Raw genomic sequence first — 144179 nt, 5'->3', positions numbered from 1 at the left:
AAGTGACGTGAAATATGTAGAAAATATAACAGTAAAATATTTACAAGAAAGGATGAAAAACAATATTATAAATGTCTTTTTACCCGATCGTTAACAAAGTCAGATTAACAAGCATTAACAACAACGGCAGCCAGTATAACGTCTACCACGTGATACAGACACTGGTCTTTGATTGGACACTGGTCAATATCACTTGTCACGTGATCCCAAGAAAACGCACTTTGATCACTAGAAGAATCATGAGTCCCTCGCTCTGTGTCATTAACTCGGATATCACTGAGTCATAAATTTCGATTTTCCTCTTCAGTTTTTACACGTGTTCACATCAATATCCTCCAGTTCAAAACAAATCATTTGTCTGCGGACTGTACGTAGTCGACACCCCTTCTTTTTCTTCTCACAGCCTTTCAGTCCTCTCTTGAGCTTTCGTTGGAAGTCTTTTACTGACTCTGTGGAAATAAAGGACAAGAATTTGTCAGAATCCATATAAAATTCTTACAAATTACCACCATGAAAACAAAGCCAACACTGTAATTTTTTAACATTTTTCTTTTGATAATTATCTTTGTTGCATAATTCTTGTCTTGATCGATTGATTGATTGATTTATATATTATTTGACGCCCCTCTCGAGAATTTTTCACTCATATGGAGACGCCACCATTTCCCGGTGGAGAGCTGCAAATTTTGTCTTATAATGGGCACTCTGGGCCATTGAGCAGGGACGGATCTTTTTCGTGCCAGCACTCACTGCGACACGGGTCCTTGGTTATTGTGGTCCCATCCGAAGGACAGGTCTCCACATTCCACAGTGAGATTCGAACCCGCGACGTAAGGTCGCGACTCTAGCGCCACACGGGCGACTGTCTTGATCGAAAATTACACCAGAAATCATCAAACAAATGTTAAGATTTTTATTCTAGCTTTTAATCGCCATACTCAGTATCTATTGGAACCGCTGTTTAAAGTTGTAGCCTTTACGCTGTATTCTGTTAAATCATCTTTACTCAAACAAATCTCATCTCGTGAAGATTTAAATATTTAAATAAAAATTTAGTTATATTAACCTTTAAGATATCATCCTGTCTTGTAGATTGAAATTATAAAAATCAATTTGATAAAATAATCCAGTCTCAAAAATTTAACATCGATTTTACTTTGTACTATTGAATCAATTGCACCAAAAGCAAATGATGTTGGATAATCAAAACAAGAGGCGATTAAAAACCACTCCCTTCCCTCAAAGCTTGAATATTGATAAGGTACGTATCAACAAAACACGCTAATTATCAGAATCAATGCTATTACATTGATAAGAAGCTTAACACCTGTCTTCATATGTAGATTAGATGAAATACTTGTCACTTACTAGCACTTGCAGCCCCAAGTATGGCATTTGAGTTCTGTATCTGTCGTCTAAAAGAATAGGAAGAACATTTCTCCGGATCTTTTCTTTCTTTTATTTTATCTGAAAATAAAATAAATAAGTAATATTAAAATTCAATTTACATGTAAACTGTATTGTTTGGCAGTTGAGTTATCATATATTCAATGGATTACATAAATCAAAGATCACCACAACATTTTCAAGTTACTAGTATTACTGCTACGTATTCATTACCGCCACAAAATATTGGACATTACACAGCTACTGTTGTTCCTGCTACATTTATCATATGTCTAACCAGGAATTTATTTCTTTATCCAGCATCTTACAAGCACAAGGGATTAAGTTAAAAATATTTTTTTTCGTAATTAGTAGTCATAAATGTTTTATCCCACATTTTTTTCATCAAATTTTGTCCTTTAACTTCCTCTATGATAATTTAATTGTACCTTAAACAACAGAAAAAATTAATTGTATTTGGAAGAACCTGATTGTACACTGTGCTTTTGACAGGATGTTTCAGTAATAACATGTACATGTGTGTATATTGTAAAATTATGTTCTGTGATATATTCCATCATCATAATCACTGTATAAGCTGGAAACAGAGGAAACAAGGACCTCTAAAATATCAGAGAGGGGATCAGGTGCCACTGAGGAGTAAGCATCTCATGTAAACCGATCAATCCCGCCGTGCTCTCTCTCTCTCTCTCTCTCTCTCTCTCTCTCTCTCTCATGTTTGGGCAAACGAAAACTCAATAAATCCATTGTCATATAATGGCTTAACAATTAGTATTAAAAATGTCCACCGGAATTCGACTTAATGACAAATTTTTATTTGCTAAAGGCCACTGCATGTATCGAAAATACAATTTGCAAAATGTTATTTAGCATTACTACAACAGAATTTTATCTAAATATTTGAAAAGGTTCTTATTTCTTTGATAAACAGTTAAGTATCTTCCGTGATAGACGGAAACCCAGCACTTTGGTAAAATTCCAGACGTTAATCAAGACTATTAATATCTTTGTATCATCAACTACCTTCTCAAAAGGCTTTGCGTCGTTTTAAAACTTGCTTGTACTTAGACCTTTCTGTATTGAAACAAAAGGGAAACAAAATCCAACTTAACCATGGATATGTTCAAGTTGTCACATTTATCATAGTAGTCATGTTTATCATAAAATGCTGGTGCTAGTTTGTCATTAAAAAGTAGCATATATTTCTTGAAATGTCTAACCACACAACCTAACAGAAAGCGAAATTCTTTCTTTCGCTCGGGGTCCGCTATCCAGCATCTTACAAACACAAGAAGCATTCAGTTAAAAGAGCTTTTTCTTTACAGAGCTGTCAATCAGGATTAGCGATTAACCAATCAGCGCATCAACCAATCAAAATAGTATTAATCCGACGACATTCGAACGTGTTGATTTAATTTATAAATGCAAACATACAAAAAACGTTGAATTGCTGTGTAAATCTTTTATGATTATAAAAATATTATTTAATATTAATTTAATTGTCATCCTCCGGGGTGCATATTTATATATTTATTTTCTTTTTTTTATTAAGGCAATTTATTATTATGTTTTAATTTTCCAAAATTATACATTGTACATGAATATACACTATTAAAGAACCTATGAAATACGTCTGGTTTATCAAACTCTTTGCGATTTCCAGACTTGAACGAATTAATTATGCTAATTATACATTTACAAATCGTACATTGTTTCATTCTAAAATGTAATATATTGACAAAGAATAATCAAAATATAATATAGTATTTTAACATATGAATTATGATCCATTATAAATATTGAAATGTTTTTGGACTAATTATTGCGGGAAAAAAATTATTGATAAAGGTGTAAGCAATACGTAGTTATGTGGGTTGTTCGAGAGTTGGTAACGCAAACTAACTGTAGAGTTACACTAAATTGAAGGAATAATCTTTTTATGTATCATCAGGAATTGCGTTAAATTCACGTTCATTCTGAGGAAGTCATTCAGTTTGTTAATACCATTAAGGCGGAATGCTTCATCTCATGTAAACCGATTTCCATATACACGTATTTTTTTCATGCCCAAGAAGATCAAGAAGATTAACTCTCTCTCTCTCTCTCTCTCTCTCTCGATGTAAATTTTGGTAATTTTATGTAACACGTCAATTGAGAAATCATAAATAAAATAATTAAATAATTATTTTATAAAGACAGTGTGTGTGTGACAATTATATTAATATATTCTTATCCGGAATTATTTGTCTTTTTCTTGACAAATTTTTATTTGCTAAAAAAAATCTTATATACAGTGTAATTTTCTTTAGAAAATACAATTTACAAAATGTTATTTAGCATTACTAAAATAGAATTTCGCGCCCATCTTATTTTCTGGAAAGGTTCTTATTTGTGTTGATAAACAGTTAAGTATCTTCCGTATAGAAGATGTACAACCCCTATTTTGTACATTCTTGTTGGCACGAGGGAGTCATTTTATGGAGATTTATTACACACTTAGTAATAAATACAGGTTTTTTGCATATGCGATATGGATATCTTTGTATCATCAACTACCTTCAGGGCAAAAGGCTTTGCGGGGCTGATATTTAAAACTTGCTGCAGGGCTGTACTTAGACCTTTCACACCCTTAGTAAATTAAACCACAAAACAGTACTTGTGATCATACACAATTTTTGGTGCGTTCAATTCTCTTAATTTTAACTTTTTGAAAATAAGGTTATATGTTAATTTACAAATACATGTAATACTATTATTTTCAAATGAGTAGTCATTGAAATTATCAAAAAATGCTTATGAGACATTAGACTATGTACATGAAAAAGTAGTCCATGCAATTATTTACTTACTTTCTTTTCTTGAAATGTAGCTGTAATGTATTTCTCTCTATCAAGAAGACGTACAACCTCTATTCTGTACATGTTGGCACGAGGGAGTCATTTTATGGAGATTTATCTCTATGTTTCATAACCTATAATCTTTGACTTTATAGCTATAATGCGAAATTTGAGAGTAAAGTAGATGAAAAAGAACGACAAACCTTTGTGAACAATATATCTCCAGATTTCCACCATTTGGGATTTTACATGATCAAATGCAATAACTATAGTGTCATTGTCTTTTCCATTTTCTTTCCCACTAATTTTAAGGCGGTAAATAATAAAATCAGTCCTTGCAGGTAAACACATTTTATTGAAATGGCATGGAAGAGCGCCGTCTAGGGGCGAAGCAAGTGGTAGTATTGACGGGCACTGTTTATCAAACATGGTGGCATTATTATTGACTTTTGTGCATCTCTTTGACTTCTTTCTTTGCCTTCGTCTATTTCTATTTCTCCTTTTATTTCTACGACCACCTGTAATGAAAATTTAGTTAAATATTAATTTCATAACAAGAACACTGTCGAAATTTTTTATGTACCCGATAATTCTTAATTTTGCCATTCCCTGCAATTCTATTTAACGTAGGCAAATTATGGAATTGGTTATTAAAATCAAGTTTTAGAAGAAATTATCTGAATTCTACATTTTTGGTGTTAAAAATTGTTGATACCTTTTCGTTTACTTCGTCCTTTTTTGTTTTTCCTTCTGTTCTTTCGTTTATTTTTTCTGCCTTTCTTTCTTCGTTCCCTATCTTTTTTACATACTCCTTTGACTTTTTTGATTGGTCGGTCACATGTTTTACAGCAATGTCCCGGCACACGATACTGCTTCTTACAAGATAATGTCGGACATTGCTCTCTTTCACATGTAATTGCTCCGTTCTGTAAAATACACAAAACGTCTGTTATATCCTTTTAATTGAATATCAATAATCAGACTAATTCTTTGAATGTAGTCTTAATTATAAATCCATGACCTGTGTTTAAGGTCACAATTTGCAGATCTCCACCGGCAAGTGGTGGCGTCTCCAAATGAGTCAAAAAAAAATGTCGAGAATGACGTTAAACACCACCACCGACAACAAAACCTTAAAGCCGGATTGAATTGTGTCATTATAAAAGAATTGTTTTCAAGATTCATGTAACAACAGATTTTGAGTTTAAACAATGGACAGTGGACACTTTTTAAAAGTCCCTTATCAATGAAACCGGTGGACCTATTATAGGTTTCATTCTCTTGTGACTGTCTGTCTGTCTCTCTCTTTGGTATGTGAGTCTACCATTTAGTTATAGATCAGTTATAGATCAAGATCGCGTTTTGTTCTGCTTCATGATTTGTATGGAACTGTGGTCTCTTCAGTTTTGAAGGGGAACCAGATTACATGTGCCAGTAGGGATTGGAAAAATCTTTCAAATTGACAATGACCATTTTTTCATCTTAAACTTTGAAATTTTTTAGTACATGCATATAAATATATCTCATTTATTAGTTTCGTCAAGAGATATTCCGTCTGTTAGACATACCAGACACGTGCACGTTATGCACGGGTCCTTTTCTCCAGCGACTTCCGGTTTCCAGTTGGTTGAATTCTTCCTTTCAATTCCATTTCCATCTGTACAGTCTATCGAAGAGAGATTAATATATAAAAAAAATTCTTATGATGTTTAGCTGAAATTATATAATTTCCATCATATGTTTAATGGTGGATAAAAATTGGAGGATCTTGAATTAAAGTCTTTCGAAAGATAAATTAAAAATGTATATATGTGTCTATTTAGTATAACGATTTCTTTAAATTGAAGGAACTTAATATAGGTATTTTCAATTAACCTTGTATCATTCAAATCAATAATCAAATTATAAATACAGTTTTGCTTGCTATACATGTATATACATAACTAATAGTTTAAATACATTATTATACATGTTCAAATTCCGAGTTTAGCCTCTCTGTGTGGAAACTACTATTATATCTAAAATTTTCAATAAAAAATGTAAGGACTGTCATTGAAAAGTTTTTGGTATCGATATATCAAATGCCATGTATAGGTTGATCGATATACCGATATGAAACGTCATGTATCCTTTTATCGCTATATGTATAGCAAATATTACATATCGATTTATCGATATCAAAAGATTTATAACACAAACTCTGAAGTATGTTTTAATCGAAGTTCTAATTGAAACAATATAGCTCAGTTAGAAAATATTGTAATTTATGCAAACAAGAAGGAGTGCAAATGAATATCTTAGTGTTTAGAACTGAATAAATTTGTAATCCACTTTAAGATAAGACACACTACATGTATGCGTCTTAAAGTGTATACAATAAAGTTTAACATCGAAAGTAACAAAGGACACCTGCTTTCTTCGAATCTCTAACTGAATCTCGCAATATAAGTTATGCTATATAATTTTTAACCTACGTAATATATCGGTTCTCGTGAATATCACAATAGAAAAAGTTCTCGATTGAACTGATCAAGTGACAGTTCTGCTAAAAATACTGCAAATCAAAATGAAAACGAAAATTACAGTACTGACTGATAATGTATGCTAGTATACTAAAGCTTTTTTTCCCAGTAAAAAAAAGTACTTGTTAAACTTAAGCATGTTAAGTACCATATAAGAAACAACAGGAAATCGCGACTTTGGGTCTTTGCAAACTACAAGTCTGTATTTTTTGGGTAGTTTTACCATTAATATTCATAATTGTCTCCAATCATCCTTCAAACTGTACATAATGTGATTCTGAAGCGTTCTGTCCAAAGTAATGCTTCCTATGGGAGACTTATTGTGATGGAGGAGCCTAACCATTATTTGCATCAAACAAGATTCTAGACCAGAGTTAAGAAATCGAACGCTGACTCAGAAAAGTCGTGCCATTTATAAATTAAACTTACCCTCATGATTTTCCGACAATACTAAGAATGTTAACACTCCTAGTATCAAGAGAGCTAATTTGACCAAGTATTTGGCGGCCATTGTTCTTTCCAGTAATAAAGAGAGAAGCCAGATGCTAATAGTCACGTGACTACTCTTAAATTTGCTAAGAGGTTTACGAGCGATTATATCTATAAGTAAAGTAATCGTGTTTAAAAATAGAAAATTCTCATACAGTAACTCCTTAATGATAAATACTATTACGTTTCTTTATATTTTGAACATAACAGAAAACACAAAACATGGACTCTTTCCTTTTGCCTTAATAAAATAATCTTTAAAGAATATGAGAAAGGTACTATTTCTATGAGGTAGCGCTTTGCACTATCTTAGTATCTTACGGTACGTTTACAAATAATAAAAGTTTTCATTGTTATTTTACAAGTGTAAACTTTCTATAACATCTTCATAAGAAAAATTAAAAAAAAATTAAAAGGGTTAGCAACAGTAAGACGACGTATTATATAATTACGAAAAACCCCAAAGATAATTTAATTAACCGTTAATAACATTCTGTGTAACAAAAAATTAGTATATAGTAAATTATAATTAATGATCATTAATTTAAAAAAAATTAAATATCATTCTCTTTGGGTGCATTTCATTTCCTGAATTTTTGGTAATTATCAACTTTTCATTTCCGACATTTTTTATTTTTCATTTCCGACATTTTTTTTGTTTTCATTTCCGAAATTTTTTTGTTTTCATTTCCGACATTTTTCAAATACATAATTAGTACCTATAGCATCGTCTCAAGCCACGGTCCGGAGTCCGCATATACATGTAGCTCTCTCCAGAATTATAGTAACAAATTTGATAACTTTACTTATGAAAAATTTAATGGAATAAATCATAAATTAATGAAATCCAATTTTGTAAATCTATCAGTGACTTGGGCATAAGTATGGTGCTGTTACTGACAAAACAAAATATGGTGAAAAAGTTTTATGGTCATTAAACTCTTTTACCTAGACTTAGTGCTATTACATGTATCCATATATGTATAATTTTTTTTTAAATTTTTATAAAGATTTTGGCATCAATACTTTTAAAATTCCATTTTCTTTTATTTAGAAAACATTAAATTGCCGCACAGGTAAATTCCGGAAATGAAAAAAAAATTATGTCGGAAATGAAAACAAAAAATGTCGGTAATGAAATAAATATATGTCGGAAATGCTATGCACATTTCCGGAAATGAAATGCAGCGTTCTCTTTCGTTTTAATATTTTCCTTAATTATTTAGTGAATAAAATTTATTTTATTATACAAATAATTTAAACAGTTAGTGTCTAAAAAGAATTTAAAAGTTAAATAACAAAGGTTAGTTTTAAGGTTACTAAAAATGTTCTATTATCTAATCTACAGAGAAAATCAGACCGACATACCTTCCGGTTTCCGCCTTTCTAATTTATCTTTTGATTTGATATCTAGAGACAAAAAGCGCCCTCTATTATTCTACATTGTATTTCATTCCAAATATCTTTTTGCATGTGTTTATTAGTATAGGGATATTAAATACAATAGCCTTCAATAGTTGTGTCATGCTCAGTGTTATAATTTTAAATTTTACGAAAATTATTTCAAGCAGTGTAACCTTATAGTGCGATTGCTGCAGTGGTTTGCACCGACACGCATGCATAAAATATTTACTTTTAGATAAAAAACAATCGATATTTACTTACCCACACAAACTGGACAACACGTATCTGGGGACTGATAGAAATTACTACAATGTGGCTTTATGACACACGTCTTCAAAAAACAGTAAATTTGTCCAGACTGTAAATAAAGCAAAACGAAAAAAAATAATTCAAAATAAAAATAATGAAAGAAAATAATGTTTTCAACATCCGTATACTTTCAAATGATACATGCAGAAATATATTTTTATTCAATTTTATCTATCTAAAGAAGTTAAAGTTCCATATTTTAATCCACTTTAAACCTAATAGTATTCAATGTTTTTTTTCGGAGCCAAACATACAAGTTTCTTTAGTGAATTTTTTTAACTCTCTCTCTCTCTCCTTCCTACAAACCTGGCAAATGCAGTTTACACACTGGTCAGATCTGGTAGGGGTGATATGTGTATTGTTGTTGGAGAAGAACTGGTTGTGATCATAGATCCGCCCCTCAAACTGACACTTCCGGTCCTTATTTCCGGCCTCCCCGTCGTCAATCGGCGCTACTGTAGGAATGATGTTTTTTAGATCTAGGTGAAAATATAGTGCGGGATCTCTATTTCAGGCCAGAAAATCTACACAGCCATCGCCCCACAACATCGACTTTATATTACTGATAATTATTTGGAACATATGCATAAATTGACGCACATAAATTTTATAAATTATCAAAATTATAATGTGCGGAAAGAAAATAAGAAATAAGAAAATAAAAATCTACAAGATAATGAATAAGTTATATTTAAAATATCTAAATGAGATTCTGTAGGAATGAAAGAGAGGTGGTCACCTTCACAGACCGGACAACATGCCCCCACTGGATATCGAGGCGCCTCACAGTTTAATATTGGACACTCCACTTTGTCACAGGTTACGGTGTTCTAGTGAAACAAAATATTATAGCTACAAGAAACAGTTTTACTCATAATTATTGAAGAAAAAGACAATTATTACTAATATTGAAAGAAGCGGTTTTATAAGAAAACACGCCACACATCCGGTAAGTTTCAGTGATTCACTTGGATAATTGCTAACAATAAATAACGTTGATAAGAGCAACGTATTACAATAAATTACATCCATATCAAAAATGAAAAACAAAAAGTTACATTAATATCAAATAAAAATTAAATAAATAAATTAAATAATCCCAGTAGTTATACATGTATACTGAAAATATTTGCAATTTATAATATCAAATACTATTTCACAACGCCTCTTTATTTCCTTGTTTTGTATGTATCGAGATTTTTTTTTTTAAGCTAATTGTCTCATGAGAAAATTTTATTTCATATTAAATAGAAAGGAGAAGAAAAAAATGAAATATAAAAATCATTTCCTTTAATGATATGGTCAATTTGAACGGATAAATTATGATGAAAGCTTTTTTGATCTTTGACAAAAACTTTTTTGAATGAATTTGCAAGTATTTATTTACACTTTGTTCTCCGACTAACTAGTAAATATGAACTATGTCGTTTAATTAATTTTTCAATGGTTTCATAAAAAGAAATATTGCAAGGATATTTAGCAGTGCAGACATGCGACTTTAGACCAACTTTTCATATCGCCAGGTTTAATTATGATATTTTTATATTCGGGATAAAATGTTTGTTTTCTAAATCACGAATTTGTGTCATAATCCTCCATCTCTTTGTGAGAAAGAGGCGCTCAAACAAACGCCGGAATGAGCCAGACTTTCTCACGATTTCACGACGACACGAGGCGGCTTCCCGCCAAATCGAGGATAATGGCGCAGACGCACGGGGTAATCGGCGTTTGAATGAAGTCAGTAGGGTATAAAATTGACTGTTCATCTGAAGGAAACTTACATCGTGAAAGCAGGTACAGTTGACACAACCCGCGCCTATCTTCTGTGAATCCTTTACAGGGTTCCAGTGATCACCCTCTTTGTAAAAATGCTTGTTATCAACTGTGCAATTTGCGGCCTCTGGAAAAAAGAAAAGAAAAGATATTTATCTAATAATTATATAAAATCACCTATTTTATTAATAAAATGAATTGTACTAAAATATTTTTTGTCTCTGAAAATCTGAATACCTTTTAATTTGTTTATTTTCATGTAGGTGTTTTGTATTCTTCTGTGAAAGCTCGTTTATGTTAACATATTTCAAAAAAGCTTTTTGACAATGACAGGCTTTTAAAGTGTTGAATTTCAAATTGATGTTCCTTTTTAAATTCCTTCAATGATTCCAGAGAAGATCAATTACACAAGACTCTTGATGCTTGTCATCCTTAAACAGGGACATTTTTATAATTGATTTTATAAATTTAAAAATAATCACCTTCATTTGAACGGATCGGCGCGTGGGGGCGCCAGCAGCGCCGAGCTCGCGCTGCGTGAGAGCAGACGAGAATTTGAATGATCAATCAATGCAATGGCAGAAAGCATTTACACAAACTTTTGAACTTTGTACACTAGTGTTGCCGACTCTTAGTCGGTGTCTTAACACAACAAAGGCTTGAATAAAAAACCTGCTTCGTAATAACAAGTTATAATGTGCTAAGTTTACGACGTAAACAGCAGGCTTTACTCTAACGCACCCCATCACCTTCCGGTTACAACTTATAAGGTCGCGTGCACTCATAAGGAAACATTTCCCGGGAAAAAGCTCGTTCTCTCTCTTAAAATAAAAAAAAGGAATAAAAATCTAGGTGGGGAATTACAAATAAAGTTTTTGTGTTGGGTGGGACGCCAAGAAAAACGGGTAAAATTCTCTTAGATGTCAAAGATATAAGGCCCTATAATTTCCCGCCCTCCAGAAAACTGGACCTTCCCATATCGTGTTACTGCGGCCGAAGTTTACATTATTTCAGACTGATATTGGATTTGGCGAATTTTTTTGGCAAATTGATCAGAATCTTTTTCTGTGTTTCGACTTACAAGATAATATTTTTTATTTATTTATTAAATCTTGCATTGAATTAAAATAATATTCATGTCAGTTTTACTTGGGTATCGGTTTCACTTGATTATATCTTAGTAAATATTTCTAATCTAAGGTTAAAAGATTGATATTTAATCTATATTAATATATCTGGGCGTGACTTTCCATAAGTTAATTTTTAGAATAGGAATTGTAACATTTTGGAATGGATTTAAAGAACCAATGACCTAGGAAATCCGCCTGTCTATATGCAATAATTCATAGTTGTCCGCTTCGTTAAATTTTGTAAAATACCCTTTAAAAAGTGAAATTAAATTACACTAGCTAAGAGGAGTAAAATTGTGGACATATTTCTAATGTCAGCTAGCGTCTCCTTATTTGAGACAGTAATCTTAAACAAAAAGATTCGTTATCGCGCCAATCAATGACAAAGGCCGGTCTTACTTATTACTTATCGCTCTTAATGATAGTAAAACGTCGCCTCATAGATGCCCATTCCGATAAAATATGATCTTTTCAATTTGTTTAAATAAAACGCTGGTCACTTGGTCGATCCTTTTTATTTTTTATTTTAATGTTTTGCATAGTTTAGATAATGTATTAACATTTTTAGTAATTGTTCTAGACTTATAGTGGCAGATGCCGGAACTGATAAAACGCAAGTTTTTACGTCAAATTGAGACAGGGCTGGGCTTAAGAACGAAGGAGTTAGGGAATTAAACCCAAGTAAATTAAAAGGTTTTGTTTTGTATGTGTAATCTGTCTAAGGAACAATCGTTCGTTGATTAGAGTCGGTCCCCCACTCGAGACAGTAAGGGCCATGGACTAGTGATAGGGATGGCGGACAGAATACGACAATTTCAAAAGGTTTGGCAGACGATTGGAAGCACGCGACTCCAGGGAAACGTCGCCAGGTGTGAATTTCTTCTCGTCTGTTGGTCACGAGGGCGCTCTCTGAGCGAGATGTTGGGCTGAGCCTTGATCGATAACATCGCGAGTATGGGTTTATCGCATTAACATGACATTTCATGGCATGCACTCTGATTATTTTATAAGCAGGTAAACAGACTTATTATGGGGGTGATAATGTTTACCTGCTGAGAGTCTACTACCACTATAGATAATATTGAATACAATTGTAAATCAATTAAAAAATGCCCATCCGTCTAGGTCAAGGGAAAACGGGCGATACTATTCAATTTCATCGTATTGTTAAAATGTGTATTTACCAGAAAAGGCCGTAAAAATTTGCATATAAGAAGTGTCAACGAAATTAAAATGCAATAGAAGAACAAAAATAACAGTGCGAAAGGGGGGGTTAATAAATTAAACTGAGAAAGGTAGATAAAATATCTTATTCTGAGTGGAATTTTAAAAAAAAATTCTTTTAAAATTCTTTTTTTTAATATATGTGAAAAACTGTAGTCTTGGCGTTTATGTAATATGGTTGACTACATATAAAATAGGATGTTATTGCAAATACGTGTGAAAGAATTCTATATCTATATGTATATACACAGTGTGTCCTTTTCAAAGTATTTCTCTAACTGTTTTTGATATTTTCATTTCATCTGTTTCTAGTCACTTCTTATAAAAATTTACTATAGGTAAGTTCGATTTAATATTTTAAAAACTTTTTTGAGAAGTAACTTAAAAATTCATCTAGAAACAGTGAAAGACTTGAATGATTAAGATACTCTTTGTAAAGTTAATTTTATCATGTAGCAAATTTGAGGTTTAATACAAAGTTTATAACTATACACTGGTATAAAATATACATCTGTGTTATTGAAATTGTCATAAAAGGCAATAAATTCGAGATAATTTGATGCCTCGAAGAATATCGACCAATTAAAGTTAAAAATAGCCCTATTGTACGAAAAGAAACTACATTTGGCGAGAAGCTGGCGACTTTGGAAATAGTTATGGATTCCTTGCAATCTATTTATCACTTCTCGGTGTCTAGTAATGACTTAGGAGCTACCTACCAATGTCATATCTTCACAGAACTGGGACAAAAACATGCAACATTTTAGTTTTTGGAGGGGAATAAATAAAAATTTACTGTGTAAATTAAACGCTTAATTTACAACATGTAAAAAATAGTAAAACAGTAGTCTTTTTAAAGTAATATTAATCGTCTTCCTACAGTGTATATGTCCGAAATTAGCCAATGCCACCTTTTTCCTTGAATGAATTACAGTCTTTCAAAATAAAACATAAATTTTTGTGGATTTTTCACACACTAATTACTATAAAGTGGGAATGTTATTATTATGAGTGCGATAAGTAAATTTGTTTTTTGGAGCCAATAAATTAGTTCTAATGATCGATTGACAAGTTAAATCGTCGCCAGACAATGAGGACATCGTGTATAGCGTCCGTAAACACCGTCCTGGAACCTAGGACTATCTCCTGATCGACTAATTGCCGAAAAACACGACTAACGATATAGGTAAAAAATAGGTAAAAAGCTACCTCTCAGCTCCAGTCGAGACAGGAGTGTTATGGTATTCCAAATTACTGTTTTATTGTAAAAGACACTTTTCTTCCCTAAATTAGCCTTTACCCCCCAGTCCCCATATATCAAATAATCTGAATAGTTTTCGAAAGTGGGAAGCGTACGTTTATTATATTGCTGAGATATTACTGCAAAAAGATGACGTCAAACATGGTTTAACATTTTCTCTATAATTCTTTTTGTTGATACGGAAATCTAAAGAGGCAAAAGTTTATTCAAAATATCCAGTGCATCAGCTTCTATTTTGTTTAATAGATTGTTTTACATGCGTTCATCATCAGATGGGTAAAACTCGATAGTACGAGTGTTATTTTTCAAAGGTTTTGTATAATTTGAATTTTTAACGCGACAAAGATACCGAAAAGCCAGAAAATTAAGGAGATAGGTTGACGGATGCCAAATTATCACCAGAACACTTTACGCCTGTTGGATAATAATTCTATACATTGTCTTTTGAAAGGCGATGAAATTTCCTTCCAAAGATGCTTTCACTTGAAATCTATAGAATAAGAAATCAAATTTTCTCCTCGTTGACTATAGAAGAGAATCACACAATCGTATTATTGAGCCATTCAGCCAATAAAGCTCTGTGTTATCTGTCTCCCAGATCGTCATATCCAGTAGAAATCTAAGCTATTCTATTTCAATTGATGATTCCAGCAGAAAACACATCAACAGAGCAATTGACTTTACAGCTTTGACTTGCAGAGAGTAAGAGCTGTGTTTAAGATAGCTATCGTCAGTTTAACTTCAGACGAAGAAAGATTCTTTTCACTTTAAGCAAACGCTTTAAATTCGATATGATCATTACATTGACTGATAATATCTTTTGAAATTTGAAGCTACATTACAGACATAAAAAAGACCTTACCTGTAGAAATTATTCCACAAATGATAATTGTTAAAACCGCTAAGCTTTTCCACATGTTATCTAAACAAAAGAATTACAGGTATAGTTCAAATCTACATGTAAAAAGTCAGGCATGTCCTAGGTATCCAACGGGACTTGTTAACTAAATACTGGGGAACTTGTAACATAGTCCGTCATGTGCAATGTTTTCTGGAGTTAAATCACTATAATACTCTATTGAATATATATATCACAGTCCTGAAACTTTTCTTGTAATATTGAGATAATTGAAATTCAGAGGAGCCAATCACCATTGGTCACGTGACCGCCCGCCTAGGGAGGTCCAAAACCCAATACCCAAACTGTATTTTCAAAGATAAATTAAGGCATTTATTTTCCAATCAAACTTTGCCATACACAGATTTTTTTTTGGCTGGCGTCTTTATATTGCTGTGTCTGTTTTTAAAAATTTGACGCGCACGTGTTTATTAGGACTCCATTTAATAACGTTAAACTATCGTATAAGTCCTAACTTTAACATTATAGAAATAAAGGAGAGATTTGTCTAGTAAATCTGCGAGCTAACTGTGATGATAGAGTGATTTTTTAACGTCCCGTCGATCGCCTGGCGCCCAGGAATGGATCTTTTCTTATTTAATATGTATATAAGGAAATGTCGGTGTTACGGGTTTTATACAATCATCCTAAAATACTGAAATCATTTAACCGCACGAGAAATGTAATACCATCTTTGAAAAAATTACAGATATTTTGTTTTTAAAAAATTTAGCACCATCGGATTGAACATATATTTTACATACGAGTAGGGAACTAAAAGAGAAAAAGTGACAAAATTGGATTTAATGGTGAATAAAGTTTATAATTATTTTCCTCCATTTAGGGTTTAATTCTTTTTTAAAACTTTCTTGCCTTTTAGCAGAATATTTTAAAAATGATACAATCAAGAAGAAGAAAGAAAAGAATTCGAAGATGGGAAATGATTTTTCTGGTAAAAGTATGCAAAAATCACTGGTAAATTTTTATTTCTGTGGATAAGTTAAAGGGTTAACTTAATTTTCTTTCTTAACGAGGAATAGCGAGGGGGGATTTCTCAACTTTTTAGAAATTGATGGATAAAGAAAGCTAACTAGTTCAATTGTAATGTAGTTAATTATTTTTCTTGGTATTATCTCGCTTTTATAAATAATATCCATACTGAAATGAAAGAACACAAATGATGAATATATGCTGTGTCGTTGTATTATTACTGATCAAAACTACAAAAGTGTGGATCTAAGGATGAATTAAAAAAAACTTCTGGGTAGGGTTGAACCAAAATATGTTTAACCTTTACAATACTGAACTGACTTGTGGTCTTTGAATACCAGAAGTACTCAGGTGAGCGATATGTCGCATGGGCCTCTTGTTTTACTCCATACTACCACAAATACAAGTCAAACTCACAGGTCAAGTTGAGAGATCCAAATGTGTTACCCCAAAAAATGACTTGTCTCTATAAATATGCATAAATATGCATGTAAAATTTGAAAACCGAAGCGGAATCCATTCAAAAGTTAAGGCAAGGTTAAATACTAGTATATGGTAGGCCTACAAACTCCAGGGTCAAGGTGGGTAAATAATATTGTTATGCTCCGTAATCGAAGATTCGGGGGTATAACGTTTTTGTCGTATCCGTCCGTCTGTCTGTTTGTGCGCAAAAACTTTAATCCTGCCCATAACCTTTGATTTAGTGGAGTGTGACTTTAATATTTCACATGTGTATTCCTTGTGACAAGGAAATTTGACCTTGACCTTGGAGTTTGACACACGTTTAGACAAAAATTCCAAACTTTTACTTTGGCCATAACTTTTGAACGGTAGATACTAGGACTTTCATATTTCATATTTGTATTCTTTGTGGTTAGACAGTTCATTGGATACCAACAACTTTGATTTTTTACCTTGACCTTGAAGTTTAACTAATTTTTTTTAAAAACTTGTTGATCTTTTGATTATGACCATAGAGTTTTACCCATTTTAAATGACTTGGTCAAAAAATTTGAAAAGTTAGTACCAGGGCTTTCAATTTTTACAAGTATATGCCTTGTGACCAGAACTTTCTTTAGATACCAACTATTTTGACCTTGGCCTTGGAGTTTGACTTGCGTTTGAGAAAATTTAACCTTCTCCATAAGCTGCCATATAGAAACATCAGTGTTTCATAAACACATCTAGTTTTTGTTGTTCCTCGTTTTCGCGAAAGCGAGGGGACATTAAATCTCATTCGTCTGTCAGTCTGTCCTTCTGTCACAGAAACTTTAACCTTGGTCATAAATTTTGAATTACAAGAGAAGAGACTTTCATATTTCCTATGTACATTACCTGTAGCAAGAACTTTCCAAATAGTCTATGGCTTTTGACTCCATGACCGTAACCATTAAGTTTTACCTATTTTTCAAAGATTTAAACATTACTTTAAATTGGTCATAACTTTTAAAAGAGAAAAAATAGGGTTTTCATATTTATACATGTACGTGTACATTGCCTTTGAAAAGGCTTTTCTCAATATTCTATGACTTTTGACCTGTTGACCTTCAAGTTTAACTTACTTTTTAAAAATGCTATTTTTTTCCTTTTAACTTTTGATTGAGAAAAGATAAGGCTTTCATGTTTGACATGAGCATTACCTATGACATGATGATTCCGAGCATGCTATAATTTTTTACCCCTCGACCTTGACTTCACGTTTGACCTAATTTCAATAATAAAAAATTACTTTTGAATAACATAATAGGGCATTCATATTTGACACAATATATCATAAATAATAACATCCCATCCACTACGACACCGAAAACGGGGGACCACATTTCTTCGAATTTGCCTTTTTATGCAGATTCGGGGATATTTAGTTTTTGTCGTGTCCGTCCGTCTGTCTTTCTAGCTGTCTATCTATCTGTCTGTTTGTCCGCAAAATCTTTATCTTTGCCCATACCGTTTGATTCAGTGGAATAATGACTTTCATATTTTACATGTCTATTCCTTGTGACAAGACCTTTCTTTGGGTACCACCAAATTTGACCTCTTTAGACCTTGACCTTGGAATCTGACACACTTTTACACAAAAATTCCAAACTTTAACTTTGGCTTTAACTTTTGAACGGTAGATACATGTACATGTACAAGGACTTTCATACTTGACATATGTATTCTTTGTGACAAGACCTTCCATTGGATACCAACAACGCTGAGGTTCCTTTAATCTGTGAACATTGAGATATTTCTATCTCTGAACGTATTTATAAGGCTTTTAATTGTTTCAGAAATTTCCAGCTTTTGACCTTGACCTTGGAGATTAACGTACTTTAAACAAGATGTGTTTGTGAAACACTATGCGCCCGGCGGCGACAGTTATAAAAGCTATTTTAGCCAATAGGTCACAGTCAAGGTCAAAAGGTCATTGACCTTGGTGTCACTTGAAAGAACTTGATTAGGCCTAGTGGAGTATACCAAATATGAAGTCTCTATCTTTCAAGGTGTAAAAGTTATGACGAAGGTTAAAGTTTGCAGACAAAGACGCTATTTGTAGCATATAGATCACAGTCAAGGTCATAAGGTCAATGACCTTGGCATCGTTTGAAAGAGTTCAATTAGTGGAATAAGCATACTAAATATTAATTCTCTATCTTTCATGGTTCAAAAGTTAAGATGAAGGTTAAAGTTTGCAAACAAACAAACAAGGAAACAAAACAGACAGACAGACAGGACAAAAACAATATACGCCTCGGATCTATCGATCCGGGCGCATAAAAACTTTAACCTAGGCTATACCTTTTGAACGCTTAGGCTTAGGGCTTTCATACTTCACATATTTAATCCTTGTGACAAGTCATTTCATTGGATATCAACAACTTTGCCCCTTCGAGCTTGACCTTGTAGTTTGGTCTACTTTTTAAAAACAAATCTTGACCATAACTTTTGAAGGGTTAGGTCTAGGGCTTTCATACTTCACATATTTGATCCTTGTGACAAGATCTTTCATTTAATACCAACAACTTTGACCCTTTGACCTTAACCTTGGAGTTGAATAAACTTTTTGAAAACTTAAATCTTGGCCATACCTTTTGAAGGGTTAGGGCTAGGGTTTTCATACTTCACATATGTAATCGTTATGACAGTATCTTCCTTCAGAAACCAACACCTTTGACCCTTTGTCCTTGGAGTTTGTCCTACCTTTCAAAAACTTATCCTTGACCATAACTTTTGAACAGGTGGTGCTAGCTAGGGCTTTCATATTTCACAAAATTTTGTATTTCTTTTGAGAAGATCTTACTTTGGGTAGCAACATATTTAACTTGCATTTTATTTTAAGAAAAGTTTTATTCTTCACTGTGTTGCCATACGGGGGCATCAGTGTTTCACAAACATACCTTGTTTTGCCTATTAAAAATCATTTTTGATTTTTAAAAATGACATTGAATTGGGATCACGTGGTTTGGCGAAAAAAAATTGGTTTGTAAGGATATTTGATTTCGTTGTTGAAGAAATGTTAAGTTGTTTTGTACATTTCATTAGGACTTGAATTCGTTAGATGTCTTCCCACAACGAAAATGAACCCCCACCCAAATATCGGAAGGGGGTATATGTTTTATTACAAGAAAAATAAGTTATGTCAGGTATATATAAAGGTAGGGGTATATTTTTTTACAAATACCTGTGTTCAGCTTCCATTCATCAAGTTAAAATTCATTAATTGTTTGAGAAGGAATGCGAAGATTTTAAGAGTAAAGTTCAAAAGGTTAGTCCTATAGTATTTAAGCAAGCACTCGTTGGGACTTTAAGACACAATCAGCTTCAATCAGTCTTGCTGACACGTAAGTGACGACATATTAGACATGTAAGATACTCAGACATTCCCTCTAGGTTGGGCATGGTAACAACACTAAGTTTTAGGTGTCTGAGTCGCTGTGCGTGTCTTGAATATTATTTTACTGATCAATGAAATCATAAAAGTCACAAGCATTATATGAATGAAAAAGATGAGTTTTAGATGTGGAACAATCCTCAACAATATCCAGTTTCCTTCAGACATAAAGATGGAATAAATCCGACAGGAGAATCGTAGTATCGATGTTTTAGTGTTTAATGCCAAGTTGTTAGTCACGCTCACTGGAAGTATGGCTTGGTGCGTTCAGTGTCCCTTCGCTTATTTTACCACTGCAACGATTAAAGCATCAGCGATTATTAATTCTTACTGAAAATGTCGGTCATATTACTCTTTAACTGTTCATTGAGAAAAAAAAGAAATCTACAGCACAGAAGGCTGCGAATTGCGGTTACTTTTCATGTCTTTTATAATATTTTTTCCAGAGCATCTATACATGAAATCAAGCATCGTTAAATAAAATATAGTCGCGTGGGATAGAGGTCGCTCCATTCCAGATAAATCTCTGAGGATTCTCTGGGTTAGTCAGATTCGAAGGTATCCGGAATTTCTTGCTTCCGAATCCGTCACGTGTAACCTTACAGCCAATACGGTGACATACTTGAAATTTTTGTGTACTTCGACCTCGAATACATGGCACTGAATATTAGACTTCGACAAATTCATCAACCCTGTGGAAATAACGTGCTCGATAACGATACTCGAATAAACGTCCATGAATGGAAATTTTAGATGCTATCTGGAGGAGCTAATATAACGCATTTCCGCGCTTTCTAAGACGTTGATGTTCTGTCAATGACTTGTTGGGGGTGTCTATCTATTAATGGAGAAAAGGTGTTAGGAAATTGATGATTAATTCTAATTTAACTTTATATAGCTCTCTTAATTAGTGTGTCAAAGTATCCTGTCATCAAATTAAGAAAAAAAAACATTGCGAGTGGGTGGCTATGGATATTAGCATGGCTGTCTTAAAAGAGCTGGGAAGTACGTAATATGTATATTGGCTCATATGATGTCAGCTTACCCGATTTCATGAATAGTTGGCTCATTTGAATAAATCAGAAATAAAAAGATTCAGAATCACTCTTCATTTAAGATCAGACGCAGCGTAGTTTGAACTTTATTGGGTTCTTCCTGGAGTTGAAGAGTTCCACTAAATGAAGGACCTGACTAGTGTGTGCAATACTTTTAATGTCTATATATGGCTTTGTACTACTCTTCTAATACAAATTTTGAAGAAATAAAATCTGGAATTTATGTTTTGTAATTTCTGTACATTTTTCTTTGAATAATTCAAAAAGTTTCATAATTTGATATCTTTTCAAAACCCCTGGTAACACATGCTGATTTTTTTTGTCTATGAACATGTAATGGTATTATAAGTTTGAATTTAGAATATCTTGAAAAGTTATCAGTAGGTAAGGTACCTTGTGTATGTCCTTAAGCATTGAATTCATATATTTTTTTCATTATAACACACCTGGCCGTGCCGAAAATTGAATACCGCGCGTTAGCGCGGTATGATAATTTGTCGGCACGACCAGGTGTGTTATAGGACCGAATACATCCAAAAATATGAATTCAATGCTTATATTTACATTCTCTGATTTTTCTTCTTCATAATTGCTTATTTCGTTAATCTGAAATGTGAATTTAGCGCCCTTCAAAACTGCCGTGGTTAATGGATGTAAGAGCCGTTTGTGACGTCAAATGACGTTAAATGAAGTTGCAGAGTTAAATAACGCAAACAAGCATTGCGAGGGAAAAAGTGACAAATTAATTCTTAATGCACATTATGTTAATTTTTACGTTAAATTTTCAGGGTTATATTTTTTCATTAAATTGAAATAAAACATTTTACATTTTGGTGTTCCTGAAGTATTGAAAATGCATATAGTTCCTACTGTGTATTTTAATGCGCGGCGACAAGGTTTCGCGTGTGTTATAGAAATTTAAACGTCGTGGATTTCTAATGGATTTCATAAGGAAAATTACACTGAATGTAAATATATATACATGTACAGTCCACACCTCATAAAACACGTCTATTATTAAGTAGGAGGAAAATGTATAGATCTATCTTTTTGTATTAACAGAAAAATAAGTAACGTCAGGTACCTGTGGTACAGTATAGTCAAATCATGACCGTTCGGGCCACAGGAAATCGTTATGTTTTATACATTTAAATAAAAAAATTAAACAGCTGAAATATGTTTTCAAGAAGCAGCAGAACCACTATTTGTCAAAATGATACTAATGCAATGAAGTTCTAGTAGATTTGAAAGATTGCTTTCTCTCCTCGTGTATATGTAATGTACCAAAATTTATCTATTTTAAAACTCTAATAGACTAGTAAATAAAATTAAAACTACAATACAGTTTGCCGTCTTAAACAGTTAGCCGGATTTCATTTACTTTCTTATCTCCCGAACCCCTCGATCTCTCGAACCTTTCTTGCGGTCCCTTGAACTTCAAGAGATCGAGAGTCACCTGTATATTACAAAATCCTATTGTTCGTTTTATCGATTTTTTGACAATTGAAAATGCAACATGCATTGAAAATCGTTACGATACTGTGGTACCACAACAAGGTACCACTTAATTTCAGCAATTTCAATAATATAAACTCGTATTTTATGCATGTATCAATAATTAACCTACTTTTACAAGAAAAAGTTCCTCCGTGATATTTTTGTCTTATTTAATAAATCATTTCAGATATCCTACATGTTCATCGAGCTTCTTTTTAAAAAAAGCATGTTGCATTTTCAATTGTCAAAAAATCGATAAAACGAACAATAGGATTTTGTAATATACAGGTGACTCTCGATCTCTTGAAGTTCAAGGGACCGCAATTTTTCTAAAATTGGATTAAAACTTTTGAGACTTTACACGGGGAACATCAAATTCTGGTTCTGCTTAAAGTGTTGGATAAATCCAGAGACTTTTGAGCCTTATAATTTGAAGTCTCTAGTTTTATCGCATACTATTATCAAAACCGGAAGCTGGTGCATTCATTGAACAGGGGTCCTTGATTCGATTTCCGGTCCGCCATGCCATGTTCTTCTTTCATTACAGTACAAAAATTGTAAATTGAGGACAAGTATTTGTTGAAATACTTGATGTTAATTATGAAACAACTCTAAATGCAAAAAAAGCTGTTAATATGTATGCCTCTTGCAGTCGAGAAGGCAATTGCGTAAAAGGAAATGAATTCTCCTCAGTCGACTGTGTGGTAAAACATTTTTTTTCGAATGGGTTATCAATGAAAAAATTGATTTCTGCGTAAAAAAAAAAACTTTTTTCCACCTTAAAACGGTATTCTGTTTCAATTACAACCTTCAGCGCAAGTAGAGGACCGGGGGGTAATGCGGTTATTTACGCTAGACTCTTAGAAAATACAAATGTAATTTCACTTTGTCATTTTCAATTCATTTTCCTACGATAAAATTAAGGTTTAATATTCTTACTGGTTCGGTTATTTCTCATGTAAAGAGTCTATGATATTCAATGTTTTTTTTTATCATTATTATAAATGAGTGAAAAAATTCTATTAAAATATTTTACCATACGAGTTCAATAAATGGATTCAATGAATACATATGAATAAATTCAAATAGATATAAAATAAAATAATAAAATAATTATAATAAAAATAAAATGAGAGAAAGAAAATATAAAGGACTACGATATACACTGTATGGGTTATTTTCTTTAAGACGAGTTTTACGAATTAAAAGCACTTGCTCTGGCTAGACGGGGTCTCATTAAGGAAAAATTCCGATACAGTAAATGGTTTTTAATTTTACTTGTGTCTTTCTATTTCCAGGAAGTGAACAAGCGTTTATGGAGCCAAGATCAATGGATTGCGACACAATGTTTGTAAACAAGAGACGAAGATTTGCCACGATCAATCAATGGACACGTGTATAAATTCATAATCTGTGAAATAATGGCGAGTGGTCCCTTTAACCTGACGTCAGATGAAACATTAACATTGATGAAAGAACATTCCTAAGTAAAAGTAAACAAGAATGTGCTGTTCCTTGACTTTGGTGTACATACATACTTACTGAGAAATGTAAAATGAAATGTTCTGTTGTTGATTTATTTTTTTTTTTCAAATTATGACAATCATTTTTTAAAATAAAGTACTAGTAGCTTAAGTTTGATTCATGAAAGTTTGTTGTTAAAACGTTCCTTCGGTTTATATTGCACAGAAATTTAAGATGCCCTTCCCATCAGTCTGTCTGTTTATCTTTTTGTTCCCAAACATCTACCTTGCCCATAACTTTTAATTGGTTGAAGCTATGGCTTTCACTTTTTCACAGGATTATTTCTTGTGACAAGACTTTTCTTAGGTATCGACATTTTGACCTATTGGACGAGGCCTTGCAGTTTGACCCACCTTTGCAAAAATTACCACACTTTAACCTTGGTCATAATTTTGAAGCTAGGTGCCAGGGGGTGAAAAAATGTGTACATTTGTACGTGTTTCTTTGGATATTTTAACCTTGGTTAAGATATATTTGACTTTTGACCGTGACCTTGGACTTAGCCAAATTTATAAATAGCTTTTACCATGTCTATATCTTGTAAACAGTTAGAGGTCTCATATTTCACAAATGTATTTCTTTTCATAAGACCGCCTCTTAGAACCAATAGTTTTGACCCCTTGACCTTTGAACTTTTGCAAAACTTTAACCATGGCTATAACTTATTAACAGTTGGTGCTAAGGCTTTCTTGTTTTGGTTGTTTTCCTTGTTACAAACCTTTATTCATGTAAACCTACCAATATTTGAAACTCTGACCTTGAATTTGAGTTGCATTCGAGAAACTTAAACCTTTTCCGTGCTTTGCCATACTGGGAGCATCAGTGTTTCGCAATCACCTTTTGTTACCGTCTTCCTTGTAAGGAGCATGCAGAGTGAAAATATTTCTTTTCTTCTGTTACTGATAGAAAATACATGATGTAAAAATTTTCATTTATTTCATTGGATGAAATGCTGTTCAATGCAAAGCAGAAACTTTCTGGTGATCTAATTGTCGTACAACATAATAAAACTTTTCAATCTGTAAAAAATCGACAAAACGAACTCAAAAATCAATGAAATCGACAGTTCGTCTTTTTGTAGCTATTCATATTTTTTTCCTACATGTATTTTCAAATGTTCTCTCTCTTTTTTTTGCACGCAGACACTGCATATTTATTTGCATTATTCTTGTTTGTTTTGATTATAATTATATCTGTAAAAAGCTCTTAACCTATATTGTTTGTAAAAAAGTTTCTCTTCTTTTAACTTTTACATTGACTAAATCGTAGTTTATATATACAATAATATCGTAAACGTTTTCCAGTGCGGTCTAAAGCCAAAGGCTCAAGTGAACTTTTCTGATCAAATTTGTCCGTTGTCTGTCGTCATCGTCGTTGTCGTTGTTGTCAACGTCGTAAACTACATGTATTCACATTTCCATCTTCTTCTCAAGAACCACTGGGTCAATTTCAATCAAACTTGCCACAAAATATCCTTGGGTGAAGGGAATTCAAATTTGTTTAAATATAGGGCCACGCCCTCTTCAAAGGGGAGATAATTATGAATTAGTGAAAAATCAATAATATCTTTTGAAAATCTTCTTCCCAAGAACCACTGGGTCAGGAAAGACGAAACTCATGTGGACTCATCCTCAGATATTGAATTTTCTAATCTTGACCCCTGGGGGTAGCGTCGGGCCACAGTGGGTGTTCAAAGTTTTATATAAGAATATATAGGAAAAGTCTTTAATAATCTTCTTCTCCCGAACCACTGGGCCACGAAAGATGAAGTTCTTGTGGAATCATCCTCAGGTAGTGTAGATTCAAGTTTGTTCAAATCATGACCCCCAGGGGTAGGGTGGGCCACTGGATGATCAAATTTTTACGTAGGAATATACAGGAAATATCTTTAAAAAAAACTTCTTTTCAAGAACCACTGGGCCATGAAAGATGAAACTCATGTGGAATCATCCTCAGGTGGTATAGATTCAAGTTTATTCAAATCATGACCCCCGGAGAGCAGCAAATCTATGATTAGTGATTTCATTTAATTAAGGAATCACTGTCTAGTTAGGAGGGTATGTCAGGGCATCAACAATAGTGGGAAACATGGGATAATTTGCATAACGGGCGAAGCCAACCGACGTCAAACACAAAGGCAGCCGCACGAGATTTACATGCATATTTGGCCTCCTGAGCGTCAGACACAGAGACAGATGCGCACGAGAATTGCATGCGTATTAGGCCTCCTTAGCTCCCGACCTATCGACCTACCTAATTTACATTCTGGCAGAATTATCAAGAAATAAACTACCCCTAACTTTCAAAGAGTTATCACAGAGAAAAAAATTAGAAAAAATATTATGGAACTAATGGAAGTATCCTCAGGTGGATAGGGTGTGGCCACAATGGATCAAGGTTTTATAAAAGAATGTACAGGAAAAAATCTTCTCCAGAAAAGAAAAATTATGTTAAGTCAAATTGACATGTAAGCATCCACAACTAGTGAAGATTCATTATTTTTTTCAAATCATGACCCGGAGAGGGGGGAGGGTAGGAAAGGATCATAATGGGAGATCTTTTTTTTTAAAAAAGAAATATGTTGGAACAAATCTTTCAAAATCTTTTCAAGAACGGCGAAGTTATACATATAAGCTATATTGATACGGTGGCATTCTCAAGTATACGTAGTATGAAATTCAAGTCCCCCTCCCTTCCCAAAGTAAACTTTTCAATACTGAGCTGATTTGTGTTTTTACCTTGCCCATGCGGCTCAGGTGAGCAATATGGCCAAAGGACCTCTTGTTAAAGAATATTTCAGCATTTGTCCACAAACTTCATGGACAACCCTTGTATGCCAGTTTTATAAATTACTTATTAAGGTTGTTGCTAAAAACGGCAAAGTTATACTTGTTTAATGTGTTTGCTTCTTTATTTGTTTAAATAGCTCAGTGTTTATTCGTATATTTTGCTTTGTCCTTTATATATATACTTTGTTTGGCTAACAAAGGGATATAATCCATTATGTCTGTTTTACACCAGATTATTCAAACACGAACATTCCTGACAAACGACTTTTTTATATACAGGAAGAACAGTTTGTAGTAATTATAAATTAATCTAATTAACATGTGAGAACATTTCTATTGTTTAATTAGTTTGATCACCCCTGTCGACGACAAAGCTATATTTTGTAGACAATTTGTTTTGAGGTCAAAAGGTAGTTATTTTAAAACACTGTTCCACAGTATGCTGTGAAATTTTACATAACAACACCCTGTAGATATATATTAAATTTATACATTCTGCCTGTGTGTAACACTATCATTTCCATTTTCAAGAAGATTTTGGCTAACAAAACTCCCTAGGATATAATCCATTATGTCATGTTTTTTTACACCAGATTATTCAAATCTATTATAACTGTTTAATAAAGGCAAATAAATCAAACACCATGGACAAATGAAAACATGAATATATACTTTTTTATATATACTTCAAGGAAGAACAGTTTGTAGTAATTATAAATTAATTCTAATTAAAAATTTATGAGGTTATAAAATCATCATTACAGTGTGATAAATATTTCATATAAAAAAATCTTCTATACACATAATAAAGAATAAGCAATCAAATCTTTATATGCATATTGACATACATGTATTTTATTTCCTTATACATGTATACATTTAAAACTCTACAAATTCAGACCTGCTTCTCTGGCTTGTTATTTAAAAAGACCTGCTGGTTTTTCGCGCTCCTCCTGTCAGTATTGCCTTTCGTCGGCGTAAATTGTGAGTTATAATATTTTCAGCCATAAATGGACCATAATTATCACCCGGCTATCCCTTTTTACACGCCGAAACAATCCGGAGGTCAGGAGACGTAGGACTTCCGCCACTTTTCGTACAAAAGCTTGGAAAAGATGGCTTATGGCATTTAAAATACAATAACTACACCATCGATGGCTCTTTCGGGCTATATCGCATTGACAATTACATATAAGATATATTACAAGGCAGAGAAATACTAATGCTATATATCTATTTCAAGATATATGGGTGTAATTTGTTTTATCAAGGGTTAACCTAGACTAAGATTTTAATGTATATACATAAATTCCCTACTGCTGACGGCTGTGCACTTAACAACGTAATTTCACGGTACGTAATGGAGACTTCTTCTCGTCCAGCCATTCATATTTCCCTAGTATCGCGAGACTTTGTGACAGCGTTGCATAATAGTACGTTTATACCCGGGTTATCAAAATCATCCTGTCCTTTAAAAAAAATGCATCTTGCTCATCTAACAGACATCATTTAAAGATGATCACATTGGGGCGACATCGCATTGTCTCGTTAAGAGGTCTCGAGACGACATTTAGAACGGCTGTGTAAACACACAAGACGCGCTCACGAGTGGATCTGATCGTCTCAATAGTGCAGGTAAATGAGAAAGCCACCTGGCACGTCCTCTGGAGATAGCAAATAAATTATGATTTATATAATCATTTCCATTTTAGGATAGCAAATATCTAGATTTATATACTTTTATTTGGGGAAAAAACCTTGGTGCGAATTTGACAACTGACACACGACTCTTACCGCCAACACACAAACTCAGAACGACGGACGCCATCATTGGCGAATCGAGCAAACCCAAATATTTCAGTCCCTTTTCGAGTCCTTTAGACTAAGCCAAATAGGATTAAAATAAATTGTGTAAAACTCCTTTACAGCTGCAAGGGAGCATAAAATCTAGTTAAATGTTTTTTTGATTAGACAACCTCCAATAGTCCCGACAGAAAGCTAATTAAATTATCTTTACAGTCCAGAGAAAAAAATATATGAAAAAGATACAGCAGTGCAGCACACGTTGAACGTCAAACCTCCGTACAGAGCGTATCTATTGATGTACAAACGAATCGCTCAATTCGTCACCTTCCTGACAGGCGCCTTACTTAAGTAACTATCCGATGTCTAAATGTTTGTCCTAACACTTGAATCTGAAGATCTGATTACCTGCCTTAACAGCCGGGAGATAACAGGTGTCCGTTAGCATGGCTTCATGCATTAAATACAAGACTCTCTAAGTAAACCAGATATCCCTCTAGAAGTAAGGGAATGCATTGTAGAAGGAGTTATAACAGAGAAAGTAGTTTGGAAGGCTTGAAAAAAGTAATCTTAAACAGATGCTCTCTCTTAAAAAAAGACTGCAATACGTGATATACATAGGTTATTGTAATTTTGCATTGACTATTAACCTCAGACTTAAAAGCATATCATAATACATGTATATATATTTTGAACTATCAAAATGACTAATAATCTACAAATTAAGAGGATTTTAAAATTTGAATCTATTAATTGTAATATTTAATTAAACATCAGTTTAATAAACTTTTATGCTTAGGTTGAGAATCCATTAAATGCTGAAGTATCTGTCTAATGCTTAGGTTAAGTATCTGTCTAATGCTTAGGTTAAATATCTGTTTAATGCTAAGGTTAATTATCTGTTTAATGCTTAGGTTAAGTATCTGTCTATTGCTTTGATTAAGTATCTGTCTTATGCTTAGTTTAAGTATCTGTCTAATGCTTAGGTTAATTATCTGTCTAATGCTTAGGTTAATTATCTGTCTAATGCTAAGGTTAAGTATCTGTCTATAATGCTTAGATTAAGTATCTGTCTAATGCTTAGATTAAGTATTTGTCTAATGCTTAGAATAAGTATCTGTCTAATGCTTAGGTTAAGTATCTGTCTAATGCTTAGTTTAAGTATCTGTCTATTTCTTCAATTAATTATCTGTCTAATGCTTTGGTTAAGTATCTGTCCAGTGCTTAAGCTTTAAAGTATCTGTCTTATGCTTTGGTTAAGTATCTGTCTAATGCTTCAATAAGTATCTGTCTAATGCTTAGTTTAAGTATCTGTCCAGTGCTAAGGTTAAGTATTTGTCTAATGCTTAGGTTAAGTATATATCTAACCTTAGTTTATGTATCTGTCTATTACTGAACTTAGGTATCTGTTAATTGCTAGGTCTAGTATCTGTTAATGCTTAAGGTAATTCCACCCTCCTATGATGTCATAGATTTTTGCAAAAACTGTAATTAGTTAAAATTCATACCTTATAGAAAAATATCTCTTGGAAGAATGCTTTATAATAGATTTTTTATGTTGACATACACTTCTGTTTATTTATGTTTCGCATCTTAAATAATATGGTGACCTATACATTTTTTGCAATAAATGGAAAGTTTAAAGTACACTGTATATGGAATGAAAATAAGTGCAGTTTTTGTACTTTGAACCCATAAAATTGTGAGGGTGGAAATTCCTTAAGATATGTATCTGTTAATGCTTAGGTTAAATATTTGTCAAATGCTTAGGTTAAGTATCGTCTATAGCTTAGGTTAATTTTCTCTTAATGCTTAGTTAATAATCTGTCTAATGCTTAGTTTTAGTGTACATCTAATTTATTGATTAAGTATCTGTCTAATGCTTTGAATCAAGTACAAGTATTTGTCTAAAACTTTAAGCACCCGTTTATTGCTTAGGATAGGTATTCGTCTAATACTTATGGTAAATATTAATCTAATGCTAAGGTTAAGAATAGATGTAATGTTTAGGAAAAGTGTCTGTCTAATGCTTAGTCTGAATATCCATCTTATACTTAGGTTTAGTATCTAACTAAGGTTTAGGATAAGTTTCTGTCAAATACTTAGGTAAAGCATCTGTCTAATACATGTACATGCTAAGGTTAAGTACTTGTCTTGCTAAATCACAGGCACCTGACGTTTCTTATTTATAAGGTAAGGGTATATTTTTTTTTTATTAAAAGAAAAAAAGTAACGTCAGGTGCCTGTGTGCTAAATGCTAAAGTTCGGTATCCGTTTAATGCCCATGTTCTGTTTTCTTCTAATGTTTAGGTTAAGTACTAGTATCCATCTTATGCTTGGGTTAAGTATCCTGCATAATTTTTTGGTAAAGTATCTGTTTACTATTTATATAAAGTATCCGTTTAATGCTAAGGTTAGGTATCTATTATGTATCAGTATTTTGCTAAGGTTCAGTTTCCATGTTATATATTATGTCTATCTTTGCCAAAAAAGTGGGGGAGGCTTAGCATCTGGTCGTCCATCCAAATTAAGATAAAATCTCTTTGCGAAACACTAGAACTGATGCTCCCCACCCCCACCCCTTTGACTTAAGTTTCACGACTGCAAGTCGAACTCTAAACTCTAAGGTCAATATCGTTAAACAAAGAAAGGACATGATTCTCAGTGAATATACCTGTGGAATATGAAAGCCTAAGCACCAACTGTTCAAATGTTATGGTCAAAGTTGAAAGTTTTTAAAAAGTGGGTCAAACTCCGAGGTCAAGGTCAAATTTCAAAATTAATTACACCCAGGGGAAGGACTTGTCACAAGAAATACGCGTATGAAACGTAAAATCCCTAGCACCAAGTGTTCAAAAGGACAAGAAAAAAAAAATCAGAACAATCCTAAAATTGTGATAGTTTGTAGTTGAGAAGCTAAAATGATACTTGTTTTAAAACCAGCACTAATTTGGATTCAGTGCTTACATTTAATCTACTAGAGGGTGCAGAAGTAGGACATTTTCCCTAATTGTCTCAATTCTGGTGGAATTTCATCATATTTGAGATACTTTTCTCTTCACAAAACATAGAGCACACGCTTGCCTATCTGAGATCTTTACACATAAACTACATATTATACTGGTGTATGAAATATGAAAAAATCAAAAATTGACCTATTTTCTGACCTCTTTGTGACCTCTGTGTATTTCAAAACTTAATTAATTAATACTCATTTTATGGCAGGGGTGACAACAGGTTTTATGGATAAACTGTTGCATCATTCTGAAGGAACCCAAAATCAGGGACCAATAAGGGGTCTTACCCTTTCTTGTCCTTTATTGCCAAGATATAAGTTTTTCTATAGAAGTTCAAACTTCAAGGTCAAAGTCAAAAGACCAAAAGTACTGGTACCAAAAGGAAGGTCATGTTGCAAGTACAGTGGAGCCTCAATTATCCGGACGCTTTGGTTGCTAGTGAATTTGTCCGTATATGTGAAGCGTCCGGATACCTGAATCACCAGTTAAACAAAACAATATAACATTTAAAAATTCTGTCCTGATGAAAAATCGTCCTGATACTGAAGCATCCGGATATCTGGGGTCCGGATATCTGAAGGTCCAATGTAATACACTTCTTAAACAAGAAAGCCCTAGTACTAAATGTTCATGAGTTATGGCCAAGGTTAAAGATTTTTACAAGCGGGACTAAGGTCAACATTTTATACCCGAGGAAAGGTCTTATCAAAATGAATACACATGTGAAGTATGAAAGCTCTAGCACCAAATTAATCAAAAGTTATGGCCAATTTTGGAGTGTGGTCAAATTTTGCAAGTTTGAAGCATAGTCTAAGAGTGTCTGATAAACACAACCATAGAAGATCATTGGGTAAAGCTCCAAGACACTTGGAAAAGTGCATGCTCTGAAATCATAGGAAAGAAAACGAGCGAGCACAAAGAGAGGATGTCAGCAAGATCATGGTCAAAAGTGGAAGAAAGGAAAGAGCTAAAGCAAAAAATAAACCAATGTAAGAATACTCAATAAATGAAGAAACTGAAAACAGAATACAGAGAAACAAACAAACAAATCAAAAAGAGTGCTAGGTTCGTCCATGACATTACTGAAAACGCAGAGAGAGAAGGCAGAGAGAACAACATAAAAAAGCTCTATGAAATAACCAGAACACTTTCGGGGAAAAATGTAAACACCAACTGCCCAGTGAGGGACAAACAAGGCAAAATTATTACTAGTGATGTAGGACGAAGAGCTAGATGAGTGGAGCACTTTGAAGAAGTTCTAAATCGACCACCACAACCCAGTCTTGCAAATATACCACCAATGAAAAAAGAACTTAACATCAATGCATGACCACCATCTAGAATAGAAATCACAAAGGTTATAAAGACACTGAAAAATGGAAAAGCAGCTGGTCCAGTTGGTATCCCTCCTGAGGCATTCAAAGCTACTCCAACTAAGTCAGCAGAGATATTACAACCACTTCTGCAAAACAATATGGGAAAAGGAAAAGGTACCAGATACGTGGACAACAGGCTACCTGGTTAAACTAAGTAAGAAAGGAGACCCCGGCAGTGTGGAAATTGGAGAGGCATCATGCTTTTGTTCATTGCCAGTAAGAGATCCTAACAAGAATAATGTTAGAAAGAATGAAACATTGGACAAGAAGCTAAGATCAGAACAAGCAAGGTTTCGCCAGGTCAGATCATGCACAGATCATATTGCCACACTACCCATTATCATTGAGCAGTCCATTGAATGGCAGTCCCCTCTTTACTCAATCTTCGTGGACTTTGAAAAGGCCTTTGACATTGTGGATAGGTCAACCATTTGGACATTAATGAGGCATTATGGAATTCCATCAAAGTTCATAAGTATCATCAAGAATTTGTATGACGATGCCACCTGTCATATCATCAATAATTGGAAGTTCACAGATCCTTTCAATGTGGAAACAGGAGTAAGGCAGGGCTGCAACCTTTCACTTACCATATTTCTGATAGTCATTGACTGGATCATGCAGTAAACAACAAAGGGCAGTAAAAATGGAATCCAGTGGACCTTCACAAAACAGCTTGAGGACCTGGATTTTGCAGATGACATTGACCTGCTCGCGCACAACCTACAAGAAGCTCAAGAAAAACTTTCAAGATTGGCATCAGAAGCCCAAAAGAAATACCAAGATAACCGAGGTGATGAGAATTAACAACAAACGAGAGACTCCAATTCAATTAAATGGGGAAAACATCAAAGAAACTGACAGATTCACCTATCTTGGGAGTACTGTAAACAAGGATGGTGGAGGAGATGATGACGTCAAAAGCAGAATTAATAAGGCAAGACATGCTTTCCACACCCTCAGACAAATCTGGAATTTTAAAGCGCTCTCCATCAACAGCAAAATCAGGATTTTTAACACAAATGTTAAAGCAGTTCTCTTGTATGGTTCCGAGACCTGGAAAGTTACGAAAACAATAAACAGCAAATTACATTCTTTTATCAACAAATGTCTCCGCCATATCCTTAACATCAGATGGCCTGACACCATATCAAACAACAGTCTATGAGAGAGAACCAACTAAAATCCTATAGATATTGACATCAAGAAAAGAAAATGGGGCTGGATAGGACACACCTTACGCAAACCCTCAAACAACACCACGAAACAAGCTCTGGATTGGAATCCACAAGGAAAGAGGAGGGTTGGGAGACCAAGGCAAACCTGGAGGAGATCTATAGAAATGGAAGCAAAAGAAGCTGGATTTACCTAGACCCAACTAAAAAGGATAGCCCAAAACAGTCTGATGCTCCCCAAGGAGTGAACAGGAATAACTCAAGTAAAGTCAAGTTAAGATAGAATGCAATGTTCCAGTTTTGGTTAAATTTGGTCCAGTGGATCTTGAAAAGAAATTGAAAATGTGAAAAAGTTTAACAGTGTTCAAAAAAGCTCAAATTTTCAGTTCAGGTGAGCTAAAAACTACCGACATGAAAACATTTCGAGTATATCCCCGGGGTGGGGTGTTAATGGTTTCCTCCATGCACCTATGAAAAATAATAACTTCAGATACATGTAGTAGCTAGTACACAAACAAGATATTTACAGGGACAAAGGAAAAACTTGTATGCCTTTCATTTTTAAAGAGTTTGTGGATGGTATGTACTCACAAGTCCTTGCCATTGTGAATACACCTGAAAATTATTAATTTTACCATCAAAACAGATGGAAACTATTGGTGAACTCTTTAAGCTTACGGCATATTTTCTCCAATTTGCACTTTTTAATGTCGGTAAAATATTTTTTTTCACAAACTTATCGCTTTAGAGTTCCTTCCGGGTGTGGAATGTTAGTGTTACGTTTTACTATTTTAGATTTACACTATAGATAAGAACGATTCCTTTAATCTGTTAATCTTTTATAATGGTTTAAGTAGTCATTTTGTGACTATTATCCCCTTTGTCATCAGACTAGAGAGATCTTACCGCCATTATAGTGCGGAATACGTCACTGATGACCGTGTGATATTGCGACACCTATACCGACATATATTAACTCATCAAACAACGTATCACCCTTCTGTGATTTTGCAAAAGGAAGCCTTGACATTATTTTACGATGAAAATAACTGATAGAATAATTGTGTGAGATAGGCGTCAGAGAAAAATCAACATTGTTCACATTTTTTATTCAGCACTTTAATTATTCTGGAGAGAGAGAGAGAGAGAGAGAGGGTCGGGAAGATGGAAGATGTATTAAACTTTAATTTTGGGGGAGAACATGATGAAAATTTTCAAATATTAATTTGTCCTATACAATAGCATCCAATGCAGAGAAAAACAGGCCTACTTAAATTTCAAAAATGATAAAATTCGCGGATGCTTTCTGATGCATAAATTACTGCATGTGGTAATCTACAAAAATGCAAATTAAAAAAAAAATTAAAATACCCACTTAGGTATATATATCAAACTTTTTATCGCTTGAAAAATTTATGCTGTTATTTTGATTTTTTATTTTGGTTCAATTGAAAGTAAAAATTGTCATTTAAAGAAAAATACGCCCAATTGAATGAAAAAAGTAAACAAAAACGATATATATATATCTCATGATGTCTCCAACATTTCTCGTCATCATTGTAATGCCGGTAAAGTTTTAGTGTATTATATATATAGTCAGTGTTTGTACATATGTACACAAAATACCACGCGCTCTTTGATGTCCCCTTAATGTTTATTTTGCCGCACTGCCCTTTACGGACGCCGATATAATTGGCGATCTGTAGTCGCTCTGACCATATCCAGCTTGTATTACGACATCTATAAACACGTCTTTAGAACAAGAAAGTCCAAAAATGAAAAGCTTTCGATCGTATCCAGGCGCACTCAGTAGTTTGGCGCAGACTAATAACCGGCTAGGAGGGTGTGGGAACAGCGGCGACCCCAACCGGTTCGACAGACCGGCAGTCTGGCTAGATTGAATTACGTCAGACGAACTTTTATCTATTAAAATGTCAGTTTTGTCTAGTATTTGTTCGATGCAAATAAAAATAAGGCGTCGCCAATTAAAACACAACAAGAGACATAACTCTGTTAAAATATTTTGTAAAAAAAGGGGGTTACTACACAACAAAAACAAGATAAAAAAGTTCTCAGAAGTTATCATATAAAAAATAATGTAAGAAAAGGAAAATAAAAAACATAACATTGCTATTTTTCGTTAATTTGCACTTTGTAAATACATATTCTGAATTGCACATTAATAACCATTACTTACCCCAAAGCGTGTTCGAATGATAAGTTTGATGTTGCCAAAGGGGGATAATCCAATCTGGATGTAGCATATAAACTAATTTGCCCAAGAAGGTTGCGAATTTGAACAACCGATTGCTTATATACTAGTCTAAACATTAAGTTTGCTACTATAGTTTAAAGGTGTCAGTGGGTATGGGCTCTGCTTTTTGCGTCGAAATCGTTTAAAATTGAAATTCCGCGTGGAGACGACTGTCCGCCTTTTTGTTGATGAAGTGGAAGAAATCAGAAAAACAGACAATTAGATGTGTACTGCAAGCTTATTGAGATGTATAAGTTCTGGGGTGCTGGGATCATCGAAAGCCGTGATAGAACAACAAATAATTGAGCCAATTCTGGTGGTTTTATTTGTTTTGATCGTAAACAAAACTACAATTAAACTGTTCATACATCGAAGAGCCTCGACATTTTGTCGAAGAGGAAGAGACAGAGCAATTTCTTTGCCTTCATCGTCTGCACTACTGACGTTCTGTCTATAGCCAAACCTCGCGCACCTGCCAAAAAAAAATCAAAAAAAAAAAAATCACAAAGAAAATGTTTTCTTTGTATTTTAAAGTTTTTATTGAACAGATCTTCCCGTCTGGACGGCATTTCGTTCACAAGCGATTTTTTAAAAATAATAATTTTATCTTTTTTATAGTTAAGTTATGCATCTGACATGTATAACTACAGTTTTGACAGTAAATTACCGGGTGGCGGAAGTTATTGCAAATATTACAAAATGCCATGTTTTAAAAATTTTCTCCATACTGCCACTCGGTAAATTCATTAGTCTTTCTTTCTAACACAACATGACATTATTAAGATTCTTTCTTTCTGATATGTTGTAGCTAGGTTCTAAAAAACACTTCAAACACAAAATCACCGCAAAAATGACTCAGCACGCTAGATCTCATGTACGCATTATAACATGTCGTAGGTAAGAAACATTCTTTTTTGCCCCCGTTAACGAGGTTTCGGGGGTATACAGTTTTGTCGTGTACATCCGTCTGTCTGTCTGTCTGTCTCTCTCTCTCTCTGTCTGTTTGTCCGCAAAAACTTTATCCATAATTTTTGATTTAGTGGAGCTATGACTTTTATATTTCGTGTACGTATTCCTTGTGACAAGACCTTTCTCTGGGTACCACCAAATTTAACTTTTTGACCTTGACCTTGGAGTTTGACTCATTTTTACACAAAAAATCTTAGCTTTTACTTTGGTCATATCTTTTGAACAGTAGATACCAGGACTTTTACATGTCATATATACATGTATATATATTTTGTGGAAAGACATTTCATTGCTTACCAACAACTTTGACCTTTTGACCTTGGAGATTTCCGTACTTATGAGAAAACTTTAACCTTCGCCATAACTTTTGAACGGTAAGAGCTAGGGCTTTCATACTTCACATATGTAATCCTTGTGAAAAGACGCTTCATTGGATACCAACAATTTTGACCCTTTGGCCTTGACCTTGGAGTTTGAACTACTTTTAAAAATACAACCTTGACCATAATTTTTGAAGGGTTATGACTAGGGATTTCATACTTCAAATATTTAATTCCTGTAACAAACCTTTCATTTGATATCAAGAACCTTGACCCTTTGACCCTGACCTTGGAGTTTGACCCAGTTTTACAAAAAAATCCAAACTTTTACTTTGGCTCTAATTTTTTAAATGTAGTTACTAGGAATTTCATATTTCAAATATCAATTTTTTGTGGCAAGACCATTCATTTGAAATCAACAATTTTGACCTTTTGACCTTGGAGTTTAACCCATTTTTTACAAACTTTCACATTGGCCATAACTTTTGAACGGTAAGGGCCAGTGCTTTCATACTTCCCATATGTAATCTTTGAGACAATGCCTATGTTTAGAAACCAACAACCTTGACCCTTTGATCTTGACCCCGAAGTTTGTCCTGCCTTTAAAAACGTTAACCTTGGTCATAACCTTTGAACAGGTGGTGCTAGGGTTTTATATTTCACATTTGTATTTCTTGTGAAAAGGCCTTACTTTAGCTACCAATATATTTGATCTGCATTTGAGAAAGTTTAACCTTTGCTAGGTTATACGGGGGCATCTTAATTTTTTTTGGTTTAACATTGGTTTAACATTTAACAACTACGTGTATGTAGCACATGAAGTTAGTTCAAGTTACACATGACATGCAATTTTTTTTATTGCAACCATCTTCGCTAGCCAAGGGCTTCTGATACGCTACTCTCCTCATAAAGAGGAGAGCAGCGTATCACAAACCCTTGGCTAGGGAAGATGTATAGCAACCACCTTTACTATTCTTTTTAAGCCTCTCTCCTATCCCATAATTTATGTTTCTAACTCTTCAAAAACTTCGACGGGTAAAAAAATCTAATATTTATTTATTTTCTTTAAAATAGTCCTAAGCAAAATATACGCGTGCTATGAAGCCCATGCAGTATCTTGCAAATGAATCATAAAAAATACATACTTATGATTTTTTTGCAACTGCTAAAAGAACACAACGTATGATTTTTTTTATTGCATTCTAAGAATAAAATTTCAAGAAGTGTACATGGTTTGAGATCTTTCAAAAAGATATAGCAATAGCACACTATTGCTACTAACCTAATTCGATCATGAATATATATAAAGCGGCTCAAAAAATATTGGAAGTATTTTACATTAATTTTAACAAATGAAAGTTTTTGAATAACTATACAGTGTATATGGTAAATACTTTTCTACATACACATCTTAGGATTTAATACCATTATAAAAAAATGTTAGTGTCAGAAGTGGGATTCGAACCCACGCCTGGAGAACCAGACTGCGACCTGAACGCAGCGCCTTAGACCGCTCGGCCATCCTGACTACATACCTCTTTCCTGTAAGAGCAAGAACAGATGAGTTGATTTTTTAACGATTCAACGCTTTTATCTTTTCATACTGAAAAAACTTAGTACCGTATATTACTTTTTCAAAAAAGTCGGCTACTGAGTCTGTTTATCACTATATAAAATCTTAACCACCATCTGTAAATCTATTTTGGGAACACAACATTCCGATTGGTTTATTTTCATTTCTGACGTCAATTTGGAATTCCCATAATGTAAGTGACTTCCGGGTAAAGAACGTGATAGCAATAATTAACTTACTTAGGTTATTTTAACAGAGAAAATCAAAATTAAAAATCAGTGATGTCGAATGAAGTGACTGCGGAAACTTATATCCGCAAGCTACCATACTCTGCAATACTCAAGATCGTGAATTTCTTAGAACCTGATCAGCTTTGGAAGAGGTTTTTATGTCATGTCCCCAAACGACTGGATGACGAGAATTTCGAGGAGCGGTACAGTACATCTCAGGCCAAGATGATCGAGAGCAGAGCAGCTAAGCCTGGCACCTATGCCACTAGGTAATACAGAAATGCACACTTCAAAGTAATGTCGATATATTGCCTATATTTGCAAATTGCATGATATGGCAACTGTTCAAGATAGCTGACTAAATGTTTTATAGTCATCATGTCACATAATTTACAGGAAATAAATGAGAGTATGTTTAAAATGGGAAATATTATTTCAGTTACTTCAGTATAACACAGTTACGCTGAGTGCATTGCATTGGTTAGATATATTTCAAGAACTTGAGGACTGCATGTACATATAATCACATGATGCCTACAGTAGTTTACCTTTCTACAATATGTCAATTATTAAATTAATCTGCCTTATGTATTCATTCATTTGAACATCTGAAATTTCATTTAACTTACATGATGCTTATATAATTTCAGAATCATTCTTGAAGACTGGGGAACACAAAATGCTCGAGTGAAACATCTCATCAAAGCCTTGACAAAAGCTCGGCTGTATGCAGCTGCAGACTATCTAGCTGTTGTTCAGCTCAAAGGCAGCCCAGTACCGCGAGAAGATGAACCTATCTTATCACCAGTGGGACCGTGTTCACTTACTCCTAATGAACAGAAAAATCTGGAGAACAGAAGCTTTGAAAAGAGGGAACTATACAATAAAGCTAAGATGCCCGATTCAGCCCCAGTTCTACCAGACAGTACCACAGACGGTGACACACGGACAAGTTATAGTAGTGAGGACTTTACCAGAGAAGGCTCCAGCTCGTTAAACCATCGCACGCCTTCTGAATGTTCAGAGGACAGAGTATTGGTTAACAGAATCGAGTCTTATGATAGTGGAGAGAGAACACCTGATCTGAATGCCCCGCCTTGTTCAGTATCCACAGACAGACACACATCTAAGCCCTTATCAACAGTCTACAGACCCGGATCTCAAGCTATTAACTTTTCTGTGCTCCAGTTTCACACCAACAACTTTGATGAGAGACCTGCTTCACAAGGGGGCAGTGTTATAGGAAGGGGAGGGTTTGGAACTGTGTATAAAGCCAGATTTCAAAATAACTATGTTGTGGCTGTCAAGAGACTTAAGGATCCTGAAGATCCAGTGATGCTTAAGCAGTTTGAAACAGAACTGAAAACATTAGCTGCTTATCATCATGAAAATATTGTCGAGCTTGTTGGGTACTCCATTGACGGCCCTGAGAAATGTTTAGTTTATGAATTCATGCCCAATGGCTCTCTGGAGGATCGACTTCACTGTCTGAATGGGACCCCTCCCTTGTCCTGGCAGTTAAGACTTGATATTGCATACGGCACAGCCAAAGGAATAGTGTATCTGAATGACAATGGGTTAGTTCACAGGGACATAAAAAGTGCAAATGTTTTACTGGATGAAAAATTTGGGCCAAAAGTTGGTGACTTTGCCACAGCACGGCTGGCACCCTCTGGCAGCAGTACCACTGTGGCCTCAACTAAACTAGTGATAGGAACCTCAGCATACATGGCCCCAGAGGCCATCAGGTTTGACATCTCAGCTAAACTGGACTCCTTTGCATTTGGAGTGGTGTTACTAGAGATCTTAACGGGTCTGCCACCCAGTGATAACAGTCGTGAGGACACTGACCTATATAGCCATGTATTGGAGAACGCTGAGGACAGTATCGCCCAACTCCTGGACCACAGCGCAGGACCTTGGTGTCATCAGACGGCAGACGACCTCTATCACATAGCCCTCCGCTGTCTGAAGGACAGGAAAAGGGAGAGAGTGCAGGTCAAGGACGTACTATGTGACCTTCAAAGACTGCTGGCAGGACCCAGTTAATAGCCTGATCATTTGAACATTGTGTTAAAAAATTAATGTACCTTATTTCCATGTTTGTGTCAAATTTATGTATCCCCGTGTCTGACACACTGGCCTGGATTCTATCCCAGGACCCTTCAACCCAGGGACTAGGTCTGGTTGTCTCCCCTCACACCAAGACAGTGAAAAAATATATCTTTGGTGGATTTCATGCGGGCTGTGATATGCCAATTTGATATCTAAATTAATCTGTTGAACAGATTAAACTTTCCTTGAAAGTGTAACTATTTATACTGATTCAAAAGGCCTGTACATCTATATGTATTTATGAAAGAAACACATGTTTATTCGTCTCCCAGTGATGAAAGCTTTAGTATTTGTTTCCAAATGAAGGCAATATGACTTTGTTAAAGTTAAACAGTAGAATTTATTGCATTGTTGTTATTTTTTTCTGAATAAGTAAAATTAGATGTCAGCTAGTCAAGATTTTGCAGAATACAGTTGTACAATGTAAAGTGTGTTGAATATACTAGTAGACGAATATATCATTTGTGCACACCATTACATTTCTTGGAAAGATAAATTTGTGTTTGAAATCTCATCTGTATTTATTTTTTTGTTATTGAATACTGGTCTGCAATTTTTACCTTTGTATAAAAGATAAGAATTCGAAATTCATCTCCTCCAAAATTTAAAGAATCTTAGATCTGTCACTGCACTAAATGAATGCATGCACGCAGAAAAATACCAGAAATATGAATGACACCCAGTTGCTTCATGAACATTTAATGACATCATACTGAAGGTTTGTGATGAAAAGAATTAGATTTCAACTTAAGTTGAAATAAAACTATGTCACTTCTCTAGCTACACGTGTACAATATGGCCCAAATTAAGCACCTTCTATATGAAGAGCATAATTATCCAATAAGTATCTTTTGTAGATTAATGTCCTATACAAACAAGGGACTTTTTATGAATCAGGAAAGATGCAATTCACCGATTACTGATTGTTGTTTCCTGAAAACCAACGAACATTTTGATGACTGGTGAATGATTTTTTTTTTTGGGGGGGGGGGGGGGGGGGTAATGGGAGAGGCAAATAACAGTGGTGTCTTTACATTTACTTCACCTAGGATTGGATTCTGTTTACATATACAAAATACTATATATATCACTGTTAAGGAATAATGGTAAGTGTTATAGCTTTCATAATTCATGGACTTGTCTCTTGTGACAAGACCTCCTCTTGGGTACCAATAATTTTGACCCTTTTCTTTGACCTAGCTTGCAGTTTATCTTACTTTTGAAAACGTTGCTCTTGGTCATGACTTTTGATTAATTAGAGCTAGCTATAGGGCTTTCATATTTCATGAATGATATTTCAATTCACTGACAACCAAAAAAATAATTAACAAGCTATTTCAGATAGTCTGTGTCCCTGCTTAAGGAAAAAAGAGCATGCAAGGGGGGTGAGGGTGGGTTTGACACTTTAAGAAGGGCAGGTGGGGCCATAGGGAGTGATACCAATATATATAGAATTTCATTGCAAATAGCTTCATGAGATATTGCTCAGGTACATATAGTATGTTACCGGCCCCTGTGGGAAGGATTGACAGACAGACCAGAATTAATATCCACCACTTCATGAGAGCAGGGAACAATATACAATTGCCGTAAAATATGACTTTTTTTTTTACTTCCATTGTACATCACTAAAAGATTTCTGAGTTTGCTTATAATACCCACCCCCCTTCAATTCTCCAAACTGACCACGGTTACATGTGTTACAATTTTATACATCTTCTTGGAATCAACTCAAATATCAATTTTTACTCTCATAAACACTGTACATCATTGTACTTCATATAATAAAAAACAAAACTAAGTGTCAAATTTGAAAAGTTTTAATACTGATGATAGCTATTAGAACACATGCATATTTATATATTTCTATGAGCAGTATTTTTTCTAGTCCTTGTAGTTTTTAATAAATTATAATTAATATATGTACAGTATCTACCAGATATAAAAGGAATGTAGAACGCCCGCAGGATTCGGTGAGATCTGAAAGACAGAGAGAAAAAGAGATATAAGGATTCATTTTCTAGAGTTATCATAATTTGCACAAGTACAGTCAAACTTAGTTATCTCCAACTCAAAGGGACTGTTAATGCTATTAACATAATGTTAACTGACAATATATCAATTTTGAGGTAAGATGGTTCAACTGTATGTAAACATATATAAAAAAAAACATTGTTTTTGAAAGTTGTGACTTGTCATGAATATGTAATGTAAATTCCACTTAAAAGAGTTCAGAAATCTGAGGATTGTTTTATGTAGAAAAAAATTAATCTATTCATTCTTTTCAAGAAAAAGACATGATTATTGGCAGTGAAAACTGTAATCAAAACAAAAGAAAGCTAGGGCATCACATCCCTGTCTCACCACAAGTCAACAAATTCTACCTACCTGCTTGCATCTAAAAATGGCACTGAATGAAGTATGGTCCAATCCTCTGTATTAGCTGAATAGTTCGGTTCATATTTTGTGTCTGTCTGGGTGTCAAGATCTATCAGGTAATGACATCTAGTGATATTTGACTGTCAACAAGAAAACAAATTTGGAATTAAATGTTACTGTGATGAAATGGGAGGAATTGTGACAGATCAAACTGGGATTTGAACTGGTGGCCCAGGTGCAGTATAGTTAACTTTCAGACCACTGACGAATGAACCAGCTTGACTGTCTCAAAATTACTATCAGATTACATGTGTCACTGTATGATATTTGGAGAAAAATTAATTAATAAAGCAAACTTCAGAAACTACTTGCATTTCATTTCTTGTTATACAGTAAACCTCAGTTAGTACGAACATGGATATTGCGAATTCACGGATATAGTGAAGTTATCTTGGATCCCAAGCTATATAAATTTAACAGATTTCTTACATGGATATAACAAATTACGGATATAGCGAAATATTTTCATAGGTCCCAGTGACTTTGTAAAGTTTGTTATAACCGAGTTTTACTGTATCTAGTTAAAACAAATATACAACACAATGCTGTCTCCAAAGAAGTCCAAAACTGAAATAAAATTACAACAATGTACACCTATCACAAAGGACAATTTACAATATGAAACAAACCTGATGCAGTTTTACTACTGCTGATTATTTTGTTCTGTTTTTGATGCAGTAGAAAACACTTACATATCTGGACATTTCTTCTTTGTTGAGGTCATTCATGTCTGATGGCAGAATTCTAGTAGCATCCTCCCCACTGCTGTATGGCTTTGGCAGTTGACCTCTGAACTCTGACCTCAGGAACAGAAGATTCCAGCTTCAAAGTTAAATTTACAATGTACCTATATGTACTTAGCAATGGTTATAGCAGAGACATATAAATTATGTCTCTGGTTATAGTTTAAAAACAGATATTTCTCTCTCTCTGATATTCTTAAAATGAAAACAATTAAAGTGAAAGGCTCACTTGTTTCCAGGAAGAAAGAAATTGCTTGGGAATCTGTACCACTCTTTTCCTACACAAACATTGACAGATTTTTCTGGAGGTAGCGTGTGGATTTTGGGATCAGCAGAAATTTTATTCAGCTCCACATAAATATCTAATGGTGCATGGTAACCTGTAATTTAAATCTCGAGTCATTATGATGAACCTTTATAACCATAATACACACTTTTGCTTGACACAAAGAACCCATCCTTTCAGACAACAAGTTTTGCGTCCATTCTTCTTCAATAAAAAATGGAAATAGAATGGTCACAAAACCGATAGATTCAGATTGGCTTGAGATGATGCGATTGTAAACTTATATAAAGATGTAAGAATGGAAAAGTTGGAGTTAAAGTATTGATAAATAGATGATGAGAGTTTGAAAAATGCCCAATAAATGGTTTTCTCATGCAGCAATAGTTTGTACTATATATTTTCTTGATAAGGGAAAAATCAACACAATAAGGGGCAAATAACTCTTCATATACCACAGGGACACAAACAATACAGTTGTATTAAACAGACATACATGTACATACCCTGATACACTGCAATGATTCGTGAGAATGACAGAGCACTAAACAGGACACACAGACAGACAGGAATCCAGTTGGTTTTATCTGTGTAGTGACTGCCCTTCTGTCTGGGTAGTAAATAACAGCACAATTTCTGAAATCACACAACATACAAAGAAAAATTCCAAATATATATATTTTTTCAGTGGTTGAGATCTATTAGGAGCATACTGTTTTCAAGTTCCAACCTGACAGCTTGATTTTTTAAACAAAGGTCATTAATGATCATGATAATACAAGTACCTGTAAATAATCAATGCTGACAGCTCCCTGTAATGCTAGGAGTGGGTAAATGGGAAACAAAAATCTCTCCTCCTGTAACACAATCAGTACAGATTCCCTTGTCAAGTGAAGCAAAACTTACGGTCAACTTGAAACATTTTGGATTCAAATGTATCTGATATTTCACGTTTTTTTATTCATTACCTGAATCACTTACATGCCAACTTTCCCGATTTAGGCGGGATTCTCCCGATTTTACCCTTTCATCCCGCCTTCCCGATCGGGAGAGAAAAATTGACCTAATTTTCCGATTTGTAAAAATTCACCCAAAATTTCCGATTTTATAAGTTTCCCTATACCGCTGAATTTTGTCAATTTGGACAACAATATCAGACTTGTTTATTCAATGCACACAGATAAGTTTCATTGTTTATTTAGGTGTTAACATGGTTAATTAGCCACAGGAAATCACTTCACGCTTGAACGCACGGAGTCGTCCAGGTGCAGGTAGCTTATAGCATGGGGCAATTAATTAGGGGATTATCTTTTCAGTTTTAAGGCGTACGCAAGGTGAAACACATAGATTAAGGGGATAATTGTTTGTCATTTTATTGAAAACATAAATTAAAGACAACTAAATTATAACCAAACCATAAAATCGGAATCCAAGGAGATCGTTATAGTAGAAAACTACAAAGCATAACTGCTGACTTTATCTACCTATAATGAAAAAATATTTTAAAGTTTGCCAGTTAAAATAATATAAAAAAAAATCCTGATGAAACAATAAAGTCTATGTCAGTTAGAATTTCTTTTCCCTCCCTTCTCCCAAAAGTAATTATAATATTTTATGCATATGTGACTAAGAAATACCCACATAGCACCATCAAGCCTGCCAAAGTTCAAGACTGTAAAAAAATAAATTTCTTTGGGATAGGTGGTATCTTTATGTTAGAAAATTGATGATTTAATTCTTCAAAACCGATGATTTATTTCTTTGAATAAAAATAAATGCATTGCAATTTCTCAAAATTTCTTTAAAATTAATATCTGATTAGAATTTCTAATTAATGTAAAATACTGTTTCTGGGAACATTTATGAGATTTTTATATTTTAATTATCAAAAGTTGTACAATTTTCAATTTTTCACCAAATTATGTGTCCTAGCTGGTAAAAAAAAGTTTACATATGTAACTAATCATCCCTTCTTTAGTGAGAGATCGAGGCTCCTATTTGAGCAAAAATATTTCCATTTTGGAAAGAAAAACCTTATTTTTGTGTTATTTTTATCCTATAGTAGTATTAATAAGTGATATTGATTATATTATAAATTTAAAAAAAGGATCATGTCATAATTATTTAATTTCACGACAAAATGTCGCGAATTCAAAGCTATGAAAAATGTCGTCACGCGCAAAATCCCCCATGGGAATTTTCAAAAGTTGGCATGTATGGAATCAGCAAATAACACTTTATGCAGTGTGCACCTTTGATTTATCTTTCATTTAAATGATTCCTTTCCAAATTTTACAATAACAATATTATCAAGATAGGTCCCCCACCCCCAAAAAAATCCGTAGCTGGGTGCATGAGCCTAGAAAAAGATTTTTTTTAAATACAAGAATGGCATTTGACCCTAAAGTTCAAGAAGTTTAAGAAATGAATTAAACTTTTGAAGATTCATTAGGACATGAACTATGACGCTTCACGCGGGCATATTTCATGAAATGCTTGTCAAATTCCTAATGTTGAATACCTTATGGGGCCTGGTGAAGAAAATTAGCATCCACAGGTACATGGGTAATAATAAAAGCCACACTGGTTTTTCTACAAAGACAAGAAAAATTCTTATTTGACTTTTAATTTTACATAGAATATGATGAATATAAATACACTTCATTTGTGAATGACTTTTTTTCAGTAGCAAAGGAATGCATGATTACTTTTCAGAGCTGACATTGAGATAAAATCCACCATCTTTAGACAGTATGAAACTCCATATATGAGTTACGGAAAAAGAAAAACATAACAGGTATTTATTGATACAAAAAACTTCAGTATCGTAATCACCTTTGTCTTCTAGCTTTAACAAAAACTTCACAAAGTACTGAAAAATAATTATTAAATGATATGAAACTTTTTTAAAGAAAAAAAAATTACAAACTACAGATGTCATTTAATTGTGCAGAGAATTATCACAATTTATTCAATCTTTGAATATGAGTTTATAAAAATATGATCCTGATGCTAAAGGATTATCTTTATTTACTTTAATTTATATGTCAATTTTTTATTCTGATTTATACATTTTAAACTTACTTACAACAAGGGGTAAGCTGACCAATGCTAACACAAACATCACATTGAAATTCAGGAACCCATTAAGGAAGTAAAAGGAAAATGGCTCCACACCTATCAAAACAGATAGACATAGTCAATTACAAATGTATAACAGGTCTAGATATATAAATGAGCAAAAAATTTGTCTTCCTAAAAATTTACACTTAATTTCATGAGCATGCATGACCATAAATTTAATATTCCGCAGAAGATGCCTGCATTTACTTAAAATAAATAATTTTTGCATAGAGGCTAGACTCTGCACTGTATTTTAAATAACAGAGAATATATTGTATACTTGCAGGGTTATTTTTTCCCCATGTTAAATTAAATTGATGAAAATTAACAAAACTTAACAAACTGGATAAATTTTCATCTGTAAACTATCCCAGTTTGCTATATGATGGGCTTTGATAGTTCTGTGAGTCAAAATTTGTAAATGATTGTGGCATTAAGTTTATTACCATAGAGATCCGGTCCATGGTCTGTGAACACATTATACAGGACTATGTTGAGTGGAGCTATGACCAGCTTCCCATAGTAATGGAAGTCAATATGCATGCTGGGCACCTGCAAAGAAGAAAAGAAGTACATGTATACAATTTAAAACTGCATTTGGTTTTAATGAATGGACTGAAGAAATGCAAAGAGAAATGTTAGGCTCAAAATATTGAGAGTGATCAAGTCATTTGAGAGTAGAAAATATTAAAAATACGTCATTCATCATCATCATGGGTAACATACGGGTGATTCACATCGATTCTCTCTGTCATCACCCAGTTTGAGGGAGCTTGTGGATTCCAAACCGTGGTTTATAGCAACAATGATGATTTTTCCTCTTTCATATATTTGAGAGTTAATCTTGCATGCAGGATGTCTTAAAATCTAAGGATTTAGCTCCCTTTAATTTATTTCTAGCATATTAGTTACAGTACTACAATATAATTATCACCAGAAACAGGACTAAAGCCACAAGGCACCATTTGATGAAATATCCTAATGCTCTTCTCCTTAGTAGTATATCAGCAGCTAGGGGGGCCCTGAAAGAAAATTGGGTCCTCTAGACTTAGTCTGATTAAAACAATTATTGTAATACTTGATAAGCTGCCAAGTACATCTGTAAGTAAAAAAAAAAATCATAAATTTTTCAAAAAAAGATGTTTAAAAATTTTTAAAATATTTTGACTGTAATTACAGCCAATTCACAGTTTCCAAAGAGAATTACATCTCTTAACAGTTACAATCTACAAAGAAATACATTTTCCATACAAGAGATTGATATTAAAATTTGATCAAAATTGTGTATTCTTTTATGACTTATACTTCAGTTTTTCATTAACATTCTTTCATAGGAAAAAATTGTAGTTATTTATATCAATGACAAAATTTATGTAACATAAATTTATAGTAAGAGATTTTCATGAATTAAAATTCTGTTTCACAATAAATAATTGTACCCTAAGATTCCAGCAAAGGGCCATCCTAGAATGGTACTGGCAGCAGTGGACAAAATGGCTACCTGTCAAAAAAGAGAAAAAAAATCTTATTTAATATATTTCTGCAAGAATTCTCAAACATTTTTACACATAATTTTATGTGATCTAAACCAAACACTAGTGCAATCCGTCCTGTGCTCTGAAATATAGTATGAATAATTATTGTCACTTGACATACTAAGATTATTGATATCAATATTTGATCAAAGTAAAATACAGAGAGACTGAGAGAGCTATAATTACAACAAGAAGAAGATCAAGGCAAATTAGGAAAGTAAAGGAGGGGAGGAGGATTTTCTTACATTATTTGATTTTTCTCCCAATTGGGAGTGGGCCGATCCTGGAGGTACTGCAATACCAGGCCAACCCGTGGCGAGAGCGGAGCAAGCCCCTGACATCTCACCTCATGCCAAAAATCAGTTTAATATCGTAGTTCCCATGTAGGGAACGTATCAGATATTAAGCTGATAAGAACAGATACTACACTTTGATCTTAGCCAAAAGGCCGAGAAGCGATACCAATTGTTGGGTTACAAAAGTTTAAATACTCTGTGAAGATGTTTTCATGCTCATGATTAAATGTTTGCATTAGCTGTAACAAAATTCAAAGTTTCTTTGTGATTTTTAAACATTTTATAATTCTTATTCACAGATATGTTTAATAAGCCTATGTTCTACATTCTTGGTCAAAATAACTTGGTTCCCAGTTCTCAATTAAGCAAAAATTTAATTAATTAAATGTGTTCACCATGTAAAGCCCCCATTTATTGACGATTCGAGTTATATTTCCTTGATACCATACAAAGCTCAGTAGAGGGCGCTGTTTACACAAGTACTTGTAACGCTCCACTTAATCCCGACCAAGTCTGAAGGGCTTTATCTGATAAAGCTGTGCTTGGCCAGGTGTAAACACTTAAATTGTTATGTCTGCAGGTAACAAAATGTGTACCTGATTATGTAGTAGTCAAACCTAAATAAATGAATGCATATATACTTATATGATGGATGTACATATCTACATGAAGAATAAAAAAAATAATTGTGAAATAATCATTTTAAATTCTGAGATCCATGCTACTTTAATAAATATATACATGTATTCTTGTAGTTGTTATACAAGAAACCACTAGAATTTACATTGCTTTCTAGATACAGTGTTTGATAATTATGATAATCACACATACAACACAAATAGGTTTCTATCTCCAAATACCATCAGCATTTAATAAAGTTAACAGAAAATGTCAAACATCAATCTGAACAAAAATCAATATTCTGAAGAAAAAAAAATATGCATGTACCTAGAAGATTCCATAAAATTTTTAAATAATTGTCAGAACACTACAGTAATATAATGACTTTACAACTTCATTGATATATATATGCCGGTAATTCAGTTTCTAAACATTTCTATTCAGGGTCACAGTAATAGAAACCATATGTTGAAATTTGACAACTAATCATTAGGTTAGCATTAACTCAAGGCACTACTGATCCAGAAATATTTACTGAGCATCTGAGTAAAAGTTTAAAATGAATGCATATATACTTATATGATGGATGTACATATCTACATGAAGAATAAAAAAAATAATTGTGAAATTACAAATTATTTTTAAATCGATAAGAAATGTCTTTAGAAACATACATGTGTGAACATATGTGACATTAAAAAGAGATCAACCTGAAATTTTGAATGATTGATAAGTTGAGTTTGTCATGTAACTTATATAGTCAGGAGCAAACATGATATTTTTATCACAATCGGATCTTGATATCATTAGGAGTTACTGACTTCTTAGAGGGTACCAGTGTACCAAGTTTGATGTTTGTCAACACAATTGGATTCTCAAGATATTGAACAGACAATATATATGTACCCGTAAGTCCTGAGAGATGTGACCCTTGACCTTTTATCACAAAATTAATACAGGTCATCTAATCCATATCATGCTTTGGGGGCACCATAATGTCCAATTGGATGCCTTTTAAGCAAAGGGATCTCAAGTTATTGATTGGATAATACTTTTTTGAATATCTTTCCTAAGGAGTTTGATCCTTGACCTTGTAACCTCAAAATTATTTTTTTTTCAGTTTACAAAGTTTAATGTCTGTCAAGCATAGTGTTCTCAAAATATCAAGCTGAAAATATTTCTATTGTTTTGGTAGCCTAGTGGGAAGGAGTTCAGGCTTCATATTGGGAGATTCATTTCAACAAAACATAAACATATTTAAAGTGACTCATTTCATCTTGTAGGAGTATATTGCACTTGCAAATAAAATGATGTATTTAAAACTAATCGCAATCACTGGGTATGAAGTTGTTTTTGTAATCATGAATTAGTGCTACATATGAGGATTGTCCGGTAAAATCATGGACAAAGCGTTTTTCTTGAAAAATAATGGACACACTAAGCTGAAATTTTCAGTGAATATTCAATTATCATATTCAAGTGCATTCATAAATTTGTGCATCATTGTCTGCAAGCCAAAACCTCTAAAATAAGAGGCCCCCTTTATAAGTACACATACAGCACTTTGATCTATATATAAACCAAAAGGCTGAGAAGCAGAAATAGCAGCCAAAGCAAACACAACAAGAATGGTCTATCTTTATGTCATAATTGACAACATAGATTTATTAAGAATTTTATTGAATTAGTAACCTGACTACTTAGTATTTGTGGTTGAGTTTATCGGTTTTATAAAATGATTCATCAACATTTTAAACATAAACTGTTTTGTACCATAAAGATACATGTAATAATAATGTGGAATTTAGAATTGCTCTGGAACAGATTTTTCTTGTAGACATTTAAAAGAATTTTTTGCAGTTATTTGATAAGATTTCAGTGTAGATTTACTGAAGTATATTGGTACAAAACTTATCTTATGATGCTTCAAATCTTAAAAGGATAAATTTTAACTCTCTGATAACTTTCCCTGTCTACTGTCCAAAGATGTTCTAAAACTACAAAATTAATATTGGACTTAGATTTCGATTTCTGCTTAAAGAATGACTTATATAATGAGAGTGTTGTGATTCTGCCATATTTTGGAATGGTATTAACTGTAGAGATGATCACAAGTTTTTATTGAAGGACAATTGTTTATATGATAAGTTTACTCCAAAGATTGGGTAGGGGGTCATTTTGAGGATTTTTTCCCAATTTTAGAAATATAATATGTTTATATCTTACATGTAGATGTCCCAGGAACCAAGCTCCCATAGACAGCATGGTCATGTACATACAGAAACTACTGGGGAGAAAAGCAGTAGAGGAGATGAACATCCCAGCACTGATTAACAGGACTGCAAGAGTTATCCTTCCTGTGTTAGCTCCAAACTGCTTACAAACACCTCTAAAAATGTACAGGAAAAAAAATCAATTAAACAACCTGCTTCTCTTTTCAGTTATTCAATTTATATCAGATTATTTTCAAATGAAACAATTTTTGTTAGACAAAATAATGACACATTTAGAGCTTTTAAATCAAGGTGTGCAAATCATTTTGTCATAGTCAGACTGAATATATTATGACACCAATGTTAGCTACTAATTGATAGAAAAACACATGCAGATGATGCCCACTTCTTTCTAACAATACGATCATCTACAAATTGTGAACACTTACTTATAAAAATAAATCTCACAGCCAGCACACACAAAAGCAAGCACACAGCGTAAAATGTAAAACAGCATTATCTGAAAGAGTGGCGAGAAAGTACATTTACATGATTTTTATATTATAAAGTCAAGAAAATAAAAAATTCAAAAGGATTGTTAAATTAATTTGAGCAATTTTTCAATTCACATTTCATATTTTTCAAACTTCAATAATTCACAACAAATACATCACGCATGATATAACTGTTCCATTATAAAGAATGAAAAGAAAGGAACTTACCTTATTTGTGCTAAATAATGTTTTGTACAAGGAGATTGGCAGGGCATGGATCCAAAGATAAGCATAGGAGCGGATGGCATACTTTGGTGAATATTCCCAGGTTTGGAATCCTTTACCAAACATCAGGAAGTGCATCTTAAAATACATATGAGAATTAAGATAAACACTTATTATCCTGACATTAATTCAGAATGAAATATAATAAAATAATAAAAGCAGAATATTAAAATTTTTGTTAATAGCCATTTATTCTTTTCTTTGAAAATGTATATTGAGAACTTTTTTGAATACGAGACTAATGATGACTACAATAAATAATACATATGTCAGAAAATAAAATGTAAAATTTTTATAGTAAAAAATCAATGTTCATGTACATAATGTATATTTCATTACGAGTACTATCAAATTTTTTTTTTTTTAGTTTTTTAGTTTGTTAATTCAACTTTATGGAGATCATTCTGGTTAACTCCCTAGCTGGGAAATGCTTTCGTTGTCAATATGAATTATACTACTGTAAAAGTACTGACTGGTTCCCAGTAGTTATACGTCTCGTCACAGTCACCGACAATGTTCCACACCGCTGCACACAGCCGGGCAGACAGGAGGATCTTAAAGCCCGTGTAACCTTTAGGTGTCCATGGAAACTCATAGTGTGACCCTTCACTAAGGAAAATAAAATATTCGTTTGAGAACTGAGAGAACGTTTTAAACTTAAACAGTTGTGTGTTATCAATCATGACTATGGTTTCATCAATTTTCATGGATTTTGTGAAACAGACATTTGCGAGGATACATAATTTTGTGGACAATAGCATTGCCTATACAAATGAATAACATATTTCTTAATTCAATGAACATTGAATTTCGTGGATCTACTAAACAACAAAATCCTTGAAAATTGGTGCTCTTCGAATATTGATGAAACCAGGTAACTGAAAAAAGCAACAATTTTTGCTGCACTAGGGATTTTACCAGGGTCCTTGCATAATAAGTTATGTTCTGTATCCACTGCAGAGCTTAACCTATTAGCTGATATCCGAGGTACATATAACCATAACCACTACATTTCTGATGTCTCCCTCCCTAAATTTTCTTTTCCCTTGATTGACAAACAAACAAGACTCTTTTGCCCCTGGCAAAACTTTCAAATTAAGGATAGGTGAAGGGAAAAAGCAACTGTGAAAGGAATCTATAGCTGGACTAGGGACTGACCCCCTGCATTATTAGTCAGTCAAGCGCTCCAATCACAAAATTATCCACTTTCCTTTTCCACACAACCCTAACCATCGCATTTTCAACTTCCAGGTAAATGTTACCAAATGTAATAGAAAAGGGGAAAATATCGATAAGCCATTAATTATCATGGACCAGAAATTGAGCCCAGGACAACTGCATCACTAGCCAGGTGCTCCAATCATAAGCCAACCATGAGGTTGACATTAAATGTCAATTCATTACACCTCTACTGATTTTTCAATATCTAGAAGTAAATCAATATAATTTGCAGATTCCCTGATAATCACCGTAAAAAGACTGATTCCCAGCAAAAAGATGCATCAGTTTGTTGAACTGATACACACCTTTTCGGAACACCCAATGATTCCTTTTAATCATATGAATAGTACCAAGATGTTCCAAATTAACATCATGAATAATCATAATGAAGCTAATGTAATATATCGGTATAATAAAACAGTTAAAGTATATATCATTGAGGGAGTCAGCAAGATTCCAGTTCCCCTAGAGCAAGCCTATTTCCCTCGGCTGCACCTCAGGAAATAGACTTCCTCTAGGGGAACTGGAATCTTGCTGACTCCCTCAATTATATACTAAATAAACTGACAAGAATTTGTGCTGGACCTGATCAATTTTAGCAATAGCATCAAATCTTCAAAAATAGATATTTAGGCCCCTACATCTCCCATATCCCTGTGACCCAGCATCCCAGCCATCATCCTAATTTCATGAGCTCTGATCTCCTTTTTGAATTGCAAAGCATGAATAAAGTGAAAATTCTAGTAGAACTTTAAACAATATACCCACCTTTTGTTGTCTGATGGTAAAGATTTGTCAGTTTTCAAGTCTTTCTTTTTTGAGCCCCGTTGCTTCATGGCGGCTGACATGTTGCAGGCCCGCATAAAATTAAAGTGACCTTCACCCGAATATAAACAGGTGACAACATGGCCTCCGTCGGTCGGCTTACAGCAAGGCTGCTGAGGAATTCTGCAGTTCTACGACAGGGCAGACAATGGCAGCAGACGGCCTTGTGCAGTGTTGTAGCGGGGAGCGCGCAGCACACACTGAGTGTCCGAAAACGTATCGAGGACATGAAAAAAGCCGCGCTCTTAGGTGGGGGTCAGAAGAGGATTGACAAACAGCATGAAAAGGTTGGAGCATTAGGTTTTGAATTAGAGGCATGTGTGTCTCTTTGCAATAATTGCAAAAATAGTCAAAAACCATTTAAAAAAAGCAATTTTAATTCAAATTTTTATTCAGCTTAGCTTTATTAAATATGATTAGACTCTGTGTGTAAATTATTTTGGGGAAAATGCAGAGCATTACAAAATTAAATGTTTTCATAAACATAAATCCCCAGTGTAACAGATGCAAATAAAGGTTAACGTGCAAGTAATCAATATGAACTTTAGGTTTATATTTAAATCTGTATGGATTTACTGTGTATTTGTAACAGAGACAATTTATTGCCTCTGCTGGGGATTGAACCTGGGACCTCTGGCTTGCCAGTCGAGAGCTCTACCAATTGAGCTAAAGGGTTAACTCACTAGCCCAAGCTAGTAGGATGCCGTGTATCATACACTCCTACATTGTCCCCCTCCAGAGAATGAGATGTCCTCATCTCTCTTGGAGTGCCGACACCTGTGGGGCGAAGTTCTAGGGGCAACCACTATAACCTGCCAGAGAACACCAGGGCCCCACGTTGGGCACCAAATGTAACAGAGACAATTTTTGTCTCTGCTGGGGATTGAACCCGGGACCTCTGGCTTGCCAGTCCAGTGCTCTACCAATTGAGCGAAAGGGTTAACCCACTAGCCCAATATTAAGCTACTAGGATGCCGTGTATCTTACACTACTACATATTTTACACTTACAAAAGTAAATAGGAGTTTCCTCTTCAAATTAGGGTAAGCTGACAGCAAGGGAGAGAATTCAGCTTCTTTTGGACAAAGACTCATTTGTGGAATATGACATGTACTTGGAACATGACTGCACAGACTTTGGAATGGAAAAGGAGAAGGTACCATCAGCGTTATTCAAAGCTGTATAAGCATTGACTGAGTTGTAAATTTTGAATATTCAACATGTCAGAACATAGAAGACTGTGATGAAAATCAGGTTAAAATGCATTAAGCATTTTGAATATTTATCTGCATGGCTGTCTTTGTTATTCCATGTTGAATATCCAAAAGTTAGCATTCAGTGCTTACATTTTCATTTCAAAATTTCATGGTAGATTTATAAAATAATGTTTCTTTTAATACTAGCATAATATTATGCCCATTTGAATGAAACATGCTGCACTTGTACAGCTAAATTGGAGGAATATAGTCATTTGCTTATATGATGCACTTGCATGGTTAAATGATGTTCAACATTCATGTCATCAAAATAAAAACTATTAACAATTTAACTTTTAGAGCTCCCAATCCGTCTTGAAAATATATACACTATTGAATGCTAGAGTTTTTGCAATTCTTTGTAAGGGAGCTATATGTGGAATGGGTATAAGGGGGAAAATTCATGATATGAAGAGAAGGGTGGATTTATCATCTCTATTTTCAGTGTCAATTTTATCCTCTAAATTGTTGTCATCAACATCAAATGATTATTTAATCAATAGAAGATAACGGTAACCAAGAACTGCTTAAATTAATTATTGCTATATGCTAATTATTATTACCAGTAATATCAGACAACATACCTTTTCAGTACCCTGGTGATAGTGTAGTCACAGGCAGAGGAACCATCAATGGCAGAGTGTGCTTTGTCTTCTCACAGGTAAGTTATAACCACACTCTGTAGATACTAGTAACTATCTTGTAGGAGGGATACACATGGGTCAGGCATTTGTAAATATAATATAAAAATCAGCATATGACTTACTTACTATGAATATTAAGGAGTGTGGTAGTGTGGGTATATTGGAATTTTAGCTCAGGGGAACATGTAAAGAATCCGTATTAGAGTATTTTGTGGAGTTCCAGTATGTCAGAATTTTCACTAGCTTTTATGTATGATTTACTAATGTTCATCATTAAGTGATCAGTTTTGGTCCCTACATACTCTTAATGTGTGTGAATAGAAGTTTTTATACCAATATCATCTCTTGAGACAAACCATACAACTAGCCTTTGGACAAGTCAGTGTCCAAAACTTGCAGTTGGAAAATCTAGCCTTTCATATAAATGCATATAAGGCCAGATAAAATTAATCTTTAGATTCTCATCCCCGCCCGCCCCTCTAAAAATGTCCCGCCCCAGTGTTTTTTATTTTGATTTTTGGGTGTTAATTAAAGTATTTTCACGTGTTTTCATTCTGCAAGAATTTGGATCAAAGTTTAAGAGTTATCTCCCGTCTGTAGTAAAAGTCGCGTGTCGCTATTTATAATAAAAGAACCATGTGAAGAATGGAGAAAAATCGGCAATAAAAGCAGTTTAAATATGGAAGGAAGAGATAATTTGTCAGTATAGAGAAGACAGAGAAAAAATAGCATAAACACATTAGATAATTTCACTGGCATGAGCAATTTTTTTAGAGAGATGTTAACTAACTAAAATAGACAAGGAAAATGACACAAGTTTTAACGATCTCCAGCTGTGTGTGATTTTACTTTGAAAAAAAAAAACATTGTTGGCAGACTTTAGAGAATGCTAAGAGCTAAAAAAAATGTCAAATCTTAAAATTTTTCAGACCTAGGTTTTACAATAGAATATCTTATTAGAATACTTTATAGATTTTGCAAATATGACCTATTTTAATGTCGAACATGTTAAGTCTCAAGAACGATCAAATTTTTGAGGAAGGTGGAAATTTATATTTTACCCAAAACAGAGGGATTTGTTGGTAAAACTAAAAGGTATTTGGGGAGAGGCCGATGAGAAGTCCTGCAAATACAATATACTGGTATCCCCATCTCATTTTGTTTGGTGTGTGCCGTATATGTGTACTTGATAATTTGTTAAGTAACGATAAATATTTAATTTTTCAAAAGCAAGAATCTTCTTTAGATATTTAAAAGAATATGAAAAGAGTAAAATTTATTCATATTGGCATTAACATTATTAAAAAGAAATGTGTACGAAGAGTCAATCTTTTGTTGATACTTACAATTTAACAATTATAAAAAATAAAAAATAAAATCCGCCCACCCGCCCCGATTTTATAGTAAATTAGGATGAGAATCTAAAGATTAATTTTATCTGGCCTAATCTAGAATTTTTTTTTGAGGGGTGGGGGGTTGAGGGAGGGTGGATAATTTAGCTATATTCATGTCTTAACCACGCTTTATGATCAATATACATATCTTTTTTGTAGGATTTTACTGTATTTGGTGGAAGTTTGTCTGGGGCCCATGCAAAGAAGATTTGCAAGGTAAAGCAGTACTATAAATAGGTTAACAATTTTGGCTTTATCAAATGCGTGTTCTTAGTTTATGTCATTGGACATGTTGCTGTGTATTTGGATATCCATTGTTCAGAATCTCTCCTTCACATTAGATACAAAAGTTAGAACCATAGCAATAAAGGTCACAGTTTAAGGTGGTATACATTGAGACCTTGGAACATTATCCTTAATATCAATTTAAAGCATGAAAATTAGCAACAAAAGTACAGGAAACAATCCTTGCTATAGCTTCAACTTTGTCATTTCAAATCTGATGATGTTTAGAATTTTGATAATTTCATCCTTTGATGCTTTGGCTTTTACAGAGCTGCCAACCCTTACGATTTTGGCGTAAGGAGTACGAAATCAGCGTCTAAAATACGCCTTATGATTTCTCTCTATATTCTTCCGCTTTCAGTTTTTCTCGTTCAAAGTTTATAATACCGGTATTTTCATGGCTGGCAGTCTATAATTTCTGCTTTTATATATAATATATTCATAATTCTCACAATGCTTGCTTGTATCATCATTTCGGTTTTAAAAGGCTGATCACATTCATGTCAGTGTTCTACAGTAAACAATATGGAAACATGCCTCAGATTGCATGTCCATTTACAAAACATCTTCAGAGGCAGGGGACCTAGGTGGTCCCTACACCCTGCCTTACTATTTGTCATTTCAGAATGTTGGTAGCTCTGCTTTTATAAGTGACAATGTGAATATAAGTTTCTTACAATTTGACAACTCTGATAGTTTAATTCACAGTGTAGAGTTCACGGATCTCTTGTTTAAATCTATAAATAGTTTTAACAGCCAATGAAATATATTGAGTTGGAACATAAGTACTGGTGAAAAAAAAAGAGGAAAAATGAGGGTCATTGAAGAAAAAAATTGAAATAAGTGTACTAGAGCCATTAAAATATTTGCAAGTGTAGATAACACAAACACAGTTATTTAACCCATATAAAAATTAATGTTGATTGACAGATTATGGACCAGGCTATGTTAGTGGGAGCTCCTGTGATTGGTCTGAATGATTCAGGCGGGGCCAGAATTCAGGAGGGCGTCCAATCACTTGCTGGATATGCTGATATCTTCCAGGTAGGATGATGATTGATCTTTTTAATAAAACTCACTGTAATATTTTTGACAGCGGACATATGTCTTTATTAAATTCTACACTGAGTAACTTGTATAAAAGTTCAAACTGAGTGTTTGTTACTGGTAAAATTCTTTAACATGACTCATTCTGTTTTCAGAGAAATGTCAATGCATCAGGTGTTATTCCACAGATTTCCCTTATCATGGGTCCATGTGCAGGTACCTTTTTTCAATCTACATGATCAACCTCAAACAAAAATGATGGACATGTATTTTAGCAACTTTTTAGTAAATTTCATTCCCACTTATGGTCTTTATTACATTATATGACTGTATACTTACCATGGTAACTATATGTAATTACAGATTGTATCAATCTTCATTAAAATGAATGAACTCAACTAAAATTAACTTGAAAACATACTTGTTTATACCTATAGATATTTTATGAAAGAAATAAAAAATAATTTTTTTTATAAGCTCATATGCACAGGTAATAGTCAGGTATGAAGACTTATTAAACCTAATTTTGTTTTCAGGTGGAGCTGTGTATTCTCCAGCCTTAACAGATTTTATTTTTATGGTTAAAGTAAGTATTAAATTGTTATACCCAAAGTACCAGTACTATCAAAGTACCATCTTTGTACTATTGTAGTTCTCTCTGCATAACTGTACTTTAATTCCCATATCTTTGTATTGTAGGATACATCATACCTGTTCATCACCGGTCCAGATGTAGTAAAGGTAAATATATTTACTTTCCATAATTATGTATTTTTGAGTGTGTTTAAAGTGTCGGAATTATAATGTTAGAACTTGGACAAAAATTGTTGAATGACTTACAAATGCAATCATAACCAGAAATCAAAATTCACCTCAGTCTCATTTAATAGTGATGGCTGTTCCCTCAATTTAAGAAAATGAGCTCAGTATATATCATTTTCTCAGCACAGCCCGTGAACCATGGAATGATGAACTTCGATGATTTATAATTCAATGCAAATATTGTGGTTTTATCATTATCAGTGAAACATCAATTTTCGTGGATTTCTTTGTTGAGTAAAAATGTTTTTTTAATATTCTGTGCACAGATAAACAAACAACACCTAGATCTAGATATATTATGAGTGGAATACTGTATGTGTATTTAAAAAAAAAATGGGCTTCATATTTTAGCGGCTTTGGCGCAGAGAACGATGCGCTAATTCATGAACACCACTACGAAATAATTTATAAGTAGAATATACGGCAAGAACATGTGTAGTGCTAATTCTTGATTACGCCAACAACTCCATATCCATTGACTGCGTTAAATTTTGAATTCGCCAAAATATGTACACGTACAGTATCAGTAAAAAATGCATTCTAATGTTGACATTGCTGTCTTCCTAAAATATTGCACTTGAGTTTTATTTATCTCATTTCTTTTCACATTTGTATTCTTTGTTGTCAATATTCATAATATTTGAACCTCCAGAATTTTTTTATTAACATTTTCCAGCAAGTAAATGTTCTTAGACAAAAAAAATTTCACACTGTCCCTAACATGGAGGTCAGAATAGGAATTTTTTAAACCAATATTCCAAAACCATAAAGGGATGTTTGGGACCATTGAAAGGTTAATGAAGTATCAAAAATAGGAGTAAAATACATGGTTTAAAATAATGAGATACATATAGTGGGGGGTGAGGGGGGGTTTAACATAAAATACAAAAAAAATGCCCGAAGCAAGTGAAAGAAAGGTGGCCTAAATCGATCGGTTTTTACTATGCTTGGATCTGTAGCTCTCTGCTTTATTTGTGCAAATTTTCTCAAGCAGAGAGCTACAGTTCTGCAGCTAGACCTTGGGATATGACTGGAGATCTAATTTATATGAGAGAAAAATATTCTCCAGAACACAAAAACCATTTAAGTCATAAGAAAAGATTCCAGTTGTGTTGCTTTTGTAGTTAAAAATTAAAAATTAAATCATTAAAAATCCTTAAATCATTAAAATTGAAAAATTAAATTATTAATCTTGGTGGGGTGATTAGGCACACACTTACATGGTCAGAATCTTCTTTGGAAAGAATTCTTAAAAATCTTAAGCAAAGTAGGGCCAATATGCAAGGTAGGTGGGTGTTGTCACCCTGAGGTCACTTTAAATTTAATCAGACTATTGAGAAAAACCCTTTTCATGTTAATAATTTCTTTGACTACCTGTGGCTTTATTGCAGCCCGGAGGACCTGGCTGCTCTATACATATAAGTTTAAGTGTTGGTGTATGGGGATTAGGGTGGAAGTAGTTATTCGGAATTAAAGGTTTTCTAAACATTGAAAAGATTGTTAATCAGAATGTTCTTTCCCTTTATAAATTACGAGGTACAAAATATATTTACTTCCAGAAAGTAAATCTGTAAAAATATATATGTTTTTCATATTTAATATGTAAAGTTTCTTATCATTTACTATCGAAAAAATGACAGGTCCCTTTTTTTAGAACATTGAATTTTACTTCTCGCATAAAAACGTACTCTGCACACAGGCACGTAGTATCAGGGGGGGCCAGGGGGGGCCTGCCCCCCCCACTTTTTCTCCCGACATTACCTTTACTATAGAAAATGTTTACTGAAAGGAAGGTTGGCTCCCCCCCACATTTCAGCACAGTGTAGTGTTATAAAGGAAATTGACCCCCAAAAGTTAATTGAAAAATAGTTGGACTTGAAAAAAGTTGGCCACTACTCCCCCCCCCCCACGAAATAGGATTTTTTTTTTTTTTTTTTTTTTGCTTGTCAACTTTTTCAGGTAAGTAAAAAAAAAATTTCTCAGGTTGGCCCCCCCACTTTCAAAAACGATGCTACGTGCCTGGCACAGTTCCTGTTCTGTATTCTAAAATTGAAAATTAATACATTTTTGAATATAGGTGGTGCATGTGTCTAACTTCAATTTATACTTTTTGCAGCCAACATTTACTTGAGGAATTGATCAAGTTTAAAATGGTATCGTTTTTGATTGATTTTTATCCGACTTTAAGTTTTCAAAATATTCGCGACTATTGTCTCCATCAATCAGATGCATGCCTTTTCACACATATCGAAGAGGTTTGATGATCAAGACTCATTTCCATTGTTTACTTTATATATTTCCTAGGCGAAAATTGATGGTTACATCAATGTTTTCTTGTTGCCCTTTACATTTGAACTTACATTGTGGCCCTGCCCTACCCTGTGGAGTCATGACTTAAACAAATTGAATCTACACTACCTGAGAATGCTTCCATATGAATAGGACTAATCATTGAAAAGAAGATTTTTAAAAAAATTTTTCTACATGTTTCTATGTAAAACTTGAATTCCATGTTATGGCCCCGCCCTACCGCCAGGGGTCATGATTTTAACAAAATTGAATGTCCACTACCTGACGATGCTTCCATAAAAATATGATCATTCATGCCTTTGCTATTCTTGAGAAGATTTTTAAAGAATTTTCCTATATATTTATATGTAAAATTTTGATTGCCCATTGTGGCCCCGCCCTACCCCCGGGGGTCATGATTTGAACAAACTTGAATCTACACTACCAGAGGATGCTTGCCTGTAAGTTTCAGCTTTCCTGGCACAGTGGTTCTTGAGAAGAAGATTTTTAAAGAATTTTCCTATAAATTTCTATGTAAAACTTTGATCGCCCATTGTGGCCCCGCCCTACCCCCGGGGACATGATTTGAACAAACTTGAATCTACAATACCAGAGGATGCTTGCCTGTAAGTTTCAGCTTTCCTGGCACAGTGGTTCTTGAGAAGAAGATTTTTAAAGAATTTTCCTATAAATTTATATGTAAAACTTTGATCGCCCATTGTGGCCCCGCCCTACCCCCGGGGACATGATTTGAACAAACTTGAATCTACACTACCTGAGGATGCTTGCCTGTAAGTTTCAGCTTTCCTGGCACAGTGGTTCTTGAGAAGAAGATTTTTAAAGAATTTTCCTATAAATTTATATGTAAAACTTTGATCGCCCATTGTGGCCCTGCCCTTCCCCCGGGGGTCATGATTTGTACAAAATTGAATCTACACTACCTGAGGACGCTTGCCTATAAGTTTCAGCTTTCCTGGCACAGTGGTTCTTGAGAAGAAGATTTTTAAGGAATTTTCCTATAAATTTCTATGTAAAACTTTGATCGCCCGTTGTGGCCCCGCCCTACCCCCGGGGGTCATGATTTTAACAAATTTGAATCTACACTACCTGAGGATGCTTGCCTATAAATTTCAGCTTTCCTGGCACAGTGGTTCTTGAGAAGAAGATTTTAAAGAATTTTCCTCTAAATTTCTATGTAAAACTTTGATCGCCCATTGTGGCCTTGCCCTACCCCCAGTGGTCATGATTTGAACAAACTTGAATCTACACTACCTGAGGATGCTTGCCTATAAGTTTCAGCTTTCATGGCACAGTGGTTCTTGAGAAGAAGATTTTTAAATCATACCATCAAATTTTCACTATTTCTGAATTATCTCCCCTTGAATAAGGGCATGGCCTTTCATTTGAAAAACTTGAATTCCCTTCACCTAAGGATACTTTGTGCCAAGTTTGGTTGAAATCGGCTTAGTGGTTCTTGAGAAGAAGTCGAAAATGTGAAAAGTTAACGACGACAACAATGCCAACGACGCCGACGACAACGACGACAACAAACAACGGACAAATTTTGATCAGAAAAGCTCACTTGAGCCTTCAGCTCAGGTGAGCTAATAAACATTACTTTGGCAGGGAATTATCAATTAAACAATAAAATGCTTTCTTTGTTTGTTATTACTGGAATTAACGGAAGCAGCTGTTGCAGAAAAAATACATAACCCGCGTAAGCGGGTTATGTAATTCTTTTCTGCAATAGCTGCGACCGCTAATTCCAGTAATAACAAACAAAGAAAGACATTTTATTGTTTATATTATATCTGTCTTTAAGTAATCATTTAAAGTAGGATTAAAAAGATTAATTATTGTATTAATGATTTGAACGTCTTTATACGTTTCATTGATGGAATGGCCACTGATCAAGAAATCTGTACAGGCGATAAGCCTAATGTAGTTCATGCAGTGATTAACGCAATGGGTTTTCTTAAGAAATAAAGGAGAAATTATTCAATGGATGTAAATATTGCCATTTTAACGACCCATAAAAGGTACCTTTCCTTCTTTAAAAAAATGTCAAAATTTTATATTTAGTTACAGAATTATCCTGATCAAGCATACATGTAACATTTAGAATATATTTGTCTATGATAATTCCAGAAATGAATGTCAGATTAGCTCTCAAAAGGCAGATTTTAGCAACATTGATCTCAGGATTCCCAGGGGAACATGCCCCACAGACTTCCAAAGTATATTCACACATCCAGCGCTGATGTCGAAAGTCAAAACTTTCTGTCGGCCCTTACGTGAAATGGGTGGACAGACAAAATACAGTAGAACATGCTTATAATGAAGTACTAGTCTAAGGGAATTGCAATTTTGATTTGTTATAAACGTAATCGGTACGTTAAATCTGTTAATGTTACAATATGTTTTAAAACCACAGGGATTAAAAATCTCTTGGCTGTTAGCATGAATTCATTATAAGCCTGTTTGCCATAATTGTCCCCCGCTTTCGCGAAAGCGAGGGGACATTAAATCTCATTCGTCTGTCCGTCAGTCTGTCAGTCCGTCCGTCTGTCCGTCCGTCACAAAAACTTTAACCTTGCCCATAACATTTGATTTAGTGGAGCTATGACTTTCATATTTCACATGTGTATCCCTTGTGAGAAGACCTTTCTTTGGGTACCACCATATTTGACCTTTTGACTTTGACCTTGGAGTTTGACCCACTTTTACACAAAAAAACCTAAACTTTTTCTTTGGCCATATCTTTTGAATGGTAAAAACTAGGACTTTCATATTTCACATATGCATTTTTTGCGTCAAGGCCTTTCATTGGATACCAACAAATTTGACCTTTTAACCTTGACCTTAGAGATTTCCGTACTTATGAAAAAACTTGAACCTTGATCATAACTTTTGAACAAAAAAGGCTAGGGCTTTCGAACTTCACATATGTAATTCTTGTGAGAAGACCTTTCATTGGATACCAATAACTTTGACCCTTTGACCTTGACCTTGGAGATTGAACTTATTTTCAAAAACTTTGACTATGACCACATCTTTTGAACGGTAGCCAGGACTTAATATTTTTTCATATATGTATTTTTTTGTCGCAAGACCTTTCATTGGATACCAACAACTTTGACCTTTTGACCTTGGAGATTTCCGTACTTTTGAAAAAACTTATACCTTGACCATATTTTTTGAATGGTAGAAATTAGGACTTACATATTTCACATATGTATTTTTTGTGGCAAGGCTTTTCATTGGATACCAACCATTCTGACATTTTGACCTTGACCTTGGAGATTTCTGTACTTATGAAAAAAAGTTTAACCCTGACCATGACATTTGAACGGTAAGGACTAGGGCTTTCGTACTTCAAATATGTAATCCTTATGAGAAGACCTTTCATTGGATACCAAGAACTTTGACCCTTTGACCTCGACCTTGGAGATTAACTTACTTTTCCAAAACTTTTACCTTGGCCATAACTATTGAACGGTTTATGTTAGGGTTTTCATCCTTCACATATGTATTACTTGTGACCTTTTTTAAGAAATCAACATATCCTTTCACCTTGGAGTTTGACCTGTCTTTCAAAAATTTATCCTTGGCCATAACTTTCTTTTGAACAGGGGGGGGGGTTGTATTTCACAATCGTATTTCTTGTCTGAAAACCCTGCTTTGGGTATATCAAATATATTTCATTTGCATTTCAGAAATGTTAAATCTTTGTTATGTTGCCATACGAGGTCATCTGTTTTTCACAAACACATCTTGTTCCTTATATTGAGAAGTGATGGGACTTTCATAGTTGACATGTGCATTACCTGTGACAAGATATTTCCAAGCATGCTTTGATTCTTACCCCTTGACCTTGACCTTCACAATTGACCTTATTTTTAAAAAAATTAACTTCAGTGATAATTTCTAAATAAATGAAATATGATAGTGTTTTCATATTAGACACAATATGTCAAAAAAATGAAATTTCACTTACAAAGACACCGAAAGCGGGGGACCACAATTCTTTGAATTTGCTTGTTATGTTTTACTATAGCTACTGTAGATAAATCCCTGTTTTGGGAGCAAAGTCATTCTCTGTTTACACTTGTAACATGACAATTTGAATATCTGTTTATTATCATTATTGTTTTGTACAAAAAGTGGGCTTCATCTTTGGCACATTAGCATGGTTATAAGCATAATACATTGTATTATGGTATATTATGTATGTCACAGTACTACTTGATATTTTGTAACTTACTTATAAATAACATTTACCGGTAATAAGGACCTTCACATTTTACACTGTGTGACGTAACTCGAACATTCGTACATGTATATACAATTGAGCATTTTAACAAATTTTAACAAATGCATATTTCTTGAGCTGTTGGACGATTAGTCTTTTGGCATGAACAGTGGGAGGGATTTCTTGATGATGTTTTTATAATTTGTAACTAGTTTCTCTGCGTATTTCAGTATTGTGTCATCCCTTACTTCAGGTAAACACCTGGCCTCAGAATCAAAGTGTTTGGCACATGATCTATAGTGGTGGATCTTAGCAATGGCAGGGTCCACATCAGTTACAAACATTGAATGTTTTAGGTGTCTGCTAACATGATGAATACCCATCTCCTCCACTTTTAGGGGCTGAACAATCAGTTTAGTTCTCGTGGAACTGAAAGATCTTGTTCTCACAAGGAGCTGTAGATAAGTTAGATATTGCTCTGTATCAAGAATTTGATTGGGAGCAAAGAAGGCACTTTTGAATGCCATCCCAGTATTTACAGAGTCACTGTAGTTTCCAGCCAATTCCAGCTCTTCTATCATCTCTAGCAGGGTGTAGTTGATGGTTGGAATGATGAATTCGTCAAGGTCCACAAACCCTAGGTAGTGGAATTGAGACATGTTCCTATAGAGACAGTCCTGAATGGCCAGTAACTGACCGTGGTACCAGATCTCTGTGTTCTGTATGTGGTCAGGAAGTCTCCAGTTCAGCAGAGTTACCTCCCCTTTAGACTTGTAGAAATTCAGGAGGTGGCCAATGGAAGGTGAAATGTCATGAAGATAAAAAGTGAAGTGAGATGCTCCTAAAATTTTCCAAAGCTCAATGAATTGGATGACAGCTGATATTGACAGTTCCCCAAATAATGGAGGCACACACAGGCCTAGCTTGTGTCTATGTATAGGTTTGCTAAGGGTCGGAGGACCTACCTTTAATCTTAACCATTGGCCCTCCATTACATGATAGAGACATGTAAAAGAGATCAGTGTTACGCTGTTTGTATTTAGCCAGAACTGAGATTGGAATGTCACACTCGTACACCCATCCTCCGTAATGCCTACCATGGTTTTCACTCATTTCTCTGTACGTCGCAGTGACGTTTCTGTACAGTTTCCCACTTCCTCTGAAATGACATTGTATTTCAGCCTCTCCCTGACGTTTTCGCAACACTATCATTCTGATTTTATTGCTGTCAGGTTTTCTGTTTTCTAAATATGTTGAGTACACATACACAAAAGAACCTAACTTTTTGAAGGCCGATTTTTTCTTTATTGGAAGATCGCTATGGATTTTGCCATGATCTTGGGGTATTTTTAACTGAGGAGCCTCTTTTTGAATGTGGAAAATCCACTTTTGTCCCAGAATTCCATCCATGCCAGGATCATTTGGTGGAACAATAACCTCCTCCTCTGGGTCCTGGGTGTAAGGAATCCCGACCTGTATGAGTAGCATGACGCCTGTATACAGCAGAAGAATCATGGGTACGGTGAATCGTAGGGTCGTCGCACGGAGCCTCATAATGCATGACAAGATGACAATGAATAGAACGAGATGTGTAGGGTCTGTCTTAAACTGTTATATATTGTGAGTTTAGGGAAGTGAACACTGTTACAGTAGCTGACATCATGTTAAACACATTACACAAAGTCTTTATCTCTTTTTATCCACTTCATTCTTCTGCTCACAGTGTAAGATTTTTTGGAAGTCATTTATATAGGTCTCAGTATTAGGTTACTCTGGTGGCAGAAAACTTACTTCCATAGCAATAGTGCTGCACAGAATATTGTATAGAGTCATAGTGTTTATTCCTTTACGTCAAATTTTTATGTTCAGGTGAATCGTAATAGTTGTCAAAGCTAGTACATCAAACATCTGCTGTCCATTCACTGTGTAACTCACTAAAAATTAAAGAAAATATGTGAAAAATCTACAAAGAGGAATTCTAATGGTTGAATGTATTGCGTTAGATTCAACCATGTTAACCATTATTATGTAACTTGAGAAAAATTTCTAGTGCAGCTGCATTAATTACTTGTAACTATACAACTTAAGAATAATGAATTCATTTCATGACCAAAAGGTTTATAAATATGACCCAGAGAAGTGATATATTTATATGTACATACTTGATATGGGAAGTTATTCTGGGTAACAGTACGAAGTTACTTGATAACAGTGAATGACACTATAGACACTCTAGTTTTAGTATAGAGATTTCTTAACCAGGCTTCAATCATACACCTGAAAGCTACAATTAGATATGATTTATCATCTGCTTTAACAAGATTTAACAGTCTTACCAGACTAAGGATTTAGTAAACCAGCAGTATAAATCCACCATTGAGCAGTGCCTCAGATCGCTGTCTGTTGAAACTTCCCAGCTTCTGATCACTTTTTAATCTCCTCTTGATGGGAGCAGTGAGGGGCTCAGTAGGGGGAAATTCCAGCCAATTTTTGAACTAGCGAGGGACACCATGGGAGCATGCTTATCAGAGTTTGCACTAGTACTCTCTGCTTTTCATACAATTTTTTTTTATCATAACGATTTATCTTCAATGACCTTAAGGTCTGTTTTGAAGGCTCTTATGACTTTGATATTAGATCCCTTGTTTTAGGTTAACTTGACTCTCATTGACATGCTGTGTAAGTGCAGCTGGAGTATAATTGCTTGAAAGTCTAGACGTGGTGATACAGTCATAACTTTTATCCCTGAAAAGGGAGAGATATGTAAACAGATAAGTATATCACTGGATTATAGACACAGCTGTGGTGATAAGCTGGATTCTGAAGGAGATCATGTTTACACTTCAATAATCCTTAGGGATGTCTAAACAAATAAAACAGCTAGAGAAGGAGAGCCAAATTAATGAATATCATTATATGGAATAAATTGTTAATTTTTAGTGATGAGGTGAATTTGAATAATTTTTTAATAATAATCAATTTTTTATAGATCATAAGAAATATCATCTTTATTAAAATGATCCAAAATGTTACACATGTATATTATGAAATTAATTATATGTCACCAGAAATTATAATATTTACATCAACATATATATCTACTGATAGTGCATTACTGAAAATTTAAGAAATATTTTCCAAGCATAAAGAACTTTTTCTTTATGCTTCACGTGTGATTGTTGTGTGTAAATGTAAAGTTTGTAATTCTTTTAAAACCTTTAGCGTTTTTCTTTTAAAACCTTTAGCGTTTTTCTTCTTCAATTCAGAAGGGAAAGGAGAGGGGGTTACGTTACTATCATTAAAACTGTATTTTAGTTTGAACCTTACAAAATGACAACATCTCTCATTGTTTTTATTTTTCCTTCAAATTTTACTTTTCTGTGACAATAGTATTTACCAAATAACCTATTTGACAATCACATGGGACCTGAGTGTCAGAGTCTTCATCTTTCAATACATGCAATGTCAACTGATTTAGATCTTAAGTTTTAACACATTCTGTCTGATTTTTCTTGACTTCCACACTTACATGTACTTCCCCTCATTTTATTCATTGGGTTTTGTAGTTTTAGCATCAAGAATGATTTCTATTAATTTTGATATTGTAGTCGGTTACCGGGGAAACGGTCACTCAGGAGGAGCTGGGTGGAGCCAAAACTCACACAGGAACCTCAGGTAGGTTGTACAATTCTTACCTGTTATTGGCTGTTGAATCATGATTATAAAAAAAACCTCAAAATCTAATCCCCACATATCAATTTTTCTCTCTCAAACCTAAAAAAATTGTCCTCATGAAAATATGTGATTTTACAGTATATTAGGAAAATATAAGTATTTAGGAATAAATCTTCGAAAATCAGGAAAATTAAAACCATTTAACCATAAAAATGTATAAAATTGGTAAGTGTAGCTCTCTAAGCAATTGAGATTGAATAGATATTAGCTATATATTGAGTTTTTGTCTTTGATAGGTGTGGCCCATGGAGCATTTGAGAATGATGTGGAGACCCTGCTACAGGTCCGGGACTTCTTTAATTTCCTCCCCCTCAGTAATCAAGACCCCTCCCCCATCAGGGACTGCAGTGACCCTTGGTAAGGAGGAGCTGGATTTTCTATAAAATAGAATTGTGTAATTCTTTATCCTAAATTAATATGCAGGGGGGAGGAATGAGAAGCCAAGCTTACTTAAAGACCCAATTTTTTTACCGTACGGTTACCTGAGGAGGGGGAGTGGTCCAAGTAACAGTGGTGTTATTTACCTGGAGACCCCCAATACCCAAGATGTCAAAAATCTACATACACGTAGCATTACACAGGAAGTCTGTGTCTGGTATCAGGGTCAACATTCCGTGTTTCGTGTCTAAATTTGAGTGAAACTACTTGAAATAATTGAAATATTTCTATATAAAATTTTTTTTATAAATAATTTCAGCGATATCTTATGAAGAAAAAAATTGTAAAGAAATATCGTTTTTATATTTTAAAAGATGACAAATTAAAGAAAAGAACACAGAGTAAACCTACAAAGTAAATATATCTTTTTTTAATTACCGGTAAACTTGTGTAAATATCAAAATAAAAAAAAAAAAAAATTCATTCATAGGTAGGCCTATCTGTCGTGTGACAATGTACCGTACCGCGATAGGAATATTGCCTACGTTCTGATCAACAATAGTGTCGAAAATATTCACTATTTCCGGGTGTTCGTACGGTGTGATTAAAAATTTTTATTGTTTGCGAGATATTTTTTTTAAAATACTTTTAAGAATTGATCTTTGGCTGTATATATTCATTTTTAATTTCGAATATTGGGTATTGACAGATGTTAGGAAATTCGAACTAAAAGTTACAATCTCGAAACTCGACAGCTGTTTCTGACATTTCAGAACTTTACAATGGAACATGGTATAGATTGTATTCATATATAAGTAGATAAAACATCAGATAAAGGAATTTTTTATCCGTGCCGTTTGTGCTAAATATCTTTTCCTATTTTCCATAATCCAATTTTAATCGGCAAATAGCGTTTCCGTGCACAGACTGGTCTAAATTCTACAGAGCAGATATCTTGGAGGACATATCGCCTAAAATACAATATAGCCGTTGAGATTAAAAGCAAATATTTTATGAAGTCATGTTTTATTTATCTACTCTCAATTGTTTTTAAAATAAAATTTTACCAAGATTCTTTTTTTAACCCCCGTGTATACAAGGCGGCTACATGAAAGTGTTTGACGCGTGACCAGGCAATCGTTTTCAAAGGACACAAACTCAGACTATCATCAGGTAGCACGGGTAGCTGACCTGTCAATCAAATCAGAAGCTATTGTTTTTTTAATGATTGACAGGCGGTAAATTATTGATCTTGAATCAGGTAGATTTTGGGGGCGTTAGCATAAAATTGGGTGTTTAAATAACATTTCAAGCATTTTTACATCACCTCGAAGGAAAAGCAATGTTTGATTTATTTCCATGTCTAAAAACAGATCAGAAAATGTATCTTTAAAATTCAAGAAGCTGAAAAGAGTTCCTTTAGTTCTTTCTCTCTCTCTTTTGGAAAAATAAAATGTGCTTATGATAAGGATGAAAATGTTTTTCTGATTTTTCCTCGTGTTTGTTTATTTAGTTCATCACACATGTAAATAAATGTATACTGTGTTGCATTCTCTAATTCTCTATGCACATTTGTTTTCTATGCAGTCATATTGCATTAATTCTCATGTAAAATGATTTTATTCTCTGATGCAGGGATAGAGAGGTTGCAGGATTAGACACAGTTGTTCCCCTTGAAACAACAGCAGCATATGACATTAAAGATGTGATAAAAGGGGTAAGGAGAAATTTTGTAATTCAACTTTTTAAAATTTTACTACTGTCACAAATGGAATGAATTTATATTATAAAAAAAAAAACTGAAAGAGGCAAAATTAGAACAAGAAACATGATTTAAAAATATTATTATCTTTGCGAAAAATTGCTTGACCTCAATTTTTAAATTTTATAAGGATGACTGTTTCCTTGAAAAAATTAATTATAAAAAATCAACCATACTCTGCTAATATAGTAATATTATTAGTTTACAATTTATTAATTTAATGAGATAAAATTAATTTTTGACCTACCTTCATCTCTCATGACTTCTGATTGGTCTATTTCTCCAGGTAGCTGATGATTCCGAATTCTTTGAGATCATGCCTATGTATGCTAAGAACATTGTTGTGGGATTTACTAGAATGAATGGCAGGACAGTTGGTATGGTGGGGAATCAGCCAAAAGTCGCTGCAGGTAAAGTCTGTCTATAACATCAAGGGTCATCAAATTCATAAGCCAGTTCTTATAACAAGGCCATTTTGGTAGCATATTTATTGAAGTGCAAAGATAACTAAAATTTATTGAAAATTGACATTAATTTATTTGTTTTCTGGACTATCTGTAAAATCTTTATATTTGTTGTCAGGTTGTTTAGATATTAATGCCTCAGTGAAGGGTGCACGATTTGTCAGATTCTGTGATGCCTTCAATATCCCTCTGGTGACATTTGTGGATGTACCAGGATTTTTACCAGGTTTGTCAGAAATACATCACAATAGCTTTTCTTTAAGCCCATCGTCTTGCCTTAAGCTTGGTAATGGTCTGGGTAAAAAACAGTCCAGTTCTGCAATATATACTTGATAATTTTAATTTAAAAATCAGATGCTACTTCTCATGAAATCTGGAAAAGAATGATTTTATTTGCTTGATACTCATGTTGTTTTATTTCCTTTTTAATCAGGCACTGCACAGGAGTATGGGGGAATTATAAGAAATGGTGCCAAGCTTTTATTTGCCTACGCTGAGGCCACTGTTCCTAAGATCACAGTTATTACTCGAAAGGTCAGGCTTCATAAACCAGCACTGATGTATAGCAATTCAGTATATAAATATTCTTTAATTTTGATTTGATATTTTTCTATAGGAAGTACAATTCAGCTGATCATTTTTATAAAAAATGTAGTTTAAAAAAGAATTAGACAAAATAAGCACAGTATACATGTACTCAGATTTGATGGCTAATGTGATAAGGGAGAATACTCTTACTCACAGAACTTGCAAATATTTCTATTGTTATTAATTTTCTCTGTATTGAACAATTTACATTCAAAGAAATAGTCTCCATTTTTTCTGAAGATATCTCCTTAATTATAACATTTTTTCCAGTCCTGACATTTTTGGATAAAGATCAATATATATACATGATACATTAAAAACCAAAAAAATACAAAAACAAGATTTGTTTGTGAAACACTATGCACCCTGCGGCAACAAAGTTCTAAAAAGCAATTTTTAGCAAATAGGTCACAGTCAAAGTCACACGATCATTGTCCTTGGTGTCATTTGAAAGCACTCAATTAGTGGAGTACGCATATCAAATATAAAGTCTCTATCTCCTATGGTTCAAAAGTTGTGGCGAAAGTTCGAAAAGGCTTTTTTTAGCATATAGGTTACAGTCAAGGTCACAAGGTCATTGACCTTGTGGGTATTTGAAAGAACTTAATTAATGGAGTATGCATACCAAATATGAAGTCTCTATCTCATATGGTTCAGAAGTTATGGCGAAAGTTCGAAAAAGCTATTTTTAGTATATAGGTCACAGTCAAGGTCACAATGTCCTTGACCTTGTTGGTATTTGAAAGAATTTAATTAATGGAGTATGCACCAAATCTGAAGTCTCTATCTCATATGGTTCAGAAGTTATGGCGAAAGTTCGAAAAAGCTATTTTTAACATATAGGTCACAGTCAAGGTCACAAGGTCATTGACCTTGGTGCCAGTTGAAAGTGCTTAATTAGTTGAGTATGCACATCAAATATGAAGTCTCTGTCTCTCACAGCTTAAAAGTTATGGCGAAGGTTAAAGTTGACAACCGACAAAAAAGACAGACAGGACAAAAACAAATACGTCCCGAAAACCTAGAGAAGTCTCTATCTCATATGGTTCAGAAGTTATGGTGAAAGTTTGAAAAAGCTATTTTTAGCATAGAGGTCACAGTCAAGGTCACAAGGTCATTGACCTTGGTGTCAGTTGAAAGTGCTTAATTAGTTGAGTATGCATATCAAATATGAAGTTTGTTCAAAAGTTATGAATTAAAGTGACTATACGCCCATTTTGCATTAGAAATCCATTTATTTTTTAAAGTCATATACATGTACATGTATCTTTAATATAACATTTTCTATGGTACATTTTTGTGAAATACTACATGTATTGCTCAGTTGTGAACATTTGAGTTGTTTATTTATAGGCGTATGGTGGAGCATATGATGTGATGAGTTCTAAACATCTCAGGGGGGATACCAACTATGCCTGGCCCACCGCAGAAGTAGCTGTCATGGGAGCAAAGGTCAGTATGTTTGATGTCTTATTTTTGTAAAACAGCCTCAGCTTGTTCTCTGATAAAGTATTAAAAATATATATATACAACTGTCTGTTATACGCTTGTAATCAAGAGTGTGCTAATTGACATCTCTGAAATGCATGAAATATTTTAATACGAACAAGTTTCCAATTTTAAAAGAACACACTGCAAAGTCTATTTGCATATTCTTTGAACCTGTGAATGAGCAGTTTTATTGTACAGCTATGTTTTGACAGGGAGCTGTCTCGATCATTTTCCGGGGTAAGGACCAGGAAAAGAAGGAGGCAGAGTACGTGGAAAATTTTGCCAATCCTTTCCCGGCCTCCAAAAGAGGTGAGAGTTTCTATTACTTACAAAGAATTGTCAGAGTGTGTTCTGTTAGAATCTAATGAACTATGACTCTAATGAATAGTCAAAAGGGGTTTGCATGATGCATATTGTACTTTGTGGCTACCCTTTAAATCCAGTGCTTGGATTCAGTTTGTTTGAGAGTTTATATTTTATTGCTGGCCTCTATGTGACCTCTGACATTGAGGCCCCAATTGGCTTATAATCAAAAAGATTTAGTTGCCAATGCAAATTTTTAGTAGCCAGGAAAATTTTTCTTAGCCAATTTAAAAACTTACATTTAAGGAATCACTGTCTAGTTAGGAGGGTATGCCAGGGCATCAACAATAGTTGGAAACATGGGATAATTTGCATATCAACAATTAGAAATGGAAATATTAGTCAATACTGTGTACAGGGTTATTTTCGCCCTTTTGAACTTGTGAACAATTTTGCCCCGTTTTAAATTCACCCAGTCATAGTTCTGTTTAAGAAATTATGAGGTGTCATTTTAAATTTGCCCAATCAAGGAGAGGGCGAAAGGGGCGAAAATGAAACGGGGGCAAAATTTCCCTGTATACAGTATATAGAGACGTGCCCATTGCCTACTTTTAAACTATTGTTCTGCTCATTATTATAAAAAAAATTGAAAATGCATGTTTACAGTTCAGTAATATGATCACCAAGTCAATTTTAAATGGTTGCCAATTTGGAGACTTGTAGAAAAATTTTAGAGCCCATCAAAATTTTTAGGCGCCATGGCAACTAAATTACTGAAATTTTGACGAGTCTTAAGAATTCTTCCCTATTTTAGGAGATAAGTGCTCAATTAATTGCATAAGAATATACAATGTATTGATGTTAAACCAGTATAAAATAGTCCTTTTGGGCCTTTTTTTTTGTCCGGAATGTGAACTGTTATCATTTAAACAAGACAGAATGATATAAAAATTTTATAAATCCTACTAAGCTTCCTCTTTAAGGTCCACTGTAGTCCTTTTGAGCCTTTTTTTTTAATAAACTGTGTTATTGTGAATGAATACATTTAATAAATCTTTAACTTCCTCTCTACCAATAAAAAATCTTTTCCATTTCTTTGTAGGTTTTGTGGATGACATAATTGAGCCTCGTGCTACACGGAAACAGATTTGTATGGACCTGGACATGTTAGCCAGTAAAAAGCTGGCCAATCCGTGGAAAAAACACGCCAACATGCCGCTCTAACCAGAGGATATCATAGAATTATATTCTACTGACTCAATGCTGCCACAATGCATGATCATTATGTCCAGTGCTATAGACACCATAAGCTTTCTGCTTGATATTAGAACATATTTATGCATTTAGCAGGATCTTTAAATATGGATTGAAAAACTGTATGTTATAAATGTTTGAGTAAAAGTCTTGGCATTAATGCCAGTGTTGATTATTGTGTGAAATTATAAGACAATTATATATATTTCTGTGTTAAGACATATTTCCAGGACAGAGAAACTGAAGAATGAAACTGTAGATTTGTCATTAAAGTTTGCTTCATTGCAATTTAAAAAAGTGAAATCCTTGAATGTTAAAAATACATTTAGTGTAATATCCTTGCATAAGTACTTGTAAAAAGATTTGTTTACAGTAATGTAATAAAAATAATAGTCTACAAGGTATGAAATGTAACACACATAGATTTTTTACAGAGGTATCAAAAATGGTACATTTTTACTTGGTATTTTTAGGTTTTTCAATTTTGATATACTTTTGTGTGACCTGTATTTAATGACATCTTACATTGTCTATTAAATATTTGTTTCCAAATTGTCAGTGTTTTCCAGAAATCAAGCTCATTGTTTTACATGTAATGTGAAATCATAATTTTTATCTCACATAAGCCAAAGGCTCAAGTGAAGCTTTTCTGATCAAAGATGTTCATATGGAATCATTCTCAGGTAGTGTAGATTCAGGTTTGTTCAAATCATGCCCCAAGGGTAGGGTGGGGCTGTGCCTCAACTTAACTTTAGCGAAAAATTTCCAGTCTTCCAAAATGATCTAAGCTTACACAGTAAACCGTATTTCCAAGGGACCTGTGAATTTTAAATCACTATAACCATAATTGGAAGTTTACAAAATATAAGTTTTATGATGAACTGAATTTCAAATAGAAACACTTACACAAAATAATGTCAGATCAATGTTTTATACTTAAAGATAAACTTTGATCCGGTTTCCAGGAGTCCTTTTAAATATACCTTTTGATTTTATTGTTAGTTATACAACTCCATTGGTTTTCAGTTGAAACCTGCAAGAACCACCCTGACTTTGTCATATCAGGGGCCATAACTCTCATACAGATGCACAAAATGTTCTGCAGCTTACTATGTAAACTCGCCATTAGATTAATTTTTAACTTTGCTGAACTTTGTCCGTCTGTTCTAAGTTATCAGCAAAGTGTGCTTATCACCTTGCAAACTAAATATTTATAGTATCAGTAGCCTCGTTTTAGATCAAAATAAAAATTTAAACCTGTAGGGGATAAGAAAAATTTCCAAAGTTGTGTTTTGAAAATAATTATGCTGCATCTGCAAAAATGTCGAGATTTGATATTTCAGGGGCCATAACTCCAACAAGGATGCAAAGAATTTAATGAAAATTTCTAGATTGCTAGATTTTGCAATCCGTATTTTTTTCATGCAGTGTGGAAGGTTAAGCCTCTCTGCATTAATGTCTTACTACATGTAACAAGTACTCCAGCATGCTAGAGGCTCTTGTCAAGATAACTTTTGACTTGGCGTCGTTACATTACTCCTACAAGTAAGAGCCTCGTTAACGTCTTCACTCCGTAAATGAATTGTCGGAATGAAATAAAAAAAATGTGAAATGCTATGTAAAATTCTGGAAGCCCCACTCTGAAGTGAATACCTTCTCATGTTGACAACGAATTTGCACATACATGTATTATCATAATTCATGTATTCATGAATTTGAATGTTGTCTTAATGTTGTGGACATCTTAAATTATTATACCCCTGTCTGTCTGTCCATATCAAATTTTCATCGCAGTTTTCTCTTAACTACATGTACTCATCACAGATGATTGAAATTTTAGCACACTCTTTGTTTAGGCATGCCATTTGGTGGGATTCATTTTTGTATAAATTCGATGTCCACAGATATATTCACATCAGAGCAGCGTTATTGCTAGTGATTTCATTTATTTAAATTATTCTATCCAATTTAAGATCCATTCTTACAATGTAAGCTCCACTGCTCATGCATACCTAATATTCTTGCAATCACAGGCAGGTAAGTGTAAATTTTCTGTATTTGGAAAGAAGTGAAGACAACATAGAATTATTTTATTGTATAACAGATTATAATCATTTGAACAATTAAATTTGGTGCCAAATTGACACTTTGGTAGATTTAAAAAATATGAAATTAGATTAAGACGCTTAAGCAACAAAAGCCACAGAAAAGACCCAAAACTTGGTGTTAAGTACAGTCATCCTTTGTTCAATTTCCTCACTATTAATTTAACATTGAAGCCTATATGGTCAGCATATCATTTTCATAAATAAAAAATCAAGCAATTATTCTGTGGAAAATAGCACTTGTTCAAAATATTCACTAAAAATATTATGTATCATTTAATCAATGTAGGAAACTTTGCAAATAAGCATCCAAATTTTAAAGATACGTGTATCTTCCCTCACCCCCATAATTTTTTACAAGGGGAGATTATATAACATTCAGACGTATTTTTCTTACTGTCTTTTTTCCTCATTTTAAAAGCAGATATACTGAAAATAATAATCACCCTTCTCAAAAATATATAAATATCTAAAACACTGTAAAAAGTTTTACAAACAGAAAATATTAAAATAATATATTAAGAATCTCAGAAAATTTTGTAGCTGCATAGAAAGAGATGATTATTTATTTAATGCATAAGAGCACTGACACATGATAACTGATTACAATTTGGTCCAAATTGTCACACAATCAATTTTTAGAGATCAATTTCATACAGGATAATAATGGACATTTATGTTGTATTGATCTGCTCCTGGCAGGATACTAAGTACTCAATTCTTACTTAGGAACACTAAATAGAATTGAATTTTTTTTCTTTAGGCAGAATCAAGTTAAAATATGTAGATTCTATACCCCGTATTCAGTTGAAAAAAATTCAACTGAGTTGAGCATATATATATATGCCATGGTAAATGTTTTTTAATATACCATTGCTTAAATGGATTGTTTTATAAAATATTGAATGCTTTCGGAATTTTATTGCAAGACAATTATTAATGATTTGAAAGAAAACAGCTGCAAGTATATATAGTCATATGACATATTGAATGATATACATGTAGTTGAAAAAGGATAGTGTCAACTCTGATGAATTTTTAAAAAATATCTGTTCTTAAAATCCAAAATGTTATGAACAGTGCTGCCTTGATCTATAAATATACTCTTTTACAAGGGGCTGTTCTGCTTTATGTTGCCCTTGATTTCATGATTTGGAGAGAAAATTTCTTATAAACTTAACCATATAAATAAATAAATACTGACCTCTTAATCATACACATTTGTCATAAAAATATACATATAAGAACAGTATTAAACAACAATCTCTGGTTATATAAAATCTTAACATTAAAAAATCTTGTAAGATATCATAATCAAATTTGACATCATTTAATAAAATATGAATTTAAAAAATGATTTTTTTGACTGTTTTGATCAATCCATAGATATACTCCATACAATGGAGAAATAAAATAAAATCAACAGTTCTGAAATTGTCTCAGGGCAATTTATAATTGGATACCCATTTTACTTGATATATAACATCATAAATTAAGTAAATAAAAATAATATGTAAAATCAATACAAGTACAGTATGAAGATTCACATTCAATTATTCACAGACATATTTTTTCCATGTTGGATTAATTTCCATTATGCAGGTAGTACGTCACAACTTAATTGTCTGCAGAAATTTCTCCAGTCGCACTTTAGTGTGCATTTAAGAAGTAAAATGTCAATGAATTGGAAACTCCATAACTCCTTGCAAATTGAACAGAAATTGAAATTGTAAATTTGCAGAATTATGAACCATGGAAAAAAATGTGTTTACATTAAGAATTTGCGTAGAGTACAAAAATACAATTTCAAAAACAAAAAAAAATCTAAATCTACATTTTACTTCCACATATAGAAGTAGAAGGATCTTATTTTATCTTTACAGTCTTGTCATAATCTCTCACTATACAAAAGACTATAGGGAGATCTCAGTAAGTTATATGAAAAAAATCAGTCATAAAAGTTTTAGGGTAAAGATTTACCTCATTTGAATCCATTAGATCCATTACACAGAATTAAGTAAAGGCACGCTTTGACTGATGTGGGATTTTTGTTTTACCTCCAACCCAAACATTGAGTAATCAATGCATTCCCAAACAAGTTAACAGATAACAGTGTACAGTCCTAATTTCATCAAGGAGAAATTTCTCCCCATTCTTTGAGTATTTTACAAATGATCAGAAGATAGCAAAGGCTTCACTGATTTAACTCTGCATTGTATATTGATTGTGATGAAGGATTGAGGTATATCGTCTCACTCAGAGTGCCCTATAGTTGTCTTTGGTCCCTTAAACACTATAGGACTTGTATGGTATTGGTCTCTTGGATACTTGGTATGTAATGGTTTGGGCTGTTGATATCGGCCTGGATAGCTCAGTCAGAAGAGCACCTGACTAGTGATGCAGGGTCCTGAATTTGATTCCCAGTCCAGTCATACATTTTCTTCTTCCCTGTTTCAGATACAAACTTCAAAGTGTTTTACACTGTTGTCCATGACAGGTTAGTATTCCTTATAAACTGGAAATAAATCTCACAAATTCATCTGCAATGTTGATGTCCTCTGGGATATGTTGGTTGGATATTCCCTCCTAAAAAGACATGAGCAATGTGATCAGTAACACTGTCCACTAATATAATGTGGCAGGTAGAATTTAACAGTCAATGAATGAACATGTGATGATAACACATACATCTGTAAACCAACTTTTATTGCCACGACTTTATTTCGCGATTCACCAGGCAAAAACGATGATTAATTTTCACAATCAAGCCTTTTTGGATATGTTGTTAATAGACACATACACTTTAAAGATCGACCGGATTGCGGCGAGAAATATTCGTGATGACGAGGTTCTCGTGAAAAATTTCTCATACGCGAATAAAAGTTGGTTTACAGTATTATGTTTAAATGATATATCCTCTTAATTTAAAAATATATTCTGTAAAAAAATATGTACATTGTAATAAAATCACTTTTTGATTAAGATTAAGAGGTTTACAAGAATGAGCACTGATCATCATATAAGTCTGATTTTCGTGCTTTGTAAACTTTTGACTTATGTCACAAACATTTACACTGTTTTGTGAGGTTTAGCACCAAAAGAAAGGAAATCAACCATGGACCAAGGAGGAATTTTTTTTTTTTTTTTTGAAAAAGGCCTCAAAATTTTGCAACTTTTTTTCTGCCTGATATCCATGAGCTTTCAAATGTGTAAAATATATGAATACCAAATTTTTCCAAAATTAGCTATATTCTGAATGTTCCTGTCAGTGACTTGATTTTCCAATCTTAGTAATGAAGTTATGCACTTTTACAAGATGTATTTGTAAAACACTTTGTATGGCACCTTTTGGTCAAGGTTAAAGTTTAAATGCAAGTCAGACTCCAAGATGAAGGGATGGTAATTGTTATTACCAAAAGAAAGGACTTGTCTCAATAATAATACCTATTAAATATGAAAGTCCAAGTAAACCTTTTAAAATGTGGGTCAAACTTCAAGGTCAAGGTCAAATTAATGGTACCCATTAGGATCGACTTCTCATCAGAATTAATGTACTAATTTAATATTAAAACCTTAAAACCAACTGCTCAAAAGCAATGGCCATGGTTGAGTTTTTCAAAAATAGGTCAAATTCCAAGGTTATGGTCAAAAGGTTAATGGGAGACCTTGTCACAAAGAATATAGTCATATCTGAAGTATGAAAGTCCTAGCACCAACCATTCAAAAGTTATGGCCATAACATAAAAGTTTGGAATTTTTCTTTAAAAGTTTGTCAAACTTCAAGGTCAAAAGGTCAAATTTGGTGGTACTTTAAGAAAGGTCTTGTCCTAGGGGAATACACCTGTGAAATATAAAAGCCATAGCCCCCACCTAGTCAAAAGTGATGTGCAAGGTTCAAGTTTTTGCGGACAAACAGACAAAAAGACAGACAGACAGCTAGATGGACAGATGGACAAGGCAAAAACTATAAACACTCGAATCTTTGATTATGGGAGCATAAAAGAACCTTTTGTGAATCAATATTGATTTTTATCTGCTTGACTTCCACCACATTTAAGTACAACACGAAGATTGGGACCTGAAGGGTTTTGCTAAATGCTGAAAAGTGTTACCTGAATATCTAATGTAGGCACTGGGGATTCCACCACAGACAGAAGTGACGAGACAGTTGTTGGTATATTTACAACCTAAGTATAAAACAAAAATTAACCTCAAAGGCTTGGATACTAATTTATATCGATTTAAAGTATTAATAAAATTTTATCACTTTAATATCAATCCAAAATTAAGAATTATGTCTTCATGAATGACAAACGGCCATTACTTGATTACTTTACCGGTAAATACAAATGTACCATCTTTTACACACAGTTTTAAAGGGATCGAATATTTTTGACAAACCTGAGTATAATCAGCAACACTAACAAAAGTTGAACTAAAATAATTTGTTTCATCAAGAGGTATATCTAAAACGGTATTGTTGACAAAAGGTGAGTTGAAAACAGGTTCTTGAATAGTGCCCAGATCTAGGTTATCAGATGGACACCTCTCCTGACTAGCTTCAGTTAATATCTCTGTATATGCACCAATGTCTGGAATCTAAAAACATGTCATATTGTTCTGAAACCATTTTGATACAATCTAATTAAAATTAGATGTTAGATCCGCTCTCATACTCACTACACTAACATCTAACAACATCCCATAGAGGGTCACGTCAGAGGTCAAATTCGAACAGCTCTAGACTTATTCGCTTCAACAATATAGTTACGATGATTTTGCAGGCATCAATTTGATTGGTTGATAGAATTTGACCTCTGACATGACCCTCAATGGGTTGTAGTTAGATGTTAGTGTAGCGAGTATGAGAGCGGATCTAACATCTGATTTTAATTAGATTGATTTTGATATAGCTCATACATTTGCATGGAAATTTATCAAAAAACATTTGATAAACAAGAGGCCCATGGGCCACGAAGCTTAGCTGAATAACTTTGGCCCTCCTGCTCTTCACCAGATTTTCCTTCCTGTTATTTTGGCCCTATCCTATCCCTGGGGGTCAAGATTTGAACACTTTTGAATTTACATTCTCTCTGGAGACTTCCACATGAGTTTCACTGTTTCTTGTCCAGTGGTTCTTGAGATGATGTTTATAAATTTTTCCTATTATTTTGAATCCCTTAAATGTGACCCCACCCTATATACCCCTGAGGGTCATGATTTGAACAATTTAGGATCTACAATGTCCCAGGATGCTTCAATTTTCACCTTTTCTAGCCCAGTAGTTCTTGAGAAGATTTTTCAATATCTTGTTTTTTCTTGATTATCTTTAGTTTATAAGAACGCTTTGCCTTTAATTTACTCTCCTTTTTCCAAGTATGTTTTGCACCAATTTTGTTCTAAATTGGCTCAGTGATCCTTGAGAAGTCAGAAATGTTAAATGTTTACAGGTGATCAATGTGAAATGTTTACAGGTGATCAGAAAAGCTCACTTGAGCTTTAAATTCACTACAGGTAAGCTAAAAATTCTATTCCCTCTGGATTAATTGGCCCAGTAGAGGGGAGCTTAAAAATAAGAAAATTAAACATAAAAGAGACTGACATTTAGTGATCAGAACTGAGGTCAGTAAGTATTGGTAACCTCTCAAGGAGACCGATTACAAAATGAAAGGAGAGGTGACGGGCATTGATAGCTCACACGATAGATGTATATCAATCACATGCACACTGCATAGTGAATACATTTATGATTGACATTTAAATGAATTAAATTTTAGAGTCACAATTCTATATAAAGGCAAGAGTCTAAAGTGACAAACCCTGATGGTTTGATGTCAGTAAGGACGCCAAAGTCCAATGGTCATCCCAAAAGCGGATGGCTTAATTGTTTCCAATGAGATGTGATTTACTAAAGTACAATGATGGTCTAATATATGCCAAGGTCTGATGGTGCTGAGAACCAATCAATGTTTATGAGATCACAATATTCCTACATCAATCCTTGACGCTGTTGTCCTGCATTCAAAAACCATCATTTCTCTATTCGTTCTTGCATACAATTTTACTGATTTTGCTTATTGCTTGCACCTACCAGAGACAGGTTGGACAAGATAGTTTTGCACCAACCTGAGGAATTTTGGCTTAGTCCTCACACACTATTTGACTGATTAGGGCTAGTCTCACACCCTCCCAAGATATCTAGGTTATAGTTGTTACAAACTTTTCAACTGATTAAGGTTAGTCTCACACCTATCAGGGAAACTAGGGTTAGTCTTGCAGTACATTTTTAAAGATTTAGGCATGGCGTGCCATTGCATTTTTGTGAAACAGTACAAATGATATCATTGATGTTTATTGCTTTATCCGCACAATCAGACTTTCGACTTTCGGACGTTTCAAATCATTACGGTTTGGCGTAGACCATTAGATTTTGGCATGACCATCAGACTTTGGAGTCCCATCACACTTTGGAGTCCTACAAATATATTTTTGTAAAGAATTACATACAGGTTTTTGGAAATCAAAGTCATCATCCTGAATCCCTTGGTGGTGTGGAGGAGATTCAAGCTGCTATAATATAAAAGAGTTCAGCATAAATTATTTATAGTATTGTAGACTTACTTTTTTCCACGCGGTCATAATTCCATGGAATATCAATTTCTGTTTAATCTGCTTGTAGAAAATTACACGGATTTCCTAGACTGTCACTGTATGTCTTACATTTATATTAAGTACGCTTGGACAAATTTCCGCGGAAAATTTGTGACCGCATACACATAGCGTAAATTAATACCACGCGGAAAAAAGTGCTTCTAAAGTATGTAAAACACGATTACAGCAAACATGCTTATAATGAATTCATAATTGCTGAGGAACCATTAGATTTTGTGGTAGCTCAATCTTTGCAGAATTTGTGAGTACCCTTCATGATCCATAATTTTATAGGGAAAATTGTCATCTACTGCATTTTGCTAATTAATAATTGTGTTATTTTATTTAATATCTGGTTCTGTATGACATAGGATTACCATATTTTTATCATAACAAACATTGAATATTTCATCTTACAAGCCCAAAATGATCTTGTAGTACATCTTGAGGTTGTTCTATACCAGACATGTCTACCTGCAACGAGAAAACAACAAGAGATGTTTGTAACCAGAAGTCTCTGTCGAGACTGTAGCTCTACTAGTTTGTACTTATCAAAAACCATTGCACTATTTTATGTATCTTTGTGTAGTCTACTTGTGTGCCAACTTATTTTGACATCAAACTAGAACTGTAGAAGGAGTAGCGTTTTTAAGGAATTTCACAGAAAATTCTATTTTTAGTAACCATGGTAACAACGTTCATCGAAATCAGAAACCGATGCACTATTCTATGTATCTTAGTTTAGTCTACTTGTGTGCCAAGTTATATTGAAATCAAACCAAAACTGTTAGAGAAGTAGCGTTTTTAAAGAATTTCACAGAAAATTCTATTTTTAGTAACCATGGCAACACAGTTCATCGAAATTAAAAACCGATGCACTATTCTGTGTATCTTAGTGTAGTCTACTTGTGTGCCAAGTAATATTGAAATCAGACCAAAACTGTAGAAGGAGTAGCGTTTTTAAGGAATTTCACAGAAAATTCTATTTATAGTAACCATTGTAACACCGTTCATCGAAATTAAAAACCGATGCACTATTCTATGTATCTTAGTGTAGTCTACTTGTGTGCCAAGTTATATTGAAATCAGACCAAAACTGTAGAAGGAGTAGCGTTTTAAAGGAATTTCACAGAAAATTCTATTTTTAGTAACCATGGCAACACCGTTCATCGAAATTAAAAACCGATGCACTATTCTATGTATCTTAGTGTAGTCTACTTGTGTGCCAAGTTATATTGAAATCAGACTAAAACTGTAGAAGGAGTAGCGTTTTAAAGGAATTTCACAGAAAATTCTATTTTTAGTAACCATGGCAACACCGTTCATCGAAATTAAAAACCGATGCACTATTCTATGTATCTTAGTGTAGTCTACTTGTGTGCCAAGTTATATTGAAATCAGACCAAAACTGTAGAAGGAGTAGCGTTTTTAAGGAATTTCACAGAAAATTCTATTTATAGTAACCATGGCAACACCGTTCATCGAAATTAAAAACCGATGCACTATTCTATGTATCTTAGTGTAGTCTACTTGTGTGCCAATTTATATTGAAATCAGACCAAAACTGTAGAAGGAGTAGCGTTTTAAAGGAATTTCACAGAAAATTCTATTTTTAGTAACCATGGCAACACCGTTCATCGAAATTAAAAACCGATGCACTATTCTATGTATCTTAGTGTAGTCTACTTGTGTGCCAAGTTATATTGAAATCAGACCAAAGCTGTAGAAGGAGTAGCGTTTTTAAGGAATTTCACAGAAAATTCTATTTTTAGTAACCATGGCAACACCGTTCATCGAAATCAAAAACCGATGCACTATTCTATGTATCTTAGTGTAGTCTACTTGTGTGCCAAGTTATATTGAAATCAGACTAAAATTGTAGGAGGAGTAGCGTTTTGAAAAATTGTTTACAGACAGACGGACAGACAGACGGACAGACAGACAGACAGACAGACAGATGGACGGACGCCGGACGCATTACTATCGCATAAGCTCTTCTGGTCTCTGACCAGTAGAGCTAAAAACTTATGCCCCTCTCCCCCAAATAATTGGAATTTTTCCAAGTCCAATGGACACAACTCTGTCAAAAATGACTCAATCGTACTAAAAACCTAGATATCCTTATGATAAATCTGTACTTTAAATTACATTTAAATATGTGCAATCTCTGTGAAGAAAATGAAAGGAAGTGCAAATAATTGAAATTTTTCTAAGTCAAAGGGAAACAACTCTGCCCAAAATGACTTGATCGTACCCAAAACAGAATTTGACCTAGATATTTTTATGATAAATCTGTATCAATACATTTCAATACATGTATGTGCAACCTCGGAAAATTGGTGGACCAACAGACAGACAACAGCAAAGCAATATGCCCTCCCTTCTTCAAAGGGGGCCATAAAAATACTGGTATATGGGATTATCATATTGCTTTCACTTCATTATAACAGTTGTGTGGTGGTCAGATAAGTTCTATCACTGTGGCCAGATTATAGCTCAGTCGGTAGAGCACCTGATTAGAGATTCAGGGGACCAAGGTTCGACTCCCAATCTCGTTCATTAGATTTTTTCCTCTCCTTTTACATTTGACATGTGATGCAGTGCCTGGAAGTGACTGGTTAAACTGTCTTGCCATAGAAGAGCTTGGATTTGTGTTTAAGGGGATAAAGACCTTTAAGGAGGGTGGCAGTCAGATGGGTTCAATTGCTGTGGCCAGAACGATTATATGCAGGTGGTAAAGCACCTGACTGGAGATTCAGCCTAGGTTCGAATCCTGGTCTGGTCCATCGCATTTTTTCCTCTCCTGTTACAAGTGAGCTTAATATCACATACATCATGGCTAATTTGTTTTTCATTCCTGAATCAATTTTGCAAATAGATTTTGCAACAATTTAAGACAAAATAACATCATTTACATAATGGATATACACAAATACATGTATTTATAGACAAGAGGCCCATGGGCCACATCGCTCACCTGAGAAGCTTTGACCATTATGTTCTTTACCAGATTTCCTCCTTATAATACATAATGCATCCCCACCCTACCCCACTGATCATAATTAAGACATTTTGAAATCTACACTACCCCAGGATCCTTCCATGTCCACATAAGTTTCAGCTTTTCTGGCCCAGTGGTTCTTGAGAAGAAGATTTTCAAAGATTTTTCATATATATTTCTATGTAAAACTTTGACTCCCCATTGTGGCCCTGCCCTTCCCCCGGGGGTCATGATTTGAACAATTTAGAATCTACACTACCCCAGAATGCTTCCACATAAGTTTCAGCTTTTCTGGCCCAGTGGTTCTTGAGAAGAAGATTTTCAAAGATTTTTCATATATATTTCTATGTAAAACTTTGATTCCCTATTGTGGCCCGCCCTTCCCCCGGGGGTCATGATTTGAACAATTTAGAATCTGCACTATACCAGGATGCTTCCATATAAGTTTCAGCTTTTCTGGCCCAGTGGCTCTTGAGAAGATTTTCAAAGATTTTTCCAATATATTTCTATGTTAAACTTTGATTCCCCATTGTGGCCCCACCCTTCCCCCGGTGGTCATGATTTGAACAATTTAGAATCTACATTACCCCAGGATGCTTCCACATAAGTTTCAGCTTTTCTGGCCCAGTGGTTCTTGAGAAGAAGATTTTCAAAGATTTTTCCTATATATTCCAATGTAAAACTTTGATTCCCCATTGTGGCCCCGCCCTTCCCTCGGGGGTCATGATTTGAAAAATTTAGAATCTACACTATACCAGGATGCTTCCATATAAGTTTCAGCTTTTCTGGACCAGTGGTTCTTGAGAAGAAGATTTTCAAAGAATTTTCATATATATTTCTATGTAAAACTTTGATTCCCCATTGTGGCCCCGCCCTTCCCCCGGGGGTCATGATTTGAACAATTTAGAATCTACACTACCACAGGATGCTTCCACATAAGTTTCAGCTTTTCTGGCCCAGTGGTTCTTGAGAAGAAGATTTTCAAAGATTTTTCCAACATATTCCTATGTAAAACTTTGATTCCCCATTGTGGCCCCGCCCTTCCCCCGGGGGTCATGATTTGAACAATTTATAATCTACACTACCACAGGATGCTTCCACATAAGTTTCAGCTTTTCTGGCCCAGTGGTTCTTGAGAAGAAGAGTTTTAATGACCCCACCCTATTTTTGTCTTTTCTTGATATCTCCCCTTGTGAGGGGACTTGGCCCTTTATTTCAACATTTTAAATTCCCCGTCACCCAAGGATGCTTTGTACCAAGTATGGTCAAAATTGGCCCGGTGGTTCTTGAGAAGAAGTCGAAAATGTGAAAAGTTTACAGACAGATAGACGGACAGCTAGACAGACGGACGGACGACGCACAAAATGTGATCAGAAAAGCTCACTTGAGCCTTCGGCTCAGGTGAGCTAAAAACATAAGCCTTTGACTCAAGTAAACTAAAAATTAATATTACTGAATTTTAATCATGTTTTTAACAGTGTATAAAATATTGTTCTGATTGATTTAATTCTAAGAACAGACATACCTGATGTTGTGTATGAATCTTTCCTTCAAGGTCCATGGAGGAATTTGTTTGTTCAAGCTGCTAATTAGTACCAAAACATGAAAAATAAAGAAATCATTTTAGAGATAAAAAAAAATTAATGTGTAGGAGTAATGAAATGATTATATATAGCGGTAATAGGAAATTTTTTTTCTTTAACTTGAATTATTACCACAGTTTGCATTCCATCACAAAAATATGGTGTAGCAATGGGTTCCCCACGTTCCTCGCTAACGTCTAAAGTTTGGTGGGATTTCTTGGCATTCCTCTTTCCTTTACACTGTTTTCCCTAATTTATAATAGAGATTTTTAATCAAAAGTCACTATATGTGTAGGTTAGTTAAATTAAAATTCTAATACTATAAATAAAACATCCAAACCAATATTGTTAAACTTAATTATAAATCTTGCCTTTGAAGCCGGGAGTTTCCCTTTGCCTTTGTACCTACACTGCACAAGAGTCTTTCTCTTTTTCACCTGTTGAATCTGAATTGTAATAACTATATGTATTTAGACAAAATATCTAGATAAATATTCCATTTTTAGAGTCACACAGAGTACATACTGTTACAGTACTATATTTATCTAGACAAATTCAAATCATACAATATGGCTCAGCTACAAAACACATTCTGTCATGATAGATTATAGATTTTATTTTTCAGTAAAAAGGGCTTACTGGTAGCCTGCACCTGAATGGGTATTAGATGTTCTGACATTCAATAAAAAAAGGCCTCATTGAAAGATTAACTACTTTAAAAAAAGATATAGGGGGTATATATAGTGATGCAGTTTTATATGTGTGGGTTAGTTTGTTCTTTTGTGTGTTACAGAAGTGAGCATAGTAGTAGTCACATGATCAATTTCCAGTGCTGCCTTGTAGAAATGCTCTTTTGTTTTGCTTTCTACAGGCCAAAGTATACTAAGTTAACACTGTAAAGTTTGGAAATACTGGTATACCTTGTCACTGATAAAACCTCTTTTTTCTCCTGGAGTTGGTAACTGTAATGATATAAATACATATAAACAGTAAATCACAGGAAGATTATATTGTAAAAACTAATGTATACCCGTATATGTAAGTAGCTGCATGTACCAAAAAAAATTTCTTTAGAAAATCAATGCCAACTGTCAGGTGCAGTTTATTTGAGGGGTGAAAATTTTTAATGTTACTCTAAACTATACATGCAATACCGTTATTTGTTTTTTCCCTTTCGATTTGAATTTATAAATCAAATTGATGGGGAAAAAAAACATACAGCATTCACTTACCAATAATTGTTCCACTGCATCCACAAAATTATTTATAGCATCAAGGACCTTATCAAAGCCATCAGAAGAGACCAAGGAACTCTGTATTGCCTTCTCCGTAGCTTTCTGTAGCGCTTCTATCAGCAGCTCCTCATCTAGATTGTCCAGAACTGTCTGTCTATTTTTTAAAGCCCTGTTCCTAGACACATAGTTCTCCAAAGCTGTTTTAAATTTGACTTTTTCAGCTTCATCTGTTTTCTTGTTTGAAAGTTTAAGTTTTTCATAACAATTCAGAACATCTGCAATGTCAGTTGGCATTTTTGTTCGGAGTTCTTTCTTGACTAATTCTACCAGTTTATCAAAACTCTGGCTATGGGATCCACACTTTTGAACACTTTCAAATTTAATATCTTTTTTAAAAGAGTTCCATCCAGGAGGGTCATTTTTATACAAATTGTTTGGATTTGGTATGTCTTTGTCCTTTGTGGAATAAATGAGTTTTACGAGTTCTGACTGGATACAGCGAGTGAATTGTCGCAACACTTCTGAATCGGCTGATTTTTCCTGAGGTGGTCCAGGGTTTGGTTCCACATCTCCACATTGCAAAATTAATAAGAACAAGAATGTTCCTGTAAATTAATTAAATATTAATGAATGCTTATGCTGTTAAAAACACCCTTGTTTATTGTAACATGCAATATACTTGTGATCTCCTTGGGATCATATTTGGTTTTATCTAGTTTTACAGGGATGATAATGAATGACAATTTATTAATTAAAATGGGCACTTCATGTGTAAGGTGTAGGAATTTCACCTGGACTGAGGACATCATTCTGGACAATGACAAGGGACAAAAACAGATGCGCAATATGTCACTTGAGTTTACTTAAATGACCTAAAAATGTGAAAAGTTATTAGACCCCAGACTTAAAAACTATGATTAAACAAGATCGAGGCACATGGACCCAACCCTCACCTGAGCACTGTGGATAGGAAAAAAGCAAAAATCAAATCCAGTTTTGAAAAGATTAAAATGTATATGTAGTCCCAACCTACCACTAAAAGGTGGATGGGAAGGGCCGGGGTGGTGGTTATGATTTGAATTAACTTGAATCTACACTAACTAAGGATGCAAATACATACTTCTTTGACTTACTTTGGCTTTTTCCATGTAAGTTGGAACTTTCATTTTGGCCCCACCTTACCCCCTGGAGTCATGATTTGGATAAATAAATGAATCTACACATCATGAGGATGCTTCCATATAAATATGACCAATCATGGCTTTGTTGTTCTTGAGAAGAAGATTTAAAAAAAACTTTCCTATACATTCCTATGTAAAACTTTGATCTTCCATTGTGCCCACAGTCCCCACCCCCCTGGGGTCATGATTTGAACAAACTGGAATCTGCACTACCTGAGGACGCTTCCTTATGAATAAATGGCCAATCATGGCTTTGTTATTCTTGAGAGGAAGATTTTAAATGATTTTCCTATATATTCCTATGTAAAATTTGATCATCCATTATGGACCCATCTTACCCTGGGGGTCATGATTTAGACAAACTTGAATCTATACTACCTGAAGATGCTTCCTTATAAATATGACTAATCATGGCTTTGTTGTTCTTGAGAAGAAGATTTTAAAGATTTTCCTGTATATTCCTATGTAAACTTTGATCGTCTATTATGGCCCCGCCCTACCCCCAGGGGGTCATGATTTGAACAAATTTGAATTTGCACTACCTGAAGATGCTTCCATATATGAGGGGTGTTAGAAAAGTTCGCGGACAAGTTCTATTGTGAGCCCGCTATTTCCACGAAATCGGTGAAACTTTCCAGATAAAATCTTAACCTTTTTTCCAATAAATATACAATAATTTGGTGCTCTCCGGTGATTACTGAAATATATACAGCTTTTTTATTTTGATAAAACTTGCTTCATGGAGCATGCTACATTTTGGCACGTATACATCACAAAGACTCTTTTTTAAAATTAAAAATTGCACAATTGCAGTGCAAAGAAATTAATTATATTTTACCTGCCGCTAAAGTATTCATGAAACGTCACTGGGAGAAATTTTGAACTACATTTGAGGGTACATGACTGTTTTATAGCCGTTTAAGAATGATCAACGCGTAAAAACACAGCCAAAAATCGGAACGTCATTGAGCATCATGGAGCACTGCACTACGTAAAAATTATGTGTGTAGACAGGAAAATGTCTAAAAAGAGATTAAAATGTTCATGATGCCGCTTGGAATTTCCTACACATACAAAGGACATGTTTTCAAATGGTTGTAGCTTCATAAGAATGGAAGGATTAACATTTTGAATGATGTACTCCATCGATACTTCAATACCCCCCTTATCGCATGGACGTTGCACTGCGCCTATATGGTTTTGCATAGTTTCAATACCTGATCGATTAAATGTATAGACCTTTTTAAAGATCTCAATAATATCTGAATCAGTACAAAAGACAAATTTATAGTAAAAAAGTAACATGTCTTGATCTATATATTCAATTTTAAAGTAGAAAAAAGATAGGAAAATTCTGAAGAAATTAAAGATTTATAGATTTATAGAACTGCGACAAAACTTAACGGGTTGAAATCTGTTTGTTACGTCGCCTGACATCAAGTGATTGCTCCGTGAATCCCATGACCTCATAGTAAAAATCTTTGTAAATTTTCAAGATTTCATTATATGGACTTAATTTTTTACATGCTAATAAACAAAATGTAGGAATTTATTCAGACATAGGTCATCCTTCACAGTACACAATAGATTTTCCGTAATTCAATGTGTCCGTGAACTTTTTTAACACCCCTCGTAAATATGACTAATCATTGCTTTGTTGTTCTTGAGAAGATTTTAAAGATTTTCCTGTATATTGCTATGTAAAACTTTGATCTTCTATTATGGCCCCGTCCTACCCCTAGGGGGTCATGATTTGAACAAATTTGAATTTGCACTACCTGAGGATGCTTCCATATAAATATGACTAATCACTGCCTTGTTGTTCTTGAGAAGAAGATTTTTAAAGATTTTCCTGTATATTCCGGCCTAGTATGTAAAAATTTGATCATCCATTGTGGCCCCGCCCTACCCCCTGGGGTCATGATTTGAACAAATTTGAATTTGCACTGCCTGAGGATGCTTCCATATAAATATGACTAATCATTGCTTTGTTGTTCTTGAGAAGAAGATTCTTAAAAATTTTCCTGTATATTCCTAGTATGTAAAACTTTGATCATCCATTGTGGCCCAGCCCTAACCCTGGAGGTCACGATTTGTACAAATTTGAATCTACACTACCTGAGGATGATTCCACATGAGTTTCATCTTTCCTGGCCCAGTGGTTCTGAGAAGAAGATTTTTAAAACATGCCACAAAATTTTCACTATTTCTTAATTATCTCCCCTTGAATGAGAGTGTGACCCTTCATTTGAACAAACTTGAATCCCTTTCACCCAAGGATACTGTAAACATATTACATTTAGCGGTGTATTCTATTTAGCGATTTTAGTGGAAAGCATCATCTGCTAAATCAAGTACATCGCTAATGTCTTGTTATACCCCCCGCTTGAAAAGTGGGAGGGTATATAGTAATCAGTATTTCAGTCTGTCTGTCTGTACATCCGTCCGTCCATCTGTCCGTCCTTCCGTCTGTTACGCTTTATCTCTTATCCGCAACTCCTCTTATACTACTGAGTGAAATTTAATGAAACTTTCACAGAATCTTTATTATATATTGCCATTGTGCAGCTCCTATTTTACTTTTTTATTCAACACGTATTTTAGGTTTCCCATAGCAAAACATGGACATTGCCATTATATGTTTACCTATGACGTCACATATAGAAGCTTCTGGATAACATTTGATAGGACGAGTTATTCTTCTTTATACATTACTGTAAAACAATTATATAGCAACACATGGACATTATGGGAGGCGGGGGTATCATTTAGTGAGCTCATTGCTCACAGTACCTCTAGTTTATCATAGATTTATATCTAGCACATTCAGATGGAGCTAAATTAAATCTCTACTAACTTGTTCAAACATGATTTTCTGCCAAATATCATACACACCAAATATAATACATTTACAGTACTTTGAGGCAAATCTGGTTGAAATTGGGCCATTGGATCTGGAAAAGAAGTCTTAAATGTAAAAAGTTTACAGAGGATCAGAATAGCTCACTTGAGCTTTCAGCTCAGGTGAGCTAAAAAAGCTCACATATGAGCTAAAACAAAAGAAAACTAGAGGTACTGTGAGCAATGAGCTCACTAAATGATACCCCCCGCCTCCCATAATGTCCATGTGTTGCTATATATTGTTTTACGTTAATGTGTAAAGAGGAATAACTCGTCCCATCAAATGTTATCCAGAAGCTTCTATATGTGACGTCATAGGTAAACATATAATGGCAATGTCCATGATTTGCTATGGGAAACCTAAAATTTGTGTCGAATAAAAAAAGTAAAATAGGTCACAATGGCAATATGTAAATAAAGATTCTGTGAAAGTTTCATTAGTATAAGAGGAGTTGCGGATAAGAGATAAAGCGTAATGGACGGACGGAAATCCCGATTACTATATACCCTCCCACTTTTCAAGCGGGGGGTATAAAAAAGACATTCATTTGATCAATATGCAATATACCATTTTATAAAAGACTTACCTTTAAGGCTTGAGATATCCATTTCTCCTCTTTGTTTATTCAATAAAATTGATAAACCTAAAACCAAGAGGTCCATAATCACATTGCGCATCTAAGCAATTAGCCTAGAGAAACAGAAATTTGAGTTTAAGTATTAAAAAGTCAAAATATACAAATCCCACCATCCCCCCAACCTTGAAGCTAGGGCCGCAGAGGGAATAAAGAGTTAAAGAAAGTTGAAGGTCAAAAACATTATTATTGAACACTCTAAACTGAATACATGCATGCATATATACTTACTTCGTATGCAATTTAAAAGAAGGTACAGCAATTTAAAGGATATCAGAATCATCCGAGATTGGATAACATTATAGTTATAATAATGTGTCCCAAGACAGTCCAAGCTGACAACAAAGTTCTCTACCGGGCAATACCATTTAACATTTGAATGTTATACTGGATTGTATGATCTTTTGATTGTCCAGATCTGTAAAAAAAAAAAGAGAGTGTTTCAGAAATGTTTTACGTGTAACATATTGCTTAATTATAGCATCAATAAAGATTGATGTAAATAAATCCAAGAGTAGTCTGCTTACTTACAAAGTATTTATCTAGTTCATGCATTATCCCCTCCCCCCCCCCCCCCCAAAAAAAAACAACATCTATATATAGGTAGAGACTTAATTATGGAAACATTGATACTGGGTACTTGGTAAATTGTTTAGAAATGAAGGGCCTGGATCATATGTATCCAGAGTGAGAATAAAGATGCTCCACTGTACTTTAAAACTGAAACAAAGCCACACATGTAAAAGAATAAAGTATGTCACTATCAGCATCTACTCAGGATTGAAAGACTTTACCGGGTTTAATATCCCCCCCCCCCCCTGGTATTTTTTCCCATTCACACTTGCAAACGATTTTGACCAGATATTTCAGTTTCGCTCAGTCACAGTTTTGTTAAAAAAATTATTATATTATAATCTTTGAATTCGCCATGTTTTAAATTTGCCCATGCATTTATGAGTAGGGCGAAAATAAAACGGGGGCGAAAATTTCCCTGTATACAGCACGTAGTTTGATGTTCATGAGTACATGCAACCTTATTCAACAAATTAACATCACTGACCTAGCATATACATGCAATTTTGAAATGATATACAGTAAAACTCAGTTATAATGCAGTCACTGGGACCTATGAAATTACCTTGCTATATCTTTAATTTGTTTTTGCAAATCATTTATAATTATAGCAAAATATGCCGGGACCGCGGACGGACATTGACATATCCCAGGTTGTCGACATATCCGATGTCGAGATACCGAAGTTTACCTGTATCTGTGTTTGTATTAAATGAGTTTTACTGTATAATGACTTACTGGTATTTGCAGTTTTTTCCTACTCTTTACATTTATCCATTTCTTCTCTTCCAGCCCAAATTGTGTTTTCTATACCCTGGTGCCATTCCCCTCCACAACTTGGAAAACGATTATAATCAATCTGTTTTACCTGAAGAAAAAGAATATCAAATCATGCTTTTTTTGAAAGTTTGTAATATTAAAACAAAAGGTCTATGGGCCACGTCGCTCATCTGACATGATTGCAGACAGAGAACACTCTTCAATGTGGCTCAGATACCCTAATTCTTAATTCTGTCATAAATCAATATACATATGTAACTAGGCCTGTATATATTGTATCTGATCAGGTAAAAAATTATAAATTATTTGATACTGCAATTTGAAAAGATGATATATGATCAGTGGAAAGGGTCAACTGAACAGATGAAGGCGATTTTTTTTTTTTTAAAATAGAAAAACAAGAAAGCACACAGTGACAGACACTTACCTTTTGGCTTTGAGCATGTTGAGTGAGTATATATTCTCCCAAATTGCAATCGATCAAATAAGATTTCTCTGTCTGTTTGTCTGTCGTGGACTAATCATTGACTTAATACATATAATTTAAATCAATGACAATATTACTAATCAGCTGTTAACGAGCCCACAACAGACGTTTGACTTAAGCCAACAAAAAACCAAAATGGAAATCCCCGCAGTAGGCTATTTATAGACCATGAAACTTTTCTTTGACTAGCCAAGATCGGGGATATAGGTCCCTGCATTTATTATTTCTGCTGCAAACTTTATTTTTCTCCCTAACTAATCCACTTTTCGACTCAAAAATCTTCATCCGTAAATTTTAATTACTGTATTGATAAACTATAAAGTGTATTCCTTTCCGCAACATCGATCCTAATATCATTACATGACCTAGTACCGGTAGTCGTTCTTTGTAAAGCACAACGCATGATAAAAAGAATGAAAGACAACTCCGGGTAACGATTCGCTTTCTAAATATTTTACAATAGGGGACTTCTTATAAATAAATAAAAATCTTATTCTACATTTTAGATGATTTTTTAAAAAAATATTACAATGCTCCATCAATGATGATCATTGTGATTCCTTTCTCTATTCTTTTGGTTACCTATTTTTAAAATTCAAACTGCTACATGTATGTGGACCACAGGCCTTAGATCGCTTATCAAAAAAATAATTAAATTTGAGGTGTAAATAAATACACATACAATTTTTTTTAAGCCGATTAAAGCAGTCCAAAGGCCTGTGATGTGGACATATTAAATCTTCAAGAGCTGGTCAAATTTAAAATTTCCCTGGAAGTTTCTCTCAGATTTCACGTTCACATAAATATATAGACATATATTACCATAAATTTTTAAAGTTCCTTAAAAAAAAAAAATACTACATTTAAATTTAATAACCTTGTATTTTATATACAAATGTACTTTAAAAACAAATCGGTAAATATAAACCATTTTATTATTGTGCAAATTGCGTACATGTTCTTATACTTTTACATGTGTTTATTTAATAAAAAAATATTACAGTTTACCGGTAATGCATGAATAAATTTATTATCATACAAACATCTATATAAATGCTAAATCATTTAATGAAGCAACAATGTTATTTGTTTAGTCCCAGACTTTGATTGTATCACAAGAAAGCACTTCAAGCGAACTTTTTGAGTTCATCAGCTCCAGGGAAATACCAGTATGTTCCCTTCACATTCTTAGACAGCCTCATGATGTCGTCACAGTTGGTATCATCACGTGCTCCTACCATGCGGTCCAGCATGTACTCGTGGTTTTTAGGGGAGGCTGCGTAGCCAATGAAAAAGAGACCTGCTTCAGATCCCAGGGTTCCGAAGGGCATGGACTGTCGTACAATCTCCACGGGTTTGGCTTGTTGCCAGCCATTTCCTAGGATTTGAAAGAAAAAAATTGTTATTGTTGCAAAAGAACACATCATCAACATAAATGTATGATTAATAATTTTTCCTATACAAATCACATTGCAAGACATACATTCAAACTTTTTACTTAAAAAAAAACAGACCCTGTAGAGCTCTGCTATTTCACTAAGCAATTACAAAAAGATATGCCAAATATGCAGTGATTGAACATAAATTGAATGGAAACAATGTAGAGTTTCAGGTCTGGGGAGATTTAACTTTATTTATGTTTGAACATGAATGTAAGAGCCTAAGCAAAATTGTAAATAGCTGACGAAGGCAAGTATAGATATTGAAATAATCTGACTTTTAAACCTGCATGAATATTTCTTGGTACAAAATGAGGTTTCTTGGTACAAAATGAGGATATTGCATATAACAACATTGGAACGTGAACAGTAAATAGAAAGATGATCTTAAACATAATGTCAGGTTTACAGTTTAGAACTATTAACTCTTGAGAGTTATTTTCTCACTTATAATGGCAGTAGACTTACCTCCGGTCATTCTGGCTACATGAGATGTGATAGATTTACGACTTAGTTCTGTACTGTCAGGGCGAGATCTGCCCACCCACGATTCCAGCGTCTTGTCTGAAACAAAGCAGCATAAATACAAATTGTGAACAGAGTAAACACTTGATTCTCTAAGAAGCACAGGTGGGATTAGGTGCCATAAAGGAGTAAGCATCCATCTAATATTCACTCCCCCAGGATACTCTTTGTCATGATCGAGTAAAGGGAGAAATCCATAGTACAATATATATGAAAGGCATATCTTTCAATATTTGACCCAATGTCAGACTGTATTTGCAAAAGAGGTCATTGTAATGACCTTAGATTGAAGATACCCTGGTATCATCTGCTTGTGTGTCAGAGCCTGTCTTTGTTTTAGAAACTGTTCATTTGAAAAACATGCTCATGTAAAATGCTTTAAAAACTGGCCTGAAATTTTTCCTCCTTACCCTTTTCTTTGTCAATCACCTGCAGGTCATGTATCCACTTTTGTGTGATCTAAATAAAACACAAATCTATTCATTTGATCGAACAAAAAAATACAACACACAAAAATCATGTAAAATATTGGAAAACAAATCTTTTGGAATGCACCACATGCACTCTAAATCTTGTAGAAAATTGCTATATTTCAACATTTTTGCTGCATTAACATTTCATATAGTTAGATATTTTTTTAGTTCAATGCAATTAAAGCAGAATTTGATTTTTACTTTCAATTTTTTTTTCTGCTGGAGAGAGCTGTTTCTTTTTCATAAACATCTATATAGTACATTTAATAAATAATGGTTGACATGATAACTTATAGCTATATACTTGTTGATCCTGAAAAAAACAACTGACACAACAGATTTCATTAAGATTTATAGTTAGAGTTGAGATTCTACTTACCACGTAGCTACCCCCCGTTGCTGGTTCTACTGCAATCTTCTGACGGGATTCCTCATCAGCCGCGTTCTCTGTCCCTATCACACATCATAATATGTAATTCTGACTAAGAGGATTTCAACATTATAAACGGAATACAGAAAATAGTTATTGAAAACTGATATGACTAGACACCCTAATTTTATGAAATTATTTTCAGACAAATAAGGAATCTGGTACATGTTTATAAAAGTGAATTATAATGGTTTACCCACTACCATCTGTTACTGTTTTTTTTCTTCTTTAAAAGTACATGTACATCTGAATCAATAGATATCACCACTAGGGGGCCTATAGTAGTATGAAACAGTTAACTTGTCTGACATCACATCTTCCCCCTTGTTTTATTCTTTATTCTAAATTTTAATTTTCTATCACATTAGATACTTTGACCAGAAAAAGTTAATTCATCATAATCTATCTGATCTTAGCTGGTATGAAAATTAAAAATAGAGCAGAACAAGTCAGATGAAGAGATAATGTGTCAAAGGAAAAGTCAAATATGATATCTTATTTTGAACCTTTACATCTTAAAATTCCATGGCACACCTGCCTTGTTAAAGATATCCTGAAGTTTGATTATACAGCCAAATAATAAATATCATGTTTGGATTGCAAAACATACAGTTGTGATCCTTTTATCTAAACAAGAGGCCCATTGGCCACATCACTCACCTGAGAATCTTTGGCCATTCTGTTCTTTACCAGATTTCCCCCTTGTAATACATATTGTGACCCCACCCTTCCCACTTATCATAATTTAAACAATTTGAAATCTACACTACCCCATTGTGGCCCCGCCCAACCCCCAGGGGTCATGATTTGAACAATTTAGAATCTACACTACCCCAGGATGCTTCCAAATAAGTTTCAGCTTCCCTGGCTCAGTGGTTCTTGAGAAGAAGATTTTCAAAGAATTTTCCTATATATTTCAATGTAAAACTTTGATTCCCCATTGTGGCCCCGCCCTACCCCCGGGGGTCATGGTTTGAACAATTTAGAATCTACACTACCCTAGAATGCTTCCACATAAGTTTCAGCTTTTCTGACCCAGTGGTTCTTGAGAAGAAGATTTTCAAAGATTTTTCCTATATATCTCTATGTAAAACACTGATTCCCCATTGTGGTCCCGTCCTACCCCCGGGGGTCATGATTTGAACAATTAAGAATCTACACTACCCCAGGATGCTTCCACATAAGTTTCAGTTTTTCTGGCTCAGTGGTTCTTGAGAAGAAGATTTTCAAAGATTTTTCCTATATATTTCTATGTAAAACACTGATTCCTCATTGTGGCCCCGCCCTACCCCCGGGGGTCATGATTTGAACAATTTAGAATCTACATTACCCCAGGATGCTTCCACATAAGTTTCAGCTTTTCTGGCCCAGTGGTTCTTGAGAAGAAGATTTTCAAAGATTTTTCCTATATATATCTATGTAAAACATTGATTCCCGATTGTGGCCCCGCCCTACCCCCGGGGGTCATGATTTAAACAATTTAGAATCTACACTACCCCAGGATGCTTCCACATAAGTTTCAGCTTTTCTGGCTCAGTGGTTCTTGAGAAGAAAATTTTCCAAGATTTTTCCTATATATTTCTATGTAAATCATTGATTCCCGATTGTGGCCCCGCCCTACCCCAGGGGGTCATGATTTGAACAATTTAGAATCTACACTACCCCAGGATGCTTCCACATAAGTTTCAGCTGTACTGGCCCAGTGGTTCTTGAGAAGAAGATTTTTTAATGACCCAGCCCTATTTTTGTCTTTTCTTGATTATCTCCCCTTGCGAGGGGATATGTCCCTTCATTTTAACAATTTAAATTCCCCTTCACCCAAGGATGCTTTGTACCAAGTTTGGTCAAAATTGGCCCAGTGGTTCTTGAGAAGAAGTCGAAAATGTGAAAAGTTTACAGACGGACGGACGGACAGCTAGACAGACGAACGACGGACAAAATGTGATCAGAAAAGCTCACTTGAGCCTTCGGCTCAGGTGAGCTAAAAACTTACCATCAATAAAACCTGACAAATCTCTGCCATTTTTGTACACAAAGCTGTAAATGTCTTCAAATGATTCCACACTGTTGGGCGGCAGATTCTTCATCACGACTTGGGCCAGCTCAAACAGTTTGCTGGGGGTGTTACACTTGGCATGGATGAATACATCTCCACCTAAAAATTATGGACCAAAGTTTGATTAACGACAGACTTGGGCCATCTCGAAACATTGTACAAATGAATTGTGCTGCGGAAGCTTTTCTATATGTACATAAAAATCAAATTTATGTTCTCTGGTGATAATATATTTAAACATCTTTAAGAAAATAACTTGGGAGTGCCAGCCAGCTTATATCTATGGATGTTGGCATTTCCGGGGTTGAAGTCTATTTGCAGTTTTACCAGAGCTGGGCATTTCCCCCAGGTATCCTTTGCGGTAGGGATACGTATACTCCTCTATACACAAACTTACCTGAGCTGGGCATTTCCCCCAGGTATCCTTTGCGGAAGGGATAAGTATACTCCTCCTTTGGTTTTCCTCCAATCTGTATAAGTTAAAATTTTTTTATAAAAATGTACTTACTGGTTGACCAAACATTATATATCAAACACAACAGGGCATATGTCCAAAAATAAAAGTTTTCAAACATTAATTCTTCCAAGACTTTGTAACAAACAAACATGTATCATATGCATCAAAACCCATTAATGTAAAAATATCATATAAATATATATAACTATATGGCACCTGCTTATAGAAGTTGGGTCCAAATCCCACGCCAGCCAATATTTCGTCTTCTTCATCCTTCATATTGGGGTCGGTGACTTGATCTACGTACTTCTGAAGTTTGGCCACAGCTTTAGCGACTTCCTTGGCGTTAGCCTCGGGCTTCAGATTGATCCACAGGTACAAGGCATGGTTCTTACCTTGGGAGTATACCTAAAGAAAAGAAAGAAAAATCTCATCTTGGTAATAATTTCTGAATACTGACAATATAGATTAGTCATTCATTTGACAGTTATGAAAACACTATGTTTCTTAAATATCCCTGTCCTTAACATTTTCAAGATATATAAAACAGAATATTATGCTTTGAGTCTGCAATAAATAAGATGGGCAATGTTAATCTTCAGAATTAAGTATATATCACCAGCTTACAGAAACTGCTTGAGACAAAAACTTACCGATGGCTGACTCTCAGGAAGGCCAGCAGCATGGACGACTGGCATCAGACACTCAGCCAGACTTTGTTCGGATTTCATGTACTTATAGACTCCATATCCCACCAGAGCTGTGCCTAGAAATAGGGGCTTCAGGGACCTGCTCACATGACCAGCTGCAGCCTTTGTGGAGACATTGCGAACTGTAATAGGCCATGAATGATGGTAATTCAATCGGATGCTATCATCATATTTTTACACACTTATTTTCTAGCTATAATAATTTTTTTAAAGATAATATACAAAAAAATGTCAATCAAATAGGTTCTTCTGTAAATATTAAAGGTGTCTCACTAAAAAGATGGGAACACACGTTTCTACTTTCACTTTCGGCTATGTATCTAAAATTAACATGCAATGACTTCGGCATTCGTTTAACTTATAACAAAACTATATACATATTTCTTTTATCGACAGTTGTATAATACAGTAGGCCTGACTATGTGTCCTGTATTGTAAGCCTTCCGTGACAGCTTATGTAAACTGGGTTATGCAATTTCTTAGTTTTCGTTTGTTCACCTGTAGCCCAGACTAAACACAGTAAAAAATCACTTTAAAACAATGTCATTGAAATAACTTAATTCTTGACTATAGTCAAACTTGGTCTGAAATCAAACTTTCACAGAATTTAGATAAAAACTTATTAAACAGATAGCTGTTGTAAGCAAAGTTAGATAACTCGTCTTGTGGCCATGATGTCGAACTTTCTGGTGAGTCTAAGATTTTACAATCAAATTGCTTTAGTAAAATAACTTACTGAATAAAGGTCTGGCACGACTGAAAAGTCTGGCGCTCCCTCTTAATGCAGACATACTGAAAACAAAAACAGAGAGTGTCACGGGCAGACAAAGCAAAGACTGTCACCTTTCTCGCTTATGTCGTGTACTTTCGAGTTGAGAATTTATTTGACCCGAAGTCACATGATTTAAGGTAATGGCCTCCCTTCAGGATGTTTGCGTAACCGGTTTTAATTAACAATTTCTAAATATTAGGATTATTATGTATAGTCAAGGTATCATTCGTCCCTTTATATTCATTTTATAATCATTTTATTTTGTACACAAAGAAATTTTTAAAGGGGGGGGGGGATATAGCTTCTTCAAGTTGTCAGGGCTGGGGCGGAGGTGAAACCATATGCGATCCACATTCCTTTTCACTCTTTATGAACTATTGAAAAAAAAGAAATAAACTGAATTGGGAAGATTGGTTGTTCCGTAATTTTAAAAATAAGATTTACCCCCCCCCCCTTCCCGGGTACAAATTTTAATACTGATCAGGCGCGGATCGAGGAATTTTGTTCCAGGGCTCAAGCTAAAATAAATAAATAAATAAATAAAAACTCCAACCCAGAAATTTCTTGACAAGCCCCCTAAAGCTTTCACTCACTCCCAACCGTAAAAAAAAAACGATTCGGGGGTTGGGGTTACATAAGACATATAAAGCTTCAAACCAATGACTTTCCATAGCAATTTTACGTAGATAGCCGGGTTCGTGTTTCTTAGGAGGGTCCGAGCTATATATATGCAACATGTTTAGGTTAACAATTCGCATGTTTTGTAGTCTGTCGAGCATGTATGGTAAAGAGTTCTGTTGCTAAAAAAAATGGCAAGGATATTTTGCATTTAACTGAGATTGATGTTTGTAATGTTAATAAGTGATTATTTAAGAAATAAATAACAAGTTTATAAACTTCAATGGGAATTGAAGTGGGTCGGTCACGTGATCAAATCCTGTGAAGGCCGAAGGCCTTCTCAGAAGATTTGATCACGTTTTATTACTTATATATACATTTGAAACAGTTTGAATATTTTCGAATTAATTATTGCACTAACCGTCCGTCGTTTTTGAAAAATGACGCAAGGTGTAAATCGGCTTGCATGGCGGTTACGCTTCGAATTCATTAGGCTAAGGAGTCTATTTCGAAGGGAATATTTATAATTGTGATCAGTAATAGTGAACAGATTGTTGTCTGGGAATATTTTTATTCGTGAAATTGATAATCGATGCTGAAAAGACACAAGAAACACGTCCAAAGTTTGATGATAAAAAGTTTGAGGAATTTCGGTCGCCGGAAAGGGATAGGTGGATCCGATGGATTGAGACACTTGTCGGAGCCAGTTTATTTGCAGTTTGATCAAAAACATTCTACTATGTCAGTAACTAAGGGCATACTTATGTGTAAATCACTGATTAACACTGAAACCATGTTTACATTGGACTACAAAAACACCGAGGTGTTTGGCAGCTGTTCATATTGCAATTTTTTCCAGCAGATTTACACATTTACGTGAGTAGAATTTAAAGATAAAATATTAGTTTATCATGAAAGATTAACGAAAGGTTGTAATGTTGACAAAAGTGAAAAAAAAAATGTAAACAAAGCTAAATGGTTAATTTTCTGTATTTCACAGGTTGAATATAGCCAACAATCTGAAATACTTATTTACAATGTATTTATCATTTTACTTGCTTGTTTTGTTCATTTTTTGTACATGAAAAGCAAGTAGAGCAGGTATACCGCCGGTACCGGTAGATATTATTCGCCGTATGATTAGGTCATGTATTGACCTCTGACCTCTGACAAACTTCATACAGAATTGAAGATAATTTCTCTCTGTATGTTTATATAATAGAGAGATACCACAAATGTATATATTAAAGATTGCAAATATAGTACACCTTCGACTATTAGCATTTTCATATAAGATTTTCTTCAAATTGCTGTTTCAAAATCTTTCATATTCCTTTTGAGATTCCTTTCCATTTGATCAGCCAAAATACCGATCACTCTATAGACCTTAATATATTTTCTTCTCAAGAATCACTCTCAGGTAAGAAAAAATATGTGTTCAAGACTTCATTATTTCATATATATACTTGATGGACAAACTTGTTAAATATTATCAATATATACTACCGTATGTATGTATCCAATTGAAATGCATGGACAATTCACTTGCATTTGTATATAACTATGTGTAACAAATGTTTATATGCAAAAAGGGGGATCCAGGCAGTTTATTGTACTAAGATGTTAAGGTTAAAATTACGGCATTTTAGCAATATTTACCTTGTACTATTTTTTTTCATAGTGTGATTACCATTCGCCCCCAACTCCCCCTCCCCGTTTTAAAGCATCATCGACATGTTAAGGACAGTGACATATATGAGAGGGGGTAAAATAAGAAAAAAACATATATAAAAAAATATTACTAGTATTTTAAAAGAATATGCGATTCCTGTTTTTTTTTTAATCCTAGTCTATTTTATAGTTTTTTTTGGGTTCTATTTTACATTGTAACTTACACTACGTTTCCAATGGGAATGGAAATAATGGGATGGAAGCTGGGCGGGGTTGGACCAAAAAAAAAAAATTAAAAAAGCAAAATCAGATGCTAGGGTACTTCGTTTTAATTTTTCACTGCCTTGATTCTTCACATAGTATCAGTATTTGTAATACTTTTACCTTTATTATGGTCATCGAAGGTTTTGTCCGATAAACAAAAATTTATTGTTGACTTAATGGATCAGAACATCATATAGATTTAAATCTCTTTACCAATAAACAAATATACAAGTGTGTGCATGATCTTACGATGAACAAAATGGCCAAGATGATCGAATACAGAAACTCATTTAAACACTGTTTATTTGTTAATTCATTGTGCTACATCATTTCAAAACATTGTTGCAAAACACTAAATAAGGTACTACGCAAGACACATATTCAGCAAACTGAAATAGTTATTTCCCAAGAAGCTATAACATGATACATATATATATATATTATCTCTCATGGATTTCCATAATTTTTCTGAAAGTTCCCTTTAATTTCTAATAATATTAAGTGATAATAGCCATAAATTTATAACTGAACTGAAATGGATGTCCATGCTTTTATCAACAGTTTAAAAGAAGATGCAAAAAATAGTAAACTGCTTCAAAGCATCAAAGAATCAATCAAAAACGAGAAGTCGATCACAAGCGAGGAATTAATATTGGAGACCCCGCCCTCTCCTGAGGACTTTCGCCTGAAGTTAAGAGCAAAATGCCTCCATGGAAATATATTTGAAGACACGGTCTTGAAGACAACAATAGAAAATTGCAACCGGAACATTTCCGTTGTTGGTAGCAACAGTGACGAAGCAAAGAATAAAGCTACTCGAAACCTCCGCGATTTTCAGGAAATTTTCGGGAAAAGACCATCCAAAAATTACACAAAAGCGATGGAAACCGCTGGGAATAAAGCTTGGAGTATTCTTAAGACAACGAGCAAGGGGAATGCCAAATCAAACGGAAATATCACCTTTGCTTATGAAGAATGGGTACCAAATTCTGTGTCGAAGATTTTGATGAAATCCTTGAGGGCGGATTGTGTCAGCAGAATGGGGGACTTTACGGCAGTGGTTGACTTGAAATTCTCCACCATGAGCCAGAAATCTTATGAGGACGAGTATCTCATAGACGGGATCACCCAGGTCCTGATTTACGCAGCCCTGATGGACTTGGACCCGGACAACCATGTGGCGGGAGTGCTTGTGTACTACGGAAGGGAAGGAAAGATCGTATTCTACGCTACTGACAAGTTTACAGACGTGCCTTGTATGGAAAAGTTGTACAAGAAAGCAGGGATTCCTCATAAACTCCTCAAAGAAAGACAAGTCAGAGAAACGAAGAAGGCGCCAGCAGTTAGTAAAGGTTGCAGGAGTATATTGAGGAAGAACAACGTCACTTCCACTGAAGAGCCGGAAGCTGAGAGTTCTGATTATACAATGACAGAGTTTTCAGATGTTGAATTAGAATCCTCTATTGATTTACCTAAGAAGAGGAAAACTTACACTGCAATTAGAAAAAATGGACAATATTTGAATTTGAAAATCAACATTCGTGTTCTTGAAATCTGTTTTTGCTTAATTTGTCTTTTTATTGCGATTTTTGTAATATGGAGAACACATGTTTAGTAGCATTTTTGACAAATTTGACATTGGAATGTAATAAGGTTGAATTAAGAACTTTCAATTCGAATGAAACAAAAGTATCATCAGGAAAAATATCGACAATTATCATAATTATTTAAAAAAAAGTATATATGTAATCTGATGTGTCGTACGACGCAAAGAAATAAAGAACTTGGACAACTTGTAAATTGAGAGTAACCTCATATGCTAGATTTAGCAAAAACCTAAATCGTTCGCTTGAGGTCTATGGATTTAGTTCCTCTTTATTTAAAATTTTTAGAATATTGCATGATTTATTATTACATAAAATTTAATAGTATTACCGGTATCAAAAAACCAAGTAGGAACACTTTCTATATTTTAATTAATGAAAAGTACATGTACATATTATATTAATAAAGTGATTTTGCATGGGATATATATTGAATTTGTTTTTATTAAATTAAATTTGATTTCTTAAAATCAAATTACAAGTGCGCCGGGTATTTTATTTTAATTTCGTAGAATTTTCACTTTGAAACGGTATTATAGTACTAACCTCTGCATGCAAGTCATACGCGGATAAAGAGCATCGGATCAAGTACATACTCGTATACAGGGTACTAGTATGCGTATTTGCTCAACACTTGTATACAAATATAAGACGTAAATGTTTGATTTAATTCCAGCTTATTGCTATGGATATTCTTGCTTTCATTTATGTCGCCCACGTTCAAAGTAGTTTGCCCTCATCATTACTCTTGTTCGCTTGGGAGCTCATTCTTACCATTCTTAGCTTATACGTTCCATTGCAATCTTCATTTGTCCAGATTCTTGCTGTCGTTTACTTTCCCTACATTCTCGCACTCCTTTACTGAACCATGTCCTCAAGTTTTCTTTTCCACGTGTTTTTGTTCCCCTGTTCTTTGAATGCATCCTTACGTTCTTCATTTTGCGTCATATTCGTTCCTCCTGCTATTTTACCAATATTCTTCCACTCCTTTCCTTTGCTCAAAATTTTGTTCTCTGTTACTTTGCCCGCAGTTTGCACACCTTTATTTGGTCCACAGCCATGCTCTTCTTTACTTTAAAGCTTTATTTACTTTTCTCTATTTCGGTTGCCTGTAAATATTTTTGCTGTCTTTTAGTTTGTCCAAGTTCTGTTCTTTTCTCTTCCCATATTCTTAGTCTCCTTACTTTGCACACATCTCCGCTCCCCTTAACGTCCACATTTTGTATAAGGATAAATTCTGATGAGAAAATTTGATTCTCTAAAACAAAATCAGGTACAAAAATTTATTAAAAAACTTTCAAGCCACACATTTATATTTCTGAAGGACCATTGCATTAAAAAAGGTTATCTTGAAAATGTCTTTTGAGGAAAATGGATTCTGTAAAGCAAAATAAGGTATCAAAAAATTCAAAATCTATATACCGGTATATGCGATCAAATTCTAAAATGAAAATTCTTTTTACAGAGAAAATCTCTTTTAAAATATTTTATGGCGTTGTTATTAAGCTAAGGTTTCGAAAGAATGAAAGGAAATTAACAAACCTTTCTCCCTGTAAAGGTTACTGGCACACATTTATATTTCTATTTCAATACAGCATCATTCATTTCATACTTGAGTATTCACTCAACTCATTGTAAAACTTTACCAGATAATATTAGAGAAGGTATCAAATAACCTGTTTTATTCGTTTGATCCAGGTTGAAGGCTTTGCATTTGTGTGTTTATTTTTTTACAAGACTTCTGATTAGAAAATGAAAAGAAATTGTAATGAATTTTAATTATAAATCTGTAAAGCAAATATTAATTTTAGTATGGTTTGCTGTTATATTTAAAAAATAATGTAAATATATATAATTACCTATATACTCAGGCTATCAAACACTGTAGGTACTGCATCCTCTTTTAATTGCTTTCTCTTTGGCGTGTATCCCATTATCTTAGCCTTTAAAAATTATAGTAATTTCACTAAAAAAAAAATTGTTTTCCTTTTTATTCTTAGCATGCAAATATCTTCTTTATTTTTTTTTTAAAAAATAATGCATTAAAATATTTCAGATTTGTATAGAAATCCTTGTTAATTATACAGATCAAAGTATTAAATCTAAAACCTCAAACAACTAAAAAAATATGTACCTACCATCATATCCTCTTTGAGACAATGAAAATGGACATACAATTTTATCATTTGAATAAACAAAAGTTTTTGGATTTAATTTTGCATTCCCAAGGTTATGAATCCATTTTGCACAAAGTTCATAATTCTTTTTTGGGTCAGGAATGCTAAAGGTAGATATTCCTTTTCCTGACCACAGTGCAAAATTTTGGTTACTGGGTTATTGGAATGTGAAACAGCTTTTCCATTTAGTGCGACAGGCACAGCAGCTGTGATATGAATCATTTCATCATGATAAGCCAGTCAGCTTAATTTTCATTAAAAGACATTATTTCTTGTTATCAGCAGTAATTCATTTTAATTTGTGAAGTTATGTTATCTACATGGTACCAGGTTTCATATGTTAAAATTAAATTTTTGACCATACGTTTCCTTTAATATTATTTTAATTATTAACATATTATTTGTACAAATATACAATAACTTTAAACTTATATGCTTCACATAATACCAAAATAAAAGTAAATAAATGCGTTTTATTAAAGGATTAAATATTCATTCACTGTTAGTACTTGTACCTTTACACAACATTAAAATTCAATAGATGAAACGAGCTGATTATGTATACTGTAGTTAGTATATTCGTAAAATTAGATAAAAGATATACTTTTTATGTCAGTTGGCAAACCTTTGAACATTCGATCTGAGTTATCTTTCTTCATGCATGTGTTTCAAAGAAGCACTAAATAAGTAAATATTCTCAAATGGTCAATGGAATCAGAGTTATTCAACACAGGGTACCTGTTATATTTCACCCGATAAATGATAAAAGACAATGAAGGATTAATGAACAAAATTCATTTTGCGTCCTGGAAAAAATGCATGCACAATTCAGAAAGTTTAAGCTACTTTAGCTACTTTATCTTGGTCTGACAAAATGTTATATTATGATCTATTTCAAATTGTATTTCAAATTGTATCATCTACTGTAGATTTCCGTTTATTTGATTTTTATATTAAAAAAAGAGTTCACTCTAGATGCATTAAACTGTATTAAACTTATGGATTTAAAACTTCTTAATAGGCAGTGTTGAAAATTTCCTGAAGAACGTTTTATCTATAAATTCATTTACTTGATCATTTTTTAAATCTTAGATTACGTATTCCTACCTTAAAAGAAGAGAAGTGTTTGCATTCATTTGGTGAGTATTGCCAAGCGAACTAAAAGGACTTTCCCTGCTGCAGCTGAAAAATCTACATAGGGACACTAGATGAAACATATGAAGATACATGTAGAACAAAGCCTATAGAACAACTGACAAGAATTTCCTGTATTCAAGTAAGTACAGTCAATTCTCGAACAATCGCTTTTCGATTTAGCACCATTCTGGCAACATCGCCATATTTTTCCAGGAACGTTTTCCCTGCTATATAAATGATTCTGTAAATTTTACTTCAGAGAAATTATATTCCCTATCATTAAAAACACCACAATGAAGAAAGATATGTCATCTCCCTTTTACAAGGGGTTGATCCAAATGTTCGTGGAATTTCTTTCTGAAATTTTATCGTGATTTGATGAAATCAATCAACAGGCATATTCATAATATAGAGTCATAATGCAACAATATTGGAAAATTTCACCACTTTTCAATTACCAATAAGGTCACATGAGCTTTCTAAAAATGGATAGTTGGGAAACCCGGAGGAGACTTCGACGTAACGTCAAGTTAGATATGTCACGTCACGTTATAGAAGCATCTCGCCCACATGTCCAATTATAATACGTAATTCTACAAAATGCTGTCTTTTTCTCCATTTTTTTTCTCAAAAAAAGCCTGGGTATCCTCTCGCACCAACTTATCTTCATTTTTTACTCATATTTCAAAATACTACCAATCTTTCCATATGATGTTCCAATTTCAGCAGCAATGTCAAGATCAATCGGCAGCCGACAACGTATTTAACGCTTTGAATTTGATTTTAAACAGGCCCAAAAAGAGACCACACTTTATATCAACGTCCATAGAAGTTATAGTTTTCTGAAATTTTTTATGCCACTGGAAAACCAGTAACTAAATGCATTTTTCCCAAGCCTATGTCTATAATATACGCGTTTAAGATCGAGTGATCCCGGGATTTTCACAAAACGTGTGACTTGACCAAATTTTGACGTTAACTAACAACTTAAATATGAGCAATAAATCATCAACTTATAAACAAAATATCCAGTAAAATCAATAAAACTCTCACACAAAGGTTTAAAAAATATCAAGCAATCGTAATAATGACATAATTTTCCTTTTATACACCACATAGGGCGGTTTAATTCTTATTTCACGAATTAAGAATTTAAATGATAATAAACGCGTTACTGTCTCCCTCGTATTTCCAAACAACCGTTTCTATGGCAACTGCCATAAAGTTATTATGAAAGATATTTAAAATGTTTTTTAATTTAAAATATTCATCAAGTGTCTATATTTTCATTTGTAATTTTCAACCAATTTCACTGAAAAATAAATGAAATATGAAGAAATTCCACGAACTTTTGGATCAACCCTCGTATACCATCTTGTCTTGTTTAAGATGGAAATCAAAACTTTTACGTAGCATTCCGCCATATTTTAAATAAAAACCTTCATTGCGTATTTCCCTCCGATATGCACGAATTGTTGCTTCTAAAATTTTTGATTAAGGAATAAAAACAATTTTAAACGGTATAAACTGTTTTAACTTTATAAACCGCGAAGCGGTTTAAAATCTGTTCCAACACAGTTTATAATCATCATTCCTTATAATTTAATTTTCATTCATTTGATGTAAGAAAAAAAGATGATAGTTCTAACAAAATGACTTCAGTTTTACAAAATTTGAATGTAACGTCACATTGAACGTTTTTGACGCAAGTCAACAATTTATACGATATAAAGTAATTTTTTTATCCAATCAATCTTCGTATTAAACGGTTACTGTATTTTAGAAGAAAAACAACTTTGTTTTAACTCTACATCTGAAAATCTAACTCATAATCATAGTTCTCATTCTAAAGAACGAAATTTTTGTATTCATATGAAGCAGAATTTATTCAAAATCCAATTCAAGAAAAGAACACTTGCTGTCTAGCCTTCATCTCGACATTAAGATACATTGTATATCGACGAAGTATTATCAATTTACAATAGACATAACGCAGCTTTAGTTATTAACATTACATTTTGATATGTAGACGATATATCCCAGTGAGCTTGAAATCAAAAATACCAAAGAGTCTGACACATATGTCTCATATTTTGATTTTTTTATTGAAAATGACGTTAAAGGTAACCTAATAACAAAGTTTTATGACAAATGTGATCACTTCAACTTCCCTTACTTTTTAACAATATACTCTTATCACCATATGAAGTTTGTATCTCTCAGTTGATTCGATACGTAAGAACATTGAATTATTTAGGTACGATCAATTTCTTTAAAAACAGCCAAACAGATAAGTTATTGACAAACAATTTGATTAAACACGAATATGAATAGTCTCATTTCGCAAGTTCTGTAGTCGATACAATGACCTTGTCACAAAACACAGCCTTCTTGCAACGCACTTTGAAAAATTACGCACTTTGAAAAATTTTTTCAAAGTGCGTTAAATTTGGGACCAAGTCATCGCACTTTGAAAAAATAAAATTTCTTTTCAAAGTGCGTTAATATCGGCCATATTAACGCATTTTGAAAAAATGTGTATGTAAATCTTAGGTATGATAAATAATTGAACCCGTTTGATAACACTTCGGTGATAAGGTCACTTCAGGATGTGAAAGTGTGCGATTTTGATTTTTTCATACTTTGAAAATTCCTTCTCTTTTAGATGATTTACTGTACTTCATTTTTTTCCAGTTTGCATGCATTTTATGTCAACTAAAATTTATTGAAAGTTTTCAACGTCATACCAGTTAGACAAATACATATATTTGGGTGTAGTGTAGGCATCGGTATGGGGAACTTCGGCACACAAATGTTTAGCAAAGATATATATAATATAGGCATTGAAAATTGAGGCTTACTGGGGGGGGGTCCACTTTCAATTTGTACAATAGTAATGTATCAAACAAAAAAGAGAGAGGTGGCTAATTGACCCTCTACTCGACTTCTCCTTGTTCGCAGTGAGGTTAAATGTATAATGTAATAATTAAATTAAAAAGTTTTTCGAAAGATATAATTACTTAGTATTACAAATTAATTTTTTCAATTACTAAAATTTAAGTCTAGAATTTTTTATTTTATACATATTTTTTTCAAAGTGCGTTAAATTTCCTCATGATAAAAATGTTTATGTACACTCTTTTTTTTTCAAAGTGCGTTGAGTATGTCCCAGATTTAACGCACTTTGAATTTTTTTTTTAAAGTGAATTAATTTTGTCCCAATTTTAACGCATTTTGAAAATTTTTTTTGAAAGTGCGTTGCCACACAGCGTATTATTTAGTCAAATGCAGATGGACGTTTTTATACTTATTGTTAGGTCACTATTTACACACTTAATTGTCGACGGAATTTCCCGACAAGGAGCACACAGCGGGTATTGGTCGGCAGTGAATGCTAATTCCTCCATGGCACAATTAATGTTTTAGAGTCCCTGTTTTCCCTGCACTACTTTGTATTTTGTGTTCGTATTTCCCACGTTAAATTATAAAATCCAGGCTTTTTTATATCATTGATAGCTCCATTTTCATTAAAAATAAAACTTGTATTTACTTATCTTGATATTGGTAATTTGCAAACTTGATTTTGTTAAAAAACATTCTGATTGCACACAAGTACTCTGAAGTTAATATTAAATGATGCTTGAGTTTCTGATCGACAATAATACATCTATCTTCCTTCAATCTTGTGGAATTCCATTGGGTTCAAATTGTGCTCCAATATAAGCAGGCGTATTTTTGTATTTATATGAGTCAGAATTTGTCCAAAATCTTAGTTTAAGAAGTATTTTATTCATAATATACAAAGAAACATACAATATGAATATGGATTGAACAGGAGGCCTAGGGCCTATATTAGTTCTCTCCATTTGAGATCAAGGTACAAATGTAAGTACTGTACATATTTGAGTTCTACAAAGACATGTATAATAAACTAATATTGAAAGGGTTAAAGGGTATGTAATTGAAGAAAAATTAAGGGGAAAAAAGTGGGTAAAGAAAACAATAACATTTATTAAAATATTGAAAAAGAAAGAAAGAAAGTAAGAAAAAGAGGGGAAGGCTCAAAACCATACTTGTGTGTTTTTGTATACTTCCAATCTAAAGGTCAAGACTGAAAGACATGCTGCAAAATACTTAGTACTCGTATATTTTGTAATTCAAAAATCTTTTAGTGTTTTTTTTTTTTAAAATAACATTGTGAACTTGGTCAAAGAATAATATATTTTCTCTAAGAGGTAGACAATCATAACCTGATAATAAAATATTGACATCTCTTGGTATGTCATGGTCACTCATATATGTAATGAAAGAGTTCCTGGCAAGTTCATAACAGGGGCATTGAAAGAAAAAATAAACAAAAGAAATAACCACATTTTAAGCATTTAGGTGAATCAACTAAGTTATGATTGAACAAGCTAATTTAGAGAATTCGTGTCACCCGCTTAGGGAAAAAGTCGGATCCCCCTGACTGAATTTGTAGAATTATTAAATGTATACATGCATACTGAAGCAAATAAAATTCATGTCTGTCAATATGCATATGAAGATTTGATTGCTTATTCTTTATTAATTTATAGAAGATTCTTATTATATGGAATATTTATCACACTGTAATGATGATTTTATGAGTTTGTACAAGCCAGACCTCATAAATGTTTCATTTCACATGTTGAATACTATCATTAAGTAAAAAAAAAAGTATTTCGAAAAAAAAGGATCATCGGGGATACGAACCCAGGACCTCTCACATATGAAGCGAGAGACATACCACTACACCACAGAACTACTTTACATAGGCGAAAATTCTATGCAAATATGAAGTCACATACATGTATTTATATATTCACGTTCGATATTGTCAAACTTTTACACAATGCATGGTGTCTAATTCAACCTTTATTAAACAGTTCTAATGTAATAGGAATATAAAGTCCGCCGAGAACCTGTTTTATACGTAATAACTCTCCTCATGCTCCTGTGCTAAAATAACGACATGTATTGCAATAAATACTAATAAAACAAACGGGGCGGGACACTTTGAGAGGGGTGAGAGAGGTCTTAGGGAGTTTTGGTATAAAATTACATTGCAAAAGCTCAAAATCCACTTAAAATATCGCCCGGAAAGGATAGTGTTACACACAGACATAATGTATAAATTTACGACCTTGAACTTTGACCTTTTGACCCCAAAATAAAAAGAGATCTTCCTTAGGCCACAGGGAGTTGTTATGTAAAATTTCATTGCAAAACCTCTAAGGGGTTCTCGAAATATCGCGCGGAAACGAAAGCGTTACAGACAGACGGACAGACCCAAATTAATATCCCCCACTTTTCAAGCTGGGAACAACAAATCTGCTTTAAGATTACTAGAGAAGTTTTTCAACTGATAGTGGGGTATATTTAATTTTCTTTGTCCGTAATTGTATAATTTGGATTTTATTTTATCTTCAAGATTTTTCATTTTGTATACATTAGTTTAAATTTTGCTACACTTGTTGCAGATTTTTAGCTATTTAGCAAATCATTCCATAATTTAATTGTAGATGGTAAAATAGTCTATACTATTGATATTCGTGATTCCTAAAAAAATATTGAATGCAAGAAAAAAAATGAATTCTCCACCATGATCTTTGGAAACTCTAAAGCTTCATTTAATGTCATTGTTCCGCTTGCTTTAAAATTTTTGATGTACACTTGATTGCATGCCATTTCTTTAATTTAAATAATACATGCACGTATATGAATCCTATAATACTTATAATATTTGCGAATTATTATTCAAAAAACACAACTTTTTGTTTAGTGTAACTGTTTTTATAAATGACACATATGGAGATAACGAACAGTACTCAAGATCAAAAGTCCATGAAACAATAGAAGAAGCACAAATACGGACCTCCAAAACATCAAAGGTGGGGGAAAAAAAAGGAAAAGTTGTAATTTTGTCTGAAGTCGTAAAAAACATATTTTTGTTCTTGCATTTTTTTCCATCTGGTACAGTTTTACATCAATAAAAAGTTTAAAATCACTATTAAACGTTATCCTTCAATATTTTTTATACGTGCCTCATACTTTTAATGCATTTCATTCAAATTGCCTACACCGTATCCTTATGGTATCCAAATTAAAAGAATTAAACGTTGAAATCCGCATGCATATAACTAAAATGCATGCAGTTAACATCTTTTTCACCGACTCAAAATTTAACTTAAAAAATAATCGCATATTTAAATATGATCAATCTTTATAAATTTAACAATTTTAAATCCTTAATTATTTTTGCAGGTAGAGGTGTCCAATAAAATTTTGAAATATTGCAAATAACATGTTTAACTTAACTTGTGGAGTAATTTTCATTTGCTTGTACAGTACTCAAGAAATAAGAAAACTGAAATATGTACATCTAATGCTAGAACCAAAAATAAAGTAATTGTTACTTTCAGATTTACTCTTTTTCTCCATTGTTTTTTTAATTTCATTTTTTGGTAGTACATTTGAATCACGGGCACCTGATGTTACTTATTTTTTGTAATAAAAATAAAATATACACATACCTAATAATACAGTGAATTTATTAGGTACTATAGGGGTTATAGTTTTTATAAAAGAAAAAAAAGGTAACGTCAGGTCCCTATGATTTGACTATATATAGATTTACAAGGAGAGGAGTCAAAAATTAAACTAAATAAATTTGATTTATTACAGAAATTAATAACTCTCAGATGAAATGAGAGAAATAAAGTTCAAAAAAAAAAAAAATTACTTTATCTAAAAAAAAAAATATAGCAAAAATAAATGTATTCTATAGCTAGATATAAAATATTACTCCTTAAGGTTTTCTTTTCAAATAATAACGAAGACAAATGAAGGCATATTATGTTTTTTTCTGATTTCAGCTTTAGACTAAGTGATTAAATTCTTTTTAAAAAAAAATGACATATTAAAATTACATATTATACCTTTTTATTCGACCTTTAAGGCAAACGCTACATAAATAATTCATCCGAAAGAAGCTTTGAAGTAATTTAGACAAGAAAATTATACATATATATATATTTTTAATATCCTAAAACTTAATCCAATTTTTTTTTACTACGTAAAATATTTGAGAGACTTGGTTATTGGAATAAATTGATGATCGGTGTGTACGTGATCTAATATATGTATCAGAATAATAAAACTTGGCAATATACATGTCAATAGTTTTACAACATTCTTGTGAATTGCTTACTAACTTTGTATACTTAAAATAGCTAAATTTAACTTTTATATCATTTAAAATCACTCTTTTGATCATTTGTTCAATCATTCAAAATTTAAAATTTGGTTTAAGTGCAAAGAGCTTTAAAAAAAAAATCAGTTAATAAACCATCATCTCTAGGCACAATGAGGACTGCATACATTTTGAAGAGATATTAATAAAGAACTGAAACATGTTTAGTTAACAAACCAGAACTTATAATTGATACAGGATTTATTTACTTCAAAGAATGTATGAAAATAAAATGATTTTTATGCATTTAAATATAAATGTGTTCTTTCATAATGAAAATTAAACTTATGTCCTCTACAAAAATAAGAATTTTTCAATAAAAAAACTTCTTAATGACAAATTTTAATTGATTTTTTTTTTTATAGAGGACAGATATATTATCGGGGAAACAACAATATGCAAATTACCTTTTTTTATAAGATAGCCAAAATACTTATGCCATTTAAACCATTAGTAGAATTCATTAAAATGATACAGAGCAGGCCAAAACAGCCCTTCATTTCCCAGCGGTGAGTCCGCCAGGCCTGATAAATCAGACATTCCTGTTTCCCGGCTCGTATCTACCCGATACAGATGCGCTGTCGAGAATTTTTCACCACAGGCGCCTGTCCCTAAGCACTGGTTCAATGTTTATCTAATATTGACTACTACTATAAAGAAATATTTTAGGTAAATTACATTCTTAATTACAACCGGAGGCGGAGGCATTTCGGGTTGACTCGTCCCATTCTTCATCAAATCTTCGCTTTTCCTTTTTACCTTTCCAACTTTATTGTACAATTTATCTATTCGTCTGTCGAAATCCGGATTTGAAGTCTTTTTTTGGGTTTTAGGTAGATTTCCGTGCTATTAGCGTGATCTATTTATTTGAACAGACTTGGTACTACGAAAAAATTCAGATATTGAATAACTGTTAAGGATTAGGTATTTCTTCCTAATTACTTCGGAGATAAAGTTTATCTAGTTTGTATATAAAGAAATAAATATACTTAAATGGGGTCATGGAATGTGCAATGTGTACTCAATTCACGTTTTGAATGAACAATATATAATGAACAAAATAGCGAAATTGTATAATGAATTTGATATAAAACATGACAATTCTAATCAGTACAAAAAAGAGAAAATTCGGGTTGGCAACATGAAGAGTGGGATCAAGTCTGGCTCCAGACCTCCTAAGGATGGAATATTTATGGACACTCTAGCCGCTAAGGACCGACATGATAAAGATAAATGGCGCGCCGACAAACAACTGCCATAGTAAGAATACCTTAAAACGCTATCTAAACCTAACCCTCAGCAGAAGGACCCTCTAAGGCTTGTTTCATTCAGATAGAATTGGAGAGGAATAAAACGCCAATTAACCCTTAATACTTCTTGTCAAATTTCCTTTCAGTTTTCTCAACATTTAAAACGCCAATAATTTGTAGATAAGGAATCAATAAATCTTAAAAACGATGTGTTTATGGTGTTTTAACTTGGGCATCATTTCAGTAATTGAGGGGAGATTTGGGGGCACTTATAGAATTATTCTAGCTATGGGTTATCAATTCATTGGTGGCTCGTTGAATGCTACTTAAAATAGTTTTATTATGAAGAGTGATAAAATGCAATATCGAAAACCGTTGCTCTATAAATTCCAAAAGAAAATGTTTGAAGTGTTTTAGGACACAAGTCAATCGGTCTTGATGATTAGTTTGGAGTACATTTACCTTTTTATATTCCGCACAAGAAATAAATTGAGATTTTTCGAAATTTTCTCATTGAACCCTATCCGTATCTAAACTGTAACGTGCATTAATTTAAAGAATAGCAATGATTTTTTTTGACAAAGATGAATACCCAACCGATTAGTCTGTTTGAGATGAACTTAAGACCGTTTTGTGGTTTAAATAAGTATCGCCAACACTTCAGGTTTCCCTTCAAAGCCACCGTGTTTGGTTCGCTGTTTGATGATCTCCCTTATACATGCCCATAGTGAGCAATTAAATGGTAAAATGGTGTTCCAATGACCGTAATTTATACACACTGCGTATCTCCGTAAAGGGCCCCTCATTCTGAAGAGTTAATTACTCGGCAAATATGACGTCCAATTCATCTCGGAACGATTTGTTTGATCAATTCTATCCATTTGGAGTAAGATGTTGAGTTGAAGTTGTCTCTGTGAGCCTTTCTGATTTGCGGCATTCCTTTGTGATATCGAATAACAAAATGGCCGAAAATACCGTCCACTTATACACGGATCATATGTGGTCAGAGTGGAATAGCCACTCTTTTTTCCAGTTTAACAAACTTTTTTGCTGTTCAAACTGTTTACAAAATGCTTATTAGGTTTATAACAGAGAGAAATTAGAATAAGCATGTTTGAGTATATTGTTCTCGTTTACGTTTTAATTTACCTATGCTAATAATCTCTCTCATTCATGATGATACCTAATAGGCTAGAAGCTTGTTCAATTACCATCAACAAACCCGTTGGAATTTAATCATTTCGATGTACTACTAACCTTTTATTTCAAGTTATATTCAAAAGACGTATTCAACAACGTGCCATGAATGAAATTTTCAAATGCTCAAGATAAAAACAAATAATAGTGGTTCTCTCAATGCTTTGAATTTTTCACTATTCATACATGTTTTAAATACATGGAGTTAACGTAAATCTTGCTCTTGCGTATCAATCAGTTGAGAGATATAAACCCCGTATGCAAGTCATGCAGGTACACTTGTATATTGCTGCATAAGATTGATTGATTATAATGCTTTACGTCCCATTCCAGAATTTTTCACTCATATAGAGACCTCACCATATATCGGTGAAGGGCTTCAAATTGTGACCTTTCCTCGGCACTCAGGACCATTGAACAGTGAGGGATCTTAATCGTGCCAACGTCTGCCGTGTGAAGGGCCTCGGTTTTTAGGGTCTCATCCGAAGGACCCGCGACTTTCACTTCAAAGTGCCGAGCGCATGGAGAAGGAAGAGTTGCTATTTTTTTAACGACTTAGGTCAATTGCGGCTGAGAATAGAACTCATTACCTTCCGATCACAAAGCAAGCGCTCTACCGACTGAGCTACCGTGAACGGTACTTGCTGCATATTAAGGAAAGAACGTTGACGATTGAAAGGTTCAAGTCATCACCTTTATTAAAATGCTTGGTTGTTAGATAACCAATAACATCTTTTTCGAGTAAAATATCCAAATATGAAGAGGACATGTCAGATTCTGTGGTATCTTTTATTTCAAGCTCACCAGGATATTAAACATAAGAATGGAAATAGCCGTTGGTAATTGACAATAAGTCGTCCTTATATCGTATTGTCGAGTTGTTGGCTACACCAATTGTTTTCTTCTTTTCACGTATAAGATTTTGGACGAATTATGCTTCATATGAATACAAAAACAGGTCTGTTAATAACGGGTCGCAATTGATACTCATTGGAGTTCCAATAGATTGTTGAAAGATCTGGTCTTCAAAAACCACATAGGTATATATTGCCAATCAGAAACTCAAGCATCTTTTAATATCAACATCAGAGTACTTGTGTGTATAATCAGAATATTTTTTCACAAAATAATTTTGCACATGACCAATGGGAAGTTAAGTAAATTTATATATTATACGAGTTCCATTTTTATTGGGGAAAAAAAAACAACTGTCAATGATAAAAAGCCTGGGCTTTAATTAATCGTGGGTAATGTTTGAATACAAAATTGACAATTAGTGACTTTTTATGCTGTTGATTTTGGTATCATCTTATGATTTCAAATTTCCTAATAGTTCCTTTGAATTCTTAAGTATCCACGTCTGATTTACACCACTTTTCAGATATATTGTTGCACAGTGTCGCTGAAGTTTCTCCTTCACTACTGCTAAAATTTTAATGAGGAGTAAAGCAAGAGACTTGGTAGAACATTTACTGGAACCCACCATATGTATCCTTGTTTTTAAGGATTTATTTTAAAGTTTTGGAATCCAAAATTGTTGATTGTTGCGAATTTTAAAATGTATTGAGGAGGAAATTTATCTATCAGTGAGAAAATAATTGTGGAAATGCTGAATTAAGTTTCTCACCGAATCCGAACTCTTCATATGCTGAATCTAAATTCTCACCAGCAGATAATCCAGCCAATGACAATAACAGCAGTAAATATTGTCTCAAGTTTAGATTGGGTGTTTTAAAAGCATTGTTTGATAGAAAATTCATATACACTGTGACACCCAAAGCGTTGAACATGCAAAAACGCAAACCAAACGTTTGGGGCATTTTGCAAGTTCGGTAATGAGTAATGTAAAACAATGAGAATTTGATTGCAAAGCGGCAAAAGTTAGTGCTAAAATGTAATCTGCATTAATACCAGAAAATCTGACACAAACGGCTGCTTATACCATTCAGAGCTTGTAATCGAATCGTAAGCCAATTTGAACAAATTCTCACGCAACAACACAAACATTAAAATTTGTAATACCGACCAATTTGCTTTTTGCGCCAAAATTTATACCAAATAGAGCATCATTTAGCGATTGGGCGCCTTGGTAAATGTTTTCGTAGACAGTTTCAGATACAAAACGGGGGTTTAGGCTTAGAAAGGTCGAGCAAACATTACATTAACTAATTATAACATAGGGTAAACATTTTAAAAAGCATCCCGTATCATTTCACAACATTTTTATTCCAACACACCGAACGTGTACACCAGATAATGGTGTTTTCGCATTGACTTGTCAAACAGGGAAATCACCCTGAACTACTGGGTCTCTACCGAGGCCCGTAACCCGGGCTATTCTGCCTTGTTACCGTGCTAGTAGGAAACTCGAGAGGAACGAAATGTGTAAACTAGGGAATTACAGCTAATGTGAATTAGACTGATCGAGGATCTCTCCCCCTCCTATTCGTGTCCCCGTACGTCAATAGCAGTTGAGGAGACGGTGTGTGAAGAGAGCTGTTAGGCCCTGATAGGCTCACTTCAGTGATAAACACGTCCATCTACGACCAATTCCAGACTATGTATCGGCAATTCTGACGAATATCAAAAAGTGCTGACTCTCTCCCTCTATCGTTCCTGTTATTAAAGGAACGTGTGGTCTACTAGTGCAATGTCTTTGTGAAGTCAGTTTGGTTGTTAGAAAGTTATTTTTGTTTGTAAAATCCTTCTATGATAGCAAAGTATTTAAATCTTTGGTACGACAGAATGGATATTTACACTTTGTAAAATCAAGTAGATATTGTCTGTTTTTTTTAATAAATCAACTGATTTACAATATTTTTCTTTTTTATTCAAGACAAGCATATGAGGGTTATACCTTTAAATATTGAAGATAACAGCAAATATACAAGCAGCAAGAGCACTGGTCAATTACGAAAGATAGAAATGGACATCAAGAAGAAGGTTCAAAACTACAGTGTACAAGTATTTGCAGGACTAAGAGAATTGAACTGAACTACTTAGAACAACTTCGGAATATACGCTCCCACATTTTATTGAAGTAACTTAGCAAAAGAAATAACAGTATAACTGCAAATATTTCTTTGGCTTTATATTTTCTGAGATAACTTCCATCCTTTACAATCAGATTTTTTTTAATTAATTTTGATGGTCATTTGTAAGCACAAGTCAATGAGTAGAGATACAGTGTGTAAGTTGTTGGTCAGACAGCCGGAATGCAAACTGATAGCGGTCAGACGACCAGACGAAGTGATTGTGTGTAAGGAACATTGCTTGTTTATCCGTTTAGAAGTTAAAAGCTTTTTATCAGGATTTAAACACGCATAGAACAAAGACAACTCACTGGTGTTCCTAGAGTTCATACATACTGAATCAATTTTCTATATATTCGAGATATATAACTGTATTCAGTGTGATAAGTAGATACAACATTATTGTTCATTGGTAAAGTTGTGTATGTCATACGTTAAAGAAATCAAAAATAACGTCAAAATATCATTAGAAAGTCACTTTCCCCCCGAAATGCAAATAAAAAATATCAATATTCCTACGAGCCTTTTTTTTTTACGTGTTTGATAACAGAGAATAATTAGGTCATTCTTCGATTCATATCTTTTCACCAATGAATTGATAATACTATATCAACAATTGTATTAAGTACATGTTTATAGTCCGTTAATTATCATACAAATTGTTCTTAAAGAAAAAATTTATCATTCTGTGTGTGTATTATTAAATGACGGAATTTTCAATCCCTGGCCTGCTCGTGTGTACACTTTGTAAACTGTAGGGTATGTGTGTGTAAGGAAGTTCATACCATTATATATAGAACTTGAATAATGTAAGTAATTTCTGCGTATATTTCAGTTATTTTCAAAACAAAAAAGGTTTTCCAAAAGCTTTTGCAGATGCAAATGTTAGAACAAACTATATATAAAGTTCAACAGGGATTGTATAATTTTTATTAATCACGTATTTATATGATCAATTAGAAAAGAAAAGTTTTGTCAAAGACAAAACGTGTTTCATTGGATGTGTCACGTGTGTAGAGTTACATGTAGGCCTATGTGTACATACTGAATCAAATTTTAAGATTACAAACATTGAAAATCTCCAAAAGGCTCTAATCCTTCACCAGCGTGGAGGAAGGGTAATATAGAATCGCAACAAACAGGAAAGGATGGAACGAAAGAAAGTAAAAATATGACATTTAGTTTTTTTAATCCCCCAAAAGTGACCTATTTTAAAAGAGAGTGACTTCCGGGGGACAGTGTATTTTCCACATTGTCGTGGGGTTTCCTCTCCGGAATGTTACTTAAGAGTTATTGACTTTTATTTATTAAAGTTGAATCTTGATAATTTTCAGCCGGAAATCCCGAAAAAGTTGTCAGCGAATGTTGACCCCGAATGATATCTGCTTATTAAATAACAATGATCATGATATTTCTCTCTAATACTCTGCAGTATACTGTAATCTCGACTTCAATGAATATTAACTAAGAATTTAAAGGAACAATTCTTTGATCCTAATAAAAATCACTTTGTTCACGCTACTTAACATATATTTGTTGGTTGTTGGGTAAAACTTATTAAAATGTTTTATAGAAATGTTTTATTGGACAAAATATTATATTTGGATTAATCTGTGTTTTTACAAGTGTTTATTCTGCACAGATTAAGGAAGTCGGTGCATTGTATGAGTGAAATTGACAATTTTAAGTCTCTTTGCACAATACTAATTTTGCGCATGCCTCAAACCACTTATTCCTCTTTCATACTAGAAATCAATGCAATATTGAGTTTGCAAAGAGATGTAAACTATGTTTTCTTTCCTTGATAGAGAAAAACAAATCTGGTTAACTTTTAATTTTAGGTGGCTTTTAATATTGCGCTAACACAATCAAACAAAACGTCTTTATAATGATCTGCATTGCCATCCTTTGAACAGCTTAAAGTCTATGTTTATCACATTCATGTATTTGGAAAAAAGGCAAAATAAAAAAAGAACTGGTTACTGTATTATTAAGTTTCTTGTCTTTAAATTGTATGAAGACGTCAACTTGAGGAAAATCAAATTAGAATTTTTAATATAAGAATTCCGTTCATTCACAGACGTTAATTACACTGAATACGTTCTCAGTAAAAATGAGTTTGTTTTATGTCAACAAAGAAAATTTGGATGCATTTCCTGGACTTATACCGGCCTCAACAAGAGGACCGTCAGATTGCCGTCAAAACCGGAAGTTATTCTTTTCTTCTAAATCTCCAAACCAAATAGACAGATTTGAACAATACGAATCAATTGTAACCGATTCATTGCCACCACAGCATGTTCATTTAGATATTGACTGCTTGGCGCTTAGTGTCAACAAACAAAAGCAAACTTTCTTTAACGTTGATTAATCGCTTATTAGTTTTCTACAAATACTACAACCATAAGTACCTAAATCTAAGTCAATAATTGGCGCTTACTGAACAAAAGAGGACCTTTTCGAGCCAATTTGCTACTTAGAAATTGCGCTAACAAGATTGGGGGATCACATGAGATTTTGTTGGCCACCCTTAGTGGAAAAGGAAGCCCAGGCGCGGAAAGGGCGAAATTCGAAACGTTGGTATTCATAGTTAATTAAAGAATTATTACAACTGTAAACAAATCGATATTTATTATTAAACCTTAGTTTGTTCACCGGAAACTGTGACAAACGGAAAGAAATCAGTTTTATACAAACATACTCTACTTTATCACAAGTTAAACATGCATATTCTTAAGTTCACTAGTTACATGTAACAAAGTCACTTAAAACTATGTACAAAAAATGTACATGTATATTAAGGTTTAATTAACTAATTTCACTCTCACAATTAATTTGTAACTTTTGACTATATTTTAAGAAAATTTGAAAAGATTAATCAATAGTAAATTTAAGAGGAACTAATTTTTGCACAAAACATGCATTTCTTTAATGAATGAAAATTTTTATGCACCTTCAAAAAAAAAAGAAAAACAACTACATGTACTTTTTACTTTAGGAAAAAACGCAATGTTTTTTTGTTTACATTGTACCCCAATGTTTTCATCTGATAAAGATTTTCAGACATAATCAGGACGTACAAAACAGTTTCACAATTTCTGAATATTTAAAAGACAAAAAAATTCCTCCATTTTTATGATAGACATTAATATTGTTCAAAATTTTGTTTGTGTTTTTTTTTTAAAGAAAATGCAATGAACAGTTCGTTTTTGACTCTGTGATTAACGTTAAAGAAATCTCTGTCGTCACCAGAGCAAAATTGTTACCTCATAACTAACACTTCACATATAAAATTAAAAACATGCTCCTTAAGTTGTTTTCAACTGTTACATTCTAAACATTTAATAATATACACGACGAGTACAATTCGACATAGATATGTAAAAAAACATTGGATTGAAATCCTAGTTTGAAATTTATTCTCAATTTATACCAGCTACGCCCGGAAGCACGGCGTTACTGACAGATCAAGAAGACAATTTATAAATTACTTTTGGAATAGATTGAAATTTATATTAATCAGAATTTCTCAATATAGTTTTCTTAAAACAATAAAAAGGACAACATTTGACTCCCGATTTGGGAGAGGGTAAGAGAGATCTTTACAGAAAGTTATTTAGTTTGGACACCCTTCCCGTTTTTGATCGTCTAACATTTTGAAGTGAAAAAGGAAATAAACATATCTTGCCATCCTACAAGAAAATATGTTCTGTAATATATAGGCATTAACATGAATAATCTGACTCTACAAAATTTCTCCTTAATCAATTGCCCACCACTGAAAGAATATCTATATCCCTTCATGTATCTTCAATATTTTCAACATTTGATTGTCCTTAAAAATATTTGATGGAAAATTCTTATATTCATTAATTTTGAACACATGCCACTGGAAATTAAATTGTTTTTTTTAAATGATTGAATTAACACTACAATGCTCATGTGTTTCAGAATAAACTTTCAATTCAATCAATGTTTTCTGTCGATTTAATTTGTACCCAAACTTTTCATCGTCTATCTTCTAGGTTTTGATTGGGATAGATAGAAATGACGTATTATCCCAATCTTGCCACATTATGTTCTGTGGTCTTAGTAAAACAAAATATTAAATTAACACTACACTTAATTAAGACGAGTCAATTCAATTCAATTTATTCTCTCAAAACCATGTAAATGGTACATGAGGTACAGAAACATATAAAATATATATACATATCATACAGTGGGTCAAGTAGAAGGTGATAACTAAGGAGAACAGACAATACTATCAATTTTAGTAATAAATGTAGATAATTATCGTTTCAAAGAATCAACATCATTTTTGTACATGGCGTCACAAAACTTAGCTTGATAATACCCAGGATATTTGGATTAGATCAACATTTCTCAATTGACGGATCACTATTTGAAAATATAATTTACAGCAGTAAATAATAGTTTACTAGAGTAAATCTAATTAATAAAAAAAAGTTCAAGAAAATAATAAAAAAAAAAACGAAGAATTTATTTTGACATTTTTCATTTGCTACGATTAGCTGTATTTTACAAAACTAAACCTTCAGTCTAGCTTATTATAGTCATTTTTTCCCATAACATTTGTCTAAATAAATATCAGATTTTAAAAGAAAACTAAAGGGGACGTTTTCACATTCTAAAATCTAGTATACCAAAAACTAGGAGAAGTAATTAAATTGTTTACTCATTGAATTGCTTTTGTACAAAAATTACTACATATCAAAGTCTTAAACAGTGACTTTATGAACTAGGAGTTTTTTCTGTGGGAAAATCCGTAAGCTTTATATATTATCTGTCGGATATAGAAAGTTGGCCGAGGGATATTTGATTCGACACTGCTGGGATTAAACAGGAAAATGGAAAATGTTGATAATGTAAAAACCTCAAATTGAACTTTATCGACAAAATCAGTACTTATTTTGAAAGGAAAATTGTAACATTGTGTGAAAATTATTTGTACATGTACAGACTGTAAAAATTTTAAGGAATAAAAAGTAATAATAAAAAAGAACAAGAACAAATAAATTGATAGAACAAAATATCTATTGAATGTAAATAAAAAAAAATATCATTCAGGGGCTCTCCAACTAAGACCCCGGAATTGTTTATGTGAGGGTAATCTAACATTTTAATTGTAATAGTTAGTTCACGCTTAATTTTGATTGAAAGATAATTTTATATAAGATATTATACAGCTGCTTTGAATTTTTACTTTGCACTCAGTTTTCACTGATTTTGTTCATAAAATATATGGAGATAACGAAAAGTATTCAAGCTCAAGCGGATATAGAACAATACATAATGAGAGCAGAACAAACACGGACCTCCAAAACATCAGAGGTGGGATCAGGTGTCATGGTAGAGTGAGATTCCTCTGCCTACCGGTAACACCCGATGTGTGCTCGTTGTCACGATCGAGAAATAACGGAAAGTGTGTCTCGAAAAACATTAGTCAGCATTTGACTCAATGAAAAATTTTATTTGCTGACAACGTCATTGTATCGACCATAGACCTTACGAAATTATGGCTTTAAACGAAACTGCTGATATTCCCTTTTCATCAACTTGTTTGTCAATAATTAAATCCGTTTAGAAATTGTACATACCTAGAGCATGCTCTTGTGTATCGAATCAACTGAGATAATGGGATGAAGGTATATTGCAATTAAAGGAAGTTTTGAAAAGTTTAAATCATCACGTTTATCATAGAGCTTGGTTGTTAGATTGCCATTAACGTATTTTCCTAGTATATTATCCAAATATGAAACAGATGTGTCAGACTCAGTAGTTATTTTGAAAGGAAAATTGTAACATTGTGTGAAAATTATTTGTACATGTACAGACTGTAAAAATTTTAAGGAATAAAAAGTAATAATAAAAAAGAACAAGAACAAATAAATTGATAGAACAAAATATCTATTGAATGTAAATAAAAAAAAATATCATTCAGGGGCTCTCCACCATTGTTTATGTGAGGGTAATCTAACATTTTAATTGTAATAGTTAGTTCACGCTTAATTTTGATTGAAAGATAATTTTATATAAGATATTATACAGCTGCTTTGAATTTTTACTTTGCACTTTTTCACTTTTTGTTCATAAAATATATGGAGATAACAAAAGTATTCTTATAGTTTGTCAAAACATAATTAAATCCGTTTGTGTGCTCGTTGTCACGATCGAGAAATAACGGAAAGATCCGTCGTCAACTCAGTGAGTAAATAATGGATAAACAATTAATTTGAAAAACATTAGTCAGCATTTGACTCAATGCTTTATGCTCAATAATTAAATCCGTTTAGAAATTGTACATACCTAGAGCATGCTCTTGTGTATCGAATCAACTGAGATAAATAAACTCCATATGCAGGTGATGAAGGTATATTGCTGCATAAGTAAAGGAAGTTGGCGATTGAAAAGTTTAAATCATCACGTTTATCATAGAGCTTGGTTGTTAGATTGCCATTAACGTATTTTCCTAGTATATTATCCAAATATGAAACAGATGTGTCAGACTCCGAGGTATCTTTTATCTCAAGCTCACAGGGATATATCGTATCGACAAAAAGAATGGAAATAACCATTGATAAATGACAATACGTCGTCGATACATCCACAGTAAGTCTTTTCATTTTTTCACGAATAGGATTTTGGACAAACTCTGCTTCATATGAATAGAAAAATAAATTTGTTGATAACAGAGCGCAATTGGCACCCATGGTAATTGCAATAGCTTGTTTGAAGACCTGTTCTCCACAAACCACATGAATATTATCAATCAGAAGCTCAAGCATCTTTTTAATGTCAATTTTAGAGTACTTGTGTGTACAATCTGAATGTTTTTAGCAATAAAAAATTGCAAATGAGTGAAATGACCATTGACAGGGTAAATAAATTTACGAGTTCCATTTTTAATGAAATGTTATTTTCACACTGCAAAAAGATCCTGTTATTGAATTTGCTGTCCAAAGAAATTAAATATAATTTACTAAGCCATTACTGTCAAGGTGCTAAAAAGTAGATCATTTTAAAAAATAAATCCGTCTGTTTTTTTTTTCAAACAATTCTTATAAGATTTTAAAAATATTTTCAGATGATATGGGTATATATGAAATGCATATTCATAAAATTTGATCACAATTATACATTTCCAAATCGTATGTGTAAATTGATTAACTTCCAGAAAAACGGAATAAAGCAAGTGTAAAATGAAAACGGTAAACACGAAATTGCAAAAGAATTATTTCCGAATATGTAATGTATATACGAAAAATAAAAAATATTCGAAAGGAAGTTACAATTTAAGAAGTTATATGTACTTGTCTTCATCATCTTTAATAATATATAATCAAACATTTTATAATATTTATTTATATAATCAAACATTTTATGACATACAACTGAGAGTATATATATTTAATTAAAATTCTGTTTAACCTTTACTGATTTCATTTCTCTATTTTAAAAACAAAACATTTAGTTTCTACTGAAACAGAAAAGGTTTTCTCAAATGTCAAAAATTGTCTAATTGATATTAATATTCAAAAGAATATATTCAAACCCTTTAAACATTTTGCATTATAAATATATATTTTAACTCTCCTTTCAACCAGTAAATGTTACATTATTTTGAAATAAAATTTCAATATATTTTGTACATGCAAAGTAATTATATTTTTTTTTTTTTACAAATATATGAAGAGTATACATCTAAATGTACAAAATTTGTTTTTGAAAATTCAAAAGCTTCTTTAATATGTTCCAGCTAGATATTATGTCATATACTTACCAATTTTAAATAATTAAAGAAAAATTAAAAAATTAATTTTAGGAATTAATTATTAATTATTTTTATTATATACCTTTTCTTTTCTGTAAAACTTCCCTTACAACAATACAAACTGATTGTAAGTACTTGGCACTGTTATACATAATTAAATGAATTATACCCTAATAATTACACTCTTCACACTTTGAAAGCAATCCAACAGGAGTGTTAATTTTTTTTAAAATCAAATCTTATTCATGTCAACAGTACGAACTTCATTCAATTTCAAATAAAACTTGTAGATCTTTATCTCAGTGTCTATTAAATGCTTGTATCACCTAACATCAACACATGATCAGTATATGCTTATATTTGAATATCACTGACATCATTTTTTGATATTCAGAAACATTTTTACTATTTTGAAATACATTCAACTGCACTTTACAAATATAAAACATTTGTATCAAACCCTCAATTAAGGATTGAATCATTTGTAATTGTTTTATAATTTCAATTATTTATTTTAACACGTCTTATAAACTTGATATTTATTTGTTTATAATACTCGTTCACACTTTGATACACCTGATAATACTTTATATGTTCTTTTTGTTATTTGATTGTCGTTTGACATTAAGAAATAGAAAACTTGAAAATCATCATCAGTGAGCCTACTTAAGGACATATGCAACGTAACTTACCTACTGATAATATTTCAAGATATTCTTAGATTAAGATTTTAGTGTCATCAGATGTTCATAGACAAAAAATCAGCATGTATTACCAGGAGTTTTTGAAAGATATCAATTGCTGAAAATTGTTGGATAATTCAAAGAAAAATACATTAAAAAATACAAGATATATTCTACACATTTCTTTTATCAAAAATTGTTATAAAAGAAATGTTTAACACCCAATATAGACATTAAAATATAGCACACAATTCCTTCAGGAATTGGAACTCTTCAACTTGATGGAAAAAGACAAAAAAGTTCAAACTACGTTAAGTATGTCCTTAATTTTTTATTTTTGATATGCATGTAGGTCTTTGCAATTTACATTTGATGCATGCACAGTTAAAATGACATTTAAAATTGAAAATGATCAGGAAAATTAAGAATGTATAAACTTGTAGGCAATAATTAAACAGCTGTGATAAGGTAGATTTCAATAACAGGTGAACCGTGCTGAGTTTCACTTTGCGCAACACTGTGCGTACTGGAATTATAGGTTCCACAGTCGCGTTTATTGGCGACACGATATCTTGTTCTCTTTTGTTTGAAACACAGTGCTTTTATTGTATCTAATGATAAGGATTTAAAACAAAATCCGCTCTTCTACATTACACAAAATAACTTACTTCATTAATCTTCACCAGGTAATGAATTACCTGCCCGATCAATAGCACTGCGGTGTAATTGAAATACGATGGAGAGAGACCCGGATAATTGCGAATCCTGACCATAAGTTACAGGGTAGCTGAGCTATCGTGTATTAGAGCACTTGGTTGCGATTCTACCGGCCTGTCATTTTAAGCCATCATCCCCCCATAACGTATTAAACATACTGACAAAGTGGCATTTTAGTGGAAAAGTAAATCTCTCAACATTATAAAAGTGCCTAAACCGTATTGATTAAGCTGGGTCCGCCATCGCCGCGGCGCCACGGAATTACTAGAGCCTTATAAACGAGGGTTTGATAAATGTGTATAGAGTATTATTGGACAAGGAGGTTTTCTGGTGAGGAGCCGATATAAGAGAGCAATAAGGGGAAAACAATCACCAATAAACGTGAAGCGTCGAAGAACAGGCGAGGCGCAGGTAAACATTCAGGTGATTATTTTGTCATTGTACAATTAAATTAAACACAGGTAGAAAAAAAAATAAGCAACACAACCTTGTGAAATAGGAGCGATCGAGAAGGGGCATACATGCAATCTAACACTTAGGATATGGATTTAAACATAAATCGGTGGTGCAGAGTTCGAATCCAAATGGTGCATTTTAAGGATAAATAACACAGACAATTTTTTCTTCCTAAATTCAGATTACTTTAGATAAAATTAGTACCTTTCTAACTGTAGAAGTGATATTTATTTAGTTAAATAACTTAATGGTTGGCAAGCCACAAAATTTGGCAAAAAGTCCAACAATGCAACTTTACAGCTCGGTGTGTTTTTAAAAAAAAGTTTATAAAATGTATTCAGTTATCTTGCTCCAAAGTTTTTATGGACATTTTCAATTCACAACTAAACTTTATAAATTACATTTCCATTGAAGGAAATATTGAAAAAAAAATACCAGGGTAACTCTTCTGTGTGGGGGATAAGAAAATTATCCTTAATTTACTGTACAAGCGGAAAAAAGTGTTCTACATGGATCCCGATGCAAATGACCTCAGCTTCGTTTCATTTAGGACATATAACACACCCACAAACAAATAGCAAACACAAGCATGTGTTACTAAATCCCCACCAAACCTTTTTGCTTGGGGATAAAATTTTACGAAATAGAGGTAAAAGAATGCAAAAATACCAGACAAAGTTCTGGTTAAGAATTATAACCTTCCAAGAACATGGTGCAATCCCTTAGGCACCGACCATGTACAAGGGTTGAATCAAATGTCATAACTGCTGTAAATTCTTCAACAAACAAAAGTTTTTAACAATACTATATGCATTTATTAATACCTTTGTCTATTTTGACTTTTGCCACAATTACTATCAGATACGTGTAAATAGTAAATGCATCATTTTACATACCAATGTTAGAATAAACAGAACATTGGGGCGGCTCGTCTACCGCTGCCTGGTTAGAACTTACCGACGACGTTATGGCGTGTCCTTTTGACAATGGTTTTGAATGAAGGATATAGAGATGACGAACAGTATTCAATATCAAAGTCCATAAAACAATACAAAATAGCAGCAGAGCAAGCACAGACCTCCAAAGCATCAGAGGTGGGATCACGTACCATGGAGGAGTGAGCATCCCCTTCCGACCGGTCACGCCCGCCGTGTGCTCCTTGTCATGCTCAGGAAATAACGGGAAAATCCGTCGTCAATTCAGTGTGTAAATAATGTATTAACAATTAGTATAAACAACTACAAACAGCATTAGACTTAATGATAATTTGTATTTGCTGGCAAGGTCATTGTATCGACCATAGAACTAACGAAATAATGACTTCAAACGAGACTTCTGATATTCTTGTTTCATCAACTTTTCAGTAATCTACCTCTTTTCAGAAATTGTTCATACTTTGAGCATACTCCTACGTATAGAATCAACTGAGAGATATTAACTCCGTATGCAGGTGATAAAGGTATATTGCTGCACAAGTAAGGGAAAAAATCATCACGTTTATCATAGAGCTTGGTTGTTGAATCTGATGATACATAAGACTTATATAAAAAGAAATGAATTCAGAAATAACATTCGTACAAAATTCAAATATATTAATAATTCTATAGAAACATGCGTTTTAAAGGAAAATGGTAGTACATCTTTTTAAAAAAGAAGCACGTGAGCAGGTTTCACTATGTATAAACATGCGGATAAACTTAAAGTGAGCTACGAAAAGTAACGCCATAACGACGCGCGATTGTAACATTCTTTTCAAATTGCAAGCGATGGACAAAACATACCGTTCTGTCTATCTTGAATATTGCAAAGTACATTTTACAGTTCTTTATGCATAAAATGAAACAAAAAATGAATGTAAGAACATCTGTATTTCAATTTTTATCAAATGATTGTATCTGATTATTATTCCCTGAAGTTGTAGGGGTTTTACTACAATAACGCAATGTTTTTGTTTATGGGTTGTGGCAACGCACTTTGAAAAAACTACGCACTTTGAAAAAAATTTTCAAAGTGCGTTAAAATTGGGACAAAATCAACGCAATTTGAAAATTTTTTTCAACATGCGTTAAATTCGGGACACACTCATCGCACTTTGAAAAAAATTTCAAAGTGCGTTAAGAGTACACATATGCATTTTTACCATGGGGACATTTTACGCACTTTGAAAAAAAATATGCTTAAAACAAAAAATTCTAGACTTAGATTTAGGTAATCGAGAGAATTAATTTGTTTATAATTATATCTTTCGAAAAACTTTGAATTTTACATGTACTCATTAACCTCATTGAGAAGTAGAGGGTCTCTCAGCTTAACTCTTTTTTTTCTTACAAAACTTATATTGTTTATAGCCGTCGGTAGCAAATTGATAGTGGACCCCCCAAAGGTAAGCTCAATTTTCAATGTCTATGATATGCATATTTTTGCAAAATATTTGTGTGTTTCAAACCCCCCCCCCCCTTTCCAGTACCGATGCCTATGTTACACCCACATAAATGTAATTGCATAATAAGTATGACGTTGAAAACTTTCAATAAATTTTAGTTTACATAAAATGCATGCAAACTGGAAAAAATAATAACAGTAAAACATTTTAGAGAGAATTTTTAAAGCATAGAAAAAAAATCAAAATCGCTCACTTTCACATCCTGAAGTGACCTCATCACCGAGTTATCAAACAGGGTAAATTATTTATCATACATGTTCCTAAGATTTGAAAGAATATTCACCAAGCCATACATTTTTTTCAAAGTGCGTTAATATGGTCGATATTATCGCACTTTGAAACGAAATTTTATTTTTTCAAAGTGCGTTAATTTGGTCCCAAAGTGCGTAATTTTTCAAAGTGTGTTGTAACTGGGTGAATGAGCTAATACTGTACGAAATGAAAGTTACGTAATTTTTTGCATATGGATTTATGTCGAACACTGCCTTGATTTATAAAATGCTCTTTGTGAGCAGATGCTTTGCGTTGAAGGACCCTTGTTAAAGACATTTTAGCAGTTGTAGCATTAATTTTGAATAATTCCTTGTAATACTTATCAATGTACACACCTTCTTAGGATGAAAACATACGGAGTTTGATCAATAGGTAATAATTTGTTATACTGTAAAATCAAATATTTTCTTGTATCAGATTTTCTTCGGGGAAGAAATATTTTGGGATTTTTTTTCTTAAGCGGAGAAGTTTTGAGTTGATTGTACACTGTACTAGTGTATATTATTTTGTCAACCTAGATATGAATTATTATTTGTTATTAAAGTGTGTTGTACAAGTATATAAGGAAAAGAAATCAAATACAAGGATTTAAAAAATCTAAATATCCAGAGATTGGTAATACAATATATTGAGAATAATTTTAATGGATTACACAAAGAATTAACCATTGAAAGCATCAGTGCTTTGCTTTATAGTCTTTATCAGCGTATTGTCTGATCGCATGATCATTTTTCTCGATAACCTATGGCCAAAATTATGTTTGTAATATTTCAAATTTCCTTATACATTAAAATAATAATATGCAGTAACGATAATTTCTGCATATTCTGCATTCTCTACATGAAGTACAAGTTTTAATCGAGAGGGGAAATGTATAACTACATATATGTATTTGCAAAATTAGGGCTAAAATCAAGGCTAAAATTAGTTTATGTTTACAAAAAGAGGAACTAATCTTATTCAAACCTCACCTGAAAAAGTAAATATCTGAGGATTGTGAAAGAGAGATAGAAACTTAACTACAAAACCCTCGTCACGTTTTCTGTTTAAATCAATGTCTTTATTCATGTACTTTGCACATGTATATAGCTTTTCAACTTAAAATATGTTTATAGTGCTCATTTTGGAAAAAAATTATTGCTACTAAACAATGGTGCAAACAAAAGATAAAAAGAATTTTACCATCCCATCATGTTTTTCATTAATTTGAATATTATTTTCAGGTATTTTCTTTCATAGTGTCCTCTACAAAAATTTGAATTTTTCAATTAAAATTTGTATATGACAAAATTTTAATTGAAAAATTCAAATTTTTGTAGAGGACAATAGTATTTAGTTGCTCCCCTTTTTGAACGAATACAACTTTAATGTCGTAATGTTCACTGTGAATTAAGTTTTCAAAAAAGGATTTTTGATATTGAGTTCCATTCACATAACCACATTATTTAGCATAAAATATGCTAAGGAAAGAAAGACCAGTAATACATTTTGATACAGTCATAAAGTTGGAAACAGAATTATCATGAAAGCATGTTATTAAAGACTATGGAAAGCAAACCAAGGTTTTTTTAAAATATAAAACGTTAAATAGTACATTAATTTGTTTTGAATTTATAGGTCTAACATATATTTAATAATGAGAAATGAGAAACAAAATTTAAAATATATTAATTTTTTTTTCATTTACTGTCTATAATGTAGCATATCATAACTCATAACTTAAACATCAATAATTATAAAAAATCAAAATATGTTGGGAGAAAATTTATGGAGATAAGGAACAGTGTTCAAACTCAAAGGTCCATTCAAACCATACAAATTTGGACCAGAGCAAACATCAGTGGTGTGATCAGGTGCCACGTAAGAGGGAACATCCCCTGTCGGCTTAAAAACATTTATAAATACTTGCATTTAAAGTGGTTAGCTTTTTATTGACAAAATTTTCTTGGATGCCTATATGTATTTTTCTTTTATCCTTTGTAAGTTTCCGCTTACTAATGAAACAAATATACCCATACTTTAAAGTTATTTTTTCTGTATCAATGATACATTGTATGTCAAGGTTTTTGTAAATTTAAAAATTTCATTTCTGGTTTAGCTTTGTTCAGCAGAACTTATCGGTTATATCATGACTTTTATAAATGTTAAGAATTGAAATGAAATTTTATGAAGTTAACCTTAAAAAACAGCTTATAAAGATTTTTTATGGAAATGTAAAGTTTTTTTTTTTGAAATATTTAGATGTTGTCTGAAAGAATTTTGATGATGAGGGATTTAAAAATGTCTTTTCACAATAGGTAAGTTTGCTGTGGATCCTCTGAAAGGTAAAAAAGAATTGAGAAAAAATATATAAATTGATAGATAGAATCGGTTTTGTGCAAAATGCCTAGTTTGATTTTATAAATGTTCTTTGCTTGAAAAGTCTTTTTTGTACTTAATCTAATGGTGATAAAACTTAAGTTTCAATCAGGAAAGCTTAATTTAAAGCAAAAATTTTTCAACATTAATTTTAATTGAAAGAGAATGATTTTTTTTTTGTTCGAATGAAATTCATTTTTTATACGATTACAAAAATAAGTTTCCACTTATGAAACCACAGTGAAACTGTGAAAACTGTGAAACCACAGTATAAAATTAATGTAGATTTAACCGTAATATAGTTCTTAATAGTGTTGAAACCAACTTCATTCAATCTCATTAAGTTGTGAAGTTACGACTGGTGTTCCATAGCATTTCAATTAGATTAGTATACAACCAATGGATGACCAATATACAATAATTATATGTTAGTATATATGTCCCTGTCACGGCAGTATCAGCAGGCTCTTTTGGTGTGTAACGAAGATAACGCACGGAAGTTCTTGACTCCATTTCCTCTTAGCTTACTAAAATACATTAAAATGCTACATTATCATTATTGTAATTATTTATCTTAAATTCACAACAAATACTTCCTTCTGAAATCTTCAATTTGCAGTTTTTAGCTTTATAATTTAGGAAAATATCCATAGTAATGTTCAAACCAACGTTTTGGGTTTAAAAGATCACAAACAAAGTAAATATTCCCATAATGAGAGGAGAAGTCTTAAATGTCATTTTTTTGTCGATGATTACAAAAATACTTCAATAAATTTCTCAAATGTTTTGTCTAAGGAAATTTTGAAAAAACAAATTGAAAATCTGAAGCTGACATATTTTGCATCAAATATATGGAGATAGCGAAGAGTATTCAAACTCAAATGTCAGTAAAACAATACAAAAAGGAGCAGAGTAAGCACAGACCTCCAAAGCATCAGAGGTGGGATCAGGTGCCTTGGAGGAGAGAGCATCCCCTTGTGCTCCTTGTCATGCTTGGGAAATAACGGAAAATCCGTCGTCAATTCATTGTATTAATAATGAACTAACAATTGGTATGAAAAACGTCAGTCAGCAGTAGACTCAATGATAAATTGTATATATGCTGACAATGTCACAGCACTTACGAAATGATGACTTTAAACGAGAATGGTGATATTCTTGTTTCATAAACTTGTTTGCCAATTATTTACCTTGTTTTAGAAATTGTACATACGTAGTACGTAGAGCATGCTCTTGCATATCGAATCATCTGAGGATGGACAGCAAAACAATGGACATGTTACTTTTTAAAAAAGTAAAAAGGAAAGAAAGGGAATACTGTTTTCAATACATTGTACATGTACTTGTTATGAATTTATGAATATTCACCTCTTCTATAGAGTAACATAAAAAATTGATATTTTGTCTTTTACAAAAGGAGTGAAGCAAGGAGACAACGGAAGTCCGATTTTATTCTTAATATTTGTCAATGATTTGTCCGAGGGAAAAGCCTGTATTCTTTAAATTGATCAATCTGCACCTTACTATAGGATGGTCAACCCATTCTTTTGTATCAGGGTCATAAAGACTCCAATAAGTTGAACTTGAGTGATTGAAAGACGTTTGTGTTTATCTTCTAAAAGTATTTATTTATTTTTAGAAAATTTTCTTTAACAACAAACAATGGAACATATCCACCATTTGTTTAACAGCTTCCAGTCTTTTCACTCTTACACGAATGAAAACAACAAAAGCGTACATTAAGGAGGAATTCTTGTCTGGTCTCTGACTAGATGAAATATAAAAAAAAAATTTGCTGATACATGTATAATCTTTTTTTTTTTAGATGTAAGACATTGAAAAGATCGTATTTTTCTTTCGTCATTATAATTGTACATCTTTAAATAGAAAAAATATAATGGTAAGCTGAATTTGAAATCTAGCAGGGACTATATTTTGATGGAATGGTGGCGTATGAAAATATCTAGTCTTTTGCCTCTCAAAATTACTACAGAACAAATGAATGAATTTAGGTTTAATTTTTACACGATCAAAGACATATAGAAATTTTCAAAGGTAAATAGAATTAATAACAAGGTACTAAAGTTTTAAAGTATATCAAATACGTATGATTTTCTAAATAAACAACAATTATTTTAGCTTTTTAAAATGTTAATATAAGTACAGATTTGAAGCTAAAATCCATAAACAATGTTTTTCTCTCTTTTTTTGTGTGTGTCATTTTGTATCTTTGTATTCATATGACTACTTTACCATATGTTAATAAAGAAGAAAAACGTAAATATAAGAATCATATAGAAATAATTAAAAAATCCGAAAATTTTAAGTAAAAGAAAGAAAATTCGAGTTAGCCAATATCCATTTTAGTTAAATTATTTATGTCGATTCTGTAATATCAACTTAAAACCCCTTTTCATGTATGGTAATAGCTTTTATGCAAAAAGAAAAACATTTAATATTTTGAAATAGATGTAGACATAGCAAGATTTCAACAGGATTTTTTTTAATTCTTAAGGAAAAGAAATGACCTTGACCTGAGAATGCCTAATCTAACTGATGCTGTCACTTAGTGATATTGTCTTCTTGAGGCTTTAAAAATTTCATTAATTTTCAAATACTAGTACCAGTATGAGAAGGATCCCTCCTTAATCAAATATTTTTATTCTGATAATCTAGAACACATTTATCTCACATCTATCTTTTTCGTATGTTGTGAAAGGGATTTTTATCTCTTTCCTCAAAATATATAAAAGATCAAAAATATAAATATAAAAGAAGTTTGTGGTTCATACAGTGATAATACGTAGATATGTTAAATAAAAAAAACACATAGAAGTATCTTCCTAGATTGACAACTCATAAAGAGCTTTGTATTACAAAGTCAATCGACTGAAAGAAAATATTTTCCCTTTTTTGCAGACTGTAAAACTTTTCTCTCATAAAAGCACTTCTTTCGTAAAAATGACTTATCTATAAGTTATATACCCATCCTAGTTCACCATACAAGCAAGTTCTATAAGAATTAAAGCTAAGCCCATTAAAAATTCTGGCAGCTTCTATCCAAATATGGTTTACGTTATATACTTGGAGAAAAATAAAAAATATATATATATATAAATTCCATTGAAATGCAGTAAGAATTTGTTCAAATTAACTAACTCGAGCATGAAATAAGGAAATAAATGACAGTCTCATTAAAGATTATTTTATTTTGAATATTCTGAAGAAGAAACAAAAAATATACTATCTATATGTAAAGTACGTGTATTTTCTTCCGCATTTTGTAAGGAACTTTAAAAAATATACAATTAATCAATCAATCTAAGGAAGGAAGGAAAAATGAAAATAAAAATCTTAGTAATTGCTGGTGACATGTA

At 33.3% G+C, this 144179-nt stretch overlaps 7 protein-coding genes, 2 non-coding genes and 1 pseudogene across 11 annotated transcripts in view; 3 read left to right on the top strand and 7 right to left on the bottom strand.

Annotated features, from left to right (window-relative positions):
- LOC134229821 (uncharacterized) overlaps positions 1 to 15396 on the bottom strand; it is a 15444-nt gene extending 48 nt beyond the window's left edge. The window contains exons 1-10 of one of the 3 annotated variants that reach the window (XM_062711616.1): positions 15219 to 15396; positions 10750 to 10868; positions 9708 to 9798; positions 9275 to 9447; positions 8921 to 9017; positions 5813 to 5910; positions 4960 to 5170; positions 4448 to 4762; positions 1369 to 1467; positions 1 to 449 (exon numbers count right to left, since the gene is read on the bottom strand). The exon at positions 1 to 449 is cut by the window's left edge and continues 48 nt beyond it. In XM_062711616.1, coding sequence (XP_062567600.1) covers positions 304 to 449; positions 1369 to 1467; positions 4448 to 4762; positions 4960 to 5170; positions 5813 to 5910; positions 8921 to 9017; positions 9275 to 9447; positions 9708 to 9798; positions 10750 to 10868; positions 15219 to 15273 — 1404 coding nt within the window. In that variant the 5' untranslated portion in view covers positions 15274 to 15396 and the 3' untranslated portion in view covers positions 1 to 303. The remainder of the gene's footprint in view (positions 450 to 1368; positions 1468 to 4447; positions 4763 to 4959; positions 5171 to 5812; positions 5911 to 8920; positions 9018 to 9274; positions 9448 to 9707; positions 9799 to 10749; positions 10869 to 15218) is intronic. The other 2 variants (XM_062711617.1, XM_062711618.1) reach the window with 2 other exon arrangements.
- Positions 15397 to 33828: 18432 nt separating this feature from the next.
- Positions 33829 to 34350, top strand: LOC134229801 (uncharacterized). The gene has a single exon (XM_062711590.1). The coding sequence runs from the start codon at positions 33829 to 33831 to the stop codon at positions 34348 to 34350; it is 522 nt and encodes a 173-aa protein (XP_062567574.1).
- Positions 34351 to 39344: 4994 nt separating this feature from the next.
- On the bottom strand, positions 39345 to 39428 carry Trnal-cag (transfer RNA leucine (anticodon CAG)). Its single transcript has one exon. It is a non-coding gene; the product is annotated as a tRNA-Leu (tRNA).
- A 229-nt stretch (positions 39429 to 39657) lies between these two features.
- LOC134229820 (interleukin-1 receptor-associated kinase 4-like) lies at positions 39658 to 42332 on the top strand. The gene is made up of 2 exons (XM_062711614.1): positions 39658 to 39972; positions 40354 to 42332. Exons 1-2 carry the CDS (start codon positions 39755 to 39757, stop codon positions 41750 to 41752), a joined length of 1617 nt encoding a protein of 538 aa, XP_062567598.1. The 5' UTR covers positions 39658 to 39754; the 3' UTR covers positions 41753 to 42332.
- Positions 42333 to 43622: 1290 nt separating this feature from the next.
- Positions 43623 to 55997, bottom strand: LOC134229817 (alpha-1,2-mannosyltransferase ALG9-like). Its single transcript, XM_062711612.1, has 17 exons — positions 55840 to 55997; positions 54324 to 54459; positions 53794 to 53928; positions 53521 to 53591; positions 53085 to 53247; positions 49846 to 49907; positions 49341 to 49428; positions 48853 to 48958; positions 48372 to 48460; positions 48119 to 48155; positions 47805 to 47875; positions 46069 to 46140; positions 45790 to 45919; positions 45230 to 45380; positions 44950 to 45079; positions 44207 to 44337; positions 43623 to 43798 (listed from the first exon to the last, which is right to left on the bottom strand). Exons 1-17 carry the CDS (start codon positions 55932 to 55934, stop codon positions 43675 to 43677), a joined length of 1791 nt encoding a protein of 596 aa, XP_062567596.1. The 5' UTR covers positions 55935 to 55997; the 3' UTR covers positions 43623 to 43674.
- LOC134229823 (U2 spliceosomal RNA) lies at positions 50209 to 50401 on the bottom strand. Its single transcript, XR_009984232.1, has one exon. It is a non-coding gene; the product is annotated as a U2 spliceosomal RNA (small nuclear RNA).
- On the top strand, positions 55977 to 78412 carry LOC134229818 (propionyl-CoA carboxylase beta chain, mitochondrial-like). Its single transcript, XM_062711613.1, has 17 exons — positions 55977 to 56183; positions 56939 to 57052; positions 57745 to 57813; positions 59350 to 59406; positions 60406 to 60519; positions 60678 to 60738; positions 61059 to 61108; positions 61222 to 61263; positions 71494 to 71560; positions 71857 to 71977; positions 73634 to 73715; positions 74047 to 74170; positions 74343 to 74450; positions 74658 to 74758; positions 76166 to 76264; positions 76516 to 76612; positions 77709 to 78412. Exons 1-17 carry the CDS (start codon positions 55977 to 55979, stop codon positions 77828 to 77830), a joined length of 1635 nt encoding a protein of 544 aa, XP_062567597.1. The 3' UTR covers positions 77831 to 78412.
- Positions 68019 to 70357, bottom strand: LOC134229819 (beta-1,4-galactosyltransferase galt-1-like; annotated as a pseudogene).
- Positions 78413 to 79933: 1521 nt separating the features above from the next.
- LOC134229822 (uncharacterized) lies at positions 79934 to 97569 on the bottom strand. Its single transcript, XM_062711619.1, has 12 exons — positions 97384 to 97569; positions 97105 to 97208; positions 92433 to 93040; positions 92121 to 92162; positions 91572 to 91646; positions 91333 to 91449; positions 91143 to 91202; positions 87034 to 87090; positions 86473 to 86535; positions 84367 to 84564; positions 84078 to 84152; positions 79934 to 82551 (listed from the first exon to the last, which is right to left on the bottom strand). Exons 2-12 carry the CDS (start codon positions 97193 to 97195, stop codon positions 82474 to 82476), a joined length of 1464 nt encoding a protein of 487 aa, XP_062567603.1. The 5' UTR covers positions 97196 to 97208; positions 97384 to 97569; the 3' UTR covers positions 79934 to 82473.
- Positions 97570 to 99854: 2285 nt separating this feature from the next.
- On the bottom strand, positions 99855 to 105990 carry LOC134229816 (dye-decolorizing peroxidase YfeX-like). Its single transcript, XM_062711611.1, has 9 exons — positions 105819 to 105990; positions 105026 to 105204; positions 104589 to 104780; positions 104313 to 104385; positions 103853 to 104014; positions 101809 to 101882; positions 101367 to 101415; positions 100900 to 100995; positions 99855 to 100370 (listed from the first exon to the last, which is right to left on the bottom strand). The coding sequence occupies exons 1-9, from the start codon at positions 105871 to 105873 to the stop codon at positions 100120 to 100122; spliced, it is 1131 nt and encodes a 376-aa protein (XP_062567595.1). The 5' UTR covers positions 105874 to 105990; the 3' UTR covers positions 99855 to 100119.
- Positions 105991 to 144179: the final 38189 nt, after the last annotated feature.

The sequence above is a fragment of the Saccostrea cucullata genome, unplaced genomic scaffold (assembly GCF_032062105.1).
Source record: "Saccostrea cucullata isolate Sc308-1 unplaced genomic scaffold, CSIRO_AGI_Scuc_v1 ctg114, whole genome shotgun sequence".
Taxonomy (NCBI): domain Eukaryota; kingdom Metazoa; phylum Mollusca; class Bivalvia; order Ostreida; family Ostreidae; genus Saccostrea; species Saccostrea cuccullata.
The sequence above is the reverse complement of the archived record's forward strand: the minus strand, read 5'-3'. Positions and strand labels throughout refer to the sequence as shown.

Bases quoted from the DNA above. Each gene is read 5' to 3' on its own strand.
- LOC134229801 (XM_062711590.1), top strand. From the start codon at position 33,829: ATGGAATCCAGTGGACCTTCACAAAACAGCTTGAGGACCTGGATTTTG.
- LOC134229820 (XM_062711614.1), top strand. From the start codon at position 39,755: ATGTCGAATGAAGTGACTGCGGAAACTTATATCCGCAAGCTACCATAC. The intron at 39,973-40,353 runs GTAATACAGAAA...ATATAATTTCAG, and splicing joins CCTGGCACCTATGCCACTAG to AATCATTCTTGAAGACTGGG.
- LOC134229817 (XM_062711612.1), bottom strand. From the start codon at position 55,934: ATGCGGGCCTGCAACATGTCAGCCGCCATGAAGCAACGGGGCTCAAAA. The intron at 49,908-53,084 runs GTAAGATATAAA...CTTTTTTGACAG, and splicing joins GGTTCCTGGGACATCTACAT to GTAGCCATTTTGTCCACTGC. The intron at 45,920-46,068 runs GTACTTGTATTA...GTGTGATTTCAG, and splicing joins TCAGCATTGATTATTTACAG to AAATTGTGCTGTTATTTACT.
- LOC134229818 (XM_062711613.1), top strand. From the start codon at position 55,977: ATGGCCTCCGTCGGTCGGCTTACAGCAAGGCTGCTGAGGAATTCTGCA. The intron at 71,561-71,856 runs GTAGGTTGTACA...TGTCTTTGATAG, and splicing joins AACTCACACAGGAACCTCAG to GTGTGGCCCATGGAGCATTT. The intron at 71,978-73,633 runs GTAAGGAGGAGC...TCTCTGATGCAG, and splicing joins AGGGACTGCAGTGACCCTTG to GGATAGAGAGGTTGCAGGAT.
- LOC134229822 (XM_062711619.1), bottom strand. From the start codon at position 97,195: ATGCGCAATGTGATTATGGACCTCTTGGTTTTAGGTTTATCAATTTTA. The intron at 91,647-92,120 runs GTATACCAGTAT...ATTACAATTCAG, and splicing joins GAGGTTTTATCAGTGACAAG to ATTCAACAGGTGAAAAAGAG. The intron at 82,552-84,077 runs GTAACACTTTTC...ATGTCTTTTTAG, and splicing joins TGCCTACATTAGATATTCAG to GAGGGAATATCCAACCAACA.
- LOC134229816 (XM_062711611.1), bottom strand. From the start codon at position 105,873: ATGTCTGCATTAAGAGGGAGCGCCAGACTTTTCAGTCGTGCCAGACCT. The intron at 100,996-101,366 runs GTAAGGAGGAAA...GCTTTGTTTCAG, and splicing joins GGTGATTGACAAAGAAAAGG to ACAAGACGCTGGAATCGTGG. The intron at 100,371-100,899 runs GTAAGTCTACTG...TTCAAATCCTAG, and splicing joins TGTAGCCAGAATGACCGGAG to GAAATGGCTGGCAACAAGCC.